Source organism: Onychostruthus taczanowskii, unplaced genomic scaffold (assembly GCF_017590055.1).
Source record: "Onychostruthus taczanowskii isolate IOZ18803 unplaced genomic scaffold, ASM1759005v1 scaffold2, whole genome shotgun sequence".
Taxonomy (NCBI): domain Eukaryota; kingdom Metazoa; phylum Chordata; class Aves; order Passeriformes; family Passeridae; genus Onychostruthus; species Onychostruthus taczanowskii.
In genome coordinates, this window is record NW_024499239.1 from 27,272,371 (window position 1) to 27,392,105 (window position 119,735).

At 45.6% G+C, this 119,735-nt stretch overlaps 1 protein-coding gene and 1 long non-coding RNA gene across 2 annotated transcripts; one reads left to right on the plus strand and one right to left on the minus strand.

The window, feature by feature from the left end:
* Positions 1-38,052: 38,052 nt before the first annotated feature.
* Positions 38,053-119,146, minus strand: LOC121334918. Its single transcript, XR_005952498.1, has 3 exons — positions 119,033-119,146; positions 43,740-43,814; positions 38,053-38,314 (listed from the first exon to the last, which is right to left on the minus strand). It is a non-coding gene; the product is annotated as an uncharacterized LOC121334918 (long non-coding RNA).
* ADRA1D (adrenoceptor alpha 1D) lies at positions 56,906-100,320 on the plus strand. The gene is made up of 2 exons (XM_041402467.1): positions 56,906-58,113; positions 96,013-100,320. Exons 1-2 carry the CDS (start codon positions 57,147-57,149, stop codon positions 96,579-96,581), a joined length of 1,536 nt encoding a protein of 511 aa, XP_041258401.1. The 5' UTR covers positions 56,906-57,146; the 3' UTR covers positions 96,582-100,320.
* Positions 119,147-119,735: the final 589 nt, after the last annotated feature.

Below are 119,735 nucleotides of genomic sequence, written 5' to 3' on the forward strand. Positions count from 1 at the left end.
ACTTCAGGCAAGGTGTTTTCACTTGAGATTAGTGAAAGATATTTTTTTCCTTTTCCTTGTCTAACGACTGCGCTGTGAGGCAAAAATTACATAGAAATCCTCATTCTCAGTTTGAAAAAAAAAAAAAAAAGCAGCTGATTGTGTCACTTCCAACAAATAGTAAGGAGACTATAAGGAGAGCAATGGGCTTGCAAAAGTGCACAACTTACTATGCACAGGAGTTCTGCTTTTATTTCTTTATTGTCTTCTGCTAATAAACCTTTTTCTAGTGCCTCTACTCCCTGCCCACTCTGCAGCTGCAGGGGACCCTCTAGACAGATTTGAGGGACTGGAGTTTGGGGATAAAGGTATAATAAGTCCCCAGGTGGGGATCAGACCTTTCCTCCTGGTAAAAAATAATAAAACAAGAGGAAAGAGCCTTCAAGTTGTGCCACAGAAGGAGTAGATTGGATATTAGGGAAAATTTCTTCACAGGAAGGGTTGTCAAAGATTGGAAGAGGCTACCCAGGGCAGTGTTGGAGTCCCCATGCCTGGAGGGGTTTAAAAGCCATGTGGATGTGATACTAGGGGACATGGCCAGTGGTGGCCTTGGCAGTGCTGGGGGGATTGAGCTCAATGATCTTAGAAGCCCTTTCCAACCCAAACAATTTTATGACTCTCTAACATCATAGAAGAGGGTGTTTCTAAAGAGGTTTCCAGATGCCCAAGAAGGAGTTGCTGCAGCAAGCCTGTTGCTCCCACTCTTGTGCTTTTCTTTTTTCTCTTTGTAAATATTTCATCCAGACCCTACAAGCATTTTTGGCTTGTTAGCCTAAAAGGAACCCTGCCAGAGGCATTCAGACATCCCACCCTGCAAACCTGGACACTGCTGGCAGGTTCCCAAGGCTGCCTCTGAAGGACATTCCACAAAGGCCAGGAGTCAGCTCCCCAAACCCCACCAGACCTCTTTAACCTGCTTTTTTTGGGAGGCAAGGATGTGACTGTTGATCTTTTTGGGGTGAATGTCCCAGAAGAGCATTCCTAAGGCTGGTAAAGCATGAGGGAAGGAGAGTTTTATTGCTGATCCCTGTCCAGCCTGGTCATGGCCCTTCATAACCCCTGTGTTCATGAAGAAATTTTTATTAATGATCCTTCCTGTACTGGTTTGTTTAGCACCATCATGAAAACCATCATCAATAACAACATTATCCAACATGTGTTCTCATGCATCTTGTGCACCCCCATGCAAGAGTTTGGAGACCCTCCAAGAGGACTTCCTCTGGGAGCTGGCTCTGCAGCCAAGCAGCTCTCACTGCTATGAAATGTTTCCTGATCCACTCTGTGTTTATTCCCTCGGGAACACCCTCACCATTTCCTGTCCTGCTGGTATCAGCCCCTTCACACGCTTCAGATGGATCCCCTGGCATCCCCAGCCTGGCCATTTGGTGACACGCCTGTGCCATGGCAGTTCTGGAAGGATGGCTCACAAATTCATATTTAGGTCATTAAGCAAAAAAGCTTTTCCATAGTTGTGGTGTTGGGATGAGGGTTCCTGCTGGTGGATGCAATCACGTGCTCAAGCAGCAAATTCGGTGTTGCTGAGCTGTGTATTTGTCTCCTGACAAACACAGAGTCTTCTGATGGAACACCATCAGGGGCAGAAAAGGGAGGCAGAGAGACCCTATAGGTTATTAAAAATATATGGTGGGGGTGATGAAATAAACTTCCTCATCCCCTCCCCACAGCTCCGTGCAGTCTGCACTGAGGCTCAAGAGCAGGATTTATTTTTAATAATGATACAGAGATGAAGTGTGGAAAGGTGGGATTGTGGAATATCATTTAAGGAGAAAATGAACATGAAAAACCAGAGCAGCAATGCCCCTGCCCTGACTGGGGAGCAGAACTCCAGATTCCTGGTGGAAATGAGTCATTTCTTCTACCTTCCACCTGTGACAGACAAAGGGCAGCAAAATCACAGAACCACAGAATATCCACAAGGATCATCCAGACCAAACCCTGGCCCTTCACAGGACTACCCCAAACATCCCACCCTGTGCCTCACAGCGTTGTCCCAATGCTCTTTCAACTCTGGCAGGGTTGGCCTGACCAAAATCCCAAAGTAATGAAGAATGAGATATTCTGAGAAATAACCAAAGCAAAACAAAAAGTGTGAGAAAGATCTGTTGCCATGGGAACAACATGTATCAAACTGATGTCAAACATTCTGCAAAATAATTTCCCCAAGTTGTAAAATGCAGTGATGAAGAAGGCGACAAAAGGAGGCTGTCAGTGTTTTATTTATACTATTTTTTATCTACCTGCTTGCCTGTGTGGTGTGCATATATCACACCCACACTCCCACCCACAGCACACAGCTGTCTCTCTGAACTTTCTTAGATCTGCTCCAGAAATTCAGGGGGAGGAAAGAAAAGGAGAATAAAATTTACAAAAAAAAATTAAAAAAGAAAATTAAAAAAAAATAAAATAAATAAAATAAAATAAATAAAATAAAATAAAATAAAATAAAATAAAATAAAATAAAATAAAATAAAATAATAAAATAAAATAAAATAAAATAAAATAAAATAAAATAAAATAGCATTCAGGTTTGACAAGGAAAAAGTAACTCTGCATGTTTTTAGTACCAGGTAGATGCGAGTTGAAGGGGGCAGGTTTGGTTCTTGTGAAGATTCCCAGATCCTTTCCTGCCACACTTCTTCCCAGCTGAGTGGCCCCAGCACAAACTGATGCCTGGGGTGCACAAGGCTGGTCCTCCTCAGGTGCAGGAGTGTTCAGAGAGGTGACAGAACAGAACAACTGATTTTTCTTCACCCCCCCAATACTGCAAAGGGGAAAACACAAGCTGGTGATGCGATCCTGTGCTTGTAAATGTGGTGAGCACAGCGAGCTGCTCCAAGGACAGAGCTGAGGCCTGTAAACTCCTTACATGGATATTTCTGTAGCCACCAGAGGAAGCATCTGGGTCCCCTGGTGGGATCTTGGAAAACCAAGAAGAACTACCATAATTTGCAGCAAAGGAAGCAGAAAAGAGAGAGGCATCATCCCTGAGGGCTGGAGTGGGTTTGGAAGCAGCAGCTTTAGCAAGCAGCAATTATTTTTCTGTATGAGACAGGAAAGTTGTTTTCCCATTTGGCCCCCACCAGCCTCTGTCTGGCACTGTTTGAACTTCTACAGAGATGCAAGCACATATATCCAGCTCGTCACAGAGCTCCTCTGATATTCCCTTCCCAATTTTCTGAGAGCACTTCCAGGGTTCATTAATGCCGATCCTCAGCTCCGAGAAGCAGTGGCCTGGCTACCCCAGGAGTGTTATCCCAGTTCTGCCACATCCTGTTGTTTCACCTTTGCTCTGCTCCCAGACAGGTCTCTCCTTGTTCATACACCCCCAGTGCTGCCTTCTTCCCCTCTGGAAACTCACCCTGTGGATCCTGATAAACCTGACCCACTTAGAATCATGGAACCACGGAATCACTGAGGTGGAAAAAGGCCTCTAAGGTCATCAAGTCCAGGTGTCAAACACGACATTTCCCCCCAAAAAATCATGTCCTCCAGTGCCACATCCACATCTGCCCCAGATTGCAAGGCAATGTATTCTCTTTGCCATCTGTCAGAGCTGGGGCAGTTCTCTTCTGTTCATTGGGCAGTTTTCTTTATCTCTTCCACAACCAATCCTCCTACCAGGAGACCTCTTTTGTTCATGGGCCATTGATTATTAATTATCTTCTGTTCATGGCCAGTGAGTGTCCCTGCAGGGCTGATCAAATTCCATCATCCCATTGGGAGATGCTCCGCCCAGGGGAGGAGCCAAGCATTCCTACCTGGATATAATCTTGACTTCTGGAACACCAGCATGGCTTCTCCACTGGATTTCCCAGAGGAACAGCTGCCCTTTCCACTGGATCTTCAGAGGAATACTACACCTTTCTACAGGATCCCTGCTCCAGCAGAACCACACCTGAACTCCAGGAGGATTGCAGCCACAATTCCAATTGGACTGCCACCAACACCCTGACCCACAGGGTGTCAGGCTGTGTTCTGACTCTGTCAGTGCTGTTTTGTATTACTGCATTGTTTATTTTATCTTTTTATTTTCTTCCCTAATAAAAAGCTGTTATTCCTGCTCCCATATTTTTGCCTGAGAGCCCTTTAATTTAAAATTTATAACAATTTGGAGGGAGGGGGTTTACATTTTCCATTTCAGGGGAGGCTCCTGCCTTCCTTAGCATGTTGTCTTTCCAAACAAAGACAACATGCTTTTTGAACCCTTACAGAGATGGTTCACTGGGCACTTCCTCAGACTGGCCATGGTTCCTCTTGTCCCACCCCTGTCCTGGCATGGACAATTCCTCTTCCACAGTTTTTGCCAGACTCCATCCCACAAACTACTCCCTGACAATATCCCAGTTCTCCTCAAACACAGCCTGTTCAGAGGCCTCTGCAAAGGCCAGACACCAAAATTACAACACCAACCCATGCAAGAAAATACAGGTGAATGGTGTTCTAAATCCATGAAAACAAGGACAAAAAAAAGTATCGTTTCTGTAAATCTAGCAGCTTTTTATTCCTCTTGGTCCCTTCCATGGAATCTGCAGGGGAAGAACTGTGCTCCTCAGAGTATGTGACACCTCCTTGATGACCTCAACAAATTTTGGGGGTGTAAACCTGAAATAAAACACTGCATGTAATTATTGAGATGGATCTTTAGTGATGAAGCAGGATTTTGTTCCGCACAAAACTGAATGCCTTTTTTATTATGCCTTTATTCCGTGTTTCAGTTGATCAGATTTTGCCACTGGATGAAAGTAAGTTTATTTTGGATTTGTATTCAGGAGTAAGGCAATTTTGTGCAATCAAAACTGTTTACAGGAAGCACCTGATTTCAGTGAATTGCCTGTTTCTAAAACAGAATATCTGTGAGAAAACATGAGGAAAACTGTGATATTACACATTCTATCTTTGACACTTCCACCAGAAAAATTGATATTTTCTCAGATGAAACAAACTTTCACAATAAAACTGCTGCTGCTTCATACAGGTATCTACTTTTAAAGGTTAAAACAAGGATAAACAGAGCCACCTTTCCTCCTCTTTTGCACCTGGTTTGTGATTTGTAGTCAATTTACAGCTTTGAATTCTATGCAGAGCTGCACCAGTACATCCCCAACACGCCCAGTGAACATCCACCTCTGCTAGCAACTTTTCTCCAAAATGAAAATAAAACTCACTGGACTGTGTGATATTTTTGTTCTTCTGTCTAGATTTTAGGATTTAACTGGATTGAGGGGCTTTGTTGTTTTATTGCCTGGAGTTCCTAACCCTGGGGCCGCTGCATTTCTGCATCGTTTGCAGCTTACAAAATCCTTTGGGGTCCTTCAAAGTAGCCCAAACTCCTGATCCCAGCTGATGGTCTGGAGCTCTGATAGATCCAAGGAAATGGGGAGCTCAAGGGAATTTTAATTTTATGATGAGGTACTCCAACATGTAGAAGGACAAATGGCCTCGATTCTTTCCAGACATCTTCTAGGAGATACCAGTTTTCTGAGCTGAAAATGAACATTTTCCTCAAGCTGGGCTTTATGCTGTTTTTATTATTCACCTACTGAACTCCACATGAGGCACAAAGGACAGAGACCATTATACCTTCCAATATTCAATACAAATTTACAGGGAAACAGGGAAGATCAAAGAGAATCCATGTTCCCTCTGCTTGTATCCACTGCGTTCTTGTATCTCTTGGAAATTCTGGAGCAACCAGCCCTGAACATTTCGATGCCTGGAATTACAGAGGATGGGTGGAGCTTTCTTGTTTGGTTTGTTTATGTTTTATTGGGGTTTTTTTGGAAACAAGCTGGAGGGATGAGCTGTTACTTAGAGCTGGACCTGTGCCAAGCTGCAATTTCAGAACTCCAAGCAGCCTGGAGGTTAACCTTGGGAGAGAGTATATCTTGTGCTTTCACTCCAATTAATGAATGTGAGTGCTGTTGCCTGGATTTTTGGCTTCCACAGGGGAAAAAAAAAGGCATAAAAAACCAGGTTTCTTTAGTCTGGATTGCTCCACAGTTACAGTGGGGTGGAAGCCTTTCCTTTCCTCCCCTGCCACTGTTCATACACCACTGCTTCAGAAGCAGCACAGTCTCAAGGAATGAGATGGGTCTCCATGAAGGAGAGCTTTAAAAGTGAATTTGCAAGTCATTCCAAAAGAAAACAAGAAGACTTTTAAAATTCCAGTGATGTCATGGGTTATTTTTGGATTTTGAAGGCCCAAGCCTCTTTGGTGAAGAGCCCAGAAAGAAGAAAGCCTAGAGATGGAATTTGAGCCCTTTGGACACAGCCCTCTTGTTTTATCCAGTGTTTCTGTCCAACCTTGAATCTGCAGCAGCACTGCCACTGACATATGGACAACTCTACTGCCTAACAGAGGTGCTCTTGCCCTTCACTCTGGAATTTGATGAAGTCAAGGCACAGTGAAAACTCCCTGTGTGTCTGACATAGCACTTGCCACATGTGAGCCAACGAATTTTCAAGAAGGAATGTGATAAATTCATTGTATAGATGGAGAAACAGCAGTTTGGGAAGGGGGGCATTACAAGCTGTAGCACAGACTTCATCTGTGGTTGTGGTCAGCACATGGTGTCTGCCTTTTACCTCTCTGTAAACCCATAGGTGTGGATTTACTGTGGAAAATTAAGCTTATTTTAGCCCACTGTTCAGCTGCTTTTCCTGATGTTCCTCCAGATATTCCTGCTCTGTTTCTCTTCAGCAAACTGATAGGAGCCTGCAGAAGGAACAAACTGGATTTGGGGTTGAAATAATCTGGAAGTGGCCTAACAAGCACATCATGCATCATAAGTGCATCTTAAAAGGATGGGATTTATTGTCAAAACAGATATTTTGTCTCCTCTCTCTATTTCTGCACACTTCCCTGGTTTTAAAGAGTGGTGGTAACTATAGATGGGAAGAGGGTTTTTTTCCCAGAACTGACAGATGGATGTGATGATTTTTGTTATAAATTATTGAACTCTGATAGTGAAATAAGATAATAAACCCGTGCCTGGATTCCCAGAATGACATGTGAAATTGGCATTGCAAGGGAATGACCTGCTGGATGGAGTAATGCTCACAAAAATTTCCTTGTGGGTCTTCATTTTGATGAATGTATTTAATTAGACACTTTGGATACGCAAAAAGATCGTCAGCTGGACTAAAAATACTCCGTGAACAAAGAGCTATAGGAAATAATGGGGTTTTGTGCTTCCCTTTGTTTACTCCAAGAGAAATTGGAAGCCTTCCATGTGTTTGGGTTGGTGTGTCAGTGAAAGCAGAGAACCACTGGTCTGGACTCACCAGTGGTTTCCAGCTGTGCTGCACAGACCTCTCTGGTGGGTGTGGGAAAGATCCCTGCCCATTGTTAGTCAGCTGAAATTCATAAGCCAGATGCCTCTAACTCCACTAAGGCAATTTTTACAGCTGCCAAGCTGAGGAGGGCTGGAAATCACAAGGCCCAGAGGCTCAGCTGGTGCAGGCTGATAGCGCTCCATCCCGACGTCAGCAGCCTTGGCTGCGTCTCCTTGGCTGGATCAGCACAGATCCCATCCTCTGCCTTCGTGCAGTCCTTTGTACTCTGTTCAGTACAACCTGTATAATCCAGGGGCCACATGTGCCAGGCAGGTGAGACTCTGCTGCACAGCCAAGCAGCATCTGAGGTCAGTGTAGCCTCTCAAAGGTCAGTAAATCAGGTGGTCATGTTGCCAGTCCTTGTTCTTACAGTACCAGTGCACACCTCAGTGTTCACATATCCAAAGGGTTGGGAAAAAGTGGCACAAAGCCAGAGGCTCTGCCTTTTTTCAGACAAAATTTCTGTGAGAGAGGGAAGCTGGAGTGTGTTTGAGAATTTCTCCCTTAGGCTGCCCTGAAACACACGCTGAACAAATGAACAACCTGGTTCTGAAGCAGCCAGATTCCTGCCTCCAACACATTGCATCATTGCTCCTGCCACAGGGGTTTCCAGAGTGGAAAAGTGGATTTTAGTGAAATAGTGCTTTAGGAAAGCTTAATTTTTCCAGGAAATTTCTTTCAGGTAAAGGAAATCCCTTCTTGGGGATATTCTACAGAGCCTGCTCTAGGCACTTAACAGATACAGGTAGTAGCTTCTATGTTGTTTGAGGAAGAAATTTACTTCTCAAAATGAGGAATTTGAAAGGATTTGTCAGCTCTGAATCAACACCTGCAGCCCTTTACTCCTCTTCCCTGGACCAAAGGAAACTGGTCTGATTATGAACCAAGCATGAAGCAACCAACAGGTATTGAGATGGCACAAAACAAAACAAGATCTCCAGCTCTGTGTAGGTCTGGTGCCACCCTGTAAAATATTAAATAATATTAAATATTACGAAAAAAAAAGCCAAAGCACAAACTTTTGAAGAGAGACAAGGTTTTAGCCCAAGTGGGTTGCAAATTGCAAGCACACCCCATCCTCCAATCAGACACACTAGGGACCCTCCCAAACTGGCTACTGCCCCCAAGGAGATGGAGGAATGACACAAGAGAACTGAAACTTTGGGACCCAAATGAACCAAAAGGGTTGTCCAGCCCTGGCACAGATATCCAGGGCAGTAGTGGAGTCCCCATCTCTGGAAAGGTTTAAAGGCTTTATACATGTGGCACCTGGGGACACGGTGGCTTTAGTAGCTGAGTTAATGGCTGGATTTAATGATCTTAGGGATTTTCCAACCTGAGTGTTCTCTGAAAAGGCCCGTGAAGGCATTTCAAAAACCTTGTTAATTTTGAAGCTTTCCATTATCAGCACAACATTAATTTTCGTGTCAGAGAAAGCATCCACACCATAAAATCTGTGATGGATCCTCTGAAAGAGAACTGACATATTAGTATCCAGACTGAGCAGAAAACGTCATCCTGTTAGAAAAAAAACACCAACAAACAGCAACAAACCAAGTTCCAGACTGTAATTCCTTTTACATGCAAAGTCTTGCTGCACACTAAACAAAAACTACCATTTGTGTGTGGACAAAGTTGACTTTGGTTTTGTTTTGGCATAAAAAAGAGCATAAAGCAGCACAGAGCAAGAAGAGCCAGTAGTAAAGGGAGACAGGGTAAACCTTCGTGTCAAGGAGGGCAAGAGGCTACTGAGAGCTCTTCGTGGAGCAGGAAAAAGAAAACTCTGTTTTCCCCTTTTTTCCACAACCCCCCTGAGTCACCCAACACAGAACTCTCACTCTGAGTTTTGCTCTCTTTAGGGGGCTGTTAGGAGAAAAGGTGGGAGTGGGAAATTGGTTTATTCAATTTCTGGGGAGGTCTCCAGTCTCACACACTCAAACTCATTTCTGAATCCATACCAATGGCACAACACCACCAGACAATGACTCAAACTGTGTCAAGCTCTCATCCTGCAAGCCTCCAGAAAAATTTATCAGGAAGGACTGTGCTATAAATAAATAACATTCAGTTTACCTTTTCAGAAAGCAAAGATTGGACACGCAGCATCTCAGCAGAACAACCATCATGATTTGATGATTTCCTCCAGGATTGATGCTCCTTGCCCTGGGGACCTCAATTCATCAACCTGAGCTTCTCTTGTCAGAGTGGACAACTCACCCCCAGCTGATGGGAACAGTTCCACCAGCCAGATACAACAGGAATAATCTCTGGTTTTGATTTTCATTCCAAGCTGGTGTCGGCATATAAACACTGAGATCTGCACTCAGATTTAATTACTGCTAATCAAGTGAGACTCTGTAATAAGTGCACCTTGCCAGATGCTTGTGTAAAAGCAGGGTTTGCATGCTCTGATGTCAGCCAGATGTTTTCTGCCATTTATCAAAGAAAGCAAAGAGTAAAATTGTTCTCCATCTACTGGAAATGTGCGTTTTGTCCACACCTGTTAAAAAGATTAATGATCAGGATCATTAATGAGTCCTCTTGAACTTGGTTTGTGACAACTCAGATATGTAAATGAGAAACATTCCTTTTATTCCCAAATATGTGACAAACTAAAAAAAAAACCAAACCATGATGTTGAATGATAAGAAGTATAAAACTGATCAGCATAAAAAGGGAAACCTGGATGAAAGTGAAATTTCATCTCAGAAGGGGTCTTCTAACAATCAAAAATTTTATTTCAAGGGTCACCAGATTAATCTGTGTTTTGATGTTTTCAGCAGTGTCATTCAAAAAATGAAAATACAAGGCATAAGCTGGGGATATAAAAGTAGGGCAGGGGTATAAAACACTCCTCCAGCTGGGAAAAAAATGGGAAAAATTTCATATCAATTCACTTTTCCAGACTCACTGCTGAGCCACTCAGCCAGGGCATCAGTCACCCATGCTTGGACTTGTGAACTTTTTTCACTTCCACCCTTTGTCACTGAGCTTTTCCCAACAAATAAAAATGTTCCTGCTGGGCTTGCTGGTGTCCCAGAGCTGACCCATCCTCCAAGGGCATTGTCCTGTGCTGTTAAATTGTCCTTGAGTTCCTCTGGGCAGTGACTCCCAGTAAATCTCAGTTACATGAATATGGAGGGAGGGAGAACTGCTGAGGAGAAACAGCTCTTAGTTATTGAGATTTTCACATGATTTGTCATTTTTGGCTCGTGCAACTCTTGCCCATTCAGCTGTGTGGTCTCTGAGTCTTCATTCACCCTCTTGAGCTGCTCTGAATGGAAGGAGCTCATGTCAAGTATTAAATTACATCTTTTTCTTTTTTTTTTTTTTTTTCTCAAATGGTCCAGGGCAAACACACTCAGCAGTACAGATACCTTCCACCCCTGTGTTTGGACACAGAGGTAACCAAAGCTTTCTGGAGTGAAGCCCAAGTTAGTGGAGAAAGATCTGGTGAGAATCAAGAGTAACTTCAGGAAGACAGAGCAGAAGCGGGAGGCAGGTCATAAACATGAGGCTAAATTAGGAGCTGGCTGTGATTTTATGACCAAATCAGAGAGAATCTGTCTCTCATTTTGCTGCACCTGCCTGGCTGGGGTTTTTTCAGAGCCCTTTTTAATGCTCTTGTAAGAAGGCACTCCCTAGGTTACAGGGTGTTCAGGGGATCCTGGAACAGGCACAGCTCTGTCCTGAGGGGAGGAGGAAGAGCTTCCCAGCAAGCAGAATTCAGAAAACATTGAAAGAGAAACATTCCTTGCCTCTCCTTCCACAGTGAGTAAACCCATGCTTCCCTGCAGTGAGCCAAGTGAGTATTTTGTCAAAGCCACCAGTTGCTAGGTTTTAGTTTGCCATGGGAGGCTGTGTCAGATCACAAAGGAAAGCAGGATAACCCCAGCAGGGACCAGCACCAGAGCAGTGCTGAACTGACAGAAAGCAGAGCTGCTCAGCCGTGGGGTAGCAGGAATTTCTGTTGGAATAGGTTGTTTGTAGCAGTTTGACACGACACTGGAGACCACACAGATCCTTGTTCTCCATATTCCCAGCATTGCATTCAATTTAGTTGCTTTTAATGAGATAAAAGACAGCCCTGGGCTTGAGTCAGCTGGGAGCAGAGCCTAAATGCCTGTCTCAAATCCTCAATGTACAGCTGAGTGCTGAGACAAAGCTGAGTAATCCTGGAAAATAAGGATGTGGGACTGGGGGTACTTAGGTCTGTTCCAGACTCAGCAGGTGAGTCTGGTGAGAATATGTGAGTTAGTCACCCTTGGATTGCTTTAGCATCCATGAAAAGCTATCAGACACAATAGAGAGTGATGCATCTCCTCCTAAACTGAGTTTTCATCAGTGTAGCAGGAGAATTCTCCCCTGGAGGCACCAGCTTCTCCCTTTTCCCTCTAATGGAAGGTCACAGTAACGGGCTTAGGGCAAAACATCTCATTTTAGATTTCTGAAAGTTAAGGGAGAGGATCACACCCTGTAACCTCTCCTTGGTGCCATATCTGTGAAATGGGAATAATAGAAAATGAGGATAATGGAAAATGAGAATAATGATTCTGTGTAGCTCAGGGAAGCTTCAGCAGCGAGTGGCTGAAGACACCAAGGAGGTCTGCTGAAGGTGAGCTGAGCTGCAGTGGGAGAAGGAGGCAGCCCTGCTCTTGGCCAGTCGTGCCATGCTTCAGCTGCCCTCAAACTGAAAGAGAGTAGATTCAGATGGAATATTAGGAAGGAATTCTTCCTTGTGAGAGTGGGAATGCCTGTCACAGGGTGCCCAGGGAAGCTGTGGCTGCCCCTGGATCCTTGGAAATGTCCAAGGCCAGGTTGGACACTGGGGTTTGGAGCACTCTGGGATGGTGGAAGGTGTCCCTGCCCATGGCAGGGGGTTGGAATGAGATGGGCTCTGAGGTCCCTTCCAGCCCAAACCATTCCATGATTCCATGAATCTCTGATTTTCTGCCCACAACAACCTGCAAGGTGCTTTCATTGCCTTGTCTCCTTGGAGGCTGTAGCCATGAGTTTTCTGATTTACAGTGGTTGTTGTTTATGCTGTTGTCAGTACGGAGAGCAGGGATGGTGTGGATGAAGCCCAAGGGAAACCCTCTGCTAATATCCTCCCCTGAAATGACAGGAAGGTCAGAGCCACTTCCCTGCATCTGCCAGAGCTACCCCCCTTTCCCATCCCTCCCCCTGCTCTGGGGACAGGCACAGCACCACTGCCAGAGAGTCAGGCTTGTCCCAGAGTTCTCAAAATGCTTCTGAAAGAGTTTGCTGCTGCAAGAAGCCAGATTGCACAAACAGGCAGATGTTTGCAAGCAAATGTCCCAAGGAAGATTGAAATCCCAAGGCACTTTTTTTTTTTTTTTTTTTTTTTTTTTCATAGCTTGCATCTCAAATGCTGTCAGGATGCTCTGATCGCTCGCTGGAGACAAAATATACAGAAAGGAGCAGCAGAGACAATAACAGGTGGAAATTTCCAAATGGTGTCTTCCTTCATGATGAGAGATAAGGTTTGTTTAGAGAGTGCAGCACTGCTCTGAAATCCCACAGAGACTGGGGCCTTGGTGTCTATGGAGGCAAGGAAAGCCTGCTCCTAATCTAATAAGATAAAATAGATAAAATATTGTCCTTCAGAAAATAAAAGGGGCTGGCTGCACTCCTGCACCTGATTTATGTCAGACAACTCATTCCTGCCATCCCAAGTGGCTGTAGCCTGTTGTGTCCCTCCTGAATAACCCTTTTACTTCCAGGTCCTTGTTCAATCAACACCTTGTTTTTCTCTGCTCAGAGGGAGTCCTAGGACACGTTTCAGTACATTTATGCTCAGCCATCTCTTCCTTGTAACCTCCCCTGCACAGAATCATCTGGCAATGTCATCTGTCATCTCCGTAATCCAACAGGCATTTCCTGACATCCAGGAAACCAAGGCTGGAATAAGTGGCTAAGGACTTCTTCTGAAGGTCTGTGAGATCCTTGGGAAGGCACAGTTCTCCTCTCCCATCACCCACAGAAGTGGGATGACTTCTGTAGCCCCTAAAGAGAGACCAGCTGCAGGTACAGATTTCCCTCAGTGCCATGTTCATTCCTCCGCTTCTCCTCAGAAATTATCCAGGTTTGTGCATATTTTCAGGTGTTACCAATCTTTCTTATATTGTAGCACCCAAAACTACAACAATACCATGTCAGGGGGATTTTTGTTGGATATCAGGGAAAGGTTCTTCCCCCAGAGGGTGCTGGGCACTGCCCAGGCTCCCCAGGGAATGGGCACAGCCCCGAGGCTGCCAGAGCTCCAGGAGAGTTTGGACAATGCTCCCAGGGATGCACAGAGTGGGATTGCTGGGATGTGTGTGCAGGACCAGGAGCTGGACTTGATGATCCTTGTGGGTCCCTTCCAGCTCAGGATATCCCATGACCTTTTTTCTGCAGAAGTTCTCCACTTCTGTCCTTTCCTCAGGTTTCATCATTCTTCAGCTCCTGTGCAGCTCTTTCCTCTGTGCCTAGTGCTCCCATCTCTCCAGGAGAATTTTTCCCATGGCTTCAGACAGAAGAAATTGCAAGAATAATTTACCCAGCCTCTGAGGGAACTGGCAAAAATTGCATCCAACAAAGATGGGTTCATAAACAGGGTCAGGGAACTGTTGTGCCCAGCGAGCTGGCCCTGGAATGGGGATTTATTCCAGCAGATGTGAGCTGGGAGCTCAGCTATGTGGTCATTGCTGTGTGAGACCCTGCTGAGTCACACTTGGTGTGTTCAGTCACCCCATGATCTCATCCCTTGAAACCAGTGCCTAAACAAAACCAGTTTTCATTTTGTTTCATATCACACAAGTCATTAACGTCACCGGGCCACGCGCTGGCTGAGGGAGCAGCTCCCTGGAATTTTGGAAGGGACCCTGGACTGCAGCCCTCAGCCTGTCTCTCTACCTGTTGTCTTTCCAAACAAGCCTGGGATAGGCAGCCCAGCCAAGCCATCAAGTGTCCAGTTACTGGAGTGAGACTGTCTGGAGCCTCACATGAAATATGCCTGGGAGGAGTCCGAAGCTCGAAGCCAAGGCTGGACAGGGAATTAAAGGTCCTATTTTGGGTGCTCTTGCTGAACATTCCACTTGAAGGAATGTCCTCCTTTTAAGAAGGAACATGAAATGGTCAGACACCATTAAAGCGACAATTTTGTATTTTGAGTTTTTGTGTCATCTAAATGCAACAAGAAATCTGCAGGGAAGGGCAGGAGGAATGGCCTAAGGACAACTCTTGGAAAACTCAGCTACATCATCCTTGAGCATTTTTTAGCTTAGGAAAGCAGGGTCTCATATCCTTGATAGGTTGGGTTGGAGCTTTTTGTACTTATTTTTAAATCTTTATTAAAAATCCTTTTAGGGTTTTGAATGTAATCTGTAAAGAGGAAGGAAAGGAAGAGGGAAGGGAAGGGAAGGGAAGGGAAGGGAAGGGAAGGGAAGGGAAGGGAATTCCAAGCCCAGCAGCTTCCTGGGATAATCAGTCTTTTCTGACTGTGTTTTAGATTTCACACAGCAGCTTCCAGCAGCATCCCACCAGAGTAGCTAAGTAACCATGAGACATTTGCAGAGACCTTGATACTTCACCTTTTATAATGAAAAATAAAGCCAGACTAGTCTGAGAGCCTCCTGCCCCAAAACAGTTTAAGTTTATGCTTTCCCTGGTATCAAAGACTCTTAGTCTTCCACAGACTGAAGATGTGTGGGGAAACATTAAAAATTAGACTGTTTGGTCAATAATATCATGTTTAGTTTATTAGTGGAGATGCAGCACTAGGTTTATGCAAGACTTTCTGATTTTCTCTATGAAACTTTAAAAAATCAGCTCTTTTGGTCAATAAACTGGCTTGTAAATTAAAGATTCAGTTACAAACTCAGTCATCAACTGAGCACAGATGGTTTCCCTAATCTTCTGCTTTCCCAGCCCACACCAGCAAAGGTAAGCCACTGGCATTCATCATTTTTCTTTGTCTCTGGATATCCCAGGGTCTTGATATTCAGAGCACAGCAGGGCAATACAAGCAGCACCACATGAAGGTCCCATGTCCTGCCACATCTCCCTACACAAGTCAGGTTTGGGTTCATGGTACTTTTCCATTTCCAGTTCCCTTTGGGAATCCTTCCACATCCCTGGGATGGATATAATTGACATTTCTTCCTTGGTGATCAATAAAACCCCTGAGCTTTGCCTCTCTTTCTTATTCCCTTTCATCATCCTGTTCCCTCCCCACGTTCATATTGGCCTTTGCTGAGACTTTTAACCATTATAATTCCCAAAGTGTGGACAAATTGTGTGTAATCACCTTTTTTACCTCTCTTGGCTGCCCAACTGCTCTATGTCCTCACTCTTTCTCTTTTGACACATGGAAGCAAAGAGGCCTTTGCTCCTTTTTCCTCACCCTCTGCAGGATCTGCTTCCCCTGCTGCTCATCCTGGGATCCTGTGTCATCTGCTGGAACTCCACATTTCCATAGAAAAGGACCAGAAAACCACAAAACCTTGCCTTGCATGCCCACGGTGCAAAAATAAACTAAATGCTAACCTTTTACAGCTCCACGAGGCTGTGAAGAGCAGACCTGCCCACCTAAACAGGCGGGGAGAACTTTTCCATATCTTTTTATGACTCCCTGCTCTGTAATTCAGTGACACTGCTTAATGTGCTCAAAATTGCACTTTTTCCCTCATAGAAGAAAAGGCTAAATGGCCAGATTCCATCCTGCTTCCCACTTTGAATAGGAAATTGCTCCTTAAGCAGCCTCCTCTGTGCAATCAGGGCTGAAAAAATCAAAGGCACACTCCCTCAGGGTCTATCACACGTGGAGAAATTGATGCCTTGTGAAGGCTGACTTAGAACTGAGACTAGACAGACTTAAATAATAAAGCAGGGATTTATTAAAAGGCCTCAATGGATCCACCTTGGGCAGCACAAGAGCCCAGCCAGGGCTGCACCCAAGGTGAACCAAAATGATTCCAAAATGCACGAGCGCTCACCGAGTCTCTCCCTGGGATCAGCTCTGCTCCATGTGCACATTGCAGTTCATTGTCCAGTTCCAGCTTTAGCCCATGCCATCCCATCCTGCTTGTTTTTCTCTCTCCAGCCCACGGTGTTTGTGCTCTTGGGCTGATCATTTGTCCTTGGTGCCCAGCTGGAGCAGGAATTGTTTTGTCTCCCTGCTCTGTGCAGAGAGCTCACCATCCCATAATATGAAGCTCAGACCCACACACTAAAGCAGCACAGAATGTGAAAAATAGAAAAGCCAAAACCTGAGGCACCAAAATCAAGCTCCATGCAGGAATACCTGTCCTGCCTCACCAGTGCTCAGGGAGCAGGTTGTTCTCTGGCAACCAAGAATGGTTGCCAAAATGCTTTTCTGCCAGCTCATTTCTGTGTGCCAGAGCTGAATGATCACCACAAACAGGGGTGTCCTCAGGGCTGGATGGAAGAAAGAGACCATCACTTGCTCAGAGCTATTTCAGTGATGTTCTGTGGCCCTGCAAGTCCTTTTTTGTTGCAGCAGAACTGCTCTAATTACACCAGAAATTGATTCATTGGTGTTAAAACAGTGGCTCTCCAACACAGAGCCCAGTCCAGGACAGAACCAGTAATTAGGGATTACTAAACCAGTAATTACAGTAATTAGAGAACCAGTAATCCCACCCCCAGGATCGGGGGTGCTTCCTGACCAAGCACACCCCAAACACCAACAGGTTTTCAGCCCTGCTTTTTCATGATTTTTATTTTCTGGTGAAGATCAAGCACTCCAGAATTCACCAGTGACACAAAAGCAAAAGAAGCAGCAAAACTCCAATAAAATGCTCCATTTGCAAAATGACCAAGAGAATTTAGCACAGACCACACAGAGAAGATTTAGCACAGGTCAAAGAGAGGAACAGGAAACCAACACAGACAAGATCCACCTGGCTCCCCAGTAACTAATGGCTTGTATAAATTTGAAAATTAGCACAAAATTAAGCAGTGTGTGATTAAAAGTGATTCCTGATTACCTCCACATGTATCCACATCCATTCCCAAGTGGCAGCATTTTCACATTGCCATCACTTGTTTATCTGCACAATGCACTGACATCTTCTCTGCCTGCAGGTCCTGAAAAAGCAAACTTACAAAAAAACCCCACAACTGAAAACAAACTAATGCCAACTCCCTGTATGGGATGTGGGACTGACAATGGTGTGAGGCTCTTTGCAGTTCTATTGGCTTGGTTGGTTATGTTTTTTGAATCCCAGGCACTGTTTGCAAACAAAGAGAGTTCAAGAAATATCCATCAAAGAGATCAGGCATTTGCACGAAGAAATAAGAGGTTTACCTATCAACACATCCCACAAGGCAGGAAGTAAATAAAATAACAATACAATAAAACTGTGCTAGGCAGAATATATGTGCTATGCAGGCGTGTATACAAAATGTTAGTGAAAATAAAATTGATACTTAAAATCAGGGGAAGAAGTATTTCTCACTGCAGGTAATTCATAAACTAAGGCAGAAAATCCTACTTTTGTGCTGGTTTTTTTTGCAGTCATTTTTGTCAGAAGCAAATTATGTTGTGGATAGTTCATCACAGAATGGTTTGGGTAGAATAATCCCTATTTCTCCCCAGGAAACCACCAAAAACACCCCAAATCCTGACCAGCTGGTGAAGCATAGATTAAAACTTCACATCATCCCTTCAGCCTTGAGTGCTCTCCCTGGGAATTTGCAATGATTGCTGAGATTTTGAACCCATCCTTCCCACTCCCTTGCAGGGGATCAGAGTTTGTGCAGCCTGGCCAGAGGATGACCTGTGCTAATTACCTCTGCTAATTACCTCCCACCTCATTGTGGGATGGATCACAGCTCACGGGAGCTGTGCTGGATGGCAGAGTGAGTGTGGCTGAGCAGAGGACTGGCTTTGTGGGAAGGCTGTTCTTCCCATCCTCCCTCGTTTTCCATGTCCCCAGGATTCAGGGTGAGTTTCCAGACTGGCCTCGGAAGGGTGGAGGGGAAATCAAAGCTACTCCTTGTCCCCACGGGACAGCACTGCAGGTATTAAAGTTAGCCTGGCCCTTGCCTTTAAATCCAGATGGCTTCAGGATTTAATTAGTAAGTTGTTTGTGCTTTTTCTTTTCTCTGTTGAAAACCAAACCAGCCCCAGTCTTACACGGAATACATAAAACATTTAATTTATAAAGTTCTGGGACAGCACAAATGGAAGAGGTGACCAGGAAAACACTTGAAATGAAAACCAAAGCAAGAGGTGGCACAGGGTGTTTTTGCACAAAGAATTTTAGCTGCCTTTATCAGGAATCCACTCGGATGAGCAGGGATCTCTGCAGCCCCCATTTCAGGAAAGGATTGCAACAGGAACCCCTCTGGCTCAGGAAAAGGGAAGCAGCACATGGAAAATGCCTTTCAGGAGACAGGAGTGAAATGGGTTTGTGATTAGATGCACGGTTAGGCAAATGCCAGCTTGATTTCAGCTCAAGGCTGAACCAACTCCCAATAATCACACACAGAGTATCCCATGTAGAAAAGCCTGACAAGTTTTAAAAGGAAATAACTTTTTGGTTTTGAACATTTGGCAAATGCACCCAAGTCTGGATTTGAACACCTCTGATGAATATTTTTCTCCATAGTCAATGATTTCTGGTGGCCCTCTGCTTTCCAAAACAAGAAGTTTTCCCTGTGTTTCTCCACCCAACCCTTCCAAAAGAATTTTTGCCCTGTGACTTCAGAGGGTATCACAGGAGATATAGTTTGATTGTCAAGCCAGAAAACCAAGGAATTGCAATGAGATGAACCTGAATAAAGGCTCCTGGGAGTACCTGGAACAGTTTCTGTGGACACAAAAGGGTATTGAAGCCACCACACAAAAATTATTCACTGATATTTAAACCAGTGTTCTGATACAGAACAGTTCAAAGTATGTATCAACCCCAAAACAACCTCAGGATGATACTCAATGCCTCATTTTTATTTTGAATGAGAGAAAACACAGCGGTGGCAGAGCAAGGAAAACCACAACAATTTCAGTTCATACACAAGAACTTCCCTTTGAATAATAAAACTGCCTTGAAGTTTAATGCTCAGAGTTCAAAGGATCCAGGCCAAATTCAGATCACCAAGCATGATTAGGGATTTCTTTCACCAGTCTGTTGACATTCTTGTGTGTATTAAAGACCAGCAGATGCAAGGGGGAAGGTTACCTCTGGTGATATTTCATCCCAGGTACAGCAAAAAAAAACCACCAAAATGACCCCAGAAAACATAACCCTGTCCTGATTCTGGGAATTGCTACATATTTCTTGGAAAACCTAAAAGAAATTGTGCATTTCCTCCTCAGCCGGTGGGAGGACACTGTGTGGACAAAGCAGTGCTGAAGCGGTTCACTGTTCTGCCTGTAATTCCAGTAAGATTTGGGGCTTGGCGGGGTTTTGGTTTCTATTTTTTACCCATTAATGATGCTGTTATATGTTCTGGGACCTGTTAAGTGTAAACAGACGTGGGCTTATCAATGCCTCAGCAGTGCTTTCCACTGTTTCAACTCCCTTGAAAAGCAAGCACTTGTGCTCCTGCTTTGTCACTAATAGACTGGTTTTCCTTTTCAGCTGGAAAACTCACAAGTGGGAATTTATTCTGAGGTGACAGAGGGAGGTTTTGGGTTATGGAGTCCTCAGAACTCCTACACTACCTGGGATTGTCTCACCCTGAGCGAAACCCATCTTTCCCCACATCTGTCCCCCCAAACACGCAGGGATGTGGTAATTCCTGGAGGAAAAAGAAGAGGGGTGGTGGAATAGAAGTTCTGCCGCTCTTCCTGCAAGGGAGTGGCTGAGGCACCTTGTGGAAAACCATCCCTGCACATTTCCTGCTCTGCACCCAAAAATATCCCACCTTGGCTTCCAAAAAACTCTCCTTGCCTCCCACTCAGCACTAATGCTGCCTTACAAAGGATTTGGCTTAGAAGTAAGGAGGCAAAGAGGGTTTGGTTTTTTTTTTCCTAAAATTTATTTCAGACTCTAAATAGCAGATGAACTCTTCTGAAAAGCTTACTTTGATGGTCGGTGACGAGCAGGTGAGCGTTTGGCTGAGTGCTGTAGAAAAATCAAGCCTGTGATGCTGAATAATAGAATATATAGACAGAAAAGAGCTGATCTCTTACTGACATTCCCCTCCAGCACTGCAAAATTGCTCTCAGCAACACATTTTCCTGAATCCATTTCCATGTTAGACAAAGGCTTGTGCTTTCAACCTGCACAGGGGGGAATGGATGAGAGAAAGCGACAGCATCCTGCTTCTTGGGCAAAAGGCTTCCTAATGAGCTCAGTCTGAACTAGCACAAGGATGGGAAGTTGTTTTCCTTCTCCCACCTCCTGACAAAGTCCAAACTGGGAGATTCACACTGCTGGGAACTATTTGGGGGTCCACCACAGGATGGTGGGGTGCTGATATATTTGGCAAAGTGATGGTTGAAGTGCAGGCAATGGCCACAGGGCATTGAAAAGACATGGTTTGTGCTTGTTTTTTAAGTCAGCTAAAAAAGAAACAAACAACCCCCCACGTTTATGGCCAATAATCCTTTTTCCAGGTCCTGAAAACATCTTTCTCATTAAAGCATCCAGCAAAAGCTGAGGCTGAGGAAAGATGTTATCTCATACGAGACGCAGCCTACGGAAATAAGATTCTTTGTTTAGGGCTTGCTAATCTGACCTCCTTTCAACCATAGCCCCTGTTCTGTTCATTTATTAAACTCTGTTATCAAACTTATTGGGGCAGAAATCCACAAGTACACTTTTTTTTTTTTTTTTTTTTAAATTTGGCACTACTAGGAAGATCTTCCCCAGAAAGGTGTTGGTTCTGAAATCATAAACACGCTCACCATGTTTGGTTTTTTATCTCCCTCCTGATTGTGCTTGTGCCAGAGGCAGGGATGCTGCTGCATCCCTTACTGGACCAGCTTCTCCTTCATAAAAGGGAAGAGAAACACCAGCCCCACAAATACACCTGGTTTGCAGTGGTGCAGAAAGGATTGGGATTTGTTCCAGGTGCAAAGCCCTGGAGAATCTGACACAGAGAGCAGAGCCAGGGACATTTTCTCCCTTTCTTCCTCCACGTGTGCTCCTTGTAACTTTGACCCTCCATTGCTTGTGCTGGTTCATGCCATAAGCCACGAAATGTTGATGATAAAAAGCCAGGATCAGGTGCTCCTGAGAGAAGAGAGTTCTCACGCAACAGAGCAAATGATTCACTTCATTGCAGGGAGTGAACAATTCACCCCCTGGGTATGAAAGTGCTCCTTAATCTAAATGGAGATCAAAACGAGGGCACTGAATGTGTTCTTACATCAGCAGAGAGAAGACACCAACCCTACCCATTAACTCTCTGAAGGTGCATAATTAGGGTCTGGAGATAGAATGAGAGCTTTTTGAGTGAGAACTAAGGTTGGGCTTCTTTTTTTATAGAATTAAAGGTGAGTTTTGTGGCAAATATCCTCTTCATCCCTGAAGTCTTGTGATCCCGCTGGAGTGACGTGGTTGAAAGTACTCATTTAAGAAAACAAATGACGGGATTGGATTCAAGAATCAGCAGAGGAAGTCCTTTCTCTGCTGTTAGCTGGAGGTTAAGGTAAATGTGATGCTGCCTGTTGGGATTAAACACTGCAAAATTTGCTGTATGTTTGGGGTAAACCATCACACGCTTCCTCTGTCCCCAGCCAGGCTGATGAGGCTGAGGAGTTGTGTAATCCCAAAACTGCCCAGGTGCACCAGCATGAGCTGATGCTCCTGCTGCAATGCCCCATCCTCCACAGGGACAGGAGCAGCCCCAGAGCCCCACTGGGTTTATTCAGGAGTGGATGACAGTGGGGGGACAATTTCCTCCCCCCGAGCACATACCCAGTGTCGTTGGGATATTAATAGAGGCTCCAGGGCTTCAAAGTAAAAGCAGAATCTTTAATAAACTTATCAGCTGCCTTCAGGCTGTTGTCTACAAATCCCAGAGGGAAACGTGGTCCTTGGACTGCCTCACAGCCCGTGAAAAGTAATTAAGAAATCAAAACTATTGTCAGTGAGCTGAAGTTTGCTACTTGGGGACCTGCGACTCAGCAGAAAGCTCTGAGGTGCCTACAAACCAAGAAAAATGTTGAGAACTTACAGAAAGTGGAACTTACAAAAAATTAGAACTTACGAAAGAGAATTACCTAAATCAGCATTAGCCTCAGCTGAACTGTTAATTCTAACACCTTCACTTCAGCAGAATATTGCAGGGGATGGTGCATTTCTTCTTCCTGCAGCAGAATATTGCAGGGGATGGTGCATTTCTTCTTCCTGCAGCAGAATATTGCAGGGGATGGTGCATTTCTTCTTCCTACAGCAGAATATTGCAGGGGATGGTGCATTTCTTCTTCCTACAGCACCACAACCCCCGTGGAGCAGCTGCACTCCTGCATCTCTTGCCAGCAATGGACAAGCTCTGGCTTTTACCCTCTGTGACCTTTTGTAAGAAACACCAAGCACTTTGCTTCTTCCCTTGGTGGTGTGAAAAATCCCCAGCAGAAATGACAGGTCTGGGACTCAGATTCCAATTTCTGTTGGAAGACTTTCACTCTCATTTACAGCCTGTGCTGATTTTCACGGGCTACCTGCTATCAAATGTGTGTTTGCTTCTTGCTCTTCCCATTACTATTTCATCTTTACCTTGTAACCAAAATATCCTCTCCTTTCACAAAGAAGTGCTTTTCTTGTTGCCTCTGCATCAGATATTTTGCTGCTGGAACAGTGAATTTCTCTCCAGTGCCACCTGCCATAAGTTTTGGCCACCTAATGTAAAGTTGGGGTGTCTGTAAGGTATTAAAATAATCCCCATTCCTAAAAGGCAGACAGGAACCACTTTGATTTGAGCTGCAAAGGAGAGACAACCAGAGAGAGCTGGGGTGTGAGGCTGTATGGGAAAAAAATGCACCTTGCAAACTCAGAATGGGGAAAATCCTGCTGCTTGTTGCCCTTTGCCTGTGCCACAGCACCCCATGAGAAGCAGAGACCCCAGATGAGGAACCACCTCAAAGGTCACACAATCATGGAATGGTGTGGGTTGGAAGGGACCTCAAAGATCATCCAGTGCCACCCCCTGCCATGGGCAGGGACACCTTCCACTGTCCCAGGCTGCTCCAAGCCCTGTCCAGCCTGGCCTTGGGCACTTCCAGGAATTCAGGTGCAGCCACAGCTGCTCTGGGCACCCTGTGCCAGGGCCTCACCACCCTCACAGGGAACAACTTCTTTCCTTAATCTAAATTTTCCCTCTCCTACCTTGAAGCCATTCCCCCTTGTCCTGTCATTCCATGTTTTTTCAAAATTCACTTTCCAGCCCTCTTTGAGCGCCTTTAAGTACCTGGGGACAGAAAAGTGAGAAATTAGTAAAAAGAACAACACTGCACATGCTGGACTGACAAATCCAAACAGCTGAGCCTTTCTGGGAGCAGTGGAGGGTGCTGCCTGTCCTGGGTTGTAAAATATGTGTGTGTTTTATTCCCTGTCAGAGCTGGGGCAGTTCTCTGCTGTTCATTGGGCAGTTTTCTTTATCTCTTCCACAACCAATCCTCCCTCCAGGAGATCTCTGCTGTTAATGGCCATTAATTATTAATGATCTTCTGGCCATGGCCAGTGAGTGTCCCTGCATGGCTGATCAAATTCCATCATCCCATTGGGAGATGATCTGCCCAGGGGAGGAGCCAAGCATTCCTACCTGGATACAATCTGAGCCTGGAACAGCACAGCAGCCTTTGCCCACTGCATTCCCAGAGGAGCAGCTTTCCCCTGCCCTGCATTCCCAGAGGAAGAGCAGGCCCATCTCCAGCAGCCCTGGAGCTCCAGAGGAAAACTGCAGCCTTGTGCAGGATCCCTGCTCCAGCAGAACCACAGCTGACACTGCCTCACCCAGCTCCTCCGAAAGCAGCTGGAATAAGAGACCATTCATCACCCCTTAATTCCTGTGGTGGGTGGATTTTTGAGGACTAATAGTCACTGCTCACCTCTGTGCAAGAGAATTCCTAAATTAAAAAGAAGCTGGGCTGCAGGCACAGGGCAGAGAGCAGCAGACACTCTGTGGTACAGGACATACATCCTGCTTTTCGTTCCACCCCTCTTCCCAGCTCAGCTTCATTACCCCGGAAATAGCCCAAATAAACCACAGGAATACCTGGAGTCCTTCTGCATCAAGATAGCATCCCTCAAAAAGGGGACCATCCCTGATGGACCATTAAATTTACCTCCAAAACATGGAATCACAGTTTCTCAGTCAGTGGAGGAAAGGACCTGAGAATGGGTTAAGGACAGGAAGGTGAACCTTTCCCAGGCAGGAAAAGTGTCATACTTGGATAACCCTGAGTGAACATTTCTCCAGCTAATTTTTACTTCCAGAATTCTATACCCTTTCTTTCTGAAGCTGTGTAAATATTGAGCACGCACAGCATCTTGCAGTGAGAGGTGCCACAGGTGACAGGATGACTTGTGAAAAGAATTCTTCTTTTCTATGTCTCCTTTCCATTTCTTTACACACTATTGCCAAAACAAATGAAAAAAACCAAACATTCTTGGGCTTTTTAAAAAATTCTTTGAGTTAGACATGAAAAGAAATTAATTCCATTTCTTAGAAATGGGTGACGTTTTATCTGAAATCTCACATCAAGCCAGGAGACTTCAAGTCAGAAATGAATTGGAGGAACATCAGGGTTCAACAAGAGTGGCAGCTGTGTTAAAAAGTGACTTTAATGAATTGCTGAGAAAGAAAAGAAAGCTTTTTTGGTCTAAAAATAAGAAGATTGAAGGGAGGATATAATGGTCTGCCCAGCTTAAAAAAAAAAAAAAAAAAAGCCAAACCCAAAACAAAACTGTGTATAAAAAGACAATTTCTTTGTGTCTAGGAAATACCCTTTGGGGCAGGGCAGAAATTAATTCATTTCCTGTGCAGGAAACTAGATTTTGGTTAGAAATAAAGCCAGTTTTGCTAACTGTAAAGTGTCCAGCCCATGGGCTGGGGCGTGTGGGAATCCCCAGGACTGGGTCTGTCACCCCACCTGGACAGGGGGACAGATTTCCTGTCCACTTCCACTTCCAGCCTGCCTGGCCCCATCATTCCTGCCCTCCCAGCTGCATTCAGAGGCTCACCAGTGTTTGATAGTGACACCTCATTTCCCTATCAATCTCTCCTAAAATGGCTTAGAAAAAAAAAAAAACAAACATCTTCAAATCTTCAGTTTCTCTTTCTCTCTCTTCTAAAGGCCAAAAACTGAGAAATTTAACAAATCAAATTAAAACAAACAATAGATCATAGTTACCTGACTTATTTGAAAGATGATAGAATTTTGCACCTTAACTAAAAGAGCTTTACAAAATAAGTTTATATGCATTAATTATTATGGTATCCATATTAGTACTAGTGCCTTGTACTTCACTGTACACAGCAATCAATGAACAAGACCATGAAAAAACAGTTTTTTCTGTTCAAGAGAGGAGGGGAAATGTGGGAAAATGGATTTGTAGAGAATTCTCAGAGCCTGACATGAGGCTCACACAGTGTGCATATGCAAACCTTGAGACAAGAATTGCTGACTTAGAAATGCCAAGGGAGAGGACAGACATTGCTCTGAGAGAAATGGAACAAGAAACCAGTTTCAAAAAGTAGCCTTGCAAATAAGACTAGATACTTTAGAGAAACAGAACTATGAAAGATGCATTGTAACAAGACCCACGAGGGGTAATATTGTATTTGCAGGGTGCCCCAACAAAGGAAGGAATGATGAATCTGACTCCATGTTCTCAGAAGGCTAATTTATTACTTTATTATACTATATTATATTAAAGAATACTAAACTATACTAAAGAATACAGAAGGGATACTTACTCAATGCTAAAAAGATAATAATGAAAACTCGTGACTCTCTCCAGAGTCTGACACAGCCTGGCCCTGATTGGCCAAAGAGTGAAAACAACTCACAGCAGAATGCAGTGAAACAATCACCTGTGGGTGAACAATCTCCAAACACATTCCCCATGAGCACAACACAGGAGAAGCAAATGAGATAAGAATTGTTTTCCTTTTCTCTGAGGCTTCTCAGCTTCGCAGGAGAAAAATCCTGGGTGAAGGGAATTTTCAGAGAATGTGAATGCGACAGGGTAATTTTAGATGACTGGCTTTCAGGCATTTGCAGCATAGTGTTGCAAAAGCTGATAAGCCAAGAAACGCTTATAATGTACTGTAATGAAGAAATAGTCAATTTCTGATTATAATGGCATGAATTATAACATCCGTATTGTCTCACCCTTCACGCGAGACTGAAAATAGAATTAAATAGTCAATTTCTGATTATAATGGCGTGAATTATAACATCCGTATTGTCTCACCCTTCACACGAGACTGAAAATAGAATAAAAGTTTTTAAAACGCCTCTCAGTTGCCCCATCTCTGGGTCAGAAAAGAGCTTAGTCCAACAACTTCCCTCTCCCCATTCCTGCCTTCTGGTCCCTCAGCCAGCCCTGAACACGATGAGAGGATTTCTCTCTCCATCCAGGTAAGAAGAGTTCTAGCAGCACAAAGCCAGTTTGCTTTTCTAAGAGTTCTACTTCCCAGGTTACCTCTATAGAAGCTCCAGCTTCTAAGGTGTTATTCACCTTTGTATGAGGCTCTGGGAACTGCTTTGAAGGCATGAGTAACTTCACCTCATTGCATTTAACTGCTTGGAAACTCAGTTTTTGATGTGCTTTCAGTGCATCAGCAGCCACTGCTTGTCTTGTAACCTGTGCCAGGGTCTCACCACGCTCACAGGGAAGACTTTCTTCCCAAAATCTATTCCAAAATCTGTGTCGGTGTGGAGCCGTTCCCCCTTCTCCTGTGTCTGTTCCTCACCATTGCTAAAGCACCATTAACTAACCACTAATAGTGATTAATTGTTCATATTTGGAGGGGATTGAAGGTTCCCACATGTCTGACAGCATGCAAGGAGTAAAGGACTTTGTGCAGAGGAAAGGGGAAGAAGGACATGAGCAGATCTCAGCTAAAACTGAGCTCATCACACCAGTGATCCATCTACCTGCTGTGATGACTCCAGAAATTATAAGGACCAGAGCCTTAAAACAAATTCTCACAAACAACACTGAAAGTTAGAAGAATGCCATGTTTGAAATGGGTTTTTTTAGAGCCTCAGACACTGTGGCAAAATTTTTTCAGGGCTCTGTGAAGTCCCCAGACCTGTGGCAGGCCAGATGTTCAGTAATTATAAAAACATCTCACAGACATATGAAGCAGAATAGCTCCAGTGAGGATACCACTCATCTGCCAAATGAACAAATAAAATCCAGTCCATTTTAATGGTATTGGTTTGTAGTGACATGGGAGTTTCTGCTCACTGCTCTAGAAAATAGAAAACTTTCAGCAGCCCTGTGGAGGAGGGAAACTGAGGAATAAAGCACACTGAGCAGGTCTCTTCCTTTTAAGCCTCTTTTCCTGAGGAAATCAGACTGTACAGTCATGCTCTGTGTGTTAGCTGCCTTCCTGTGCCAGCCTTTAAAAAATTTTATCCCTTTTTAAAGTATTAATCAAATTTATCAAGCAGGGGGAAGATGTTATGACACATTAAAGATAAAATTTACATTAAAATATAGGTTGGGAATTATCCCCAGTGCTTTTGTGATGAGGATGGGGGAGTCTGCAGCTTGTTTCATTTCAGATATTCTGCACTCAAAAGACAGACAATATCTGGGCTCCTTCTTTGTGTCCCTCTTCCCTCTGAACAAGATGCTCTCCAACCCCATGACCGGTATGGCTCCTAAAGGGAAAAAAAAAAAGCTTTTATTTTCTGCTGATCCTTTTCAGCCCAGAATGGCAAAATACTGCAGACAGGGTAATGTGAGCTAAAGGCTAAGAAAAATTAAAGCACAAGTGGGCAAAGAGTGTGGTTTTTATCTTCGCCTTGTTATTCATGCTGCTGTCTTTCTCAGCACTTCTCTCCCACTTGTCTGGCAGACTAAAAACACAAGGAGATAAAATAAAAGGTTTCATCTCCAAAACTGGTAGTTTTTTCTTTCTGTTCTGCTGTGGATGGGACTCCTGCAGCCACACTTTCCACCAAACATGAAAGGACTTCAAACGCTCAAGAGGTGTGCTAAACATTTGCCACACGATGCAGAAAATCAATAATACCATTTTGGAGAACTCCCAAAGCAGAACAGTTCTGGTCTACCTGCACAGTCCTTGCACCCTGGGATCAGCTCTGTTCTGCTTCTGGGTGAACTGAGGTGCAGAAGCAGCCTGTGAATTTATTGCTGAATAAGCCAATGCTCTTAAAATAGTAAATGCAGCTGTAACTGCCCTTTTCCAGAACTCAGTTGTGAGGCTTTTTACATTTTCTGTGCTCTGTCCTGCACATCCCAGCTTGGAGATGCCAAGGGATGAGCTGAGAGCCATTAATTCCAATAAATTTCCATCCAAAACGTGACCAGCCACTGCCAAGCACCCACTTGCCCACAGGTGCCAATTGCTGCCTCAGTAGTAAACAAGGAACAAACAGAGATTTCACACATAGATTCTCTACCTTTTGACATATACAGTGAGGAATAAAAAGACTCAGGGCTTGTTTTCTAGCTGCAAGGCACACGTTGCATTCACACCTTTTTTTCTCCCCAAACAGGATTGCCTTTTCTGTTGTCCTGCCTTTTGGGAATGATCCTTGGCAGATGGCATCCCCTGAAACTAGAAAAGCACCAGCACAGGGTGAAATCACACCCACGGTGTACAAGTTGGTGAACCAGGGCTGGAAAGAAACTGTTCCTGGAGCTGTTTGGAGGCATCATTCTGCAGGATGGCACTCCTGAACCAGTTCAGGGATGCACAGACATGGATTAGCCATGTCCTGGGGGCTGGAACAAGTCCTGGCTGTCTGCAGCCTGTGCTGGCAATGAATGCTTCCAAAAGGAGTTTTTTATTCATTAACTCCAGCTTTGTCCCCAAAACCTCTGTTGTAAAAACATGCTCAGCCCCAAATGACAAAGGCAGGATTTGCCATTTAGGATTGATGAGGTGCTGGCAGAGAGTGGAACTTGTCCTGGGGATTTTACACATCTCATTTCCACCTCTGGAGACCACTGAAACAAGAGAGGCAAAAAGGCAAAGCAAAACCACACATTGTCTTTATTTTCTCGTCGTGTCCAAGAGAGGAAGAATAATGCAAACACCAATAAACCCAATGGCTCTGCTGGGAGAAAATCCTGTCGCGTTTGGAAGAGGCTGTTGACAGAAAACTGGAAGCGTTGAAAGCATCGTTTTGTTCGAGCTATTTATAACCATTGACAGTGCTGGAGCTGGAGGCAGATTAAATGGGAGGCAACTGGAGTTTTAAAGGAAACCCAAGGGTGTTTAGGATGGGAATGGGCTGTGCCCTTGATACCTTAGGTTTTCAGTATTTCTGTTCTGTTTTGGTGTGAAGCTTTTAGCTTTATATTGTGTCACTAGGATCTTTTCACAGGGTGGTGAAGGAAAAACAATCCTGTTCCAGCTGGACACTCAAAGACAAGCTCTTCAAACTTCAGGCCTAAAGCTTAAACAACATGAAAAAAGGAGGGTGGGCAAGCAAGGAGGATGAAACTTCATAACTTGAACAGTTAATTCCAATATGCAAATGAACTAAAACTTATAAAAATATGAGATCTCATGACCAAGCTCTCTTTTACTTCCACCTTGGAGCCATCCAGGCAGAGCCACAACTGTGGCTGTGGTAGTGCCAGGGTGTGGCCTTTGAAGGCACTGCAATAAATATCCTTAAATATCCACTTTATTGCTCTTAACTCCCTCTAGCCTCTGTTCCAGCTCCTTAAGGCATCCCCCCATGCTCTGCTTTGGCTGCCCCGAGCCCCTCTGAAGTGAGGCAGACCCACCTTTCACGCCAAAATTTCAGGCTGATTTTCCTCGCTGCTTCCTGCACAGCCAGTTGAGTTGTCCCATGCTCTGCTTTGACTGCCCCGAGCCCTTCTGAAGTGAGGCAGACCCACCTTTCGCGCCAAAATTTCAGGCTGATTTTCCTCGCTGCTTCCTGCACAGCCAGTTGAGTTGGTCAGGCATTATCAAGTGTGAAATCAGCAGGAAAGGCCCCCTCAGATATCTGTCAGCAGCAGGGTAAAAATACAATCATCTGGGCCAGTGGACTGCCATGCCACAGAGCCCAAGAGCAGGGAAGATCCCAGCGCCAAGAACTGTTCCTCAGCCTGAGTTGCAGAGCAGCTCGTGGGGGAGATGTGCAATGATCCCTCACAAATTTTATGGTCTGTGAAACGTTCCCTGTGACCACTTTGGGTAAGCAGCCATCTCCCACAGGCTCTGTGCAGATGTACAAAAATAAGCTCATTTTCAAGCTGCCTTGCCCAAATTCTGCTGCCACTTCCAGCTCTGCTGGATGTGGAGATCATTGCATGGAGCAAAGGTTTTTTACATGGGACTATGGCATTGTTAATCACCAAGTGCCAGGAGGGCTTTTCCAGCATAAAAAAATAATAATCATTTTTATGTCAATGCATTATGGAGAATTTATTTAGAAAGCTGTCTGGGGGATTAAAGTGGTTTTTTTTTTCTTTTCTCAGACAGTGGAGCAGAGTGGGCAGAGCAGTGCACAAGAGACTCAGATCTATTTCCAGCTCTGACAATGGCATAAAATACATGAGTGGGGCAGTTCACTTCTCCAGCTGTTAAATGAGGTAAGGAATCTTGCCTTGCGATCAACATAAAAAAATAAAAACCAGCATTACTAAAGCAAACTAGTTTAAGGCATTCTGTAGATGATTTTCACTCACAGGCAGCAAGAAAGAGCAAAAGAGTCAGTGGTGACTTTAAAAAACACATAAATGCCATTTCTATCTGTTGTTCTGCTTTACCTACTCAGTCCTTCCCTAAATTTCTGCTTTTTCACAGAGAAAACTCCCAAGGTGTGACTTCGCCCACGATCAGACATGTTTATTTGAAACTAGGGTTGGGAATGATTCTGATTTGTGGGAAAGCAAACACAAGACTTTTGCAGAGATTCAAACAAAAAAAAAAAAAAGTGAAAAACGATCTCTCTCCACATTTGTACTGAAGGAGAGAGGGGCTGGAGGCAGAAGGTGAAGCACAGCCTCTCAAGAACCTGGGTGGATTCTGTTTCTGCATGTTCAGGTGACAGCAGACCGGGGATGGGCTGAATTTTGGGCAACTCTGACTGTGCAGACAGTGATGGAGGTGGAAGGTGATGGGGGAGAAAAGGGAGAAGGAGGCCAGGATGGTCTCTTAGGGACTCCAGGAAGGAAGGGACCTCTGGGGACATGGAGTCTGAAATCCCACCACATCTTCCAGACCCTGCCAACACAGCCAGCTCAGTGTCCTCCTCAGCCCTTAGCCCAGGTGAGACAATGCCCATCTCAAAGTCCCTGCAAAAGAGGAGAACTGAAGGAATTAAGCTCTTTGACCTGTTTGAGGCTTTTTTTCCCTCCTTATTTTTCTCCTTTAGGAGTGAGGGGGCTCTTGCCCAACATGAAAGGCTGAAACTGAGCTGGGGTGCAAGCACTGCCCCCTGGAAGTGCCAATCCCATCATATGTAAGAATCCCAGCATGGACTTGCATTCAGCACCACCTGCTTTCTCTGGCATGATGAAACACAGATTTCTAGCTGGTTTCCTGCAGGTTCTACCCTTTATTTACCCCTTTTGGAATTTACCCAAATGCATATTAAAATATTGTTATGATTTTGCTTAATTGAAATTTAACATAATGACTTTCCAAGTTTATTTAGCTCTGTTTTCTGCATTTTTGTTGCCTGGCTATTTCCCCATTTTGTTGTGAAAGTTTAACTGCTGGAAGGACAGTTGTGGTGACTAATTGGGATGGCTGATGGAGGGGACAAAAGCTTTGGATCCCAAAGCTTTCACAGGACTGGTTGATTGAAACTATTTCAGGGCTATCCAAGGGTATTTATTATCAGTGTATTTGAATAATCAGCCTCATTTTCCAGAAGAAAAGAGCTGCTAAGTACAGCCCAGTGCTTTGTGGCACACTGCCATTCTCCCAGCTTTTTAACATAACCAGTCATTGACCCCACAGGGGTCTGCTCAGGGCTGCTGCAGCCCAGGCAGCTCCATCAAATCCCACTGCTTTGGACTCTTCTGGAAGTTCTACACGGGTGAACTTCTCCAAAACAGATTCCAGTGTGAATAACACGTCCTGGTGCACAGCTGCTCCATGATGCTGGTTCCAATATTTACTCTGGAGCTCCTCAGGGAAGTGAACCTGATTAATTCAAAGCTCATCTGCATGGCTGCTAATAAAAATTGTTGCCAGGCTCGTCAGCGTCAAGAGGATGACTTGAAAACAGAGCACAGCAAGCCTGAGTGATGGTATCCCTTCCATGAGTCCCACCTGATGGGGAACAGGAGACTTTTGTGTGTCTTCCCAGCTGGAAGCCCAGCGAGAGCCCTGACTCCCCCTTCCACTCCACAGAGGGCAGGAGAATTCTCATTTTTAAATTAAGTCTGGATTTACTAAAAGAGCTCATGAGAGATTCTGCATCTCCAACCTGTGTTTTAAGTGGCTTCACACTGAAAGAGAATGGGTTTACATTAGATAACAGGAAGAATTTATTCCCTGGGAGGGTGCTGAGCCCTGGCACAGGGTGCCCAAAGAAGCTGTGGCTGCCCCTGGATCCCTGGAAGTGCCCAAGACCAGGCTGGACAGGGCTTGGAGCAGCCTGGGAGAGTGGGAGGTGTCCCTGTCCATGGCAGGGGTTGGAATGAGATTATATTTAAGTTCCCATCCAACCTAAACCATTCTGTCATTGTGTGATTCTACAAACAGGTCACTGCACGCTCCACTGAATTCCTTCTGCTGTGCCCTTTCAAGAGCTGCTTGAAGAATTGGCTGACACAGAGGGAGTTAAAAGTCAGGCACCCACCTTCCAGGCATGTGGCTTTTGCCAGCAGCCCTTTAGATCTTTAGAACTTTCACAGTCTTTCAAGTTTTTGAGCAAAAGTCTTATTAAAATGCTATAACTATTATTCTGGCTGGCATCTTGTTGCTCTGCATTGCCCATGTGCCCTTTTTCTTACAGGTTTTCTCTGTCAGTCTAATAAATAAATTATGGGGTTTTTTTAAAGGCATGTCAGTGTTGACATTGGGCTCTCTAAGTGATCTGTGACCTCGCACCTTCTGCATCCTCAGCCCCATCCCGAGGCTATCATTAGGCAGGGTTTTTCTGCAAATTGCTCCCATGGATTTGGCTATTTAATGGTGACTGGATGACACTGGAGTGCTCAGGTAAGACCTCAGTTGTTCTCTGCAGGACTCTCCAGCCTCTGACTCCGTGGCCTCTGTGACATGGCACTCTTTCATCTTCTGCTAATGGCCATAAATCCATGGTTGAATATTACTGGCACTCCAAGTTCCAGAGCTGGCTCAGCCTGTTAGATTATTAACAAAAGGCACAGATTTTGCAGTAGATTAGGCATAGCTCTCTCCCTGGAGAGCAGAGCCATGAGGGTTGTCTCAAATCTGCCCAGGAAAGGATGCTCAGATAAGGAGCATGGTTATATCCCTTTGCACTAAGCCAAGCACGCTGCCACAAGATTCCTAAAATATTTAAGATTACACCCTTATCTTATTTGTCTTTGGGGGAACTTTGCATAACTTGAAGTCAACAAATATATGGTTTATTTTGCTTAATTTCTCATTAACATAAACCTGGTTTCAGTGCTAGGAGAGTCATTGGCTTGGTGTCACAGTGAAGTGTGAGAAATACTGCAGTTTTGGACAAGTTTAACACAATTGAAAAACTTTGGAATGCTTTGGTTCTGTCACTTGCTTAAGTACACTCTGCTGAAGTAGACACTGATTATTCTCTCTTCCCCTCCCAGCACTGTTACCTCAGTTGCTCTATCACCTTGACATCCCTGATAAATGGGTGTAAATGACAAATGCTAATAAATTCCTGTGCCATTCACAACAGGTCAAGAAAACAAGCAAACAGAAGATTAATACAACTGAATCAGATACTGCCTGCAGAATAATTAAAGTATTGAAACACAACCTCTTTCTGGTTTTAATAATGGATGTTTGTAAATCACTGTTGCCACAGGAGATCATTCAGCATCTATCCTGCCTTATAACTTTCAGCCTAATTTTAGTAATGAGTGTTTTTCCAGTCAAACAATGTTCCTTAGATTTAAAGTTAGCACATTAATATGCACATCAAAAATAAGTACATCACCTCTAATATCTCCCTTGTGGCCAGGTTTCACTTTGCATGACTGAATCATTATGTATAATTAATATTGGTGTGATTACACTTTGCCAGATTAAATGATGTGCCCGTGGAGGAATAACAGATCCACAGAAGTTCTTTGCAAGCAGGAGGGAGGTGAGAAATCTTGGTGGTTTCCTTCCACCTGCTGCAGCCTCCAAATAATGTAAATTTTGTAAGGTTTAATAGTTAAGTGGTGTTGACATTTCCCCTGTTGGTCCATGCCACAGCCACCAATCAGCACGGGAATTAACCCCTCTCTGGAAGCTGTAGGATGCCACAAGTGTTCTCAGGGTGCCAGATGCTGGGTGAAACTTCATCAACTCTGGGAGATCCAGAAATCTTCTTCAGTGTCATTCTTCTAAAAAAAAACCCAAAAAACCATCAAGCTATATAAATATCAATTTTAATTTTTAGCATTTAGGCTTTCTATTAATAATATTCCTCTTCTCTTTGCCATAAGAATTGGCAACAAAGTGTGGTGGAAATATAAGAAATAGTCACAGATTTGATGGAGTCACCATCCCTGGAATTGCTGAAAAAGGTGTGGATATGCCACTGGAGGATATGGCTAAGTGGTGAAAAAGGTGGTTCTGCTGGGTTGAAGGCTGGTCTTGATGATCTTCAGGTTTTTACAGCCTTTATGATTTTATGAGTCTGTGCTTCTATGACTTGATTCTGAGAAAAAGCAACATGTGCCTCAGTTTCCACTCCGATGGACTCCAGTTTAGGAACTGAAAGGAATTTGTGGACATAATTCAGCATGTTGGCACTTCACAGGCACTTCTGCCATGCACTGCCTTGGAGTTTCTGCAGGTCATGTTCATCAATCACAGCCACAGTGCTCCAGACCATCTGTGCCCTGACCATCACAGCTCCCATTCCTGTTGCTGTAATTCCAATTATGTATATTTTTTACCATCTCTCTTGGTTTTCAGTTACACACAATGATCTCTACCAAGATGTGGAGTTTATTTATAGCTTATAAGGGACCCAACAATTCAAGGCAGACTGCACCAAAAGAAGCAGCTTGTTATCACTTTTTATTCTCCATCCTTTTGTTTGCCGCACAATCAAACATGTTTTTGCAGCTCTTTTGAATTTTCCAGCCTGTTAACTGCCCACAATTGTATTTTCTGAGTGAGCCTTGTAAATTCTTTGTAAAAAACTCCACTATAACTCCTTCTACATGTACAAAGACATTTTTTCCTTCCCCTCACAGAAAAACATCCTAAATTGTGCAAAAATGGGAGGTCAAGTATAAGAGAGACACTCTGACTTGTTCTCACCTTGTTCTTCACCGGCCAAACAAGAAGTTGGTCTCATCTTCTCCCTCCTCCCATGTTTTCATCTACACCAGTGCAAGCACAGAATCACATTTTGTGTTTGTTTTCCAGACCCTCTGTCTTTCCCTGTCTCCCTCTATCCAGCTCTACGAGCTAAGAGCTATTGAGATCTCTGAATGCTTACAGAGTGTTTTTCTAACTCCTCACATTCTTAAAATCCTCATTGCCACTACAGAAACCCAGACCATCATCTTTTATTTTTTTTTTTTACTCCACTTTTGCTACCACCCCCACTGTGCTTTCAGCAGGCTACAAACTCAACATCTCCATCAGCAATGAAAATGCCCCCCATGACCAACTGTCTTGGTTTGGAAAGACAGGTTCTGCTAAGGAAGGCAGGAGCCTCCCCTGAAATGGAAAATGTAAACCCCCTCCCTCCAAAGTAGTTTAATTTTGAAATTAAGGGGCTCTCAGGCCAAGATATGGGAGCAGGAATAACAGCTTTTTATTAGGGAAGAAAATAAAAGGATAAAATAAACAATGCAGTAAACAAAACAGCACTGACAGAGTCAGAACACAGCCTGACACCCTGTGGGTCAGGGTGTTGGTGGCAGTCCAACTGGAATTGTGGCTGCAGTCCTCCTGGAGTGTCAGGTGTGGTTCTGCTGGAGCAGGGATCCTGTAGAAAAGGATCCAGTGGAAGAGGCAGCTGTTCCTCTGGGAATGCAGTGGAAAGGCTGTGCTGGTGTCCCAAAAAGCTCAGATTGTATCCAGGTAGGAATGCTTGGCTCCTCCCCTGGGCGGAGCATCTCCCAATGGGATGATGGAATTTGATCAGCCATGCAGGGACACTCCCTGGCCATGAACAGAAGATAATTAATAATTAATGGCCCATGGACAGCAGAGATCTCCTGGAGGGAGGATTGGTTGTGGAAGAGATAAAGAAAACTGCCCAATGAACAGAAGAGAACTGCCCCAGCTCTGACAGATGGAAATAGAACACACATTGCCTTGCAATCCAGGACACCAACTCTGGGGTAAAGCAGAAAGCCCTCAAAGGAATGTGTTTCACCTTTTTTGTGTCCTGACTCAGTGCTCTGAGGTTTTCAGCGTGTCTGGAAGGCATTTCACCCAGCACAAATGTTGTCCTGCAGTAACTGCATCAGCTTTCTCCTGGGGCTGCTGCAAGTTCTATCAGTGTCAGTGCAGCAGGGCTGGCACGGGGTGATTATGCAAGTAAAATCCCAAATTACCAAATTGCAATCACAGTGCAGGTGCTATCAGCACCTGATTCATCCATCACTACCTTATTAACCACTCTGATTAGTGTGAGTTGTGTGGAAACTCTCTGATCTGTGTCTAAATGCAGCCATCATTGTGGTGGTTCCATACTGGAGCCACACAGAAAAGCAATAATTTCATATGTGAAAGCAAAAGGCAGCATGTCACCTCCTGCAGCATGAGCCAGGTTAGAGATACATCAGCAAATAAACAGCCTTTTATTAGCTTTTATTAGCACTGCCACGTTTGGAGACTTTCTCTGCTCCTAGATATCACAGAATCAAAAAATTATGGAATGGTTTTGGTTGGAATGGACCATAAAGATCATCCAATTCCACCCCTCCTGGGTAGGGACACCTCCCACTGTCCCAGGGTGCTCCAAGCCCTGTCCAGCCTGGCCTTGGACACTTCCAGGGATCCAGGGGCAGCCACAGCTTCTCTGGGCACCCTGTGCCAGGGCCTGCCCCCCATCCCAGGGAACAATTCCTTCCTAATATCCCATCTAAACCTACTATCCTTCAGTTTGAACCCATTCCTCCTTGTCCTGTCACTCCATGCTCTTGGAAGAAGTCCCTCTCCATACATGTATAGCTATATCAGCTGCAGCTATAAACTGGGTGACACATCCCAGAAACAAGCTGCTCTTTGTCTTGGGAATATTTAGTGTTCCCAAAGTGTGATGTCGCTGCCAGAGTTCTTGATCTCAGTGAATTCCAGTTCCTCTTCTGCCTTTTTGGTTCAGAGTTTCTCAAAAAAAAAAAATTCTTTGAAGCAATCTCTCACAAATCAATCAACCCAAACCAATATTTTATTTCCTTTCAGTGCATACATAAATATGTATAGGTATGTACACGAATCCTCTTTATGTGCTTTGCTGGGATTTTCAGCACAGTGTTGGAGAGCAGGAAGGATTCCTACTGAATTCAGGTTCTGCCAAGATTTCATTGTATTTTCTGGATTCCTGGATTAGAAATGGATGTATGTATGTGATTCTTGACCAACTCCCCCTGAATTCCAGGCACAAAATTTTCAATAACCATGGAGAAACCTGTAAAACAAAACAAGAAAAAAAATTGCTTAAAATATTTTTTAATTGTTTGTGGATCAAAAACTATTTCAGACAACTCAGGTTGCTTCATCTCCTTTACAATCCAGAGTATTTATTCCTTTAGGCATAGCATTCCTTTTTCCCTGCTGGACAGCTGATGTGTGTGATTTGTGTATCTGGGTTAAGTTGGTTTATCTGAGAGGTTTAGAGGGAATCAAAGGGCAAAATGTGTTCTGACGCTTAATTTTACAAGTACATTTGTTCTGCCAAACAATTAATTCTTTAAATTCTTCCAAATGGGAAATCATGCTTTCTGGCCCTCGAGCAGGCTCGTTATTTCTGACCATAGAGTATGAAAAATAACAACCCTTTTCTGCAGCTATCAGTCCATGTGACACCTACAATTTACAGCATTTGTAAATACAAATGGAATTGATGCCAGGTGAGGTTTCCAGAGGGCCTGGGAATCGGATACAGTTTGGAAAGGCTGCTGAGCAAGGATCACAGACAAATCTCTTTAAGGGGCTTGCCTGGCACAGGGTCCTGAAAACTTTTCCTCACTGAGGTAGCAGAGCTGGACTCAGCAGTTTCACATGTCTGGGTAGGAGCTGGCAGGATTCACCCCTCCTTAAATTCCTGGGTTTTTACGGAGCTGTCTGGACATGTAGGAACAAGATCTAACTATAGCTGACTTGGTTCTGCTGCTCCTGCCAATCCAAACAGGCAAGGACTCGGGACATTAGCACCCTGTTATCTCTTTGTCTGTACATATTGAAATCTGCACAAAAGGAGAATTAACTCTTTCCCTCTTGATTCCCATCTTTTTTTTTTTAATTTTCTTTAATTATACTGTGCTTGCAATTCATTCTTTTCAGCATCTTTACCTTGTATAAGTTGAATTTTTGCCTTTGAGGTTTATCATAGGATCAAAATTATCTACCTCTTCATTCTTTTCAGCATTTTAGCTTGTATCATTTGAATTTTTGCCTTTGAGGATTATCATAGGATCAAAATGATCTCGATATTCACCCCTTCACCCCCTCTAAAAAACACTGGGAAAACAAAGTTGATAACAGCAATTATCTCTCCATGGAGTTGTTCCAGAGCCATCTGAGCAACCTGGACTAGTGCAACCTGTTTTGAGCAGGGTGTTGGGTTGGGTGGTCTCTGGAGGTTCCTTCCAACCTAAAACTTGGAGTTGTGGTTCCATGAAATTCTGGTTGAACCCTCCCAGCCAATACCAGTGTGTTTGCCAAACATCCTCATTCCCAGGGGAGCAACTGGGACCCAAGAAATGTGGTCAAATGAATGTGGCACAGTGCCTGAATTCTAAATCCTTGTTCACCTGGAGTTGTCCGTGGTCCCCTTTGTAGAAAAGTGACACCACCCAGAATTTGGGAGAGCAGATGACCAGTAAAAAATTGCTTGTGTGTCACCCATTACCATCCACAGCCCTCTGTCATCTCCCTTCTGAATTAACAGAAGAGCTCATCACAAACAAGAAATTTTCTGTAGACCAAAGTCACCAGGAGGTCTGTGCCAAAATCAAACATATCAGTAGAAAACCTTCACGTTGTCTCTCTTTGCTCCTTTTTTGTTACTATCCAAATTTAGAATTTAAGAAGAGGTAATAAGAATACACCAAACCCTGAAACCATCATAGAATGTGGAAATATTAAAATAATTTCCAGTAGATTCACAGCAATATGATTACGCACATTTTAAGAGTGTTATGTCATATTAAAATGGTTTAAGAGAGAAAAATAGTTGTTGTGAAGTTGATTGATTTTTATTTACAGCCTGATGCATTCCCATCTCTGCAGGGTACTTTCCTCTTTCACAGCAGTGAGAATTCCTGACAAATGTTCCTCCTGTGCTGCTGTCATTCATCCATTCTCCTGCACCACCCAGCTGATTATTCCTTCTGGGGCTGGAATTTTACATTTGGCCTTACTGAACTTGACTTTATGATGATTTTCCCAATCCAGACAATTTTGGATTTCAGTCTTGTCCTTCTGCCTGTGCACATGGATTGCAAATGTGATCATTCTGCAGAATTTCTAACTCATTAATAAAAATTGCTGACTGGTACCTGCCCTATGGAGATTTATGCTTTTGTTCCTTAATTCATCACTGTGGTGTAATACTTCTCAGAGAATAGTTATGAATGCTTTGCTGTTTTTTAGTCAAATTCCAGTACAATAAACAGCAGAATTATCTAATCTTTAATTCTCAAAATTGCTTAGGACACTATTTAGTAAATAATATCCAGACACTAATTCATATCTAATATCTATGGGGTTTTTTTTTCCAATCCTCCAGGCCTACTGTTTTGTCAAAAAAAAAAAAAAGAAATAAAATTCTTCAGCATAGATTGTCTGTAAAAAAAATTTAAAAGTTTTGTCTTTTATTCATCCCTCTGTTGTCTTCTTCACACTTACAGACCGAGGATTTATTTCAAGATGATTCTGAACCCAATCCTCCAGCCCTATTGTTTTGTCAAAAAAAAAAAATTAAAATTCTTCAGCATAGATTGTCTGTAAAAAAAATTTAAAAGTTTTGTCTTTTATTCATCCCTCTGTTGTCTTCTTCACACTTACAGACTGAGGATTTATTTCAAGATGATTCTGAAAACTGGAATGATGCTGTCTCACTGTATTTCTTTCCAAAGACTGGCCCCCTGTAACTCTTTTCCCACCTGAGTCCCACCCCATGTTCCCAAAGGTCATTTCCATAACTCTGTGGGTTACTCCAGTTGCATCAATAACAAATGCAGGTGAATGGTGTCAAGTCCAGATGCCTTGAAACACCTTCTTGACACAAATATTTTTTTCTCCCATTTTAGTCTGGCTTACTGTTTCTTTTCAGTAATGCTAATTCTGATAAGTAAGTTTCTTACAACTTCCTTGAGCCATTTTCCATGTTACAATAGTCTGTATGTCTTCCTTTAACAGAAATTTCCTAAGGCATTGCCAGTTCTCCACAATTTTTCAGCTTAAAAATTTCCCTTCTGAGTCTTAACTTCGTTTTCCATGTTGCAACAGTCTGTATGTGTTCTTTAACAGAAATTTCCTAAGGCATTACCAGTTCTCCACAATTTTTCAGCTTAAAAATTTCCCTTCTGAGTCTTAACTTCTTCCATTTGAGCAAATGCATCTTTCTGAAGACTGTCATCAGTTTCTTTCCCTTTTTTCCTAAGGCTCATCCATACTGATTTAGTCTCATCCAGACTCTCCTCTTTCTGCATGTTCTCATTCTGTTTCTACTTATTCTATTAAAATTTGTAGCATATTTTTTCTTTGCTTAGATTTGTTTGGTTGGTTGGGTTTATTTTTTTAGCTGCCCATCAAAAATTAGGGCTTATTAACATCCAGGCTTTTCCAGGTTTTTACACACCCTGCTGCACTCTCCTTTCCACACATGTCAAAGAATTCCTTTCATTACCAATAGGTATCACTGTGATTAATTCAGCTAATTTTCCAGAAATTGATTCAAAGCTGCATTTCACACTGAGCGTTGGAAGATGGGTTTTGGCACTAGATGAAGATGTCATAGAAACATAGAATGGTTTGGGTTGGAGGAGACTTTAAAAATCATCCAGTCATGGGCAGGGACACCTTCCACTGTCCCAGGTTGCTCCTGTCCAACCTGGCCTTGGGCACTTCCAGGGATCCAGGGGCAGCCACAGCTTCTCTGGACAATCTGCGGCCTTACCACCAGTTTTTGTTAAGCAAAGAGTCACTGCCTGTGAATTTTGATAGAATCCTGCAGTTTTCTGAGTGTTTCAGGTGAACCATGCTCCTGTCTCCTCCTTGATTTGAATGCATCTAGCTAAAATAATATTCTTTGAATGAGATGTCCATAATGATTCATGGTGATTGCCAAGACTTAGAAGCAAGAATACAATAGAAATGTACAAAATTAATAAGCCAGCACTGGTCAGCTTGTGTAAGAGCATTTGGATGAACATCCCAGTAATCTGAGTTTGTATCACACCCTGGCATGCCCTGCTTTGGCTACACACCTCGATTCCATGATTCCATCACTGGGATCTGCCACTGAGGGGCCAACCCAGTTTCTGGAGAGAAGCTCCAATTAAGCAAATCCCTCAGCAGTGTAGCTTTTCCTAATAGGAGCACGCTGCTTTGAGCACATTGTTTGCAAGGATATAACCTTGCTCTGCTGACTTTGGGAGAGTCAGCAGTGCAAGAATCCACCCAAGCTGTCCAGCAGATACTTAGGAATTAAGCCTGTCATATGAGAAGGAAACAACACATTTTCTAATCTTTGCCAACCACAGGGAGATTCATCTCTCTTACATTTCTTGTCCTGAGATGATGACCACGATAAGAACTGACTTAAATCCCAGGGACCTTGTTTTTGCTTGCAAATTGGCTTAAGCTCATCCCCTAATCAGGTAATTGAACCATTTATGTGTCTTGGCTGGATCCCAGTCCGGGTTCATCTCTTATGAAATTATTCCAGGTCATTAACCAGTCTGGTGATCCTGAACCAGTCATTATGGGAAAATACAATGCTTGTGGCCAGAAAAGCAAAGGGGACCAAGGCAGACTTCAGATAAGAGCTTCAGACCCTTTGTCTGAAGTTTGGGACAGATCTGTCAGTCTGCTTCCCAGATGAATGTTCCAGATTCCCCTCCCCTCCTTCAGCCTGGCTTATGGAGCTGAGCACCCACTGAGCCCATCACTCTTGTCCTAGGCTATGGTTTAGGGTAGATCAGGGCATGGGAGGGGCAGCACAAGTAAGTGACACACATCAGTCCTGACAGGCCCTGCTGAGGTGACCAAAGTTCAGCTCTCTCAGACTTCACAACCTGCAGCCTCGAGGGGCAACTGAGCCTGCTCAACAAGGACCATGGTGGCCCAGGAAATCTAAATGTAGAGACAGAAAATCTGGCTCCTTTCCCTGAAGGATCTTGGTTAACCCCTTTGTTTCTTTGTCTTTAACTGTGGGAAAATATGCAAAATATTTCTGATTTTCTTTACAACCCCTTCCTACCACGTGCCACCATAGGGCAGGGAGGCATCAAATATGTGCATTTTGTTGAGATGGGCTCTCCTTTTTTGATGTTCCTGGAGCTGACTTTAAAATTGCCTGCCTTCTACAGAGTCAGGGAGGGCCAGAACACGGCATGAAAACATGACACATCCTCCAGCCCATTCCCTCAGCCCACCATTGCTTTAGGCTCAGAATTTCCTGATTTATGGAGTGCCACAATGGTCTGTGTTTGCTTTTCCACTGCTAACTTTCATGGTGCTTGTTGTTTTACCATGTTGAGCTCTGGACTGGCTCACAGAAATCCAAGGTATTTATGGAATTACCTATTACAGAGCCAAGAGTCTGTGGCATTTTTAGGTGTCTCGTGTGGCAGGAGATAACTCCTTCAGTCCCTGAACTGACACACCTGAAGGCATTGCTCCAGCTGGATGTATCACACCATTCTCACCACATTCAGCTTCAGCTCTTCAAGCTGCTGCTGCTGCAAAAAAAAATCCAAATTAGTTTCTCCTTCATGAATCCAGCTCATTGCTTTTAAAGAATTAGCCAATGCCCATGAAACTATTCAAAAACACTTATCTGAACTATGAACATGGAGGGGGTTTTTATACTAATTTTTGCCATCAGGTCCCTTCTTTGTCAACTCCATATGTTTTTAAGATTCATTGCATCAATACCATAAAAAAAAAAAAAAACCATTCAGGAGGAATTTCTTCCAGAAAGGGTAGGACAGTCTGCCCAGGGGGGTGGTGGCTGCTTTCAACATCCATGGAAGTGTTTGAGAAATGAGCAGTGGCACCCAGTGCTGGTTGGTAAGGTGGTGTTTACTCAAAGGCTGGAGACTTTTTCCATCCCTTGGGATTCTCTGAATCCTGGTGGAAGATCAGTAGACCAGAAGTCTGCTCTACATGTTATCTGAGTCCTGCTGCTTGGCCTGTAGCAGGTGGTTGTATCTCTGATTTTCCTCCAACAATTTCATTATTGCATTTTCATGGGAAATTCTGTGGGGATGAGATTAGTGAATCATCACATGCAACGGCCTCACTCCTCCTCTTCCCCCAGTGTGAGCATGAAGAGTGGCCTTGCTGGGATGACAAAAAACCTGGGGAATTTTCTCTGGCAGTATCAACAGCCTAGGAAAGAGTCTAGGAGCAGAGCAGGCAGGTGGTCACACACCTCTGCCCTCTGCTGAGTATTTACCACCCAAACTCTCACCAGGGTATCCAGGTACATTCTCCTCCTGCAGAGGCAGAGTTGATATCACAGAATTATACAATCATAGAAAAGTTTGGTTTGGAAGGATATTAAAGACCATCTCACTCCACACCCCTGCCATGGGCAGGGAAACCTTCCACTAGACCAGGTTGCTCCAAACCCAACCTGGCCTAGAACAATTCCAAGGATGGATCATCCACAATTTCTGTTATTTATCTCTGTCTTTGGTATCCTCACCAGACCTTTTGCTCTCCTTTAATGCATTTCTTGGCAATTTTGGCTGAATTTTGCTTTAACAGCTAACCTGCAGCCAAAATAATATCCAGCCTTAGATAATCATAATTTAGCAGCTGTGCCACGGCCATCACTGTCAAAATGTGTCCACTCTGCAGGAAAATCCAGAATTTCTCACCAGTACAGTGCTGCACCCAACTGTTTCATAAATTAAGAAGTGATCAGAGGTGGGCCACTGTTCTACAAAGAGATTTTCATATATTGTTGTGCTGAAAATACACAACTGGGTGTTAGAGCTCTCCTAAACAAATTATTTTCCTAGGATTCAACAAGCTAATAATTCATGCTAATTTTGCTCACGTTCACCCTCTCTCCTGACCCCTCAGCAGTCTGCTAATGTAACCCTAATACATGGAATTATCTGGAATGAGGAAGCATTCCTGGATGGTGAGGACCTGAATTCTGGTCTGTCTTGGCTCTAGGAGCTGGCTGTTATATTCTCCATAAACAAATAGAACTTGAGGCAAACATTTGCTCCTCACACTTTCTCCAGCAAACACGGCTTCAAACATCAGGAGGGAAAAACAAACTCCATGACCAGCCTCTTAGCTTTCCATAACATCTGTGTTCATTTTTCATGTTTTATTTTCCCTCATCCTGGAAGCAAAGCAAAGCAGGAGAAAGCATTAGCATCTAACCGCAGTCATTTCCTGAATTCCAGAGAACTGGTGTCAAAACCAAGGATTCACTGGCTGCTGGGACATCTGTATCGGATTATTGCACTTCCCTGTTCACTCCTGCATTGTGGAAATCAGCTGCTGCTCCAATCCAGAAGCTGGGAAAAAATGTGTCGGGTTCCTACTGTTTTTCAGCATATTCTTCCTAATTTCCCTCTGCCTCACTTCCCAGAGTTCTGCCTCTAATCTGTACCATTTTCTCCCACTGGCTGTCAAGCTGCTGACAACACACACTTTTCCACAAATGTATTTTAATTCTTTTCCTCTCTGTATATTTTTATTCTAGTCCCTACCAAAAATAATGATGATATTTTTAATGATGACTGATTCTTTGACCTGATTCAGCTCTTTACTTAGCTGACGCAAGCAGATAATTCATTGTCTTCTCCAAAGCATTTTCCATGAGTCTTTGAGGGTCACATTTTTTGTCTGATTAACTCATTAGATCTCAAGATCCCTGATCACCAAGATCAGGATTCATTTCAATAAGTCAGACCTGGATTTCTCTTGAGAAACCCGATGGATTAATCACCAGAAGAAATCATGACCCTACCAAATGTCCTGATTTTTAAGGTCCCTTCCAACCCAAACCTCTACGACTTCCAAGGAAATGCTTGAAAAGGAAAAAGAGGGAGGTACATGGGACACCCCCAGGCAAAAATGGTCTCTGTTAAATGGTGGCTCTTTGCATGTTGGTGTTGTCAAAATATCCTCAGAAACAAAGTTCAGCTCTCTCAGACTTCACAACCTGCAGCCTCGAGGGGCAACTGAGCCTGCTCAACAAGGACCATGGTGGCCCAGGAAATCTAAATGTAGAGACAGAAAATCTGGCTCCTTTCCCTGAAGGATCTTGGTTAACCCCTTTGTTTCTTTGTCTTTAACTGTGGGAAAATATGCAAAATATTTCTGAAATTTCTTTCCAACCCTGTCCTTCCACATTCGATGTTTAATTTGAAAGGCACCCTCAGTAAATGAGGTTACTTCCTCACCATTGGGAGATCTGGTCCCACCTTTGGGGTTAGGATCTCCCTGATAAGTCAGAAAATAAGATGTATGCTACAATTGCTGTGTGGTTGCTTGAAAAGTTTCAGCTTTGTGTGTAAAAGTTCACCCAACAGTGCTGCCCAAGGCCCCTTGGAACAGTAAAAAGGAGGAGGAGGTGACCATCTCCCCTCCTCAGCAGCCATTGGTAAGGCTGCTGCACTTCCATGGGATTTGGGAACCGCATGGACAATTCCCAAATCCCACCAAAGCTCATTTCCAGAAATAGGCCTTGTACCAAAACGCAAAACCACCAGTGAAGAAATTTGGGAGCTGCAGGTCCGTAGCCTTTCCCACCTGGAGAGCCATCCTTACACTGGCAAGTCTGACTCAAGGCATCTCATTTCAGCTTTGCAAGCCTTGCTACATCCTTGGATGGGCATTCACCTGGAAAATACATCTGCATTCAGCCCCTGGCTCCCAAAGCAGCTGCTCTTCCAAGATCTGGAGCCCCAGGCACGTTTTCCTCTCTCCACTGCCCGTTTTCCTCTGGGCAGCAGCAAGCCCTGTCCTGGAAGGCCAAGTTCACTGGCTGCAAGGACAGAGCAGCCCAGGATCACTTGGGAACAGCTAATAGGAAACTGATGCTGCCATCCAAATACCAGAGCCATTGCAATAAGGTCATTCCTTCAGCAAAATGTCTCGTAATGGGCCTTCTCTGACCCATTCACCCCCAGAGCAGAGAGCTCTCAGTAATGTGGTTTTGCTTTTACTGGCCAGGACAAATCTGTTGTGCCCTCCTGGCTTCTAAAGCTGAAATGCAGCCCTGCATTACAGGAGAGCCAGGGGAAAGAGGACAAGGCAATCCCACATGTGCTCTGCTAAAAACAAACATCTGGCTAATGCCTTCACACGGCCATTGCTGTGCCTGTTGCTAAATTCATTATTCTTTTAGCTCTGTGGGTTGCAGCAGATTCAATATTCGGACCAGCAGCTAGAGACGTTATTCAAATACAGCTCAAATCTGGATATTTACTCAGGTGTAATCTCTTTGTTGGAAATAATATTCCCAGACTAAGCAACGTTAACATCACTCAAGGGGACGTTTCTTGTTGGATTAATAGGGAGATTTGCAGAACATGAGGATTCAAGTGAAAAAAAAAAAAAAAAGAAAAAGAAAACAGAAATGCATTTCTGACTTCCATGGGAGCATCAGGGGAGGCTAAGCTGATCAACAAGGTGCTGAAACAGGGATGAGAAGATGTTCTCCTGCTGCTGTCAGTGCTGCCATAGGATTCCACTTTGCAATGGATTCCATTTGATCAGAAGGAAAAAAACTCTCAACTCCTCACTGCCCATGTCATAGAGCCAAAGAGGCCCTGAAGATTCTGATGCAGAGAGATGGCTGAGCTCAGTCCAAGCTTTGTTTTGAGAAGGAAACAGAGAAACCACCATCAGGAAGCAGGAGACACACAAAGCTGGTGACTGAAGACATCAGTTTAAGAGAAATTGTCTTGCAGGTGAAGTTTTCACCTCGTGGCACGACTGGACCTCCACCATGTGTCCTTGCCCTCAGGTCATCAGCTTCAAGCACACATTTTACTGACTCCTAACCTGAGGTGGACATGAGGTGAGGAGCCCAGACAGGGGGTGAACTTCCTTAATGCCACAGAAGTAAATGAGTCTGAAATTTATTTCTCATCCTTTAGTGCTTTAGGTGGCTTATTAAAAACAACCCAAAGCCTCACACACACTGAACCCAGATCTTTTTAGTCTGTCATGAGGTAGCTCCTAAAGTAACTCTGGTTAGTTCCAACTGAAGGCAAAATTGAGGAACACCACCTTTTAGTTTGCAGTCTAATTTTAGTCTGAGCCTGTGCCACTCATTTTTGTGCCATGTTTTAATATATGCAATTACTTATTTGCGTTAAATTGAAGTGTGGAATCCTGCAAGCTTCCTGTGTTTCCTTAAGAAAGCAAACAAGCTCCTGGGAAAAATTACAATGCAACTTGAACTTATAGAAATAGCACATATTTATTTATCTTTGTATTTATGCGTCATAAAAAGAGAATTGCAAAAAGGCTTCAGTCTGTTGGGTTTTATCAGAATCAAGATCATTACCTTGTTTCTAAAGCACCCTGCTGGCCTAGACTAAAACTCGTGGTCACCTTTTTACCCCACCTCTGCCAACAGAGCAACTCCTTGGCCACCCAGCACCACCCTGATGTTCTGCAAGTGTCCCCTGCTCCTGACTGCCAAAGGCAAGTCCTCAGCCAAACACACAGGATCCTCTTTGCAAATCCTCCTCTCCTCCCAACATTTCCATTTCTCTACTCCCTGTCCACCAAAAGATCAGCTGTTGGCACAATCAATGTGTTTTTCAAGTTTTCTGGTTATCTTGTGACTGACAGGATGGAAGGATGCCATGACAACTTCTTTGTGGGTCATACAAGAAGGATAAAAATCTATTAGAGAGTGTCCAAAAGAGGGCTGATGTTGGAATCCTAGATACTGAAAACTCTAAACTTTCTGTGCTGAAAGGCACAGACCCACAAGAAAAAAACTGCATTTAACCTGAGGCTGTGGAGAAGGCTTCCAAAATTGATTAATAGCATTAAGATTATGAGTGTGTAGTTGGTTAGAAGTGTGTAATATCACAAGGTAGAAAACTTAGAGTTTAGTTTTAGAATATAGAAATAAATATGAAGCAAGTAGAGGTTTTAGGACAGAGGCAGGTTGCTCTTCTTTACCTTCTTTTTCCTTCTTCTTCACCTTCTTCTTCCTTCTTCTTCATGGGTTTGGGTGATGTTTTGTAATTGGGCAGAAAAGTCCGCATTGTGGGCTTTCAGGGATCAGTTATTGGGTTAAAAGGGAGAATAATCTAGTTGTCCTTTCTTAATTGGATAGGTTAGTCTTAAAAGACCTTGTAACAAGAAATAGTTGGCCATTTTTATGCCTTCTAATGAAAAGCTGCCAAACTCATGGTTGTGAAGCTGTTTCACTAATAAAAAATAACAAACACCTAAGTCCAAACATAAACTGCCATCTCAAGTACCTTCAATCCCAACCTCAAGAAACCATCAAGCTGTGAAGAAGGTGAAGGGTCTGGAGGAGCCATACGAGGAGTGGCTGAGGTGTCTTGCTTAGTTCAGCCTGGAAAACAGGAGACTGAGGGGAGACTCATCGGGGTCTGCAGCTCCTCCCCAGGGGCAGCTCTGATCCCTGCTCTCTATGTCAGTGCCAGGGTCCAAGGGAACAGCTGGAGCTGTCCCAGGGATAGTTTAGGTTGGATTTTAGAAAAAGATTCTCTGAAGTCCTAGTTTGGTGTTCTTTTCCAAAAACCATTTCTCGGGCTTTTATTTATCAGCCAAAGAATGAACCATGAGAGGCAAGCCGTGACAAATCAGAGGGACTTTGGTTCAGGGCTCATTCCATACCTGCCATTTGAAGCAGCTGATGGCCTGGATTTCTAACTGGTAGGAAAATATACAGTAATGGCAAATAAACACTGACATTTCGGTGAAGTGAAATTTCGCAAAGAAATAAAACTGCCAACAGAAATATTTTTGTGCGATAACAGAGCAATTCTTTGTTGCAATTTTGACCTTTTGTAGCATTTTTATTTATATATTTGGTTCTGCTGTGATTTATCTCTTATGCTGTTATTTATTTCATTCTATACATCAGCGACTGCTTTTTTTACACCGTCATTAGCCATTTTTCTGCTAATTGCTAATTCTTCCAGTAATTCTGAAGTAATTTGCCTTATGTTTTGCTCATTTTTCCCTGGAAAAATAAAAGTGTTTTGCAACGTGGACCTAAAATGCTCTGCCTGGTATTGGAGTGTTTTATTATATGGCTTTTAACAGAGCAAAAGGCAAAAAAAAGAACATCCCTGAGGAATGCTTCATTTTGAACACATCAACGTTCCCACTGAAATAACAAACATGTCCCACCAGTGCTATAAACCACGCTTATCTGCTTGTTCTATCCACCCATGCCACCTGCCATGGCCTCCCAGACAGGATCATGGCCCTCAGAGCTCTTCCCCTTCCACACAACAGCTCCAGCCTCTCTCCTTGGCTCCTGCCCGCTGGATCAGGCTGGGGCTGAGCTGTGGAGTGGAGGCCTGCACCTCCTGAATGCCCACAGTCCCTGTGTGTCCATAGGCACTCCTGGCTGATGGTCTGGAATCACAGAATTCACAGAATGACCAGGTTGGAAGAGACCTTCAAGATCATCCAGTCCCACCCAGCCCCAACAGCTCAGCTAAACCCTGGCACCCAGTGCCACATCCAGGCTTTGTTAAACACACCCAGGGATGGGGACTGCACCACCTCTGCGGGCAGCCATTCCAGAGCTTTATCACCCTTTCTGTAAAGAACTTTTTCCCGATATCCAACCTGTATTTCCCTTGGTGCAGCTGCAGGCTGTGTGCTCTGGTTCTGTCAGTGCTGCTGGGAAAGAGCCCAGCCCCAGCTGAGCACAGGCACCTTTCAGGAGCTGTGCAGGGTGATGAGGGCACCCCTGAGTCTCCTTTTCTCCAGGTGAGCACCCCCAGCTCCCTCAGGGGTTCCTCACAGGGTTTGTGTTCTCAGCCCCTCTCCAGCCTCGTTGCCTCCTCTGGATGGGCTCCAGAATCTCAAAGTCCTTACCAAACTCAGGGCCCAGAAATGGACTGGGATGGACTCACCAGTCCATTTCTGAGTATAAGGGAAGAATGACCTCCCTGCTCCTGCTGCCACACTATTCCTGATACAAGAAGATGCTTTGCCACCTCACTTCATGCCCTGAAAGGTGCTTAAAGGTGCTTTGCCACCTCACTTCATCCCTTTTTTTTTTTTTTTTTTTTTTTTTTTTTTTTTTTTGGCGTTTGGAGGGGCTCCAATTTGCCTCAGCCTCCCTCCTCCACTTGCCGTGTCAGCTCTTGCATCTGGGAAGCCAAAATAATTTCTGGTTCTCAGAGAGTTCACTGTAAATCACAGCAGGGACCTGCCACAGCACCTTCCCTGCACCAAGAGCACGGTCAGAAAGGAGTTCATGTGTTTGGCAATTCCTTCCCCAAGGAAGGGCAGTGAGACCCCACCCACACTGCTGCATCCAGCTCTGGGTTCCTCTGCACAGGAAAGACGTGGATGGGGTGCAGGGGGTCCAAAGGAGGACACAGAGATGTTCCAAGGGCTGGAGCACCCCTGCTATGGAAACAGCCTGAGAGATTTGGGATTGTTCAGCCTGGATTGTTCAGCCTTCCAGGACATCAAAGGACTCCAGGAGAGCTGGAGAGGGACTGGGGACAAGGGATGGAGGGACAGGACACAGGGAATGGCTCCCACTGCCAGAGGGCAGGGATGGATGTGATATTGGGAAGGAATTCTTCCCTGTGAGGGTGAGGATGTCCTGGCACAGGGTGCCCAGAGAAGCCCTGGATCCCTGGAAGTGTCCAAGGCCAGGTTGGACAGGGCTTGGAGCCACCTGGACTAGTGGGAGGTGTCCCTGCCCATGGCACGGGGGTGGGAAGAGGTGATCTTTGGTGTCCCTTCCAACCCAAACCATTCTGTGATTATTTTTCCCTTTTTTTTTTTTTTTTTTTTTTTCTATTCAATTAAAAACCTGTAAGAGGAAGGTAATAAATTGCTCTCTGCATCAGCTGGCAAGGAGCAAAGAAAGTTTAGACTAGACCAGAAACCTTCCAACCCAGAGGACTGGGAACCCACAGAAGGAGGAGAAAGCCACCATGAAGGGAGGTTTGGAAAAGAGAAATCCATCTTCAGGAAAGGGGCTTGGACCAGATCTCCTTTGTGTGCTCTGGGATCACAGCACTTGAGTAGGGGAGCAGCCAGTTAAAAACCAACCCATACCCAGAGCAGCCACAATCACATGAAAAGGAGAAAACTGGGAAAAAACAGTAAATGTAGTAAGATGTGATAGTGGCTGGGATGGGTTGTGAGAGCAGGAAAGCAAAGGGAAAGGGAATTGTAATCCATATCTGAGCAGGTTTAGGTAGTTATCATTAGAGAATACTCAGAGTTTCTTCTCCCCCTCCTTTATCATTCAGTTAACAAAAGCTATTTTCTTCTCCTTCCTGCCTCATTTATTAAGCCATAAACATTCACAGCATAATCTGATTTTTCCTAGACTTAAATAAAATTGCAAGAATACAAAAATATCAGCAAAATATGCATTCATCACAAAAACTTCACTTGCATCAACAAAATTAATTCATTCCAACAAAGTCAAAATAACTTCTTGGAATCATTTAGGTTGAAAGAGAATAACATCACAACACCAACAAAGGTGGAACATTTACACACACACCCCACCCCCACTCACAAGTAAAATCAAAATTCCACACATTTCTAATGCTCTGGAGCAATTTCCCAGTCCAGGTTTTGCCCATTTCATCTCCCAGTTATTGTCCTGATCTCCAAATTCTCCGGAGCCCCCCTGTTTGGAAACAAAAGGTGCAGCAGAACAGGTTTGAATCATCCCTTGCAATCACTTTAAGCTCATTTTTAATGTGCCTGAAGACCTGTGAGGAGCACAGGAGCCAGCAGAGCTGGACAGGACCTCAGAGGGACCAGCAGTGAAGATTGATCCTGGTTTTCCTGAGGATTTCTGGATGCCCTGCCCAAGGCAAGGCAAACCCACTTTTACAAACACTTTAAATATTATTAATTCTCCTTAAATATTATGAATATTATGAATCTGCATTGGCTGTGAGCTGGATCCATTTCTCCCAGCTCTGGATCCAGGAGATGCTGCAGGCAGATGCACCATGGATGATCTTCCTTTGCAGAGCAAGGCTAGAGTCACAGAATCATGGTTTGGGTTGGAAAGGACCTTAAAGATCATTTATTTCCACCTTCCACCCAGAGTACCACTCTCCTTGGTATAAACCCCAGAGTGTTTGCAAATGTTGATCAAAATCCTTTAAGCTCTGGTGCTTTGAACCAAAAAATTGCCTTTTCTTTCCAAGATTTGGGCATAACATGTAATTACAGCGTGACAAACACTGTTCATCAGGTGTGTGTGTGTCTTTTTATTATCTAAAGAGCCCTGTTCACATCACTAAATGGCGCTACCTCAATCCCAGGATAACCTCTGCCCCAAAAGGGGAAAAAAAAGAGGGAGGAAAGGGATAAAAGGCATCAAGAGGGAAGATCCCAGGTGCTCACACACCTCTGTATGTGTTTACTTCCAATTTCTCCATGCTGACCTACCTCAACATTTTATTTGGGTTTAAATGCATCAGCACCAACTTGTTCGTCATTAATTTAAATTAACCATAATGGCCCCGATTTGGAGAGAAACATGAAAAGCAAGGAGGTAAACATGAAAAGGAAGGCAGTGAGCTCTGATGTGCTTTAGCTGAGCTGCAGTGACAGCACAGGATGTGATCCCTCCCTGCCCTGGTGGGGAGGGCAAAGGCATCAGTGCAGCCTCGAGGGTTTTCTGTGTGGTTGGGGCAGAAGTGGCAGCCCCCAGGCTCAGACCCCCACCAAAAATTCCTCTCTCCCATCCCCAATCCTTGCACCCCATTCAAGCCCTGCAGTCCGTGCCAGCTCCAGCCTCTCAGCAACAGGGACAAGTTGTGTTTGGAGACATCAGGAGAGGAGCAGAGCTCACCCAGGGAGGGCAGGTGAGGATGTGAGGATCCGGCTGCTTCTTTTTTGCCAGGATTAAATGTGTGAGATGGTATTTCTTGTTCAGACTCAGATGTTTATTAGTTTTTATCTATGCTACAGTCTCAAAGAGTGTGAGTTCTACAGCACTTTAACAAACTGGAAAATTGAGCCTTCTCTCTCTCTCTCTCTCCAAGGTCTTTTAAGGCTAAACTATCCAATTAAGAAATGACACCTAAATTGTTTTTACTTTTAACCCAATAACCACCCACAGCCCACAATGTGAACTTTTTTATCCAATTACACAATACCACCCAAACCCATGGAGAAAAAGAGAAAGAAGAAGGGAAAGAAGAAGGGGAAGAAGAAGGTGAAGAAGAAGGGGAAGAAGAAGGACCAGCCTCCACCCTAAAACCTCCATCTTGCTTTTTATATATCACTATATTCTAAACCCTTAAACTCTAAATTTTCCACTCTGTGATATCACACACTTCTATTCAAACTCCACACCCACAATCCCAGTTCCATCATTCCATTTTGGAAGCCTTCTTCACGGCCTCAGGTCAATACAGTGTTCTCCTGGCAGCACAGAAAGTCTGAAATTCTCAGCAGCCAGGGTCCCAACAGGCAGGACCAGGGCAGACACAAAATCTTTATCCCAATGAACATCTCTTTTCTTCCTACGTGGTTAAAATCCTGCTGGACATGAGAAGCTTCACTCAACCCCTCACTTTGGAGAGAGGCTCATGTTTTCTTTATCTCTGGGTGTCACTGGATAGATTAGATGAGATAAATATATCTCCACAGCAATCTGTGTTGCTGCAAATATAGGGCTATGAAATTCCATGGGTGAGATCTTCCCATGCTGAGTTTAGCATCAGAGTAAGAAACAATCCTTCATTTTGGTGGCTGACATGTCTTCATCAAAACACAAGGAAAATTAATTTGACCTCAAGTGTTGGGTGCTTGGGCATTTTTTTTTTCCAATTCACATTAAAAAAGCTGTTAAGTGTTTGTTGGGTGGGTTATTTTAAGCAAAACCATCCTTATTAACATTTTTCTTGTGCAGTATTTGTTTCTATTTTCTTGTATTTTCAAGTTTTCTTGTTCTCAGCAGGGCCAAAATCCCAGCTCAAGGAAGTTGGGTGAAATCTTAAGGAAGAAAAAAAGTGCATGAAAGAAATGAGGAAAATCAAAAATGTGTCATTTCCTGCAATGATTATCAAGGGAAATAAAGAAATAAAGAAGCTGTAATATTTTTTATCCACTCTCATACCCAGTGAATCTCCAGATCTCCCATGCTCTGACAGCACCAGTTAAATCATCCCACTGTCCACTTGGCCTGCCCTTTAAACCAACTATTTTTTTAAGAAAAAAAAAAGCTGAAAAATCATGGATAAACACACTCCAAGGAAATATTTCCTGTGTACAGTAGAAAGAAGCTGAGGGAGAGCCCCTGTTCACCAGCAGGGTCAGTCCTCATCCCAATGTATGGAGACAGGTCACTGGGAGGAAACCAGTGTAAACAGGATCTGCTTTTATCAGTGGGAAAAAAACCCAGTGCTGTTTAAATTAGCCAGAAATATGTTCCTATATGTTGTATGTTATAGTCACAAGCTGCTGAGTCCAAGCTTTACTGCAGGGTTCAGTCATGGCAGGGAGATAAATGCAAGACCTTGACTGTCCCTTCTGCTTTGGGAAGGAGCTCATGAGGGGATGCCTGCACCCCAAGGAGGATGCCTGGCCTGGCGGGTCAGGATTGGGAGAACAGGGTATGGAGGGATGCTGGATGCAGGACCACAAAGGAAAACTGGCAAGGCATCCTTCTGGTGGGATGCTGGGGGTGAACTGTCAGACTGGCAGGGCATTCTCCTGGTGGAGTGCTGGGGTTGGGGGTGAACTGTCAGACTGGCAGGGCATTCTGGTGGGGTGCTGGGGCTGTAGGAAACAGGATAGCTGTGCACAGCATCCTCCTGGTGGGATGTTGAGGCTGGCAGGGACATGCCAGCCGTGTAGGACGTCCTTGTGGTGAGATGCTGGCAGAGGGGCACGTCAGACTGGCAGGGCATTCTCCTGCCGGGATGCTGGGGCTAAGGGAGGGCAGACCAGCCTGGCAGGGCATTCTCCTGCCGGGATGCAGTCCCGGGGGTGCCGCAGGGCGGTCTCCAGTGGGTCTCCAGTGGGACGGGCGGTGCTGGCCCCGCGCTGTCCCCGCGCTGTCCCCCAGCCCCGGGCCCGCCGGGCAATCCCTGCGCTCTGCTGCCCTCCGGCGGTGACGGCCGGGAGCGCCGCACCCCGGGGACTGCGCCCCGGGACTGAGTGATCCTGCTGGGGCTGGACCCCCGTTCTGAGTGATCCTGATGGGGCTGGACCCCAGTTCTGAGTGATCCTGCTGGGGCTGGACCCCAATTCTGAGTGATCCCCCTGGGGGTTAAACCCCACTGCTGAGTGCTCCTCCTGGGGCTAAACCCCAGTTTTGAGTGATCCTGCTGGGGCTGCACCCCGGTATTGAGTGATCTCCCTGGGGGCTGCACTCCACTGCTGAGCGCTCCTCCTGGGGATGCACCCCAGTGCTGCAAGATCCTCCTGGGAGCTGCCTCCTCCCAGAGCGTGCCTGAACCCCCTCCATCATCATCTCGCCTGGACCCTCTCCACCATCTCTCCTGGACCCCCTCCATCATCTCTCCTCTCCCCTCCTGCTCTGCTGCCGGTTTCACTCTGCCCGGGGCTCGCCTCGTCCGGCAAAGCTGCCGCTGCTGCCTCCTCCTCCTCCTCCGCGGGGACGGGGGGCAGCGCGGGCGGACGGCGTGAAGCGGGCGGGGGGCGGCGGGCAGCGCGTCCTGCCCTCCCTCCCTCTCTCTCTCGCTCCATCCCTCTCTCCCCCTCCATCCCTCCACCCCGGCCGGGGGAGCGAGGTGCGGAGCGCGTCTTGGCGGGGGCTGCCAGCCGGGGATCATGCTGGGGGAGCTGCGCCTCGGCACCGCTTTCTCCTCGCCCTCAATGGAGCCCGGACTTTTTCTACAATGACTTTCCCCGAGCTGAGCAATGGCAGCTTGAGTGGGAACCGGACGGGACAAGGCAGCCAGAGCGCTGCCAACCGGTCCTGGGGGCTGCAAGGGGAGGAGACCCCCGAGGGCAACGGCACCACGCTGACTTTCGCCTTGGACGTGCAGGCGGTGGGAGTGGGGGTGTTCCTGGCCGTCTTTATCCTCTCGGCCATCGTGGGGAACATCCTGGTGATCCTCTCGGTGGCTTGCAACCGGCACCTGCAGACGGTCACCAACTACTTCATCGTCAACCTGGCCATCGCCGACCTGCTGCTCAGCACCACCGTGCTGCCCTTCTCGGCCACCCTGGAGGTGTTGGGCTTCTGGGTGTTCGGGCGCATCTTCTGCAACATCTGGGCAGCGGTGGACGTGCTCTGCTGCTCTGCCTCCATCATGAGCCTGTGCATCATCTCCGTGGACAGGTACATCGGCGTCAAGTACTCCCTCAAGTACCCCACCATCATGACCGAGAGGAAGGCGGGGGTGATCCTGGTGGTGGTCTGGCTCTCCTCCATGGTCATCTCCATCGGGCCACTGCTGGGCTGGAAGGAGCCGCCGCCGCCGGACGAGAGCATCTGCAGCATCACGGAGGAGCCGGGCTATGCCCTGTTCTCCTCCCTCTTCTCCTTCTACTTGCCCCTCATGGTCATCCTGGTGATGTACTTCAGGATTTACGTGGTGGCCAGGCGGACCACCCGGAGCCTGGAGGCAGGGGTCAAGAAGGAGAGGAACAAGTCCATGGAGGTGGTGCTGCGCATCCACTGCCGCAGCGTGCTGGAGGAGCCTCTCTCCAGCACCCGGAGCAAGGGGCACAACTTCAGGAGCTCCCTCTCCGTGCGGCTCCTCAAGTTCTCCCGGGAGAAAAAAGCAGCCAAGACTCTCGCCATCGTCGTGGGTGTTTTCATCCTCTGCTGGTTCCCCTTCTTCTTCATCCTGCCCTTTGGTAAGTGACCCCATCCCAGCTCTGCTGCCTGGGGCTGAACCCCTGGGGACCTGCTCCTTGGGACAAACTTTTCAGGACACAACTCATGAATAGAAATGAGGGATAGGTGACTGATAGGTGAATAAACCAGTGATGAATTAATTCAATTAATTAACACTTATTCAATATTTATTAAGCAAAGTCATATAATCAATCAAAGTAGATAGCAAATGAATAAAACAGCAGCATAATAATTGCTTTAATTAATTCATTCTGCGTTCAGCATTTCATCTAACAAAGTTTAGGCTAAGGAGGAAGCAGCTCTGTTTCAAACAGGCTGTTTCTATGGCACGGTGGTCTCCAACAACAGTTTTTCTATCTTCTCATTCTCCCATTTTGGGAACTGCACCTGGATATGCCCCTGTGGGTCCAGGGCTCCCACCTCTGTGAAGATGAGTGAGGTTTTATCCCTATAAGGAGTGTGTCAGAGCTTGAAGCACAAATCTTGGCTTCCTGGGTTGCTGTTGTTGTGCAGGGACCTGGAGCAGGGCCAGGTGTGATCCATAAGGGTGATGGGTGAGGATTCCGTGTGGTTTTCCAGGACTGATCCATCACCCCCAGGAGCTGTGGCCCTGCTGTAGTGCCTGTGTGCTCATTTAGGTCTGTCTCTCGTGTTGTGCTCTAAAGTTTTGGCAAGTTGGTTGTGGAAAGGATGCTCCCCCCTGCGTGCAGGGGAGGCTGAGCAGGCACAGAGCCCACCAGGGACGCGTGTGAGCGTCCCCTTCCAGCACCAGGGACCCAGGATGTGCAGGGAAGCCAGTGCTCATCATCCTGACAGCAGGCACCCAGCTCAGGGGACCCGATTAACCCTCTGGAATGCTGCAGCTAAACCTGGAGCTGGGAAAAATGAGATTAAAATAATTCCTGAGTGTCAGCAGCAGCCTTTGCACAGAGCTCAGCAAAGCAGAGAGGTCTGTCATTCCGTCTGCCAGCTGGGACCCACGTGTCCCACAGCCCATGGGGGACTTGTGTCCCACCAGCCCTGCAGCCAGAGGAGCATTCATCCCAGCTGGGGCTGCACTCTTTCTCAAGGTTTTTCAAATCCTCTTGCTCAGGGCTGCCTCTCAAGTCAGTGGGAACAGCATCGTGACTGCAGGACAGATTTTGACCTGCTGAGTTTTTTGGGCTCCCTCCAGCACTGGGGCTGTTTCCCTGGGCTGTGTCCCCAGGCACAGTTGGAGCCCAGGGCTGTGGGACACCCTCCAGTGGGATAATCCCCTGGGATCCATGGTGCCTGGAGAGCTGAGGTGTCCCTGGAGTGGTGAACCAGCCTGTCTGCTCTCATTCTGCTCTCTGGTGCCTCTTTGCTCCAGTGTCTCCTGTGAGTGAGGGTGTGTTTGGGGGGTTTGGCTCAGCTCTCCACGGGGTGAAATCATTGCTGTGAGGAATTTTCACCCTGTGGGAACATTGCAGTTGATGGTATAACTCAGGCAGGGAGCAGTAAGGCTGCGCTGAACTCCTCTCCCTGCAACACCAGGGATGAATTATCCCATTTGACCATGCCTCAGTTTCCCTTTCAGTGCTCAGGTGAATTGGGGAGAATGGAGGGGAGGTGGTGTAACCTGCAAACAAACAGTTTGGGAATTGTGGGGCTCAGGAAGATGCCAGTACTGGAAGGCTGAGCTCTCTGAGCAGCCCCATTCTGATATTCCCTTCCTTGGCCAACCAGGGCAGGAACCAGCTCCAAACCTCATTTGCACCTTTACACCTTAAAAATCATGAAATCACTGAATGATTTGGGATGGAAGGGACTTTAAAGATTGTCTGGATCTAACCACCTGACAACCTTCCAGCTAATGAAGCTGGAAATCGGGATCCTGTTTCTCTGAGTAACTCCCAGCACTTTGAAATAGAGAAGGAACCTCAGGCAAATACTTTTCAGTAGAAAAAAAAAAAAATTATTTTGTTTTACCATATCTGTTCTGCCTTGAGACCCTTGTGCCATCTTCTCTGCTGATGTAAATCAGATGTAAATCAGACAAGTCAAATAAGGCACACTGATTTCCACAGCTAAAAATCCAAACTTCATTATTTAGGTGCCTCCCACGAACCCATTTGCTTCCTCCGAGAACACAACTGGCCAAGTCCTTTATAAACACAGCTTTGATCTTTACTTCCTGCCATATTATATGTATAATATAAACATGGCAAAAGTTCATTTATTTTATGACTATAAAATATGCTGCCTCTGATTTCCCCTCCCTCCCCTTTATTAATGGCAATTTCCTATTCAAATCTGAGAATTGTTCAATGCTGTCAAGAAGGGAACAGAAACTTCTAATCTTGGATTTTACAGCTCAGGGGACAGGTCTGAAACTTGCAGAAATCAGTAAATTTTACTGTAAATTCACAAGCTGAAACATGCTGCAATCAGCTCTGCTAAAAAAGAAGGTTATAAGTGGTAAAGTAGAATGGGTTTTATTTATTTCATGAGACAAAATTAGGTGAAAGAATTTGGGACCAACGAAAATTATATTGATACACACTTTAAATGAAAGTAAAACTCCCGAGAAAAACAAAATAACTTTCCATTGAAGAGCAATGTACTGTTTCAACTTAAGAGTAAATTGGAATTTATTAAAATTCAGAGACATTTCAAATTGAGCCTTCAAACTGCACCAAAGTGAAATAAATAAGTGATCTATTTTCTTCTGAAACTATCCAAATGTTTTGACTTCTTTTTTTCTCTCTTTGACATGAATTTGCAGGAAGTCATCGTTGAGTCACACTGTTCACTGATGTCTGATTAAAATTTTTAGTAAAATTAAATTTTTCAAGTGACAAAAGACTCTCAGCTCCACTTTAAAGTCCTTCAGCACTCGGAAACTTCCGTACTCAGTGTCTCTGAGTCTGCACACATCCTTGCCACTCTCTGCAGAGTAGCTCCCACATTAGTTACACAGGGGTGGCATTCATCATATTTGTGCTGAAAAGCTGAAATAACCCAAAATTTCAAATAATGTGTGTGCCAAATGCTGTCACTGTCAACCATTTCTCCGTGCTCAAATAATCCGCAATGATTTTTCTTTAAATCAGCTCAAACTCCCCGATACCGCCACAGTCTATTTATCAGCTGAGTAACTTAACTCCCCCTTGGATGTGTGATCACAGTCCCTGAGCACGGGATGTTATCACCAGCAGTTTAAATACAATTAACAGCTTCTGTGGCTAATGAGGATCTTTAGCAGCGGGTTGTTCAACCCAAGATGAAATCCTAGTTTGTAGTTTGTGTTTGGGTCCTGTCTTTGTGGAGAGCAGTGGAGCTCTCCTGGGCTGCTGTCTGGGGATGCTGTGAGGTGGTTCTGGGGTTTGTGGCAGGGTTCCTGTTCCCTGAGCGAACACCTGCCAAGACAATTTACCTGGAGACTTTTCAGAGGTGTAAGGCCAGGAGTTTAGGGCTGGTTTGTACCATAGGGTTCATCTCCCTTTGGTTGTCTCAAGCCATGGAGATGCTCCAAGGGCTGGGGCTCTGCTCTGAGGCCAGGCTGGGAGAGCTGGGGGTGCTCACTGGGAGAGGAGGAGGATCCAGGGAGAGCTCAGTGCCTAAAGGAGGCTCATAAAAGGAGCCAGAACAACTTCTTATATGGGCAGAAAGTGATAGGACAAGGGACAGTGGTTTTAAACTGACAGAGGGCAGGGTTAGATGGGATATTGGGAAGAATTTCCGCCCTGTGAGGATGGTGAGGCCCTGGCACAGGTTACCCAGAGCAGCTGTGGCTGCCCCTGAATCCCTGGAAGTGTCCAAGGCCAGGTTGGAGCAACCTGGGATAGTGGGATTTGTCCCTGCACATGGCAGGGGTGGTGTTGCTGGTCCCTTCCAACCCAAACCATTCTGTGGTGATTCTATGACTACAAAACCAGCCAGGCACTGATGAGCTGATGGTGTCTGCACTGCAGGTATTTGCAGAAAAGTGGGATATATCCTAGTCTGGATTTCTTACTCAATGATCTCTGAGGGCTTCTTCAACTTTAACAACTCTGTGGTTCTATAGAGGCTTCACTGCCTCTTCTGCAAATAGAAAGTCCTGTTAAATTTAGGTGCTGGGTTTGTCCTTGCAGTAGGACACCTATGCCAGGTGGTCAGGGAAGCAGAAGCCTCTATAGGCAGATAGTCACCTGCTTTCTGATCCAGGAGCACATAAGAGTAGAAGGAGGGATGGAGGCCTGATTCCCATCACTCTTCAGCTGGGGAGCACCTGAAGCTCAATGTGAGTTCTCAGACAGGACCATCCCAGGAGTGGAGGTCAAGACCACCTCCATCAGCACCTCAGAAGGATCTAGGAGGAAACAGCCATCCCTTGGGATCAAGGATGGCCTAGCTGCTACCCAGGATGGTGATTTATGTGCCTCAGTGCCTGTGGTTTTTAAGCATGGTCTAGTCTGGGCTCCCATAGTGGGCTCCCATGTTTGTTATTCTTTAGATTTGGCCAGAAATCAAGACTGGTGTGAGAAAGAAAGACACATAGTGAGAAATGAGGAAATAACTTTGCCACACAATCTGAGGCTCCCTTCTCCCTGTCCATCCACAAGCAGCAGGTCAGCCAGACAAGGAATGCCTGAAGAGATCCCTGAGCATGGATAAAACCCTCCAGACTGACAGTCTCATCTTTGCCTTGGGTGGGTGACTTGCTGGGTTTGTAGTAGAAGCTGCTGCTCCTTTCCAGATATGATGCAGAAGAACAGTGAACTGGCTTTTCCACCTCCACCCTGAAGGAAAGGCAGCTGCTACACCAGCCAGGCTCTGAAAGGTCTCCTTCAGGCCAAAATAGAAATATCTTTTCTATATGGCTGTTTGACATAGGGCGGGAGCCCTTTCACAGAGCATTTTGCAGAGCCGTAGCAGTTCTCAGCTTCAGAAAGTGCCACTTGTGAAATAAATGATGAGGAAAACACACTGAAAGCGCATTTCATGTGAGGCCATGTTCTGGTAGAAATTGAGAATCGAATTCCACCCTGATAAAAGAGCATTTAGCATGGTTTCCTAATAAAAAAGGGGGTTATGTTGTCACTCTGTGCCTCTGATGAACTCACTACCTCATGAACTCTTTTGTGGTAGAATCACAGAATGGTTTGGGTTTGGAGGGACCTGCCAGTTCATCTCATTAAAAACCCTGCCCTGGGCAGGGACACCTTCCACCAAAGCAGGTGGCTCCAAGCCCCTTCCCCTCTCCTGACCTGGTCACACTGCTCTGGATGGAGCCTATCATCAACCCCAGTCGCATTTGAGAAAGTGTTAAAAGTGCTCTAATATCCCAAGTTCCTATAAAAATGGACAGATGGGTGAAGGATTGAAAACTCCTATACTCTCCCTCACAGAAGGAAGGTTCAGAGCGAGCTCAGCACCTGGTTAGACATCAGGAAATACTAAAAATCTACCAGAAGACATCCCAGGAAAAACCCAAACTTCTGTAGTGTTGTTGTGCACAGGAGGACTAGATAAAAAAAAAAAGGTGATTTGAAAGCAGAAGGATAAAAGTACATTTAATTACTTTGATTGTCAGGACAGTTCCTTGTATCTCCTGAAAATTTCTGAGTTGTGGTGGAAGTGGCAGAACTGATGTAGACAAAGGAATGCAAATTGCTCTGGAATAATTATCTGTGGCTCAGAGCATCAGATCAAAGTGGAACAAGAGCAATTGGGATGAACCATGCCATCTGCCACATGTCCCACGTTGGTCCTGGTTCACAGGAACCATACATTGATTAAAAACACCAGTAAAGACACTGCTGGTGTCAAAAGCTGCTGGTACCAAGCTCTGGTTGCATTTATTGAACTTCATCCAGGGAAGAGGCACCACAGGATGGTCCCGTCAAATGGGCTCATGCCAAATTACCATAAATTCATTAAATTATAGGGGATGGAGGGAGGGATAGATGGATGGATGGATGGATGGAGGATGGATGGATGGATGGATGAATGGATGATGGATGGATGATGGATAGATGCTGGATGATGAATGGATGAATGGATGGATGGATGGATGGGCGATGGATGGATGGATGGAGGATGGATGGATGGATGGATGAATGGATGATGGATGGATGATGGATAGATGCTGGATGATGAATGGATGAATGGATGGATGGATGGATGGGCGATGGATGGATGGATGGAGGATGGATGGATGGATGGATGAATGGATGATGGATGGATGATGGATAGATGCTGGATGATGAATGGATGAATGGATGGATGGATGGATGGGCGATGGATGGATGGATGGAGGATGGATGGATGGATGGATGAATGGATGATGGATGGATGATGGATAGATGCTGGATGATGAATGGATGAATGGATGGATGGATGGATGGGCGATGGATGGATGGATGGAGGATGGATGGATGGATGGATGATGGATGATGGATGGATGACGGATGGACCTTCCAACCCATCTCCCTTTCTCAAGAAGAGAACACTTGGCCCCAAACCATTCTTGAACCATTTCAAGGCTATTCTTAAAGCATTCAAGTGAGGTTAAATCCATTGTTTTCCCTGACAAATTTTGCTTTTGCTTCAGCAGCCCTCAAACATGATTTCTACTTCTCTTTTTCCTACACAATAGCATCAGGACTGTGTAGCAGCCTGCCAGAGTGTCATTCCTGGGGCATGACAGCAGGGATGTGTGCAGTGGGAAAGGCACAGGGACCTGTGGGGATGTGCAGCCCTCTGGGACAGCACTGGGGGAACAGTGGATTCACCTGCAGGGATTGTGTCTGTCTAGAGAAACTCTGTGGAAAAACAACCTGGGACCTGGGTTTCCCTCCAGGGAAAATTCATTTCCATCCTCCAGGAGGGGCACAGGAGACAGTTCCAAGAAGCACACGGATAACAAGCCTATGAGTAAATTATGCAGCGAAAGCATTAGACAGTGTTGATTCCCTCCACGTGCCCAAGTGCAGAAGACACCAGGGTGCAGAAAAACAGGGACACACCCCGTGTTTGTTTGGAAATAATCAGCCAAAAACATTTATTTGGAGCCCAAGTGTTTCCTACCTGTGTGGGAAGCCAGGGGTGGACAGAGGGGCTCAGTGCAGTTTTTGCTGTTATAACAGATGCCTTATTCTGGACCTCAGTTAATGATTTGGACACCCAAATTTGAACATCTGCTCTGCTTCTGCCTGGCTAAAGCAATGCAGTGATTGGGAGTAGGAGCCAGATATTCCATGACTTGTATAAGGGATTATTCTGCTTCGAGTCCACCCCCTACACCACCAAATAAAACTATTTCAAGCCAAATGTCCATTTTTATACAGCAGAGTCCTGACGCATCTCGAGGCAGTTGCTATAAGGAGTGTACCACAAACAGGGAAAAAATAGACCCTGAAAAAATTGAAACTGCTGGGATTCAGTGAGCAAAATGTTACAAAATCTCTCAACAGGAGTTTTGGAACCAATACCAGAATAAACCACATAACAGTAAATTCATCTGTATTAAGCTGGTTTTGATGACTTTTTTATATTTGGCAAAAGAAGTGTATTTCCTTGGGAAAGCAACCTGAATTATCTTCTGATGGATCAATAGGAGTTTTACCTGCTGTGATTACTGTGTGGTATTCTAGGTAGGGCTGATAGCACCTTTTAATATTATGGGACCCTTCTGGGATAAAGTCCCAGTTTCTGGTGTCAAACATTATCTCTCAGGTGAAATTTTCCATTCTGTGTATCTGTAGCAAGCTCAGTTTGTTCTGCCAACTGTGAGACAACATGAGATGGGCAAACCTGTGAAAGATGACAGGCAAAACACAGAGTTTGGTTCTTGGGGTCTCTATCCTTGCAGGTACAGAGCAGGAGATTTATTTCCATCATTCCTTAAGGGATAACTTGATGAATTGATTCTATGATTGTAGTGAATCAGCTTTGTTCACAGATTAGGATTTTTTTCACTGATGTTTAGGAAGAATTCCTTCATGGGAAGGGTTGTCAAACACCAGCAAAGGCTGCCTGGGCAGTGGTGGAATCCCCACCCCTGGAGGGATTTAAAATCCATGTGGATGTGGCACTTGGAGTGGTTGGATTTTGTGATCTTAGAGGGCTTTTCCAACCTGAATGGCTCTGTGATTCCCTGATTCTGCCTGCCCTGCATTCTCTTTTCTCTGGTTTGGTGAAACTGTCACATGGAAACAGAAGGCTGCACTTCTCCCTGCACCATAATTTATGGGTGAGATCAGCCCAGGGGTGGATTAACTGGAGTGGCTGGAAGAGGAGATGGTTTTTAGCTGCTCCTAATGAATAGCCTTTCTCCAAGAGGTCTTGTAGCTGATGCCTTTGGAGCCAAGCCCAAGAACCACCAGATCTGGTGGCAGAAAACCAACTGCCAGCTTGATCAAGAGAGGGCATTTCCTCCTCCTGGGCAGTTTCCAACCTGAGGCAATTCACAGCTCAGTCATTAAGGCCCCTGAAATGCATCTTTTATTTTTAATCCCCTCCAGTTGCTGGGGAAAAAAAGAAGAAAAAAAAAAAAAAGAAAAAAAAATTAAAAGAAACATTTAAAAGGGATTCCTGCTGGGAGAAATCCCTGCACTGGACAAATCCAAGCTACCTTTCCTGTTGCTCACAGTGAGCACATCGATGACATTCAGTTAAGGAAGATCAGCAGGACTGGCCCCATACAGCTCTTTCCAACACAAATCTGCCCAAAAATTGTGCCTGGAGCTGTAGGAACATGGGATTGTTGGTGCCACTTGGTTTCAGGGCCTGGAATCAAACTTGTTCCTCTTGTGTCCAGGAGTTTGTTAATCTGTCATGGTTTATGGGATCTGTATTTCCCCCCCGTGAGTCAGAGGCTGGAGCAAATCACAGGGGCTTCCCTGTCTGATCTCCTGAATTAAAAAACTCCTGGCTGTATTCCCCTGCAAGGCTCTTGCAGTGCAGGACTGCAAGTGCTGAGAAACCCAAGAACAAAGCTGCAAACCTTCCCAAAAATGTCCATGATGGGGAAAAAAAGAAGCCATAAGGCAGCCCTGCAAGAGATCTCCAATTAAAGGATCAATTATGCAAACATTGAGCAGGGAACAGCCCCCACTGCACAAGAATCTGGCCCCAGATTTTGCGGGAAGGTCTGTGTCAGAGCTCAGTCCAGGAGGCAGGGGAAGACCACAGTGAAAGCATTTAGGTGGGGAAAAGATAAAATGGAAGGGCTGTGCCAGAGCTCAATCCAGGAGACAGGGAAGACCACAGTGAAAGCATTTAGGTGGGGAAAAGATAAAAAAGAAACTTGTTTGGAATTGGGGAAAATCATATCCTAAGCCTAAAACTGATGGTTTGTAGCATAGAGACAGTGAGGAATGGGGATATCTTTATGGCAGAGGCAAGAGGGGCAGCAGGACAGGAAAGGGACAGGAATCTCCCCTGCAGCAGGAGGATGATGTGGAGCCAGGCATTGCTGAGGAGAGGATGTCACCAGCACAGTGGGCTTGTGTCACATCTCATCCCTGGCTGTTTTCCAGCTCAAGTTTCCTCAGAGCAGCTCCACAAATCACAGAGAAACAGCTCATGAGTAATGACAGGGATCATGGAGGGCACTGACCCCAGAATCCAGGGACTTGGTTTTGAGCCCCTAGGTCAGCAGAAGAAGCTGGAAATGGTGTTATTCCCTGTCCTCTCACCCGAGTGCCCAGCAGGAGACCTGACACCTGTGTTCCCTCCCCAGCTGTGTTCACAGAAAGGCAATTTGGAAGGGCATGGGGCACACAGAAAACACAGCAGTGGTGGCACCATCAGCTTCCCCTTGTCCTGGTTTGAAAGCAGAGGACTTGGGTTTAAAGCAGCTTCCAGCTTCTGATCCTCAGCCTTTGAAGCCAAGTTCTTTCAGAGACACTTTCCAAACTGCATCAGAAAAGGTTTTCAGCCATGGGCTCTTTCTGTTCCTTCCACAGGAATTATCTGGAAAGCTGTGAGATGCAGTGTGAAGTCCAGCTGGCAGCCAGCCATGGACTGTGGGCATTTGGGGAAACAAAGCAGAGTAAATTTACATCTCAGGGTTTTTTTCCTGTATATTCCTCACTCAGAGATTATAATACAATCACAGGTTGGTTTGGGTTGGATCCCAAATACCATCCAATTCCACCCACTGCCATGGACAGAGACACCTTCCACTATCCCAGTTTGCTCCAAGCCGCATCCAATCTGTCCTTGGACACTTCCAGGGATCCAGGGGCAGCCACAGCTTCTCTGGGCACCCTGTGCCAGGGCCTCCTCACCTTCTCAGTAATGAGAAAGATAAAGAAGGAGCAAAGTGCAGGATTTTCCAAATATTGCATCTCTCCCTTTCTTCTGCCTTGCAAAAGCTGGATTATTTAGGATTAAATCATGGTGTGATTCACTTCCAGTGGCACCACACAGCTTCAGCACTCCTGGGCTCTTTGCAGACTGATGTATCTGAGATCTTTCATGATGCACCAGCCCTTCAGACAGGTGCTTCAGCCTCTTCTCTGTCAGGGCTGTTCAAACAGTAGTGTTATTTCTAGACTGGAGCAGCTCAAACTAGTGGATCCAGATGGATGTGGGAGGCAGGAGAGCACCCTGTAGTATCTGCATGCAGGCAGACTTCAGTTTTGACAGCATTTGGGCAAAGGAGTGGTGCAGATACTGGCAGAGAGCTTCTGCTCTCCTGGGAAAGCCACCCAGGAGAAGGGAACAATTTCCATTGCATCTGATCACCTCCCTTGCCACCACCTCCCTGAGTCCCCTTCCCTGAACACCTTAATCCGTGCTTCCCTTCTCATCCAAGGCTCTGGTAGACAAGGAATGTAATCATTCCCGGTGTGCAGGTATACACAGAAACTGGGACCAGACTCACAGGTGAAGATTTCTGTGGAGAGCTGTCTATGAGCAGGTGGATGTCTCATCTCCCATTACTGTCCATGCCTACAGAGCCTTGATTGCCCACCAGGCTTGGATTGCAATTTACTGCCCTGAAATACACCTAGTGCCATCCCTAAGGTAGATGAGGAAACCACTTGAGGTTTTGGTTGCAAAGTAGGATGGAGAGAAGCTCCATGCTCTTCTAGAAGGACATCCAGGGTCCAGGAGGGACATCCAGGGCATTTATCTCCAGTGGTACAAGACACAAGGGCAACCTCAGTGTCTGCTTTCAGATGACTGGATTGCACCCTGGATTGCTTTCCCAAAAAATTAAAAATTAAACCAGGCACCGTTGTGAGAATTACATCCAGTAACCTCCCCACACTGACATTTCATCCTCTATCCCAAAAACTGGAGTTTAGGATGAGTCCTGCAGCTTGGTACCTTGGCATGTCAATGCCTTTCCCTCAGATGCACCTTTTCACAGGCAGATTCTGAAGCTGTATCCTGAAAATTAAAATGAAGGGGCCACTGCTGCCTGCTCAGATGGCCTGAGAGAAGCCAGCCTGGCTTCCTTCACATTGCTGCCAAGCATTGAAGGGCACACTTTGCTTCAGTGCAGCAATAGGAGGAAATATGTACAAAAGTCTCAGAAGGAAGGGATTAATTTTTACTGATGGGCAGAGATAGAGAAGAAAAGTAATTTGTGTGATTTTACTGGTCTGACCTGACTGTTTCTTCTGTTGTCTCTGTGAAAAATGCCAATCACTCATTTTTAAATTTTAAAAGTTTAATAGTAATAAAATGGTTATAAAAATAGTAATATAATTAGAGAAATACAAAGTTGGACAGTTAGGATGAGGACAATACGAGACAATAAAAACAAGAGTTACAGACAGTCCGGGTACCTCTTTCTGGGCAAAAGAAGCCCAAAAAAATGTCCCACATTAACAGAGGATTAACCCTTAAAAGCAACAGCCTGTTCCATATTCATACATCTCATCCATGATGCATAAATTCCATTCAAACAGAGGATTCTGGCTGGTCAGTGCCAACTTCTTCCTTTAATCCTGATGGCTCTTCAAGGGCTGAGAGCTGAGCGAGGCAGGAAGAAGTTGGTTTCTTCTGATAATGGAGCTTCTTTATCTCTGAAAGATTTAGGTGTCCTGTAGCTGCTATCTCAGTGCAAGTACCTCATTCCTCTCTTTAAAAAATATCTTACATAGCATAGTTTCTATTTTAAAATTATGTTATAACCTAAAACTATATTTAACACGCTACTTAAGAAAATGAATACAGCATTACTTTCTAACACAACACATATAATATTCCTTTGAATATTTGGGAAAAGCCAATCATAAAATACACATTTTTCACAGTCTCCATCACTTGGCCTGTGCTCCAGGAAAGCAGGACCCCACTGACTTTCTCAGCAGATGGAAAACATGGATTTGTCTGCCAGTTTGGCCTCTCCATTTAGGACAGGTAGTGACAGTAGGGTGTTGGACAGGGCAGTGGTGCACACAAAGTTTATCCTATCACAGCTGTAGGTCTTTGCCCACCTGCTAATGCTGAGATGTGAGAACCACAAACACACAAGGCCAGGTTGGATGGTGCTCAGAGAAACCTGGGAGGTGTCCCTGTCCATGGCAGGGTGTTGGAGCTGGATGATATTCAAGTCCCTCCAACCCAAGCCACCCTGAAATTCCATGATTTTCTAACACATGTGATGCTCAGACTCTTCCTGGGATTCATGAACGACCCCAATGGCTGCTGCTCTCCTACAGGAAGGATCCATGAACTTTCCCCAGAGGTCAGGGGAATGGGAACGTGGGTGGTTTCATTTTCCTGCTGCAAGGACAGGGCAAAGGGAAAGTATTTACATTCAAAACAGAACTTTCAGAACTTTCCTGGTGTCTGTGGCTGTTCCAGTCAAAGGCAGGGAGGGAAGGGGGCTGGCTGGAGAGTGTTTACATTAAATGGGGCCATCAGCCTGTCAGGGAATTCCACACGTTCAGCTGGAAAAGGTCTGTTCCTTCCCTGTGTACTCTCGCTGCACACTCCTCAGCATGCACACAGGTGATTAAATTAGTAGCCTAATGTATGGAACAAAAATAATTTCCCTCAGCATGCACTCAGAGGAACCACAGGTGATTAAATTAGTAGCCTAATGTATGGAACAAAAATAATTTGCTCCAAAACAGAGTGTTTACTGCTCAAAGCAGAGCTGGGTGACTCACAGCAGAATTCAGATCAGCCATTGGAGGCCAGCACTGCAGGAATATCATCACGTCTGCCATCCCACAGGTGCATTGGCAAGGCCTCAGGTGCCTTCTGCCTTTGTAGCTCTTCATCTTCTTCTCCTTTTTCCTGATTCTCCTCCTGTCTGTACCCCTCTGTGGCTCTGGTGGCAAGTACCATGGGCAGTTGTGGCATTTGGAGAAAGAATTGAGTTCCACTGCAGTTCCCCATGGATCAGCCGTGATCCCATTCAAAGCCACGTGGGCTTCATGTGTGTGCCAGTCCCTGAACCTCTGCTGCTGTGCTTTGGGGGAGGCCATTCTGGAGGCCTTACTGCATCCAGTTCTTGGAAATTCTGTTCTTTGCAGTGGGAACATATCCGTATCGTCTTCCAAATTCATTCGTTCTGTGTCCGTGTCATCTTCTTTAAGTAACTGGATTCTTTCCTTGGATTTCACTCTTCTGGCAAACAACTTCTTAGAGGTCATCTCCCCCTGTAGCCTCTTTTTGAGGCTCTTTTTGGTTGAATCCATCCCACCTAATGAATTGCTCCTGCCTTTTCCATCCATATTCCCCCACTGATCCATCTGGATTTACTCCCCTGATGGTTTGAGTGCTTTGGGGGACCAGCCTTGTACTTTACACTCAAACTCCTGAAGATACAGCAGAAAAATGGGTGCCTGGGCAAGCAGTTCTTGTGTGATAACAACTCTGATGTCCCCGTTAGCAGTGATCCTGACAGATCACACTTCCCACCTGGAGAAGAGATGGAGAAGAGAACCACCTGGATTGTGTGGTGGATGTCCCCTGTGGCTGCCTCTGTCCAGGCTTTGCAGTTTGGTGCTCTGCCTGTGAAGCTGACACTGGGTTTGGACAATTCTGGGTCATGCCACAGAGATCTCCAAGGGAAAGTGTCCAAAAATTAAATGGTTGCTCCCTGCCATGCCCAAGATCATGCTCAGGGTTGTACCAGAGGGTTAATTCCATAAGCACACATTTTTCACTGCTGTTTTGTTCCATAAGGGATTTTCCATAGGATCCTTCTTCCAAAATCAGCTGGAAACATCTCCCCAGGTCACTGGAGGAGTCACACCTCGAAGCCCTGAGGTCCCCATCTGGCAGTGCTGAAGTGGGGATGAAGAAATGCTGCTCCCCTGCCAGATGTGAGGATGTGAGTCATCCTCCCTCTCCAACACTGCCTGATGGTCACCATGGGGACTGGGTCAACCACCTCAGCAAAACGGTCTGGGAAAGTCCATTTTTATGCCTCCCTATTTATTTCTTGACACTTTTAAACACCTTCCTCTCATTGTTCTCCAGCCCAGGAGTGACTGCATTTCAGGTTCACAGGGGACTAAGGAACATTTATTTTATTCCAAACTGCATCATCAAGGAGGCAGTGCTACCACACGTTTGAAAAATGTGTCAGAGTCCACAAGAAATCACTTTGCTTGTGAAGAGACAGAGGGACTGAGCCAGCTGTAGGTGAAGAAACCCTCTTCAGGGTCTGGCAGGCAATGCTGTGGGCACTTTTAAGGGCTCTGCAAAGCAAGACACTGAATTTAGGTGCTGCACTGGGGTCACCACTGTTGTCACCCAGGTACCTGTAGAGATCTGTGTACCCAGAGATTGTTTTCTTCCTTCTCAAGGTTAAATCCTTCCTCCTTGAGTGGTTGTTGGTCTCTATCCCACTATGAATATCTTTTTCCTCCCAATTCTGCTGGTGCTGGGCTGGTCACTCAGAAGTTTCAGCACTAGCAAGTTTTCCCATTTTCATCCTCTCCTTGGTTATCCTTATTGCTTTTAGCCCCATTTCATTCCCTGCAGGAAACAGAAATACTGTGTTTGACAGGTAAACTGGAGTTTAGGCCCTGCAGGTTTCAAGAAACCACCAAGTCTGACATCAGTGCTAAGCCATCCATTCCCCCAAACACTGGCACAGAGTAAAACCAATCCCACTAGACAGATGTTTCCATTAAATTTGGGAATGTCCACAAAACCACTCAGAAAAGGCCTACAAATGAAAAGCAAATTGAGCTGTTTATTGCCATTAACAAACAGGAAAAAAACCCCAACCAAACAACCCAAACAAACAGCAAAACAACAAAGAATGCAAGAATGTGATCATTTGGGAACAATGCGTTATTTGTTATTTGTTATTCCTACTAATAAAATCTATTTGGACTGCAGTTGTGTCCAGGAACATGAGGGTAGGAGCTGGAATTCCTATTGTAAAATGATAATTCCTCACTCCAAAGAGTTTACTGCTTTGTTTTTGTGAGTTTAAGTGTGCAAATCGTTGACCTCTGGGTACTATTAGGTTGTGGGGCTGCCACGAGTGCACAGAAGAATATCAAGCATTAAACTGTCTGTGTTTTCAATGAAAAGTTGGATAATGAGGATGTGGAAGCACCCAGGGGAGATACAGAAGGCTCATAATGGTCTTTTATCCACAGATTTAAAATCTAGTGAGGGAAGAGTTGGGCCAACAGAAAATTAAACTATCTTTTTCAAAATTACCCATAATTTTCTATTTCCTCTTGAGTTTTGATTAGGTTTGGTTTGGTTTGTAAACTTAAATGTAAGCAAATTTTAGTATAAAGTACTTCAACATGTGTATTCCTCCCTACCCCAAAAGAAAAGTTTTGCTTAGAAAAGTTTCAATATTGAAACTTCGCCTTTGTTTTCCAAATTCTTTCTTTCTCTCTCATCCGCTTTGGCAAAAATAATTTGATGACTTTTCTCCACGTGAAAATTTGTTTTTGCCTCCTCCAATATGTGAATGAAAGAGGCCACCAGTAAGTTTATGGCACTGAGTCAGGATCAGGCACAGGGACAAATCCCTCCCAGTGTTACCTCCAATCCCTCTCTGGTGCTCTGGGCATGGATGGTATCACCCAAACCTCCTCAAGTTTGCCAAGCTGGGACAGCAGTGCCTCAGGAGAGCAGGAACAAGGGCAGGTTCATGACCTGGGAGATTCCCAGGCTGCAGGGCCAGCCCCTAACTTGAGCCGTTTCCTCCCTCTCAGTGGGAACATCCAGGGATTTCTCAGTGCCAGGACATCAAAGAGGAGATTATAACCAGCTGTCTGGCAGGCCTAATTGATAGCAGGCCTCTTTATTCCACAAGGGAACCAAGGGAGGTCCAAAAGAACAACACAGGATCCTGGATGTTCCAGGGTGCGAGGAGGGCAGAGACCATCTTCACCCCAGGGAGAATCCCCCAGCTGGTCCAACCCCTCTTCCTTCCCGGAGGGCAGAGTCCTTTAGTGGACTCTGGATTGATTTGTCACCCAGGGGAATATTTTGTGTCACCCAACTCCTCCATCCTGTTCATGCAGCCCAGTGCAAGGGCAGGGCAGGGTGTCAGAAGGGGCTGGGGGATGCAGGGAGAGCAGCCTTTGGGGAGGAACAATGGGCACGACCCAGCAATGTGTGTCCACGTCCTGGGAAACCAGTGTCAACCTGGGCAGCGTGGGGAGGGGGATTCTGCAGGTGAGACCCCTCCTGCAGGGCTGCTCCAGCCCTGGGGCCAGCAGCAGGAGGAGCTGGAGCTGCTGGAGCAAATCCAGAGGAGGCCATGGAGATGCTCCAAGGGCTGGGAGAGCTAGGGGTGCTCACCTGGAGAACAGAAAGCTCCAGGAAGGCCCCAGAACCCCTTCCAGGGCCTAAAGGGGGGTTTTAAGAAATATGAAGAGAGGCTCTTTACCAGGGCCTGTAATGACAGGACAAGGGGCAACAGTTTTAAACTAAAAGAGAGTAGGCTGAGATTGGATTTAAGGGCAAAATTGTTTACAGTGAGGGTCATGAGGCCCTGGCACAGGCAGCCCAGAGAAGCTGTGGCTTCCCCATCCCTGGAAGTGCCCATTTTTCAAGGCATGATTTGACCATCTCCACAAACTGAAAGAACTTTCTTCCAATAGAAGGTGAAATTGTCTGAGTGGAAGCATTTTGTCTTCCATTCTCATCAGAGACCAAAGGAATAAGAGACTCAATTTGCCATTGTTTTCAGCATTTCCGTCCTTCCAAATCAGTGGCCAACTTGGTGCCCCATCCAGCCTGGCTGGGGAGGGAAGTGTTGGCTTTTCCAGCAGCCAGGAGTGCAGGGCTGAAATGTCTGGTGGCATCCATGCTGCTGCAAAGCACAAACCTGCCTCTATTTGCATTTTCAAACCCTGGAAATGGCTATTCCAGCTCCAAAACTCGCAGTTTAGCTGCCTGCAGGTGATTGATTGCATCTCTCGCAATAAATTGCTGGGAAGTGATGCGTTATATATGTGAAGAATGAGCTAGAAAAAAGAAAATGCCACTAAGAAGAGGTTAAAGTGGGAATGGAGAACAGATCCATCTGTGCAACCTCTCCCTTTCTCTTTCATTGACGAGCTATTCCAGAAAGTCCAGTGCTCCCCAGTGTCAATCCAGAGTCAGCATTAAACGCAAACCGATCGCATTTGATCTTCTTGCTGTAATACCCGGGGCATGGACTCAGCCTCCTGCACATCTGCAAAGCACTTGCCACTCTCCTGCGTGCAGTGGCCCAAAGTGAGTGAAACATTTATGCAGAATTCACGAGATTCCCAAGTAGCTGGTCTGGGTGCTGGCCAGCAAAGGAGGATTCCTCTGGGATACGCCAGTTGGAAAACCAAGAGGAAACATCCCAGGTTTAACAGCCTCCACTTCAATCACTCCTCGTAGCTCCAGGGCAGCCCTTCCATGCCAAGTTTCCATGGATTTCTTACCGTGCAGCCATCAGAGTGAAACCTTGGCAGCTCCGGGCTAACCCAGGATTGACTCCTGGATCCAACGCCAGTAACCTGGAAGCCCTGAGCATCCTGGCTCCAGAAAGGGTTTTCTCGTGCTTCAAGGCTTCCTGCTGCAAGTCTGTTAATTTGGAGGACTTCAGCACACTCCAGATAGCCAGACTCATAAATTCCACGGATTGCAGGATTTCCATTTCCTGAACTCCTGTGTGGCAGGGAAAGCCCAGGGAATGTACTTAGCCAAGGACTTTGCAGTTTAACAGAATTCACAGAATTCACAGAATGACCAGGTTGGAAGAGACCTTCAAGATCATCAAGTCCAGCCCAGCCCCAACACCTCAACTAAACCCTGGCACCCAGGGTCACATCCACATCCAAGCTTTGTTAAACACACCCAGGGATGGTGACTCCACCACCTCCCTGGGCAGAAACTTTATCACCCTTTCTGTGAAAAACTTTTTCCTAATATCCAACCTATATTTTCCTCTCAGCTTTAGACTGTGATTTTCTGCACTGTGATTTTCTGATGTTCTGCACTCTGTGGTTATGGAAGCTTGGCAGAGAGGAGAGAGCAGGCTGTCCCACAGTGTAGATCCATCTAGTGGTGGTTGACTGCTGCCATGGTTTTCTCCATGGATAAATAAGTGTTTCCCTGTCAGCTGGTAGTTGTCAGGTTCCCAGGAATCTCTTCTAGACAACAGTGTGCACTGCAGGTTCTATGAATTTTTTTTTTTTTTTTTAAAAAAAAAAAAAATCAAAAACTGAAATTTCCCCCAAACCACACATCTGGATTTCCAGGTAGCTCTGTTCCTCAGCATGGGTTGAGGAATTTTGCAAAAGAAGCAAGTCTTAACAATTCCATCTTGTCACATTGAAATCACAGGGATTTGGGCCACTGGCTTTGTGGAATTGTAGATGATTGGGGATGGGAACTGTCTTAAAAGATGATCTTGTCCCTCTCTTGACCTCAGGTCAGAGGAAATAGATCTATAAACTGAGCATGTGGTGGAGCATTTCTGTTACATTGGAATTTCTGGCTGTCCTGATGTTATGAAACTGATTGCAGTGTGCAAATCTGCTTTTGCTGCTTCGTGTAATCCAGGCAGAATCTGCATCACTACAAGGCAGTTATCACTGAGGGAAAAGCTTTTCCATCCAGGAGCAGTGCAAATATAGAGTGCGTGACATAAATTCACACAAAATCCAGTTCTTGATTAATACTTCAGCCTTTGCTGCCTCCTCTTTCCCAACAGCCCCATTGCCCCAATCTCATAAGTTGTTGTTTTTTTTTTTATCCCAGATTCCCATACACACAACACACACCTTCCATCCTTCCAACATCCTCACCCTTCCAGCTGTCTGAGAGTGTAACTGGGATCCCTAGAGTCTGTTTTAAATGGGAGTGCTGTTATCAAGGAAGGACTCTGAGCTGACATTCCCATTTCTTTACCAGGTCAGGACTGACATGCCAGTCTTTCATCTCTCCATGTTTTTCCCTATGCATGGATAAGGCCACGTCTGTTCAGCAGCTTGCAGCTTTGCTTTCCAGAAGAGATTTTATTTGGATCCAGGATGACTCCAGGCTCAATTTCGTGCCTGACAAGGAGCTCCTCCTTTTCTTCTCAGACATGGGCTGGATGGTGTTAGGCAGGGTATTGATATTTTGTAGGTACTTTTAAGAGGTATTAAAGATGTTATCAGACATGGGCAAGCTCAACTATCCTGAGCATTTGAGCTGGGAGGACAGTAGAAAAAAAGAAATCCACCTGGAAAAACTCATCCCTAGAAGTTTGTCACTGGGCAGCCACATGGCTGTGTGCAGTTTGGAACTAAATAAACCCCATGTTCATGGAAAATTCATCTGTGCAGTGAAGGGATTTGGGCCTTCCAAGTGTAACAGGAGGACCCTGTTACTCAGGGGTGCAAGGGAAAGCATCACCTCCAGATATCCAAGGTTAAAGGCAGAGGTGCAAAGCTTCAAATGCTCTCTGATTTGGGGCCCATATACAGGGACAGGAGCCCAGACAGCTTTTTCTTCACCCTAACATGCACAGAGGCACATCCAGGTTTTAAGAGCTTGGTTCAGTGGGAAAAGCAATGGGTTTTTTTATGCAGCAGAAGAGTAGGGTGGCTGCAAGCAGCAATTCCTGCCCTGGTCCTGGCTGCCTTGGGTCATGCACTCTGGAATTCAGACCACAGCATCCCCCTGATGCTGTGTGGCCTGATAAATAATTGGGATTGGCATCTATTGGCAGGTGCAAGTGGAAGAGCTGGGATCAGGGACTTGTGTGCTCTCCTCTGGATGGCAGAAGGTTGCTCTGTGTGCCATCAGGCTTAGCCCAACATCCAGGTACAGTGGGAATAAACTGAATTTATTAAGGGCATCCCCAGCAGTGGTGGCTTGGGGACAGCAGGGACACAAGGCCAGGCCAGCTTTGCAAAGCCCCTCAGAGCTGCAGCTGGCTCCTCAGCTCAGCACTATGTTGTTTATTAGTTCTTATCTATGTCACAGTCTCACAAACCCTGAATTCTACAGCACTTCATTCTAAAAAACTAAAAATGGAGCCCCATCTCTCTCTTTCTGTGAGGCCTTTTAAGGATAAACTGTCCAATTAAGAAATGACACCTAAATTATTTTTAATTTTAACCCAATCACCTATGGCCTGCAATGCAGACTTTTTAATCCAATTACAAAATACCACCCAAACCCATGAAGAAGAAGGTGAAGAAGAAGGACCAGCCTCCACCCTAAAACCTCCATCTTGCTTTTTATATATATTACTAGATTCTAAAACTTTAAATTCTAAGTTTTTCACCCTGTTACACAGTTCTAATCAAACTCCACACCCACAATCCCAGCTCTATCATTCCATTTTGGAAGCCTTCTCCATGGCCTCAGGTCAATGCAGTGTTCTCCTGGGGGTCAGTGCCTGGCAGCACAGAAAGTCTGAAATTCTCAGCATCCAGGGTCCCAACAATCTGTGTGGCTTCTCAGGGCCTTGTGTATCCCCTTTCCAGCCATCCAGGATGAGTTTGGCACTGCAGCTCCAGCTGGAGAGCTGGCACTGAGGAATGTGTGTGTTTGTTGGCCTGCAGTGCTTGTGAAATATTTCCTGAAAAAGAGCCATCTCTTTCTCTCCTAGCCTCGTGCTCACCTGCTTCCCAGGGACTGCTTTTCCACCTTGACATTCAGGCTTTTAGCCCATCTCTTCTATATCTCAAAATTGGCATTCTGGCCAGTTCATCAGAGACAAATTTGTATTTTATTATTTTCTGAATATTAATTTTATTTTGGGAAGTGGAGCAGCTCCAGATCTCCAGTCTGACCAAGGAGAGCAGCCAGGTTTGGAAAGAACCATCCCTCAAGGATTTCCCTGACACCTTGCAGTGAGAGGTCCAGGGGACATCCACCCCATCCAAGTCACAGGGGGGAACACCTCATGGAGAGGAATCCTGTGGAGGGAATGGAAAAACAAGGTGATCCCCTACTCACCTGCAGGAGAAGCAGTGCAGGTGATGGCAGCACTGGGATGGAAAAGCTCCCAGCCCCCAGTGCTGGAACTTGCAGGGCTCCAATGCCACTGGCAGGGTTTGCCAGCTGCTTGCAGGCAGGGCTGCCCTAGGGTTGATTCTCCTCTTTGGGGCATGGCCAGGGATGAGCTCGTGCCCTGTGGCATCTGTCCCTGAGAGTGAGATGTCACCACAGGGAGGAAAGCACAGGAAAGTGTCACTGGCAGGTGCTGCTCCCTTGCCCTGACAGGGAACAGAGAATATTTTGATGGGGATCTTCAAACAGTATCCCCAGAGGTGTGAGAAGGGGAAGGGAGATGTTTATTTATAATAAGTCTTTTGGTTCTTTGGGGGTTTTTACTTCTATTGATCTTGGTTATCCATACTCTGCTAGGTTGAGAGGGGAAGGTTCACAAATCAGGAGAAAGGCATGTTGATAGAAAAGCTTTTTTTCATTATGTTTTCCATTAATACAGCTACTTTTCCAGCTCCTTGGGCGGTCCTTGGAACCACTCCCAGGTGGGCTGTGTGTCCCACAGGTACAAGGCTGTATCAGCAGTCAGCTGTCCAACAGCACGGGGACAGCCCAGGCTGCTCCCCACAGCTGTCCCCAGAGCTGCAGGGCTGTTTTAGCATCTCATAGAATCACCACAGGATGGTTTGGGTTGGAAATGCCCTCAAACATCATCCAGTTCTACCCCCTGCCATGGGCAGGGACACCTTCCACTATCCCAGGTGCTCCAAACCCCATCCAGCCTGGCCTTGGACACTTCCAGGGATCCAGGGGCAGCCACAGCTTCTCTGGGCACCCTGTGCCAGGGCCTCACCACCAACAAAGAGAGGAATTTCTTCCAGATATCCAGTACTCTGAATGTCACACATTAATGTCCTCAGCAGCACAAAAAAAAAAAAGGCGTTTTAATGTTGCTGGGACCTGAATGAGTGCTCACAGCTGGCTCGGGGCTCTGCTCATGGCATTCACAAGGTCCTTGCAGACCTTGACACTGTGTCAGCGAGTGGCAGCAGCTTTCTTTGTGAGGAAGGGCCCAGAAAGGCCTCTGCAGTGCTTGTTTCTTCCCAGTTTTTTTTGCTCTGGGTAATTATTGGTGCACCAAAGGACATTAAGTCTGGACATGAGAGCGCTGCTCTCAAACATCAACAGTGTAGTTCATTGTAATTAATTAAATGCTGACATGATCCCCCAACAAGCAAAACCTTCATTATGCTCAAATTAAACCCCCTGACATAGATTCTTGACTCGCTGTCAGTGCCTCCAAGTGCCATGAAATGCACAGGAATGCAGACATCACAGCACATGTGTGGAACACAGGGAAAGATCTTACAGCAGGGAATAAAGGTCACTGCTCTTCCTAATTAAAGCAGTTTCTGGAGCAGACAAGCAGTTTCTTAAATAGTTCTTGCACTTATCATGTCTGAAGTTCTCTGTGTCAGGATAATTTTTACAACTCTTTTATATTCAAGACCCACCACGTTTTGGGATGGAGTTCCAAGGTTTGGAGGAACTGCTCTGACTGTCTGCAGTGATTCACAGACACCTGCAGCCCTAAGCACCTCATTCAATATTTTTTTCAGCTCCCCCATAACTCAAAGACAAGTTTTCTCCCTGAAGAGACACTCAGCATTAACTCAGGACTGCAAATAATGGAGAATCCCTGCCTCCAATTATGTTTTTCCCAATTGTTTTATATCCCTGCTATTACAAATGGCTGCTTTCTTCCCAGAGTAAATTTATCTAGCTAGAACTTCAAGGCAGTAAATTTTTCTACCATTCTTGGCTAGATTAAAGATATGTTTGCTGTCAGGAACAGCTTCTCCTATATTTCACCATGAAGTGCGAGCAAATCACTTCAGTTTCTCCTGGGTAATGCAAATACATCAAAACCCTTTAATCTCATGGTCTAAGTCGAGTTTTCCAGACCTTTGTGTTGCTTTGTAGAGCTCCTCAGAGCATTTTCATTTTCCTTGGCTCCTTTTCTGCTCTGTAGGCACAGAAAAGGGATGTGATTTTCCATATGAGTAACCTCCATTTTTCAGTCTTTCTTGGTCTGGTTCACCTGCTCCCGTTCTTGTCACTTTAAGATCTGAGCGTGAGTTATTATTATAAATTCTCTGTGACATGTTGCTCCTAGGTGAATAACACCTGTCTCTTTGCCAACAGCCCTGACAGCCATTCCGTGAGGGAGGTGACTGTAAGAGCAAGTCATCAGCTCGTTCCTGGAAGGAAAAAACATTCCTCCAATGAATCATTTAACCAAAATATTCGCACGTGCTACTGCTCAGGGTGAGCACAAAGACTGACCCAGAACTGGCATTATTGCTGATAGATTCAGTACTGGGGTTGGTGCTGGGAGCTCTCATGTTCAGAAGATATTTTCATGCTTAATGCCCGTGAGTTTAGTCAGAGTTCAGTGTGTAACAACCTCTAAAATCTGTGCCACAGCCTTTATTGTAGGGATCATCACACAGCTCAGCTTCACACAGTAGCACAGAATATTTATGAACAGGTTGATAATATCAAAGAAGCAGGTCAGTGGTGTTGTCTGAGCCAGGTGGCTGCAGTTGCCAGGGAATTTGCTCTTTTTGGATATCTGGGGAGATTTGTAGGGGGTCTGCATTGGAGGCAAGCTCAGTCCTGCCTCACAGCAAGAGAAGAGTCTCCTAACCCAGCCTTGAATTCATCACACAGAGAGGGGACTGAACAGCTCTGCTCAAAGATCTTCTAACCAAAACACCCTGGGGACCAGCTGGGACCCCCCCAGTGTCCCCCAGGATCCCCCAGATTTTAGCACTGCACAAGCAGAGCCAGTCACATATGGCATGGGCTTTTTGTTCCCTTGAAATAAGAACACATCAAAGTGACCAAAGAGGGAGGTGGCAAGTCAGGAACTAGTTGGTGATGATGGAAAAAAGAGAGGATAATAATTTCCTGGGATGATTCCTTTCTTGATAACGGCTGTCCACAAAAGCAGCACTTTCTCAAGGAGAGTTTGAAAGCCTACCTAGAGTCCTTTGCCTGGAATGAGAAGTAAACATGCAAAATTTGAATATCCAAGAGCTAATTAGGAATCAAGGCCATGTCAAGGCAGGGGGAGTATCATGTCTGGTATTTCTGAGCAGGGAGAGAGGAGCGTGGGAGCAAAGAGACTTAAGTTTATCCAAGGAAAGGGTGGAAGAGAGGCAGATAGAATCTCATGGGCAGTACTCAAAGTGCCACGAAAATGGAATGCAAATCTTCATCCTTTCCCTTCAGGTTCAGAAATTAAAAAATAAATAGGGATAGGGCTGAAATGGAGCAGGAATGTCAGTGGAGAGAGAACCTCATTATCATAATGAGACACTTTGAGACACTCTTGTCTCCTCAGCAGAGATCCCATTGCCCTGTGCAGGCATTTAAACCAGGCAAATGCAGCATGGTTTTTGCATTCCCTCTCTTGAAATAAACCCCCTGTGGCTGTAAAGCATGTACAAAACCACTGTGAGGTAATGGTTCATCTGCTCCCACGTTTCTTGGTCCTTTCCAACATTATCTCTGTGCTTGTCCCCGGCTCAGCTCTACGGAAGAGACAACCAGACAGCCAATTTTTGCCTCTTGTGTCAAAGTACGTGGCTTAAGTGCATCACTGCTGAATAACCAGAGAAGAACAATCTGCTCTAGTGGTGCCATCCCTGCCCATGACAGGGGATTGGAATGAAGAGGTCTTTAAGGTCCCTTCAAACCCAAACCATTCCAGGATTCTCTGGTCACATCAGACAGATGTGACCCTCCCTGTGGAGATGAAGAAAAGGACCAAGTCAGAGGGGTCTTTCACAGGCAATCAGTGCAGCATTTAACAGGAGAATTTATCCCTTCAAGTTAAGGGCTTCAGGAACTGTTGGGAGTGATGAGGATGTTGTTATCTCACCACTCCTGATATATTTTTGGAGCTCAGTTCCACTGACCCATTGTTTTCTGAGAGAGGGGGGAAAATGTCTCTTTTTGAAGTGCAATGTGTTTAGAGCTCCATATCAGCTGAAAAATGTCTTTCAGGGCTGGGAAGAGACAGACCAACTCTTTGCTATCTCCCCTGAATATTTCCAGGTTAGGGCAAAAGACGGAAATATGGTTTGGGGTTTTAAGTTTCCCTTCTTATCACAGGAAAAAAACATCAAGAAAGAGAAAGTGAGCGATGAGAAACCGTGGATTTTTCCATGCAAAGTAAAGCCAAAAGGGCTGTGCCTTGGAGCCGAGTGCGGAAACAGGGCAGGCGTTGGAGGATTTTCCCCTCCAAGCCTGAAAAGAAATAAGCTGGCTGGCTGATCTTGAATAACCCCTCCTAAGCCTGCAAAACCAGCCACAATTTTTTGTCAGAGCTGAAAATACCCACCTCCCCCATCCTTTTTTTTCCCCCCACCCTTTCCTCCGTGACGCCACGGTGCGGCTCTCTGGAGGATGCTGTCCAGCATCCATCAGAGCTGGCAGCAGTGTTGGGAGGGGATACAGGCTGCAGTGCCAGGCTCCACGGCCAGTGACGTCCTGTCTGCCCAGTTCTGGTACAAACAGAAAAGCCCTCGGAGCTGGCATGGTGGAAATGTGCCGAGGAAGCTCCCACACTTCCTCTCGATATCGTGTTTTCCCAACGCTGACATCCCAACGTTCTCCCCAGCATTCCCAGCCATCAGCCACCAGACTGGCTCACTGTAGGGTCCTTCCAGACCAGTGCTGTCACCTGTGTTGGGGTTCTGGCCACACTCAGCCGCCCCAGTGAGTTCTGCTCACCCCGAGCTTCAAATTGAAGTCGGGATTTGTGCGTTTTGCGCTGGGTACAATTTTTTTTCCCTGAGCTGGGTTGGTCCCAATGAAAAATTGCCTTTTTCCTCTGTGCAGCGCAGATCTGGCCTCACTGTACATAAAATGCCATGTGTTCCCAGCAGGATTCAGCTCTTCCAAGGCCTACCCTGCAGCCAAATCTGATCTACATATTTACGAGCTTGTAAACAGGACGGGGCGGGTGAGTTCACATTCTTAGAAAACCAAGTGCAGAGAAAAGAACTTCTGAGTTGGAAAAACAAAGAGTAGTCTTGGGCCCAACCCAGCAAGCACAGTGGTTTTTCCAAGACTTGGATGGCTTGCTTGAGAATCATTCCCCTCCATTCCTTTTGCACAGGATTTCCCAAGCTTACCTTTTCATTTGAGAAAAAAAAATACACATTCCCAATGTTTCTGAGCAGAGTGGAGGAGGCAGCTTGATAGAAAAGGGACATTTTATCTTGGAGGGGAGTGGAAGCCAGACTTGTGTTTGCAGAAGCCACCAAAGAACAAGAGTTCCTTGCAAAGGGAAGTTTTAAGGAAGGTGTTAAAAGGAGTTGAACAGCAGAAGGCAACTGGAGGCCTCACCACGAAGTACTGCTGTCAATAGATGCAAGGAGTAGTCTAGAACTGTAATTCCAAACTGTGCTCTCCAGATCTTGACAGTTCATCAAGGCCTGGTAAATGGCTTATGGAGAACTAGAGTATAAGGGAGCCAGCCAGCAAAAAAAAATTGAGGATTAACAGTTTGTCATAGAATCATGGAATGGGTTGGGTTGGGTTGGAAGGGACCTTAAAGATCTCATTCTAGTCCTGGCCATGGGTAGAGACACCTTCCACGATGTCAGGTTGCTCCAAGCCCTGTCCGACCTGGCCTTGGACACTTCCAGGGAAGGAGCAGCCACAGCTTCTCTGAGTAAGTGGTTCCAGAGCCTCTCCACCTTCTGAGCAAAGAATTTCTTCCTGGTAACTCATCTAAATCCCTTCTCTTTCAGTTCAAGAACATTTCCCCTCATCTTATCACTGCCCCTATAAAATCAATTCCTCTTGTTGGATTTTTGCTCCTGAGACATTCTATCTATGGCTTATTCCTGCTGAGATGGCAGCAAGTTAGCTTGTCTGTAAATGCTTCCTTTCCCCAAGCTGGTGATCCTGGCTGTGCTTCCCCACGGTGTGCTCAGGGAAGAGATTCCCAGGCTCGGGCACAGCACGAGCTCAGGATGCTCCAGTTTGGAGAACGGAGAGCCCCGGGAATGCTCCTCTCTGAGCAAGCTCTGCGCTGCCCTGGAGGGAGCTTAGCAACCCCACAAGGCCATTGTGTTCGTTCAGATCCCGAGCCAGATGGAAATTTTCTTTTTAAAGGCTGCCCCGAGCATGTTTCCTCTGGTGAGCCATCCCAGCACGGATCTCAGCCGTGCTCAATCCAACATCAGCACATGGATCCCAGCCTCCTTCCTGCTCAGACAGCAGGACAAGAGCTCTTGACATGCAGCTCGGTTGCCCTGACTTTTTCCTTCTCTCAGGAGACTCTTTTTTTATTTTTCTTCATTTGCATCTGGTAAATAAGAACCTTCCTGATATCTCCCTTTGGATTTGACAGACTGGTCAGTCTTGTCTTTTTCTTTTTTTCGCTAATTTTATTTATGTCCTTTTGCTGGGTTTCATGATTCTAAGATTTGTTTTAAGCTCCCCTCTGGGGCTGGAGTCAGGCTATTATTTGTGAATCAAGGAGCAGGGAGTTGGACACACATATATCTTTCCCAAGCATAAGGAACACTGCAAAAATATTACCTTTAAGGGAGTCTGTACTAAAAGTCAGATGTCAAACGCCTACATCTTCGTCTTCCTTTTAATTTTGTGAATAATTTCAAAGTCCATCTTCCCGTTGACCACGCTTTATTCAGCACTATCTGTGTCCTAAATCTGCTGCCCAGGCCTTTTTCTTGGAGGATGAAACAAGCAGCCAAAAAGGCTATTCCAGGGCAGTGTTGAAGTGAGTTGGATGGAGCAGAATGATTTGAAGGTATGGGTTAGAATTAGATGGTCCTCAAGGTCCCTTCCAACCCTAACTATTCTGTGATTCTGCCATGAAAGCATTGCCTTAACCATTTAAAAGACTTATTACAGAGTTTGGTTTGCAGTATCCAAGCCCAGGTCTGGTTTCAGAATTTCTCTCCCTTCTTCCTCTGCCTAGTCCTGCCTGGGTAGAGCCCACAGAGCTCCTGTTAAAAATCAAAAAGCAGGGAAAACTCATGGAATTACAGGATATCAGGTTAGAAGGGACCTGAAGGACCATCTGGTCCAACTTTTCTTGGCAAAAGCACAGTCTGCACAAGATGGTCCAGCATCATGTCCAGCTGAATCTAAAAAGTGGAATCCACCACTTCCCTGGGTAAATTATTCTGATGGCTGATGGTTGTCATGGTAAAAAATTGTTTGCAGTAGGAATATCCCCAGGAATAACTTGTACCCATGACCCCTCATCTTTTCCAGGTGACTCCTTGTAAAAAGGGAGTCACAATTTCCTTGTAGCTACAGAGTGATAAAACCTCCCCCTCAGCCTTCTTTTCTCAAGAACTTAGCAAGCTCAGTTCTCTCAGCTTTTCCTCACATGGCAGCTTCCCAGTGCTTGGATCATCTTCCTGGACACTCTCTGGACACTCTCCAGCCTGCCCACATCTCTTTTGCCTAGTGGGGACCAAAACTGAACACACTGAGTAGAGGTGGCACAATTCCTTCTTCATCTCTGCTGGTGGTGCTCGTGTTGATGCAGGTCTTCCTTCAGGGTGGCCCCTGCTCATGAAGTGTCCATTTCCTCATTCTGTTTGGTATTGATGCCTCAGGTTTTGGCTTTTCTATTTTTTACATTCTGTGCTGCTTTAGTGTGTGGGTCTGGGCTTCATATCAGGGGATGGTGAGCTCTCTGCACAGAGTAGGGGGATAAAACAATTCCTGCTCCAGCTGAGCACCAAGGACAAATGATCCAAATCTCAGGCCCAAGAGCACAAACACTGTGGGCTGGAGATGGGACTGCATAGGCTAAAGCTGGAACTGGACAATGAACTCCAATCTGCAAATGGAGCAGAAGTGACAGACCCCATGACTGGTTGTCCATTTTGTGACCATTTTGGTTCACCTTGGGTGCAGCCCTGGCTGGGCTCTTGTGCTGCCCAAGGTGGATCCATTGAGGCCTTTTAATAAATCCCTGCTTTATTCTTTAACTCTGTCTAGTCTCAGTTCTAAGTCAGCCTTCAAAAGGCATCAGTATCATTAGGAAAATTCACCAGGATACACCGGATCCCATGATCCACCTCACTCAGGAGATGTTAAACAGCCTTGGGAGCGATATCGATCCCACTGGTGACAGGTTGCCTCTTTGGGAAGAAGCTTTTTACCACCTCACCCTGGGTGTGCCCTGTCAGCCAGTTCCCCACCCACTGCCCAGACCACTTTTCCAGACCAAAGTACATCTGTTTCTCCAGGAGACTGTGGAAAACCATATGGAAAACCTTGGAGAAATCCAGTCAGTCAAGATGCACCACTCAGGGCTCCTTTTGGTGGTATCCACTCTGTCCTGCAGGTACAGTTTCTCTGTACAAACCTTGGTATTAACCCTTCTGCAGTACCAGGCCACAGTTCCTGGGTTATTCCTTTGTTTAAAATATTACTTTCTTCTTTAGAGATCCCTCATGAAAGATGGAATGTGGTGTATTCCTTGCAGGGCAAGAAGGTTTTGTGATGGGACATCCAGGTCTTTGGAAGGAGGATGCAATGGATGAAATGACACTCTGGGGATTTGCTGATGATGATTTCAGCTGTGAGTCCCCAGGTGAAGGGTCAGTGCCCTCCCAAGAAAGATGGTATATAAGAGGATTTGGGTTATTTAGCCTGGAAAAGAGAAGGCTTTGGAATGACCTAACTGTGGCCTTCCAGCACCTGAAGGGAGCATACAAGAAAGATGGAAAGAGAATATTTACAAAATCATCGAGTGACAGGAAAAGGGAGATGGATTCCATTGAAAGAGAGCAGGTTTAAATTGGGTATTGAAATAAATTCTTCCCTGTGAGGAAGAGGGAAGCTGAGCCCTGGCACAGGGTGCCCAGAGAAGCTGTGGCTGCCCCTGGATCCCTGGCAGTGCCCAAGGCCAGTTTGGGCAGGGCTTGGAGCAGCCTGGGACAGGGGGAGGTGTCCCTGTCTGTGGCAGGGGGTGGCACTTAAATGATCTTTCAGGTCCTTTCCAACCCAAACCATTCCCTGATTGTATTATTGAACCTTCTTTGTACCCCCTTGTTGGTTTTTGGTTTCCTTTTTTACTTTTGTTGAGGTTGGGATTGAGATGATAGTTTGTGTTTAGACTTAGGTGTTTATTATTTCTTATCTATGTTATAGTTTCACAGCAGTGAGTTCTCTAGTCTTTTATTAACAAGGTACAAAATGGTTAACTATTTTTTGTTATAAGGTCTTTTAAGGTTAAACTACTTAATTAAGAAATTATACATAAATTATTTTTACTTTTAACTTAATAACTAATTACTTGAAGTCTGCAATGTGGACTTTTTTGTCTAATTACAAAATATTACTTAAATTTGTGAAGAAGAAGGAAGAAGAATGTAAAGAAGAATAACTGGTTTCTGCTCTAAAACGTCTGTTTTGTTTCATATATATTACTATATTTTAAAACTCTAAGTCCCCCTCATCTCATATCAAAAAAGCACATTCCAAATAATATTCAGCAAAGTTTACGAATATTACAAAGTTTAGCTGTAACTTGGTCAGGAATCAAACTAAGAGCAGCTATACCGTCAAAAAAAAAAAAAAAAAAAAAAAAAAAAAAAAAGAGGAAAAAAACCAGTTTATGATCTCAAGCCCCTGGAGTAAGAGCTGTAGAGCAGAGAAGAGCAGAGGGAATACTTCCCAGGATCTTGCCCAAAGCCTGTCTTGTGCCCCATGCAGTGTCCCCGTGGTCCTCAGCAGAATTCGTGTCCTGTGAAGTTCAGGATCTGTGGCAGAGCAGGGGGTGCTGTGTGGCAGCCTGGGGCTGCAGTGTGGGGCAGCAGCTTTGCCTTCCCTGCCCTGTGATGTGGCACCAGGGCATCTGGAGGTGCTTAAGGGAGCAGAGTCTGCTGGGGCAATGCTGGGGGGCTGCAAAGCCAATTCCTTATGTTCTTTTGAGGATGGGTTTGTTCCCTGGAGCAAATTCATCTGGAGGGGTCTGGCTGGACCACGCCAAGCAAATTAGCACTGCTCACAATTCTTGAAATTAGTTGTGACGTTTCTGTCAGGGAACAGTGTAGAGGAACCTGTGTGGCTTTTCACTTCACCTCCCACTGGTGAAATTGTTCCTGTGATCAAAGTCCTGCCCCACACTGGGGAGAAACTGGTGCATGGGAAGATTTGGCAGCTTCTCAGAGAGCATCAGACCACCACATGATCATGACATTGAGGGTGAATTCCACCAGGAATAACCTTGGATGCCTGTGGTGTGGTTGCCCATGAGCCAGGAGTCTGAGTCCAGGCATCTGAAACTGCTGTGATCCATCTGCCTGGTGACTTGCACTCAGGAGGAGATGGATCACTCCACTCTCACCATAAAATCTGCCCTCTGAGCCACTGACTGTAAGAGGAGCCCCAGGACCTGCTCACGTGCCTGAACTCAGGTGATTCAAACAAGAGCCACAATTTTCGGGAAATTTGATGCCTCATAAACATCCTCACATCAATTACTCCAACCAGTGGTCCAAATTCCCATGATTTCTCTGAGAAGATCTCCAATATTTGAGGGAAATAAAGGACAGTTTTGGTCAAAGTCCTACTGTGATGTGCACCACCTTAGAGAAAAGTTTTGGGCATATCACTAGGACCATATTGCCAGATGTTGGGAGACAGGTTTGGGAGCCATGAATTTGACAGTGAATGACCAGAGCAAAGCTCTGATTCATTATCCTCCTCTTGCTGACACACAAACCACACCCAGACCTCAAATTTGAGAACCTGCTTGAGGATGTTGGTGTTTTTCAGAGCCTTTGATTGGTTTCCCCTTCCTTTGCAATCTGCCAGACAAATGTTTCCCTGATCCCCATCACACCTAAAGCTTCCCTCCCTCCCCACCAGGACCTACACACCAGGTTTGGCACGGCCAGGGGCTCTCCAGGAGCACCTCCCCAACCATGACCTGGGACAAAACACTGCCTAGGAGGTCAGCAGTGGTCAGGGGAGTGGTGGCTTCTCCCTGCTTCTCTTTGGGCCAGACCAGGATGCACAAGTTGGATACACAGGCAGCAGAGAGACAAGCAGGCAGCTCACTGGGGCTTCCATTGGGAAGCTGCTGCTTATCTGTGACACTGTTTATGGCGTTGGCTGCAGGGCTGACAGGCCTGAGGAATTCCACCCGATATCCCAATGCCATCGTCCTCCAGGGAAAACGCCGGAGTGGCTGTGAACATGCTGTCCTCCTCCCCAGGCCAAGCGGCTCTTGGATCCATCCTAGCAGGGCAGTGAACTCCCTGATTACTCCAAGGCACACCGAGGAGGTGTTAACCCTCTAGGGACCCTGACATGCCTACAAATACCCACTGGAGAGAGTGGAGGAGAAGGTCAGGAAAGACCAGTGAGAATCTGAGTCCCACACGCTGGGAGAAGTCCTTGCTGAAATCCAGCCTGTTCTCCCACAGCTTGGCAGCTGCATCAGGGAGATTATCCATCATGAGGGCCTAGGAAGGAACTGGCAAGGAGAAATGCAAGATGGGTATTGAGCAGGAAGGGGCAGATCATGATTCTTTTGGAGCAGATTTAATTAGTTTACTTTGTGAGAGTCGGAAAAAAAGAGAGGGAAGAGAGTGAGGGTGAATTTAGGTTGGATACAAGGAAAAGGTTTTTGAATGTGAGGGTGCTGAGGCCCTGGCACAGGGTGCCAGAGAAGCTGTAGCTGCTCCTGGATCCCTGGAAGTGCCCAAGGCCAGCTTGGACAGGGCTTGGAGCAACCTTGGACAGTGGAATTAAATGGGCTTTATGATTCCTCCCAACCCAAACCACTCCATGATTCTCTGACTTCCTTTGGCCAGGAGGACCCACAGTGAGCAGCTGTGGTACCTCCTATGCCAGGGCCTTTTCTCTACCAGCTGTAATTTTTCTTTTTTTTCTTCTCTGATACCTCCCAAGGCAGTTCTCAATCCCCTCCTGAACCTTTGAGGCCACAACTAGAAGCTCAGGTGATGGCACACCTGTCCACACCACAGTCCTAATCCTACAGATGGATTTCTGGAGCTTCCTAGCTCAGAAACAGAGTGGTTCACACATTGGTAATTTTTTTTTTTTAATTTTCCATAAGTTTGGCCAATCAATTTTTACCTCCTGCTTGCAGGGACACCCACAGCTGAGCAACCTGCTGTGAGATGAACCATGTCCTCTTCTTAGCTCTTCACCTGCCACCTCCTGTGGAAGGTTTCACCTCCCTCTCCATGATGACACCTGTAAGGCCCAGCTCTCCAAAAGCTTTTTTTTTTTTTTTTTGCAAGCCCATTCCTGATACAAAGCCCACACCAAGCAACAGCAACACCTTTATCAGTGTTGACCAGTCCTGCTGCTCCTTGCATTTCCAAGTTGGGGCAGCATTGGGACATGATTTTGTCCCTTTGTTTTGTTTTTCCCACCTGCTCCCAGGTCTGCAGCATTCCTGCTCCACGGACTGTTCAGGACACGCTGCAGAGCAGGGACCTTTTACAACAAAGATGCCCTTGCCAACTAAGCCTGCTCATGAATTCTGGCTGTACACTGGGAGCCAGGGCCAGAATTTAGATTGGACTGGCTCCATTTGCATTGGTGCATTTGTCCTTTTTTTTCTTCTTCTTGTTTTGCTTCATTTTTATTTTTTTGAGTGCTGAACAGTGGGACCAGCAACTCTGAACAGTCCAAGTGATATCACCTTCCAGTGAGTCATGGGGAGGGCAGGGTGGAGAAGGGCAGGCGAGGAGAGATTATGAGATTGTGTTAGCTCAAACAACCTAAAAAAAAAATGGGATATGTGTTTGGATACATGGAGGGCAGATTGCATCCACTGCCACCCACCACAGAGCTCCACAGTTTTGGGAAGTATGCCCATGGCTCCAGAGATTTTTACCTGCCTGGTTTTCCCCAAATATGAGCATGGTGACATTAACAAGTAACAGTAATTTTTAAAAAAAGATATGAGCACATACTTTATTGGCTCGACTTCTGCATCACCAAAAACTGAAGTGCAATCTTCAGATCATGTTTAGTCTGTAACTTCAGTCACTTTGCAAGCTGCAAGCAGGCTTTTCCTGAGCTCACCTGCAGCCTTCTTAATTTCTCAGTGGTCCTGAAGATAATTATTTCGGGTCACAACAGAACATACAGCCCTTGCCCTGACCCAGTCAGATTCAGATCTTGCAAGATGTGGGATAATTTTTTTATAAAAACATGGAAGGAATAAAGTCCCCAAGTGGACTGTTAAGACCCCAGCATTATTATTATGAGTTCTGATGGTAGTCCCTAAGGTGGGGACACCATCTCCTCGTCCCTCACCCCATGAGGTGTTGAGCTGGATGCCCAGGAGAGGAGCCCAGAGGGCTGATTTTGAGTGCTCAGCAAAAGCTCCTCTTTAAACAAGACCAGGTTTCCTGCTGGATTGTGACAGACCCTACAGAAATCATGTTTCCTCTTCTTTGATTATGCCCTGTACTGGCCTTGATGCTTTTGGGGCCAGATCACCAAAAATTGCTCTTACACTGAGAAGACTGAAGTTCTGGTGTGTCACTCTGTGTTGTTATTCCTGATCTTTTACTCACATTTCTGGACCTTGGACACACCCTTCTGTGTTTCCTGAGCTCTTCAAGTGTCCATCACTCAGTAGTACCTTTCACTTATTTATACAGAAAATGATACAAAGCCTAGCCCAAAACCCCTCCAAGTGTTGTTGCATATTCAAGTGTAAGAAAGCAAGAGCTGATTTCTTCGATTTTTTTACTCATTCCCTAAAAAAACCCCTCAAATCCTCCTACGTTCAGCCTCCCAGTGCCCATCAGAAGATTCTGAGGCTCCAGCATGTGCAGAGGAGCTGTTCTGGGGATTCCCTGCCCAGTTCTGTTCATCCCAGGGCGAGGAAATGAGGAAACTGTGGCTGCACTCAGGACACGTCCCTTCTGAGGGGCACGCTTATTTGCATGGTAATGAGGATGCTAATGGGCCCCTTGTCTTCATATGTACACAAGGTTCTTGCTGGGTGAAAACCAGCCAGAGTTGAAACTCAGAGAATTCATAGCTTCTTTTCCTTTTCAATTTGTGTTTTCTATCTGGATGCAAAAGACAAAACACATAATACAGAAACTGCATTGTGCCCTGAACTGCTAAACACCAGATAGAAATTATTATTTTAGCAACCATCAGGCTGTTTAGGCAAGCACCAATCTCTTAAGTAGCCTGGCTCAAGCAGTAATTACCAGCTGAATTCAAAAAGAGACCCTTCTTTTATTTGCTTTGTTACCATAGTTTTTTGTTTTCCTCTCTCTTGAAGCTAAAAAATGCTCCACAGAGCTGCAGCTCCTCTGAGAACCCAGAGCACGCTGCAAACAGGGTTCACAGCAACACTGTGAAGAGTTCCTGGTAATTTACCCTTTCTCTGAGGGGAAACTGAGGCAGGAAACCTCTCTCTGACAAGGGAATAAGGAGGATTGCATGTTCAATGAAGTCCTTCATCTTCCTAGGTCCCATTTCCTGACACATCCATGGTTCCTGTAGGTCCAGGGGGGTGGGCTGGGGGCACTATGAAAAAGGGGGATGGTCAAAGCCATGGTGGGATGAAGATGGAGATGTATGGAAGGCAAAGGGGGATGGCCCCAGCACCTCTGGGGTGGTTCAGAGCTCCTGGCTGTCAATCAGGGAGGTGTTTCTGGTGGGGTTAAAATCAAAACTGCTGATTCCAGCAGCCCGGAGCCAACCTGGGAATCTCAGCGCTGTCCCCGAGAGAATAAACTCCTTTTATCTGAAACAACCAAGGTGGGGTCACTGCCTCTACAGAAGTGAGCCCTGTGTTCAGGGAGCTGACAGGGAAGGTGGAGAGAGACTATTTATGGGGCATGGAGTGACAGGACAAAGGGGAATGGCTTCACACTGCCAGAGGGCAGGGATGGATGGGATATTGGGAAGGAATTCTTCCCAGTGAGGGTGGGGAGCCCTGGCACAGAGTGCCCAGAGAAGCTGTGGCTGCCCTTGAATCCCTGGAAGTGCCCAAGGCCAGTTTGGACAGTGCTTGGAGCAACCTGGGACAGTGGAAGGTGTCCCTGCCATGGCAGGGGGTTTGGGACAAGATGATCTTTCAGGTCCCTTCCAACCCAAACCATTCCATGATCATTGCTCCATTCAAAGCCACCAGCAGCAGCTGCTCATTCAGCTGCAAATGCCTTCATTCCCAGGAAGGCCTTGAGTCTTCCCAGCACAGAGATGTCAGTCCTGCTCACTGTCCTTATTCCATGTCCCCTTCAGCATGCACTGACAGCCAGCCTGAGCTCCTGCCTGCCTTGGGTGGGCCTTCAGCAGATATTTAATCTGCTTTGCCTGCCCAACCACCATAAAATGCTGGGATGTGTCTGTGTTCCCCCACACAGCCGTGATGGAGCTGCCCACGCACCTAATGTTGAGTCTGGCTGAAATTTCTCCACTTTTTAGGGATGGTGTATAAAAGCTTTGCTGGAACCAGTTCTCTGAGCTTCCTGGAGGATGATTTTCCTCCAGCAAACAGCCCGGGGAGCTTTTATGTAGTGTCAGTCATGAATTTCTGGCTCCTGGCACCTGTTTTACTGTTTTGACACCAGGCTTAGGAGCGCAGGGGAAAATAATAATGATATCTGGAGTTAATGTTATTTACTAAAATACAAATTAACGCTCAGTCACATGGTGGCATGCTTTGTCATCTGGAGCTAAAATTAAAAGAAATTAAGGCTGAGTCAGAAAGTTATTTCAGATCCAAGTGAGGAATGCTGTTCTGAGGCCATGTGGGAGCAACACTGACATCTTCTGGCTCAAAAAAAATATATCTCCAGCTTTTTCACCGAGCAAACCACTGGGAAAATCTGCAAAAACCTAAGGTGGGATGGGGTGGACAAAAGTGTTTTAAAGTATCAAGGACAAGCTTTGGGGCAGTGGATATTATCTGAGCCCACTCTGACAGCCCCCCTTAGCATCACCACAGAATCTGAAGAGAGGATTTATGGCACTGATGACCCAAAATACACGAGAGGAGGAGGTGAAGGGGTGTTGCTCTTCTCTCAGTGCAGGTGACAGGGCTGTGGCCATACTTTTATGCAGAAGTCTCTAAGTCTGGAGGCAGTAAATTACCTGAAAGTCACATTCCACTAGGCCAGGTTGCTCCAAACCCTATCCAACCTGGCCTTGGACAGTTCCAGGGGTGAGGAGATGCAATTTCTCTGAGAAACATGGTCCAGGGTCTCACCACCACCACACCATCAGCCTTCTCAACACATCTCCCCTCTTCCAGACTGGATTGGCCACCAGCTTTGTGACTGACACTACATAAAAGCTCCCTGGGCTGTTTGCTGGAGGAAAACCATCCTCTGGGAAGCTCAGAGAACTGGTTCCAGCAAAGCCTGGCTATAACTTCCCAAAAAAACTCACTTCTTTATCAACCTACGACACCTTATCACTTTACTGATATCCTTCCACTTCCACTTCCTCTAACCCTATTCCCTTCAATCTCTCCCAAGGTTCTTTCTTCCCGTCCCTGAAGCCCTCGGAAATCGTCTTCAAGATCATCTTCTGGCTGGGGTACTTCAACAGCTGCGTGAACCCCATCATCTACCCGTGCTCCAGCAAGGAGTTCAAGCGCGCGTTCATCCGGCTGCTCAAGTGCCAGTGCCGCCGGCGGCGCCGGCCCATCTGGAGGGTCTACGACCACCACTGGAGAGGGGCCTCCATCAACAGCTCGGTGCAGGACTCAGAGACAGACCTACGGCCCAGGATTAACACCCTGAACAGCTCCTTCATATTTAACTCCTCCTTCCAGGAGAGAGGCAGTAAGAGGCGAACGCTCAGCTTCAAGGGCTGGAAGATGCTGACGCCTTTCCAGAAACCAGCGTCCACACAGCTGAAGGAGAAGATGAACAGCCTTTCTAACAAAATCCGGGGTGGCTCCAGCAAAGGGGGGGCCACAGCCACCTACAAGACAGAGGTGGAGTCTGTCTCGATCGGGATCCCTCATGACTTCACAGAAACCATCGACTACCAAACCCATGACTTAACAGACTGCTGTGGGCTGAGAGAAACAGATATTTGAAGCCTCTGGGGCAGCTGTTGATGGTTTCTTTAGAGGTATCCAGAAGAAACATGGAGGGATACCACCTGTGGGTCTGTCAGGCAGGCTGGAAGCAGCGATCAGGTATAAAATGCAGTTGCCCAAAGGTTGTCCAAGCATCCCCCACGTGGAGCTCAGCCCCTTCTGTGGGACTGTGGGTTCCTCAAATTAGAGCCAATGGCATATCCCATTCTAACAATAAACAGCAGGAGGAGAAGGTGTGGATATGACCTTAGGGCAAGAGCTGTCTCCTCTGGTGGATGGTTGTCTTTGGCTTTGGAAGAAGCTGTGCAATTAAGGGAAACCAGGATGTCTCCTTTGCCTTAAAAACACCACAGTGAAATCTGATGGAAAGATTGAATCCCAAAAGTTGCCAACCCTGCCTTAGTACATGTGGTCATGTCTCCATCCAGAGGCAGCACCCAGGAAGGACACTGCCAAGCAGTAGCTGGCAGCTGATCCTTTATGTGGGTGGGTTGGGAGCTTGGAGGTCCTGAACAGGATATCCAGAAGAGGCCTTGGCTTTGGAGGGAGAGCAGACCTGGGTATTCCCAAGCAAGGTGAAGGGATCCCAGCTCTCAGTCATCATCTCTGCAGTGGCCACAGCTTTGGCCCTTCCACATCAGCTGGTTTTAGGCCAGAGGAGTACTCCAGATGTGTGCACTGTTGCCAGGGGGTGTGCAGGTCTCTCTCCTCTAATTCCATCCTGTGAAGCGTTTGGCATTTCACTCTCCAGTGAAACACTTGCAACCCACCTTGCTTCAGTGAACATCCATCTGTGACACTCAGAGAAACCAGCTCCTTTTGGTGTCAGTCATCCCCAAACCTTCCTGTCCCTTTCTTTGCTCTTGTTTTTCTCAGAAAACGCAGGATAAAAATGCATCCCAGGGGCTTCACTCAGGACAACAGGAAACGGCCTCAAGTTGTGCCAGGGAAGATTTAGGCTGGATATTAGGATGGATTTCTTCAGTCAAAAGGTGGTCAGGCACTGGACCAGGCTTCCCAGATGGGTGGTGGAGTCACCATCCCTGGAAGTGTTCAAAAGACGTGTGAATGTGGCCCTGGAGGAGGTGGTTTAATGGTGAACGGGTGGTGCTGGGTTGGTGGTTGGATTCCAAGAGGCCTTTTCCAACCATAATGATTCTGTGATTCTGTAATGCGGGTCCTCAGCCAGCCTGTGCTGTGGCTCAGGAAAGCTGGGATGGCTGAGTTGGGAAGTTTGCATTTCTACTGCCCACAGAGTCCAAGCTGAAGTGGAGCTGAGGTGCAGAGGGAGCTCATTCCAAGGGAGGGATCTTCTCCCCAGTCAGGGTCACACTCATGATCCTTCTCCCAAGGGGCTTCCCACATGCTTGATACATCAGACTTCTGGTAGCTGCCAACAATTGCCTTGGTTGTGTCAAAAGTGGTGACAATTAAAGTGGTTTTTTCCCTGCTCACAGTCCCAGAGTGTGAGCACCCCTCGGGAGGGCACCACGGCCTCCTCCAGGAGACTCCAGGACCTGAAACCATGGCAAGCCCACCTTGACCAGGCAGCTCAGGAAATGGTCACCTAAACTCTGCTTGGCCGTGGATTTCAGTCACTGGTTTCAAAATTCAGAGTGTTTTAACCAAATTTCAGATAATGAGCCCCAAGGAGCGACCAACAGGTTAAGCCGTGAGCAGGAGACACGTAGGTGATGGAGGCAAGGAGGGATCTGAGGTGAAGGGCCTCAAGCCAGGGAACTAAAGAACAGGAATGGGAAGTCCTGAGGGGTGGAAACATGGCACTGAACGTGTCCTGAGTGGAAACTGCTCCACATCAGCAGTGCCCCTCAAACCCAGGAGGAGCCTTTCATGGAAGTGCCTGCAGCACATCCAGCTCATCCCACTAAGGGTGGCTGCCAAAGGAAGATTAAAGGCTGCCAGGCACAGCAAGGAGAATGTCACCTTTCTTTCTGATTTTCTGATTTGCTTTAAAGGAAAACAGAACGGGAGGGAAGTTGGAATTTTTTTTATTTTTTTACGCTTCTGTGCAGTGCGTATTGAGACAAGATATCTGGAGCTGGCCCTGTCTCAACACCCTTTACTTGATGCAGGACAAACTGGACCAATTATTGCACAAATACCAGCAGATTTTGTCCAGATATTTTCCTCCCAGCAGCAAATCCCAGCGCTTACACTGAACCCAGACTCACAACCACCTGCATGTTCTCCAGCTCTGCAAAACCAGCCTGAGGTTGCCCTACCAAAGCAGGGAATTCCCAACACCCCATGGGAGCTTCTGGGGGGAAATAGATTTTTTTTCCCCCTGTTTATTTGGCTCTGAAGGGAAGTGAGATCTTACAGTGATGATGGGGTGGCACAAAAAGTCATTTTGTAGTGTGAGGACTGCAGCTGCCACTGTTTACCTGGGTGTTTTTGGGATCCTGATGGGAAGCACTGGGGATGTGGCAGAGAAGGGACCAGGGAGAGGACATCCATGACCAGACAGACATACACACACACTTCACTGTGTTTATATAAATGTGTCATTCCCAAAATACCAGGCATTCTCCTACAAATGGGCAAACATCCCTCTATAAATGAACATTTAGCAAATGCTGGCAAGCAGTGCATTCCCATAAATGAGCTGGAATTACTGCTTACACTTCTCCCTGATCTTTTCAATATACTTTTTCCTTTTTTTCTTTTTTTTTTTTTTTTTCCAGTATTGAAATATTTATATTTACAGCCTCCAGCCCCTTGACAGCTTTTTGGGAAGGAAAAAAGGCTTAGTCTGGAGGTTTGCTGCCTCTCCATCCCAAGTCTTTACAGACCTACAAGGGAGAAAATAAAGTCAGTTTAAGCACACACATGACACACACACACACATGAAAGCCCAAATTCTGGCTCAGTTCCTCACTGTATTTGACCTGGCCCCAAGAGATGCTCTGGAAGGAGCTGTAGGAAAGCCTTGAGCTCTGCTGTGCTGCAAAATACTTGGTTTTCACCCTGCTTTCATTTGGCATCTTGCATCAGAAGCAGTGCCAGGACTGGACTCTGAGGCTGCTCATGCAGAGCTTCATTTAGAGGAGACAGGGCTGTCTTTGCTGGCAGGGAGGAAGGAAAAACTTGTATGAAATATGACCTGAGTGCCTGGAATTGAGCATTTCTCCTTGAATCCCCTAATTTCCAAGCTCTCCCAAGTTTGGAAAAACGCGCTCAGACTTTCAGGAGGTAAATTCAGTCCGATCCCACAGGTTTTCCTGGATCCACAAGGGTGTGACCACCTGAGGGAATGGCCCTGTTCCAGCAAATTTTCCAGGCAGCATTTCCCAAAGCACCTGCACCTCAGTTATCCATCAGATCCCACCTCACTGCACTGGCTCCGTGTCACAATTGCATTCTCAGACCTTGCTGCTCCAGGGAACCAAGAGTTGGGGGTGGAAAATGAGTTTTTGTGTCACTGGACTCTCCCAAGTCCATGAGGGAAGGAAGGTCCCTGTCAGCCTGAGCTGGGCTGCAGCTGGGTTGCATTACTATTGTTTACAGTGTGTATATAAGTGTACATTTTCTTTAGCAGAACATTGGAATTTTTTATGTATAGATTTTTATTTTTCATGCCCAGATGTATTTATTAGCCGGAGTATTTCTGTTCTGTGTTTCAGGTTCTGCCAGATTGATGTAAGCTCTATGAAACAGAATGCACATATTTTTGTTTGTTTGTACCAAATACATGCACAAACCTGTCTAAAACGTTGCTGTAAATCGTTGCTGTGTCTGATTTTTAAAACAAGGGTTATAGGGGATGAAGGAGGGAGGAAGAAAAGCCTGAAAATTATCCCCTCTTGCTTATTTCCCTAAGACATTTTTTTGCAATTTCACAGGGATAATCTTTCCCACTTGGAAGAATTAATGATAAAAGCAAGTCAGGAGAGGACACTCTCAATTTCGTGACACAGAGGCAGGAAGAGATTGCACCAGCCACATCTAGGGAGCAGGTTTAGATTGGATATTAGGAAAAAATTCTCCCCAGACTTTCTGGGCAGGCCCTGGCACAGGGTGCCCAGAGAAGCTGTGGCTGCCCCTGGATCCCTGGAAGTGCCCAAGGCCAGGCTGGACAGGGCTTGGAGCAACCTGGGGTAGTGGAAGGTGTCCCTGCCCATGGCAGGGGGTAGAATGGGGTGATCTTTAAGGTCCTTTCCCACCCAAACCATTCTGGGATTCTTATCTATATGATGCATATCTGAGATTGGAAAGGGAAAGGCGAAAGGGAAAATCAAAAGGAGATCTAACATGAAAACACTGGATCAATATTTGATAGCAATCAGAGGTGAAAATTATTTTGGGAAACTTGGAGGAAGAAATGGAGACTGGAAGAGATTGAGAATTACCTTGAAAATATCTTTGCACCTCTGAATATGTGTAATTTGACTCCTGTTTGCTTTTGGGGTTATTCAGTTCAAAAACGGTAGGATGGACTTAGAATGGACCAAAGTTACAGGGCAGTTTCCATTCAAGGAACATTTAAATCAAATGGCACTCTGATGACTGACTGTAAAACCAGGAGTGCTGGGGAGAAGACAAGCAGGGAATGAGTGTTCACAGCCCCTCATGGTGCAAGAACTAAGTGACATCAAACCCAATTATCAAAGTGAACCGAGTGAGCGAGGTGATTCTTCACATGATACAATTTTGAAGGGTGGAACTCATCACCACGAGATACTGCATCTGTCTGCAGGGGTTAGAACAGCAATTAGGTGCCTTGGTGACAGATAAACCCATCAAGGGCAGTTGGAAACGTTTATGTAATCTCTGAGCTGAGAAATCCCTGAGGCAGCAATTGCTGTCACCTGGGAGGATATTTCAAGGGATATTTCACTCTTGGCTTTTTTTTTCCCCTCTATCCCTTCTGAATTTCAGAATTCAGAGAGGGGACTCGGAATGAGCCAGGCTCTGGGAAGGTCCAGCCCTCTCTGTGTCCCTTCCCTCTGCACACTGGCAGCCCATCCATGCTAAAATTCCACCCTGCTTTTCCCTCCCCATAGGCAAAAATGAGGAAAAAAGAATGGAAAACTCAATTTTAGTCCCAAATGTACATCACGTCATCAAGGTCAAAAGATTTTGCCATCCCTGTGTGCCAGTTCCTGCTGGGAAATTTCTTTTGCCACTCAGAAATTGAAAAACAGACCCTCAATAAACAGACTTTTACAACCTTTTATCAGGACAGGAATTTTAGCTGGGACTGGGAGATGCCCCAGAGGTTTCCCAAGAAACTTCAGCCATCCTAGGCAAAGGTTTCAATATTTTTTTCCACTTTCAGACCTCTAAGGGTCCCTCCCTGGAGACTCACAACACACAGAGTGACACTAAGGTCACTGACAAGAAGGTTTGGGGTTTTTTAGTACTTTCTGTGAGATTCAGCTCATGGATTGAAACCTCACCATTCCAATGAGGTGTCTGTGAATGAGACATGTTTAAATATCATTAGAGGAAAAAAAATAATTAATTCTGGGTTGAATATGGGCATTTCATGCCATTTGAGCCATTCTAGGTTGTGCAAGATATCTGCACGCGTCAGGAAACAGGACAGAAAATCTGATGTGCAAAACTGGCTCAGGATCATGGCAGAAGGACCTGAGCTGGGTCAGAGAGAAACTCAGAGTCTGATCCCTCTTTTCTCTTGGGAAAAGAGGACAGAGGATGTTTGCTGTGGTTGAGCTCATCCCCAACAGTCAGATCAGGATGGACACCACGCCACCCAGTCCCTGTGACATCCCAGGACAGCCCCTGTGACATCCCGGGACACAGAGTCCTGCCAAGAGGCCAGGAAGGACAAATCAGAGAGGGAAAATGACACTGAGGTCCCAGGAGGCCATTAAAAATAAAGGTTTATAGCAAAAATGTTCCATTCTGTTCAGTTCAATAAACCAAACTCGCCCAGATTTAAAGATTTCCTGTATGCAGTGCTGGTGGGCAACAGATGTCTTGGGGTTTGAGGGAAGGGTGGAGGCATTAAAAATAGGTTTTTATGCACTTTCTCAGAACATTACCTGGCATTTATATTGCCCAGATCTCAAATTTAACTTTTTACAACACAGCTTCGAGCAGGACAATTCACAGTTTGGAGGTTGCTTGCTTCACTCTTCTCCTTTGCCTTCAAAAAGAGTGAGGCAAGGAGGGACTCAGCCCATTTTAGTCCAGCTCACCGTGGCTAAAATCTCACTGAAAGAAGGCATTTGGAATTTTCATAAAAAAATCAAGGCCTGATCCAGCTCCTGTGCTGGAAATTTATTCTTTCCTCTATAGCTGCTGCTCTCTGGATGAAAAAAAAAAAAAAAAATGGAATAAAAAAAAAATTAAAAAAAGAAAAAAGAAAGAATATCCCTGAGGGCTAGAGATGATTGATAAATCTCACTGAAATGTGACCATATTTAAGTATTTAAGTGGCAGCAGCACTGCTGAGAGGCACAAACCCCTCTGCTCTCCCCTGGCAGATCCATGGCTGCTTTGAAACCTGGCAGAACAAGGGATGGATCAGCTGTGGCAGGAGAGTGTTTTTGGAAAGAGAAGGTTCCAAATCTTAACAACATCCTTGGCCAGGAGGCTTCAGCTGGAATTATTAGGAGAGGAACACCGTGGTCTTTCTCCTTGTCAATGGAGACTTCCCGTTCCCAAAGCTTGCAGGAGGTGTTGGAAATTCACAAAACTGACAGGAACACAAGAAAAGACCCCCCCAAAGCCTCAAACCCAGCAGAGAAGGGTTTACCAATAGGAACAAAAAGCCAAAATTCACTTAGGCTGAGGTGTCCCAAAAGCTCTTCCTCATTTGCAAGTTGGAAATTGAAATTTCTCCCACACATCCTTGGGAAAAGGGAACGCCCTTGGATAACCCTCCTGTTTTTCTCACAGCAAGGTGGTTTTGTGGGTTTAAAAGGTTTGCTGCCCTGGCAGCAGTTGTTAATATGTGAGTAAATTGCCATTGTTTTATGTGTGTTTATTACTGCAGTCCTCAGCAGATGATTCACAGGGTAAATCCAATTTCACTCTGATTGCTGTAGGGCTCTCATTTCTCAGCTGTTTCAGAGTTTCAAGCTTAAATGCTGCTTCTTAAAGCTTCAGGGGACGGGGGTTGACAGGGTATAAATGTGGTTTTATACATGTGTATATTCATATATTTGTATTAATAGAGATGTCTGCCCAGATCTGCACATAAGCACAGATAAATACGTGTAGAATTTATCCTTCCAACTCTCTCTCTGGGCTCTCTTTGCCAAAGCACTCATGGGCCTGGGTCTCAGGTGCTCCTCAGACCACCCAAAATTCCATGTGTTCAGTGCAGCTGCTGAATCACCACGCAAGTGATGCAGAAATCCAAAATGGGCATTCTGATATTCCACTACTGAAATCACTTGCCCGGCTAGGACGTGGGGATGTGGATTCCTCCACCAGGCAAATATTTATCACAGGTGGCATCCCAGATGGAAAGGGGTTTGAGGCTTCGGAGGCTCCTGTGAGCTGCACAATTCCATGCTCTGAACAGTTCCATGTGTTTGCTCTCACTCTTTATTTTTAAGGAGATTGTTAAAAAGAGGGAGAGCAACTTTTTATATATAGTGACAGGATGAGGGGAAATGGCATTAAGCTGAAAAAAGGCAGGTTTAGGTTGAATATTAGGAAGAAATTCTTCCCTGTGAGGGTGCTGAGCCCTGGCACAGGGTGCCCAGAGAAGCTGTGGCTGCTCCTGGATCCCTGGAAGTGTCCAAGGCCAGGCTGGATTGGGCTTTATTTTTCACAACACACTCCCAAGGAATTAGAACCTGGGAGTTTTTTCAATTTTTGTGCCTTGTCCATCTATTTCTGGTTGCACAACAGGTATTTATCCCACCTCCAGCTTTTCAAACTGAGCAAAGATGAATAATTGTGCCAACAAATTGCCTGTGAAAAGGAATAAACACACCCCTGCTGTTTAATGTACCAGAAAGACGTGATTTGACTTTGGTTTTCAGTCTCCACTTTCTCCAATCAGCCCTAAATTATCATCTTTGCTCTGGCACAGAGTTATTCCTGAGAGTCTCACAGGCTCCAACTGATCCCAGCCTCTTGGGAAGCAGGATTCTGTCATCAGCAGGCTAAGGAATAGAAAATCCACTTTTCTAGAAGGAAGATGGAAATAATTTTTAAAAAAAAATCAAAATTATTTCAAATTTAAAAAATAAAATTAAAAAATTAAAATTCCATTTAAAAGCAAAATAAGCACAGGGTGTTATTAACAAACAGCAAATTTTCTCAAAAATGTGAGGGCAGGGGGATTGAAATGCAAAACTTGAGAGAGAAGAGAGAATTCTTTTGCAATGCATGATCTGGCTGAGGGAAAAGTAATGGGTTTCATGTAAAAATTTGTTCTCCTGGCCTGCTTATAGACGAGGTCAGGCTCAATTGTCAAAATATGCTGTCTACCCTTAAAAATAAAAGTTTTTCTGACTTGGCAAGTGCTGCTGAGCTGAAAGTATTGTCCAGAGATTGCACCTGTTTTGCAAAGGAGAAAATCATTGAGGCTTCTGCCACTGGCCCAAAGGAACCCGAAGGAAAGGTAAGGACTCCTCTCCTCTCCTCTCCTCTCCTCTCCATTTATTTAATTTTTACAGCTTCTGCCACTGGCCCAAAGGAACCTGAAGGAAAGGTAAGGACTCCCTCTCCTCTCCTCTCCTCTCCTCTCCTCTCCATTTATTTAATTTTTACTTTATTTTTAGCACCCATTCTCTTTGCATTACATTTTTCTACTGAGGGCCCCCTCAGCTATTTCTGCTGCTGGGTATTGGCCAGATCAGTTTTTTTTTACCCTTTTCATTTAGGTATTTATTTTGGAGGGATTTATTAGCAGAGAGGAGAACCTGACTGACAGGCTGAGAGGCCTCTCTCTCACTCCAGCCTCTCTTTAAACCAAGAAATTGGATTTTGACACTCAGGGCATGCAAAGAAGGGGTCACCAAGGGGCTTCAAATCACTGGATATTTCTAATTTCTTTTTCATCCCACATCTACTTTCAGGATCCAAGCTATCCTGTGGCAGTAACTGCTTCCAATCTGCTGTCCAGGGATGTGTGTAATTAATTCACAAATTATAAACCATCATGTCCTGCCCCACCATCCCTTCTCCAAAGAAGAAATCTGGTCTCAGAATCCCAGATATATTTGTGTTGGGAGGGACCTTAAAAATCATTTCATTCCACCCGCCAGCCATGGGCAGGGACATTTTCCCTGTCCCAGGATGCTCCAAGCCCTGCCCAGCCTGGCCTGGAACACCTCCAGGGATGCAGATCCCAGCCTAGCTGAGCAGGAGGTTTTTCCAGACCTCTCAATTCCCTCCTTCCCTTGACCTTTCCTAGGTCTGTTCCCTCCTTTTTAGGAACAAATGGCCACAAATAACCTGACTATTTCAGTAGCAGCTCCTCCAGGGATGTCATTACATTCATAACACCATCATGCACCTGGAACAATTATATTTTTCTTTATTCACAATTCCTTTCCAAGCAATCCCTACCTTTTTTTTTTTTTTTTTGGCCTTTCTGACCACAGAGCTGAGGTTCCCATTCCAGCAGCCCTTCCCTGGGTGCTGCTGCCTTCTCCTGAGTGCACGACCACCTCAGCATGGAATTCAACACCTGCTGATGCAATAATCAGACATCTCCCACACAAATATTCACAATTAGCATTAGCTTTGCCCTGAATAACAAAGGATTGCCACCAAACTTCATTATTCACACTTTTTCCCAGGTCTTTCTGGAATACAGCAATGATTGTGGGATCTAATAAACTTTGTCCAGTGTCAGAAATTACTTTAATCATACTTTTTTCTTCTTCTTCTGTGTTTATTCCACCTGTTATCAAACCTTTATTCCACCTTTTACCTTATCCCTAGAGGGAAGGGAACTTTTTCAGGATAAACTGCTGAATGTAGAAACAAGGCTGCAAACACAAATAAACCTTTACAAAGGAAGTCAGTATTGACTATATGGGAAAGAAAAGTGGAAGAGGAATGGGTAATAGAGAGGAAATCACATCACAGGAGAGGAATTTCAAAGACCATCAGGATTTAGAGACTGTGTACATTATATCTCACTTCCAACTTCTCTAAATCAAATGTTTTTTTCCATTGGTGCAATGGCAGGTTAGCAGCAAAATCCAGTGTGACAGGCAAGTGCAAAGTAAAAGAGTTTGTCTATTTATTTATTTTAAACAAGGAAATGGTGTTTGTGTCAATGTATTTCTGAAAATGCCACTGGCAACACAGGAAAAAAAAAGTCGTGGGCAGACAGAATGAACAGACATGAACAGAACAGAATGATAGACATGAACATACACAACTCAGAATTTGTTTATATATTTTAATAATTTAAGTAAATAGGAAAAAACCCCAATCAAAATCCATAATTGAATTAGGTTAGAAATATCTAACAGAGCTTAAAAATTTTCCAAACCCCAGGTTTCTACAAGAGGCAATATCTAATGGAGGGATAAAGTACCAAAATAACTGAAAAAGGATTATGAAATATCTTCAAATGAAATTGGAATCTCTTGGCTGAGTGCAGAACAAAAGGAGGAAAAAGGCTCCCAGCTCTGGAGCTCATTCTGAGGCAGGTTGAAAGAGAATCTGGGGGAGAGTCTCAGATCAAACAAAACAACCAGAATATCAGCATGAGTTGCAAAGAAAAGGGGACAAAAAACGAAAGAGAAAGGAAAAGGACCTTAGTGGACCATAAATAATTAATCAATGGAAAGAAAAGTTAAAGCAGTATCATGCTTCCCCATCCAGGGGAACCATCTGGGCTACCACCCTGGAGACCAGCAGATCTCCAGGAGATTTCCCTGGGATAGGGACAGTTTGGATAAGGATGCCTCTTTGCTGGAAGGCCAGGCTGCCATGGAAGGTGACCTGGACAAGGGAGCCCAGGGGCCACAGGAATGGCCAGGAGTTTGGAGGATGCACTCAGGGAGATGCTGAGGGAGCTGGGTTCACCCACCCCACAGAAAAGAACGTTTAGGTGGTCTCTGGCTGCACCTCAGTGTGGGTGCAGAGGAGACAGAGCCAGGCTCCACTCAGAGGTGATGGGGGCAACGTCCAACAAGGGGAATTCCAAATAAACAAATTAAAAGTATTTCCTCTGAGTGCAGTGCAGCCCTGGGCCAGGCATCCAGAAGGGCTTTGCAGCTACAACTTGGAGATACCTGAAACTACCCAGAGCAAGACCCTGGGCAACTTGATCCTGGCCCAGTGTTGAGCAAAGGGCTGAATTAGAGACCTCCAATGTCATTACTTGTGGAAACCCAGGGCACTGGGAATATTTCTCTGTCTGCTCTGGGGTGTCCTGACCCCCAGGGGAGCACTGACTTTCTCTCATTCATGGAGAAAGTTTCCAAAACTTCAAGATAGACCAGAATCCACTAAAGTGTGAAATAGATCATAGGGAGCAGTGTAGGTATGTCACTGGGTGAGAAATTTAGATTTTGGGATTTCTGCTATGTTGTAGATGGGAGCAAGATGGAGGGCACAGCTTCTTCTTCCTCCTTCTTCATGGGTTTGGGTGGCATTTTGTAATTGGGCAGAAAAATCCATATTGGGGACTCTTTGGGATCAGTTATTGGGTTAAAAGGGGAAATAATCTAGGTGTCAGCTCTTAATTGGATAGTTTAGTCTTAAAAGACCTTGTAACAAGAGATTGTTGGCCATTTTGTGCCTTCTGATGAAAAGTTGCCAAACTCATGGTTGTGAGGCTGTTTTACTGATAAGAAATAACAAACACCTGAGTCTGAACATTAAATACTGTCTCAAGTGCCTTCAGTCCAGACCCAGAGAAACCCACAACTGGTACCCCAGCAATTAATTCCTCAGCCCTACGATCTTTTGGAAAATAGATCTCATCTGTGTGAGGCCTCCAGCTTCAGGAGATGGATTTTTCCATAGGCCACCTTTTGTCTTGGGTGAAATTCCTCTGAGGCTAGGGTGAGAAATGCCATCCCTTCTTCCATGAGGTGAAGAGGTCAGAGCTTTCCATTTTCTCCTGGATAGAATCAACCAGATTAGAGGCTCTGAAGAGCCTCGGAAGCAGCAGCTCTTATCAGGCCTCAGAGCAGCTGCTCACACACTCCTCAAACAGCCAGACTTGGCTGGGCACAGTTTTAAAGACACTTCAGTGAGAAACACTGGCTGCCATCCAGCATATTAAAAAGATAACATAAAAAAAAAGAAAATAAGTAAAAGTGCTCTTCTTCCCTGCTGGTTTGGATTTGTTTACAACCAGGGGGAGAATGCAGTCCCTGTTGTTTAATTTCAGATGTGCTCTGGAGGTTGGCACACCCTGCACCCCAGCAGTGCTCATAAATCAGGGATGACCTCAGTTTTCACCGCCCAAATTTGCTCCAGCTGGTCAGAGCTTTTTGTTACATCTTTCCCATCCTCAGAACAGTTAGCAAGTGAAAGGGCACCAAGGTCAAGTGATGTGTTTCCAAGGGAACGACCCTCCCACCCCAAAATCCCAATATTTATGGTTGAGTCTCACCAAGGTGGGTGCCAGGAAAGAGGAGAGGAGTCCGTGGAGCACAACAGGAGCTGGTGTCACCACATGGGTGACATCAAGCTCACATTTCCAGCCTCAGCAAGGTCTGGGAGCCATTTGAGGGCACAAAGAGCATTTACCCAGGAAATGGAGAAAGTTAACCAAAAGCGCCGCCCTCGGCTGGATTTTTCTCGCTCTCTCCAGCAAAACAACAACCAAAAAAGAGTGTGTAAATATCATCAGCTAGGAAAAAAAAAATGCTGATGACTGGAAGTGAAATTTGCCATTGAAAGTGGAAAATAAATGTGGTGCACTCCGAAGCATCTAGACTTAGAGACTGAGTCACTTTTATGCTAATACATCCTCGCCGCCTCCCCAGTGAATACAAAAAACGGTGTTATTTATTGTAATTGCTGTTTATGATAAAAGCACTTCCATATCCTCTATGTACACACACAGTTACTCAGAAGGAAAATTTATTTTTTTCTCTCCTTTTTTTGTTTTCTATAAATTCATCCTTGTTTTCTCTTTGGAAAGTGTGGTTTTCATGCAAAGCAAGCAGCAATATCTGCTCAGGTGTGTGAAGACAGAGGTTGGCTCACACTTCCATCACCCTTGTCCCTGGTCACCTGGGGCACCAATTGATGCCACAATTGGTCACTGTCACTGATGAGGTGCACAGTTTCATTTTTCATGTTCTTCTCCTCCTCTTTATCCTCCTTAATGACTCTGAGCTGAGAATAAAGTGGTTCCAGCTCCTGGAGGGCTCTGATCTAAGGGAGTTGTAGTTCAATAGAGGCCCAAAATGCAGCACTGAGATGTAGAAAAATCGTCTCCAAAGGAAATAAATAAAAATCTGACAGTTGCTCTGTTCTCTGGGAGGGCTGGCTGTGAGCATTCCCATATCAGAGCCCACTGATCCTGATCTCTCCCAATGTTGTGTGTCTCTCAGTTGTGGCTGGCTCAGATCTCTCTCTAATTAGGAATTTTGAGCCACACTAGCACTTTTCCTTCTCTCTCTACCTCCTTTCAAAACCTCGGTGATGCTCAGAGAACTCTCAATTTTTCATGCAGGGATTGGCAAAATCTCCCACTCCCAAATTTCTTCCCCAGTATCCAATTTATCTCTCACCTCCACAACAGCAAGATCTGCTCCAGGCCGCCATCCCTCCTCCACTCCCACACTAATGAGCTGGAAATCATTAAAATTTGCATGATTTGTGGTCTCCTTGCATCCAGAAATCCACAATCACCTCTGCTCTGGCACTGAGATGGAATGAGGATAAAGCAGAGCCCAGGACTGTAAAGCTATTTTGTGTTTCATGGCACTGAAGGACCTGCTGGAGAGCTCATGTGACCTGGACATCACAAAATCCCACCAGATTAAACCAGACACACCACAGAGGGGCCACTTCCCTGCCAGGTACACCAGAGGGATTTCAACATTTTGATTGCATCAACAGTTTTTGATTGCGTCCCACACAGAATCACAAAATATCTCCATTTGGAAGGGATCCAGAATGATCACTGAGCCCAGCTCCCTGGCCAAACCCATCAGTGAGGAAAGCTGAATAATCACATGTGAAGGGACAAAATTGAGAGCAGATTCACCAGAAACTGCCTATGTCAGGAAAAAGGAAAAAAAAAATCCAGCAAAGAATATCTTTGCCCTTCCATGAATGATTCAAACCATGCAGAGAAGCTGCCAAATATTTCATATGGCTGATGCTACCAGGGGTTTTGACTGCCTGGAAAAGGGCCAGGGCTATGATCAAGCATCTAAAACTTGTGTTTGGTCAGAGCAGCAGCACTTGTGGCTCTCAAAAGCAAACAGCCTCTACCAGGCAGGCACGGGGCTCCAGGGGGACTCCCACTACCCATGTCCCCCTGGCATCTGGAGATGACAGCCACTGGCAGGAAGGGATGTGAAAATAAAAAAAGGAAAAGAATTTTTTTGACAGTGAGAGCAGGGACTGTCATTCCATGGACCAGAGGTGCTGCATCACTGGAAGTAGTTAAAGGGAGCTTGTGAAAAAAGAGAAGCTTTTTAAATAGTCAGATAGTGGTAGGACAACAGGGATGGTTTAAAAGTAAAAGAGGAGAGAATTAAATTTGATATTCAGAAGAAATTCTTCCCTGTGAGGGTGGTGAGGCCCTGGCACAGGGTGCCCAGAGGAGCTGTGGCTGCCCCTGGATCCCTGGAAGTGTCCAAGGCCAGGTTGGACAGAGTTTAGAGCAACCTGGGATAGTGGGAGGTGTCCCTGCCCATGGCAGGGGGTGGCACTGGATGGGCTTTAAGGTCCTTTCCAACCCAAGCCCTTCTGTGATTCAGTGAAAATTTCTCACTGAAATGTGGAGCAAGAACACCTGCCCAGTGAAAAATTGCATTTCTTCCTGGTGGTATTTCCATCCAGCAGCTCATGTACCTGGCATTGCCTTCAGAGCCCCTGCCTCGTGGAGATCTCTCCAAAATCCCATCCAAATTTAGAGGGAAACCTGTAAATTACCTTGTCATTTGCTTTCTCTGTCTCCTTACCCACAGAGGAACTCCTGCCTGTGTTCCTTGGGAGCTGGATTGGCACATCCATTGTGACCCAAATCCTCCAGGAAAAGCAAATCTTTCCCAGCCCAGGATGAGTTGAGGTGGGTCCACGTCCTGGATTGCAAGGCAATGTGTGTTCTATTCCCATCTGTCAGAGCTGGGGCAGTTGTCTTCTGTTCATTGGGCAGTTTTCTTTATCTCTTCCACAACCAATCCGCCCTCCGGGAGATCTCTGCTGTTCATGGGCCATTAATTATTAATTATCTTCTGTCCATGGCCAGTGAGTGTCCCTGCATGGCTGATCAAATTCCATCATCCCATTGGGAGATGCTCCACCCAGGGGAGGAGCCAAGCATTCCTACCTGGATACAATCTGAGCCTGGAACAACCCAGCAGCCTTTGCCCACTGCATTCCCAGAGGAGCAGCTTTCTCCTGCCCTGCATTCCCAGAGGAAGAGCAGGCCCATCCCCAGCAGCCCTGGAGCTCCAGAGGAAAACTGCAGCCTTGTGCAGGATCCCTGCTGCAGCAGAACCACAGCTGGCACTGCAGGAGGGCTGAGCCCCCATGGGATGGGACTGTGCCACCACCCTGACCCACAGGGCTCAGCTCCTGCTCTGACTATGGCAGGGTTGTTTTGTATTACTATGTTGTTTATTTTATTTTTGTTTTCTTCCCTAATAAAGAGCTGTTATTCCTGCTCCCATATCTTTGCCTGTGAGCCCCCTTAATTCCAAAATTATAATAATTCGGAGGGAGGGGGTTTACATTTCCCATTTCAGGGAGGCTCCTGCCTTCCTTAGCAATCTTTTCCAGCCAAGTCCATCCCTTTAGTCGAGAAGAACGTGTAGAATGTCCCAGCTGTCCCCAGAGCAGGGGTGAGCAGTGCTGAGCCTCCTCAGCAGGGCTCCTTCTCTCCCACTCCGGCGTTCCCCTGTGGAAATGTTTGTCCTGGAGCAGCAGGCGTGGCTGCAGTGATGTTCCTGCATAGCAAGGACATGACACCGGCACAGGCTGCGGGCTGTGGGAAGGGATCCTGCTGCAGGGCGAGGGCAGAACTGGACTGGAATTCAAGGTCATCTGGGCACTTTGCAAAGTCCACAGCAGGGGCAGCTCAAGAGAGCTCTGGGAGTGATATGTTTGTATTTTATATATTTTTACATTTATATTTCATATCTATATATGTAGATTTTATTTCTATTTTTTTGTATGTCTATATTTTATATATAAATATAAAAACATATTTATATTTGTCAAATATAATATATTTATATAATATCAAATATATAATATGTAATATATAATATATAATATATATAATTTATATAATACCAAATATAAATATATTTATCAAATGTATTACATTTATCTATTTGTATATTTATATATTTGTATTTTGATATATAAATATATAAATATATAAATATATAAATTTATTTTATGCAAATATATTTATATTCAAATATATTTATATATTTATATGTGCATGTATAACAAACTTATATTAAAATTTTATTCTATAGAAATCTTACATTTAAATTCTACATATAATCCTTAAAATGAGTCTATATTTCAGATCAAAATATATTTATATATTTATATATTAAAATAAAGAATCTGAGTGTGCATATGCATTAGGAGTGTATTTATATATTTTTTTTATATTTATATATATTCTAGAGAAATGTTACATCAAATTCTACATATAATCCATATATGCGTGTATATATGTGTGTGTATAATAATCTCATATTAAAATTTTATGCTATAGAAATTTTACATCCAATTCTACATATAAACCTTAAAATATGTCCATATTCCAGATAAAAATATATTTATATACTAAAAATATATAAAGAATATGACTATATATATTAATTAGGAGTGTATTTACATATGTATGTTTATATATATTTATATATTCTATAGAAATTTTACATCACATTCTACACATAATCCATATATGTGTATACATATGTGTGTGTGTATAATAATCTTATATTAAAGTTTTATTCTATAGAAATTTTACATCAAATTCTACCTATAAGCCTTAAAATATGTCCCTATTTTAGATCAAATTCTACATATAATCCATATATATGTGTATATATGTGTGTGGTGTGTGTATAATAATCTTATATTAGAATTTTATTCTATAGAAATTTTACACCGAATTCTACATATAAGCCTTAAAATACGTCCATATTTTGGATCAATATATATTTATATATTAAAAATATATAAAGAATATGAGTGTATATATTCGTTAGGAGTGTGTTTATGCATATGTTTATGTATATTTTTATATATTCTATAGAAATGTTACATCAAATTCTACATACAAGCCTTAAAATATGACCATTTAGTTAGAGCCAATTGTGTCAGGAGGCAGCTTGATGTTCCTGTTCTTCAGGGATGGGGGAGTTTTTTTGTTTAGAAGTAGAGGGAGAAGGTTTTCCTTGGGCTCAGCAGCATGGAAGAGTCGTGGAGGATCTCCCTGCCTTTCCCAGCCATCCTGCCAGAACTTTGTGGGAATTAAATTGATGTTTTAATGCAGAGGGCATAAGAAATTAAAGGATCAAAGCTCTCCGGTTGTCGGGGTCTGCAGCTGCTCCTGAGGGACAGCACAGGGACAGCTCCAGTCTCTGCTCCCTGTGACAGTGCCAGGACCCAAGGGAAGGGCTGGAGCTGTCCCAGGAGAGGTTTGGGATGGATATCAGGAAAGGTTCTTCCCCAGGCTCCCCAGGGAATGGGCACGGCCCCGAGGCTGCCAGAGCTCCAGGAGAGTTTGGACAACACTCCCAGGGATGCCCAGGGTGGGATTGCTGGGGTGTGTGTGCAGGGCCAGGAGCTGGATCAATGATCCTTGTGTGTCCCAGCTCAGGATATTCCATGATTCCTGGCTTTTGCAGGAATCTGTTGCTCCTACCGCACAGGAGCAAAAATTCAAAATTCAAAATTTGTCATCACAAAAATTCAACCCATTGGCCCAGGGGACAGGAATGGGACCAGGAACAAGCAAAGACTGCTGCCCATATTTATGGGCACAAGCACATCCAGGGTCACCAAAATGGTCTGAAAACATCCCCAGGTCAGGAAGGAAGAATCCATTTGGATTTTGAAGCAGGGAGGAAGCATCCATTGGGACTCTGAAGCGAGTCACCTGCAAGCAGGGACATTCAGGATTTGCAGCTGTGCTGCAAATGAAGCTTGGCAGGGCAGGGAAGGAAAGGTTTCCTCTGCTGTCCCTGTGCTGGAGTTTCCTGGAGATTTACAGCCCTCAGCTGGTGACTCGGAGCACAGCCCCGCTGTTATCCGTGTTCCCATCTCAGCGTGGGTGAGTGCCCTCTCTCCTGGCTAAGCCAGCATCTGCTCCCATCCACGTCACCCACAGCAGCCAAAAATCCTCCCCTGAGCATCCCAAATCCCCTCCCAGATCCTGGCATCTCCCAGCTCAGCCCTCACCCCTTGCCCAGCCAAACATGACATATTTAGCTCCAGTTTTTTTGGGTTTTTTTTAATCTCCCTCCTTATAAATCAAATTTTCCAGCCCCTGCCTCTGCTGTTGTCTTTTCTCTTGGCAGTGATCAGTTGCTAAATGCCTGACAAATGGACAAATGGCCCTCAGGCAGCCACCCTGGCCAGGGCCACACTGCCCATGAGAAAAGAGACACTGTTCCTCCTTCTCCAGGCATAATTCTCCCTTTTTTATCTCTTTCTTTCTTTCTTTCTTTCTTTCTTTCTTTCTTTCACAAAAGGATTTTGGAGGGGGTTTTGCTTTGGATCAGGGTGTAGCTGCTATCAGAGCCCTTTGTTAGGAGAAGTTTCACACCAGTTTCTCACCCCTTGTGGTTTGTCCAGTGGAAGGCTGTCAAGTCTTCTTTCATGCCAGGGTTGGGATTAAATGTGTGAGATTATATTTCTTGTTGGCATTCAGATATTGTTAGTTCTTATCTATGTCACACTCTCACAAACCCTGAGTTCTGCAGCACTTCACTCTAAAAAACTAAAAATGAAGCCCCATCTCTCTCTCTCCAAGGTCATTTAAGAATAAACTGTCCAATTAAGAAATGACACCTAAATTATTTTTACTTTTAACCCAATAACCGACCACCCGTGCCTGCAATGGGGACTTTTTTATCCAATTACACAAAACCGCTGAAATTCATGGAGAAGAAGGTGAAGAAGGTGAAGAAGAAAGACCAGCCTCCACCCTAAAACCCCCACCTTGTTTTATATGTATCACTATATTCTAAAACATTAAACTCTTAAGTTTTCCACCATGTGATATTACACACTTCTATGCAAACTCCACACCCACAATCCCAGCTCTGTCATTCCATTTTGGAAGCCTTCTCCACGGCCTCAGGTCAGTGCAGTGTTCTCCTGAGGGTCAGTGCCTGGCAGCACAGAAAGTCTGAAATTCTCAGCAGCCAGGATCCCAACAGAAGGTGTCCCTGCCCATGGCAGGGGGTGGACCAAGATGAGCCTTAAGGTCCCTCCCATCCCAAAACATTCCATGATTCTCTGAGAAACATCCCTGAAACTCAGAGAAATCCTCCATACCCACCACGTGATGGCTGGATCTCACACAGGACCTGATTAATCAGTTATTTCTCCAAAGGCACTCCCGAATTCCCTGGGGGATGGGAGGCTCCTGAGCCAGCCAGACACCAAGCCCTGGGCACTGCCTGTCCCGGGGGGGCTGCAGGGTGGCCAAAACCTCACACACGTGGGCTCTGAGAGCTGGGAGATCATCCAGCTTCTTCCATCCACCTTCCACAGCTCCTGCCAGCCCTGCAGGGATATCTCAGGCACTCCAGGGCACTCCAGGAATGGAAACAGAACCCATTGATAAAGGATCTTATCTGTGCTCACCCCTCTGGGCTCCCACTGCTCTTCCCTCACATCCTCGTGTGTCACTTTGCAGGTATTTCCTGGGAATAGTCCAATTCTTACTGTTTCTAGAGAATATTTTAATGCCACGAGATGGCAGCACAAAATCACCTTTCCCGGGTGTGCTCAGCTTGCAGAGGCTGCTCCAGACCCTGCACCACGGAGAACTCCGTGCTCTCACCTCAGGGATCACTCCAGGAGGAGAAAATATCCAGCCCTTACCAAGTGCAGAGCCAGAACCCAGCTTTTCCATCCCTTTTACCACCTACAGTTCCAGCATCCACTCATTTCCAACACTGCTGTTCCACTGAGTTTGTCTCAGGATCTCCCAGCAGCTCCCAGTCCCCTTTTCTGCTCTGGGTCTGTGTTTGCAAATAAATCAGCACCAGGGGAATTCCCTGGGCACTAAGCCCCATCCTTTATTTTGTTATCAGAATCCCCTGGAACAGCCTGGCTGGTGCCCACTTGCACAATTCAGAGCCCAGTATGGATCCTGGGACACTCCTGTCAGAGCTCTATTTTATTATCAGAATCCCCTGGAACAACCTGGCTGGTACCCACTTGCACAGTTCAGAGCCCAGTATGGATCCTGGGACACTCCTGTCAGAGGGAAAGGGCTAAACCCTGCAAATATCCACAGCCCTGTGCCAGAAAATCCTGCTCTGGAGGCCTTAAATGTGCTGGTCCCCTCTGTGCATGGACAACCACAGGTCACTTCATGCCACCAACCAGGCTGGATGAGAGCTTACAGCTCTTTTCCAACCTTAATTCCGTGATTCTGGCATTGGCCACACGGTGACACTAAAGGGGGTCTCTGCTCACCACGGATTTGGGCAAGGAGGGGTGTGAAGAGAGAAGCCAGGACCTGCCCCTGGTGCAATCGGGGCTCTGAGCATCCACTTCAGCTTTTGTAGAAAAACCTCTTTTTTAAAGCGTTTCTTGCCAGGGAGTTAAAGGAGCAGAACCACAGAATTGTTTAGGCTGGGAAATTCTGAGACCATCGAGTTCAACCATTCCCCCCAGCACTGCCAACACCACACCTGCCACATCCACATGGCTTTTAAATCCCCCCATGCACAGGGACACCACCACTGCCCTGGACAGCTGTGCCAGGGCTGCACAGCCCTTTCCAGGAGGAATTTCCCCAAAATCCACCCTGAGCTCAGGCTGAGGCCGTTCCCTCTCCTCCTGTCCCTGTTCCCTGGCAGCACAGCCTAGTCCTGTCACATCCTCGTGTGTCACTTTGCAGGTATTTCCTGGGAATAGTCCAATTCTTACTGTTTCTAGAGAATATTTTAATGCCACGAGATGGCAGCACAAAATCACCTTTCCCGGGTGTGCTCAGCTTGCAGAGGCTGCTCCAGACCCTGCACCACGGAGAACTCCGTGCTCTCACCTCAGGGATCACTCCAGGAGGAGAAAATATCCAGCCCTTACCAAGTGCAGAGCCAGAACCCAGCTTTTCCATCCCTTTTACCACCTACAGTTCCAGCATCCACTCATTTCCAACGCTGCTGTTCCACTGAGTTTGTCTCAGGGTCTCCCAGTGGCTCTCAGTCTCCTTTTCTGCTCTGGGTCTGTGTTTGCAAATAAATCAGCACCAGGGGAATTCCCTGGGCACTAAGCCCCATCCTTTATTTTGTTATCAGAATCCCCTGGAACAGCCTGGCTGGTGCCCACTTGCACAATTCAGAGCCCAGTATGGATCCTGGGACACTCCTGTCAGAGGGAAAGGGCTAAACCCTGCAAATATCCACAGCCCTGTGCCAGAAAATCCTGCTCTGGAGGCCTTAAATGTGCTGGTCCCCTCTGTGCATGGACAACCACAGGTCACTTCATGCCACCAACCAGGCTGGATGAGAGCTTACAGCTCTTTTCCAACCTTAATTCCGTGATTCTGGCATTGGCCACACGGTGACACTAAAGGGGGCCTCTGCTCACCACGGATTTGGGCAAGGAGGGGTGTGAAGACAGAAGCCAGGACCTGCCCCGTAATTCCACCACTCCCCTGGTGCAATCGGGGCTCTGAGCATCCACTTCAGCTTTTGTAGAAAAACCTCTTTTTTAAAGCGTTTCTTGCCAGGGAGTTAAAGGAGCAGAACCACAGAATTGTTTAGGCTGGGAAATTCTGAGACCATCGAGTTCAACCATTCCTCCCAGCACTGCCAACACCACACCTGCCACATCCACATGGCTTTTAAATCCCCCCATGCACAGGGACACCACCACTGCCCTGGACAGCTGTGCCAGGGCTGCACAGCCCTTTCCATGATGAAATTTTCCTTAATAATTTTCTTATTTTGTGGATGATTTTTCCTGGATCACCCAGGAAAGGGACAGCCATGCCCATTTCTCCCCGGCATCATCACCCAGGGGAGTTTGGAGCCCCACCTCTGGCTGCTCCCACCTGCTGCCCTCCCCACACAGCCAGCCAGGAGGAGCAATCCCTAATTAGTGCTGAGTAATTAGGTGCCTCTTACCTTGCCAGCACACCCATCTGCCTTCCACCAACCTTCACCACTGAGCTCTGGCAATGAAGATGCCACAGCTCTTGAAGTGGGAGCAGCGTGGAGGGTCACAGAGCCCCATGGTGACAGCACCTCTCCTTGTCACATGCTCAGGGTGGCCTTTGCTAATTTTAAACACCTCTTAGTAAACAGCTGCTAAATTTAGTGTCTCTGGAACACGAGCATCATTTTAAAGGCTGGATTGCTGGTGAGTGATGGCAGCAGAGGAGTGAGGGGGATTGGCCTGACCCAGATCCCTGCTCAGCAAAGCCAGACACCATCATCATTCTGTCTGCACAGAGCAGAAAAAGGAGCTCTCAAACTCTGGCCACCAGCACAGCAGCTTTCCTTGGATGACCCGTGATAAAGCCACAGGAATCACAGATTCATTTAGGTTGGAAAAGACATCCCAGGTCATCAAGTCCAGCCTTTGACTGATCCTCACCTTGTCACCCAGCCCAGGGCACTGAGTGTTCCTTGGGGACTCCACCCCCTCCCTGGGTCTGACCACCCTTCCACTGAGAATTTCTTCCTAAATTTCTTCACTGAAGAGAAAAAGCAACTAACTCTTTATTTCTTCCTGTGTCATAGCCTCATACACCCAAAGGATTTGGTTTTCTCCTCAGATTCCACTTTGCAACAGATCTGGCTGCTAGGAATCAGCTCTGGTTCCTGA

What these genes read in the sequence shown, in the direction of transcription:
- ADRA1D (XM_041402467.1), top strand. Translation starts at nt 57,147, where the DNA reads ATGACTTTCCCCGAGCTGAGCAATGGCAGCTTGAGTGGGAACCGGACG. An exon ending in CTTCTTCATCCTGCCCTTTG is followed by an intron (nt 58,114 to 96,012) that starts GTAAGTGACCCC and finishes ATCTCTCCCAAG; the next exon opens with GTTCTTTCTTCCCGTCCCTG.